At 43.6% G+C, this 121,896-nt stretch overlaps 4 protein-coding genes across 14 annotated transcripts in view; 2 read left to right on the top strand and 2 right to left on the bottom strand.

Moving 5' to 3' along the window:
- Positions 1-1,060: 1,060 nt before the first annotated feature.
- MTMR6 (myotubularin related protein 6) lies at positions 1,061-21,983 on the bottom strand. The gene is made up of 14 exons (XM_081197954.1): positions 21,818-21,983; positions 15,429-15,545; positions 13,684-13,846; positions 13,250-13,407; positions 11,925-12,053; positions 10,957-11,091; positions 9,854-9,986; positions 9,255-9,364; positions 8,165-8,290; positions 7,490-7,539; positions 5,611-5,811; positions 4,755-4,889; positions 4,522-4,648; positions 1,061-3,615 (listed from the first exon to the last, which is right to left on the bottom strand). The coding sequence occupies exons 1-14, from the start codon at positions 21,839-21,841 to the stop codon at positions 3,361-3,363; spliced, it is 1,863 nt and encodes a 620-aa protein (XP_081054080.1). The 5' UTR covers positions 21,842-21,983; the 3' UTR covers positions 1,061-3,360.
- A 988-nt stretch (positions 21,984-22,971) lies between these two features.
- Positions 22,972-57,945, top strand: NUP58 (nucleoporin 58). Of its 3 annotated transcripts, none has more exons than XM_081197951.1 (19): positions 22,972-23,146; positions 28,944-29,080; positions 30,168-30,203; positions 32,103-32,252; positions 32,985-33,116; positions 33,763-33,873; positions 35,082-35,106; positions 36,293-36,358; positions 37,153-37,327; positions 37,912-37,991; positions 39,007-39,125; positions 39,827-39,909; positions 41,783-41,984; positions 47,175-47,273; positions 49,278-49,373; positions 55,418-55,507; positions 55,649-55,735; positions 55,872-55,952; positions 57,772-57,945. In XM_081197951.1, the coding sequence occupies exons 1-19, from the start codon at positions 23,073-23,075 to the stop codon at positions 57,849-57,851; spliced, it is 1,923 nt and encodes a 640-aa protein (XP_081054077.1). In that variant the 5' UTR covers positions 22,972-23,072; the 3' UTR covers positions 57,852-57,945. The 3 variants fall into 3 exon arrangements, with proteins under 3 accessions (XP_081054077.1, XP_081054076.1, XP_081054078.1); XM_081197950.1 differs by lacking the exon at positions 22,972-23,146 and adding an exon at positions 26,157-26,489; XM_081197952.1 differs by lacking the exons at positions 22,972-23,146; positions 55,418-55,507; positions 55,649-55,735; positions 55,872-55,952; positions 57,772-57,945 and adding exons at positions 26,158-26,489; positions 51,408-53,660.
- Positions 57,946-71,758: 13,813 nt separating this feature from the next.
- On the top strand, positions 71,759-84,758 carry SHISA2 (shisa family member 2). The gene is made up of 2 exons (XM_081198018.1): positions 71,759-74,342; positions 81,118-84,758. The coding sequence occupies exons 1-2, from the start codon at positions 74,024-74,026 to the stop codon at positions 81,669-81,671; spliced, it is 873 nt and encodes a 290-aa protein (XP_081054144.1). The 5' UTR covers positions 71,759-74,023; the 3' UTR covers positions 81,672-84,758.
- Positions 84,759-106,290: 21,532 nt separating this feature from the next.
- The window catches only part of ATP8A2 (ATPase phospholipid transporting 8A2), a 341,618-nt gene continuing 326,012 nt past the window's right edge, over positions 106,291-121,896 (bottom strand). For all 9 annotated transcript variants that reach the window (XM_081197884.1, XM_081197885.1, XM_081197886.1 and 6 more), the window contains 2 exons: positions 111,247-111,338; positions 106,291-107,093 (listed from right to left, as the gene is read on the bottom strand). In XM_081197884.1, the coding sequence (XP_081054010.1) occupies positions 106,996-107,093; positions 111,247-111,338 (190 nt within the window). In that variant the 3' untranslated portion in view covers positions 106,291-106,995. The remainder of the gene's footprint in view (positions 107,094-111,246; positions 111,339-121,896) is intronic.

Raw genomic sequence — 121,896 nt, 5'->3', positions numbered from 1 at the left:
ACTGAACGGCTGGAAATTTAAAGCTCCAATTAAACAAAAAGGATCCCACTACACAATTAACTCTCACCCATACAGCTTCTATCAAAATGGTACCTCTTTGCACCAGGGGAAGCGTCATTTTTTTTAATTAAAAAACAAACAAACCAAACACATGTAAAGAAACAGACACAATTTCCTGGAACAAGGTATTATGTTTGCAGGATTATTTAAAAAAGAAAGAAAGAAAATCTAAAAAAACTCCAGAGCTTCTGAGTCAAGAGTCAGTTTCATCAATATGATGAAATCTGTCCAGATCCAATTTCTTTTGTAGTTTACACTTGTGTGGCATGCAGGTCAGGTCTGAAGTACACCATTCACCCAACGTAGGTGGAGAACATAGAGGGGAAAGAATTTGGCCAGAAGGATTCCACACTAATCATGTAAGAGCTCCACTTCCTAGAGCTCTGTGACCACAGGGAAAACTACTTGAATAAATATATAAGGGATATTGAGAAAGAGTGGAAGGTACCAGCTTGCTCATGAGAGCCCTGAGGTCTACAGAAGTCCAATTTGTAAAAAAGCAAAACCTAAAGCAGAAACCCAACCCCAAAGTAGCCTAAATGAGGACTGAACATATTTAGTAGCAACAGAATGTTGAATGTCAGATGGGAAAGAAAAACGAAAGTGTTGATTGGGGTGGAATGGTATTCTGCAAGAAGCCATGGCTGGCAGACTAGAATACTCAACAGGAACACTCATCAATTAACAACTGTTCAAGTTATATGAGAACTTTGGTTGAAAGAGTGAGGACCAAGCGAGAGGACGCTGAACAATTCACTTGACACTGCATCTTTTAAGTTTTTTAATCATTAATAGTCATGACGAGGTGAGCTGTCACCCACAAAAGCTTATGCCATAGTGACTTGATTTGTATTTCATGTGCCACAAAACATCACTGCTTTTGCAGCAACAGATCAACATGGGGAACTCTGTTAATTCCATAGCTCCACAATAAGCCCAATGTGCAGCTTTCTGCAGCTTATTTCTTACCAATATACAAACAGACGACAAGAAACGTGTGTTACGGCAACATTTAGTATTGTATTTTCAGCGTTTATGGTAACACAGGGAGATTATTTGTCCACAGCATAAAACGGGAGAGGGGGAAACAACCAGAAGGCACATATTTCTGTCCTCATACTTTCAGAAAGTCAGTATCAATGCAACATCCACTAAAGTGGCAGAAGACATGAGAATGTACAGTCTTACTGCATTTACTACACTGAATGCAGGATCCCACCCCACCAACCAGCCGTGGACAAGAACATCTACTACCAAGGCGACGTTGAAAAATACCCTTCACATTGTTCCCTCTTTAAACATATTACAATACAAAACCAGTAACCACTTAAAAAGGTTAATGCTTCTCCTGCCCTATACAATTTTGCCAACTCCATTAAGTTATGACCTGCATTGCCCTTGCTGTTACAGCCTGGATCCCAACTAGGGAAGAGGGAAACACGGCCAACTGTGTCAAGTTCCATGCTGTGTATTGGCAGTTTTGATCAAAAGCCTTCAGGGATTAGAGCAAATCTAAACTAATTTTCACTCTGAGCCAAATAAGCATTTGATCCCTCAGGTACAAATTAGCCTACCATACCACCTAGGGAGCATAATACCCCAAGGCGTGCATGTTTATAATCTTGGCTCTCAAAGCTCATTTCATTTCCTTCATTAAGACAATAAAAACTAATGTGAAAAATGTGAACAGAAGCAGGATCACAGGCTGAAAGCAAATCCATCCTCTTTTCTGATGAAGCCGAGACAATGATATCTGGGGATACATTTGATTTGCCTATATGCGAGAGGGGAACAGTATAATCCTCCTAACCAACCCTTCTTGTTAGTTAACTAGAGATCAGTTCAATCCCAGGTGGCATCCTGTATCCTGAGGATATGAGCATTATCAGGTTTTTAAAGCAAGTGGATTTAGAAAACGCGCAGCCAGATGGCCTGCAAACCTAAAGTTTATTGTTTCTTCTCCATTCACAACAAAGAGCGGCTGCCTCCTTAGCTATCCAAGGAGACTTATTTGAAGATTTCATTTACGTAGTTTTTCTGCTGAGGTGCTTAAGGTGCTTAAAAAAAAATCCCTAAATTTATTTTAAGAAAGATTTGCAAACTGAACAAAAAACCCTGCACACAACCGTTAATTTGATCAAACTCAGAAAAACTGATACTGCTTCTACGGCATTTATTTTGTTTGATTAGCTTACAATATCTAATTCTTTCAAAAACTCTGAAACCTCACTGATCTTAAAGAAATACACACACAAAATTAGAACCACATTTGCTTTCATTGAGATGAACACCCATCCATCCCACACAAATGTTTTGGCTCTTTGTAGGAATACACACAATTACATAAATGTAAAGACTGTTGTGTTGGCACATAAAAGGCAAGTTTTAAATCCACATTGGGCCAGTGGCTTTTATTTGGCCAATCAGAATGTTCCAAAATGTTACATAAAGCTTTCAAGTTCTCCAGAACTTGAAAGTGCTCTTGAGAACTCAAAGGCCTGCATGCTATATTGTGACACTTTTGATGGCATAATAAATGCATTGTCCTTACATGGATTTTGGAACGTAACTATAAGGCTTGTAGCTAGATTTCTGCAGAAGATTCACAGCCCTTAGGGGTGCAGTTTTAATCAGTTTTAACCAGTTTTCCTGATTTTTGTAAAAGGACATTTCAAGAGGCAGGGGAGATCTGGAATTCCAGAGTTACGGATGCAAACTTAGACCCTGCTGAGTGGCTCTCTCATGTGTCTCCAAACATCATGCTATGAACTTGGGATGATAAGTTTTCATCTTTTGCATTTGATATACAGTACTTTCAATGGCAACATGAGACATCAAAATTAGCAACAGGCAACAGATTAAATAGGAGTACACATACACAGTACATTCTATCTATATACATATACTTTCAGCGGCCCCGGTAAGTATTCTGTTGTGTCCTAGAAGTAGATCTTCAAAGCCCATTAAACCATTTGACAACTGATATATTAAATAACATTCCAAGTTATCTAGTGCAAACTAAAGTTTGTTATCCTCTAGACACGTACAACAACTTCCATTCCTCATTTCTTTAAGCCAAAAAAAGTTTTTACTAAATTCTCCACATTCCTTTCGGTATTGTTAAACTCAGTTACTTCTCACAAGAACAGCATTTCTCCTTAGCAACTTGTGTGCCATGCTAGTCTACATCAATGAGGCTCTCCTTTACACAAATCCGGTTTTTGGTCACGCTCCAGGAGACCAGTCTCACAATGCGCCGTCAGTATTTTCAGAAAGAGACGGCGATACTCCGTGTGACATTTAACACGTCATTTTTGCCACTCCATACTCCAGACTGACAACACCAGGCTCTGTCTTGGAGAGCTCTTCCATATACTCGCTGTACCGATTGTCTGCTGCGTTGGAGCCCTCTATTGTTCGAATGCAGTCATTCCCATGTAGAAGAGGCTGCTCTTTCTTAAAGCACTGGGATGTCTTAAGAACTGGTGACACAGGCCGCAAAGGTTCCTTGGTGAAGGCCGCATCCAGCTCCTTGTTTACATGGTGACCTAATTTCTGGGATTAAAAGGAGTATTTCAGAGTAGGCTCCTTTTTCCTTTTGCGATCGTTTGGAGCCTGAGAAACTGTTGTTCACATCCAGCCCCAACCTACCGAACTCCTCACCTTCCCTATCAACCTATGAAACTACCTTACACAGAGTCCAACCATTCCTTCCTTCAGTTCAGTACCATCTTCTCTGATGGCAGTGGAGCTCCAGACTCATCTAGAGGTCTTTCCCAGCTAGTGACCAGAGTTCCTTTTAACTGGGGATCCCATGGACTGAACCTGGGGCCTTCTGGGAAACACGGCCAATGCACTCAACTTCTGAAAACTCTCTCTCTCTCTCTCTCTCTCTCTCTCTCTCTCTCTCTCTCACACACACACACACACACACACACACACACACACACAGCAGCTTTGTTACTCCCCACTATCAGTGGCACTGCTTGCTTCCTTATAGTATCAGGTCCTTCATACTTTCTGTACCCTCTGCTGTTCCTGAACAGCTGTAGTACATGCACTAAGGCAGGAATTGGGATGTGGAGCCTATTAACAAGGTCAGCCCAAGAGACCAACAAACCAACAAGACTCACAACCTGGATACCAAGTTACACTATACAAAGGACTGGTGTTTATGGTATGGGGGTGAAAAGCTGACACTCAAGAGCATCTTCTAAGTCTCCCTCTGGTGCAAACTGCTCTCTGACATGTTCCAGTCCATCTGTGTGTGCGTATTATTGAATGACCCAGCAGGTGTAGTGCCATCTTTCTCTTGCCAGTTGCAAAAATAATCTTCACAAAAGCAATACAAAGAAACCATCATTTGAAAAAGCATCCGATGGGATGCGGTTCTGGCCTTTTAGGAGCAAAGCAGGCCTGTGTCAGACCTCTGAAGACAAAATAGTTATGGGAAATACTCACAGCTTCCAGTTCCTTAATGTCTTTCTCCAGCAGCTTATTTTGCTCGCTCATGCTCATGACCTGGCTGGCTACGGATTGCCGGGGATGCATGGTGTGATCAAACTGATGATACATGTTCCTCCAGAACCTGCACGTGCCAATCGCAATAGTATTTTAATACACCATTCTGGCAGCTGAAACATCATCATCATCATTATTATTATTACTACTCTTTAAACATCATTGAAACTTACTTAAAATTAAATGATACTGTGTCAGGCTCCAGAATTGTGAGCGACTGAGAAAAATTCTCATTATAGATGGGGTTTAGGTACTTCTTGCATTCATCCAGAAGGAAAGGCCACAGTGAATACGTCTTCTCTTTCAATCTTGAAGGGAAGAAGAACTTGAGTGAATCACAGTCAGGGCCTGAACAACACTAATGTCATATTTCAATGGCAAAGCTACCCACACAGTGGAGATATTAGGACAACCTTCCCCAACCTAGCAGCCTCAAGATGTTTTGGACTGCAACTTCCATCAGCTCTAGGGATGATGGGAGTTGTAGTCCAACAACTGGAGGAAACCAGGTTAGGAAAGGTTGATCTATGGCCAGAAAGCAATCACTGGGGGTGAGGTGGGGAGGGAATGGAAACAGAACTGGATTATGCCTGCAGTATTTTGGGGCGAGTCTTTCCCTCCTCCCTCCCCCCCATGCTGTTTCTTTACTTTAAAGTGGGGGTGGGGGTAGAAGGTGATATAGGGTGGTGATTAAACAAGTTTTAATCAGAGTTGGACAATGGATTATCACTACAGATATAAATCATTTTATCTGACGATGGAAAACTGCAGTCTAGGGTGTGTGGAATTTAAAGTAGTGAAATGGCATGCTGGGGCGGGGTGTATTTCTAAACCAAAGGGAGAACGATTCTCCCATAAACCTTTCTCTCTCTCTTGAAAGCGATTATATTCTCAAGAAGATTTTCAAGGATTCATGTTTTAAGGAGTGCAAAAGATCTAATGTTTTTGCAATGCTGGTTTCCCCACCATCACACACCAGAAAGGTGATTCTAAGCCCTAGCGGTTAAGAGAGCTAATATGAAACTTTACCTGAGCTCTTCTCGTTCTTTCTGGCAGTTCCCAATGAAGTTTCCGAACTGGCAGGAATGGACGTGTTCGTGGATCTGAAGGAGAAAAGCCTCATTGAACTCAAAGGCTTGCGGAAACTGCTCCGTCAGGTGCCAGACGCTTTCTAAAAACTGAGCGAACACGGGAGAGATTTCCTTTGGGTCTCCATCCAGCTGACCGCATCTATAAAATACATTCCACATTAAAAGAGGCCAGCCAGTTAGTTTTTATTGTTCGACTGTGGGTCACAACAGAGAACGAAGTGCAACGTAAAATAGTAATCACAACCATCTAGAATATTTACAAGAGCAATAAAACCTAATGGGGCAGACAGACAGACAGAATGGAACTCCTCCCCCCTTCATATTGTATGAAGATCATCAGCAGAGCAGATCCAGTAAGCAGCATGCGACAACTTCTACATTTCATTTTCATTAAAATAAGACCAGCTGCTGCAAAAGCACTTCAGGATAAATACGTGGGGAAAATGGTGGGCAAAACTAACCCTGGGTAGTCACAAAAATTCAATGCACCGACATAACCTCCTCCTCCTTTCATAGGTTCAGTTGGGTCTTATCTATGTTTTCAGGATATGCTAAAAACCTTTCTGTGCACCCAAGTATTTGCAGAGTAGAGAAACTTGTCATATATTTCCTGCTTGGCAGGGGGTTGGACTCGATGGCCCTTGTGGTCTCTTCCAACTCTATGATTCTATGATTCTATGATTTACTGGTCTCTGTGGAAGCTGTGGAATTATATTTTGTATTGTTTTATTAGCCATCATATGCTTTTTATTCTTCTGTGTATTGCTTTAGGATTTTTTTAAAAAAGAACTAAAAGCAGTTTATTAGTATAATAAATATATGGGGTTGAATCCTACTAAGTTCTACTCAAAGTAGACCCACCGATCTGAATGGTCTTGGCTCATTTTAGGTCTGCTAATATCAAGGGGTCTACTCCAAGAAGTTGGGTTCAACCTATGATAACGCTTAGTGGACACAAAGAAAACAAAATTACCAAATGTGATCTAAAGGGGATTTTTTGACTTTTAGGAGCACATCTCCATTGCTCTTTGGAAGTCCCACCTTGTTTCCAAGCCACTTTGTTGTGCAGCAGAGATATGGTGGAGGTGGAACAGGCTGCTATTTGAAAAACACAAGCTCAAAGCCTGCTTTGGGATGTGGAAGTAGGGATGCAGTTTTTTGGACCCCGCCCTACCCAAGTTACTGCTATGTTGCTCTGAACGGCTCAGGCCAAGTCACATAAAAACCACAAATAAAATGGGGCACACACACACACACACACACATGAAGATGAGCTCTCAACTGGTCAGGTTTCAAGCTTAGGTCAGGTTTCTAGATGCCAATGGCTTACCCTGGACCAGTTAAAAATGTCTGACATGCATGTACAAGCATATGTACGTGCATAAGAAAATGACACATTTTTTTCAGAGGGACAGAAAGACAGTAAATATAGGAGCATGACTTATAGCTCATCCTGGAGGGGCTACCAAGTCTAAGTTAACTGGTGACAACACAAAGCTCAGGGTAGATGCTAAAAGCCAGGAGCCATCTCTGCGAGGCAAAAAGGAACAGAGCTTTCCTCAGGGTCTTGGGTTGGGAAGTAGGGAATCCAAGACCAGGGCTTGGCTGGACTGGGGCTGATATCCAGAAAAAGTCATCTGAGGAGTGTCCCAGCTCAGGAGGGGTTCCAAAAACAGAGCAAATGCATCTTCTGGACTAAACGTATATAGGTCCCTTATAAGATTATGAGATCCGTGTAAGCATATGAATTGAATAGTAACACAATGAGTTACATAATTAATTCAAACGTACAGCATCTTTGTAGCAAAACACCCTACCTGTCTGAAAATTTGTGCCCGAACGCAATCCAGTCTTTTTCTATCAAAACCTAGAAGAGAACAAGGCATCAGCTTTTCATCTGTTTTTATGCTGCGGATCTAAGTTTGGATTATATTACCCAGGTCAAAGTTCTTGGTTTTGATGAATTAAACCCAAAATATCAGAGCAGTACCCAAAATAATCCTAAACTCAAATATATACATTAGATTTAAGTCTCATGTCAGAGTAATTTTAAAAAATCGAACTGATTCAACTGGTGTGTTTACTACTTAAAATTAGTCCTGTAAACAAAAGAGGCTTCTCCCCCAGCCTCATGCGCTTCAGATAGCCTTGCCACAGTGCATTGGTAATCTCAAAATTAAGACTACTATAATGTGTTGTTATGAGGGGCTACCCTTGTGTATGGGTCAGAAGCCGCAGCTAGCATAGCATGCAGCTGCTAAGTCATTTGGTGGGACAACCCAACACTGCAGATATTCACACCAGTGCTGAATGTTAATGATGTACCTTTATAGGATAAAGATTCCCCCCCCAATGTTTTTTATGACATACTTTGGATATTAAGTGCCATTTAAAAATGGTATATAGGAAGTAAAACAAGAGCAATTGCACCAAAGTAACTCGGTTGTACCATGTGCCAACTGAAAGCAACTCATTGTGCCCCAAGTACGCACCATAAAGCCTTTCATTGTTCTATAAAAGGGATCCAACAACAGAGATCCCAGAGAACACACTTGAGACGTCCGGTCCCAGCCGTCGGAGCAATGCACTAGCACACTTGCACTCTCCAAAGCTATGGCCTGTGAAAAAGACAAGAAGATTGACTGATGCTTGTGCACTTGTATCTCAAGGAAAACAAACACAGCTTTGAATAATTATTATTATTATTATTATTTATTATCTATTCCCCAGCCACTCTGGGAAGCTTCCAACAAAATATTAAAATACAGTAATGAACCAAACATTAAAAGCTTCCCTAAACATTCCGATGAGTAAAGCGGCTAGCAAATCACAACAAACGGCAGCAATAATTTGATTCAAATATACAGCCTGCTGCTGCACTCAGGCACCATGCTACAGCGAGCTATCTCCTCACTTGGAACTGCCCTAACACGGAAACAGGTGATTGTGCATCGATACCTGACAGCCTGGGGAGTGGGAGGCATAAGTTACTCAGTCCACACTCTTTTCCTTCCAAGTGCCAAAAGGCAATTGGAACGTCTGAAGTTGACAATACTGACCAAGTTACCCTAAGATCATAGAAAGCTGCCCTAAGCCGGGAGTAACTATCTAGACCAGCGATGGGGAACCTGTAGTCCTCCAGAAGTTCCAGAACTACAACTCCTGTAATTCCTGATCACTGGCTGTGCCGGCTGGGGCTGAAGGGAGTTGGAATTCAGGATCAAGCAGAGGCCTTTTACATCATTTGCTATCTGATCTTTCTTTTGAAAAACAAAAACTGGGATCTTCCACATGCAAAGCTTCTGCTCTACTCTTGAGCTAAGAACCCACACCATGTGCGGGTGGAGAGACTCCATGAACTGAGTAGCCAATTGCAGCACCTTCTTAAATACACCCAGCCAACTGGATCTGGGAGCATTCCACCCTCCTTTACTAAGTTAGAAAGGAAATTGGGTGTTGTTGGGGTAGTGCCCCTGAGCATTTATCCTGGAATGTAACTAAGCTTGCGGAATGCAGGCTGCACCTGCTGGTGTACTATTATAGGCATGAACCACTGGCCACAAGTTGAAGAAAGCAAATTACTTTGGCTAAGAAGATAGCAGCATCCAACACGGCTTTGATGTGTCGCAGCCATCCGCAGCTCTCCAAACCAGACAGAAAATCATTGACCGACAGGCCCCTTGTCCCACAGACTGAAATAGAAAGATACTCGGTCGTTAAATTCAAACAGCAGCACTTTCCTCTGTAGGGAAGCAACTGAAGCTTACTTTCACTTTTGAACAAATCAATTCCTAGGCTTGATATGAACAACCTTTTCTTCCCAGAGCTTCATCTACATCCCATGGGGGCTGTGCAAGAGGATGCTGAACTACGCGTGTTGTTGAAAGCTTGAAAATGTTACATGAAACAAAAAGAGAGGGACCTGAAATTGATGTGCATTCCAGATATTTTTTTCATAAGATTTATATTCCGCTTTAGAGTAGAAAAAACTCAAAGCGGTTTACAAAAAAAGAAAGATAGAAACCAATGTATTAACCCTTTGGTACATAAGGGATACTGTATTTATTACTTCAAGCAATAAGCTGTATGGTATGGCTATGTGGGGGTAGAGAAGGCTCTACAAGAGTCTATTTTGTAATTATCAAGTGCTTTCTACCAATTAGAAGCAAATTTATACATACCTTCCAAAAGTTTCTGCAGGCTTGATCTCATTACATGGATGTTTTCAATACCAACAAACTGGAATCTAATATTAGAATAGTTGTCTTCATTCTCATAGCCTTTACCTGCTGCTCTGTTGGCCAGTGCATTCAGCTTGAAGAAAAAGGAGGTAAAGCAGTTAAAATGTGTGGGAACTCCCATCTGATAAATATTAGGAACGTTATGATTGCTCAGGTTTCCAGATCTATAGGACAGGGTTTTTTCCTCCCTTCATGACCTCCTACTTTCTAAGCCAAACCATTAATTACGTAGAATATGAAGTATCAGAAAGCATCCTACTCACTTGGTAACCCCCCACAATTTGTCCTGACCCCTGAATAGCAGCTCCCAGTAGCACAATCACAATATGCTATGTGGCATGGAAAGCTGCTATTTTGAGAAGCATCAGTACAAAGCCCTCTGGAGGTATTCAATCAGTTGCATTGTTCATTGGATCCTGGCCAGGGGCCTGAGTCAGGTAAGCAACTCCTCCAAAATCGGGGCGGGGGGGCGGGGGCGGGGGGGGAATTAGTCCATGAGTACAAACAGCCAGTCTAATGATGATGAGGGATCCAGTAATCAAGTCCTATAAGGAGGGAGCCAAGTATGCTTTAGCTTGGAGAAGAGACTGTTATCTGCAAACATCTGAAGGGCCGTCTCACACACAGATGGTAGACCAAATTTATTCTCTGTTGCTCCAAAGGGTGGAACCCAGAAGGACTCATGAAGACAAAGGACGCAACCTAAACATTAAGAACCACCTCCTGATGGAAAGAGCTGCTCAACAGTGGAACAGACTGCCTGGGAAGGCGTTGGGTTCTTCTTCGTTAGAGGCAGAGTGACTAGCTAATAGGGATGCTGCAGTAAACAACTTCCTGCATGGACTAAGCAACCCTTAAGGCACTTTCCAATTCCAATTCATCCCATTGCCACTCTCAGGTTGTTCACCAAACTGGGTCCTAACAGAAACAGCGACCTAACGATATGGTGCAGTCAAGGAGCAGTAACTGAACATCACCCCTTCCCATCTCTAAACTACAGCATTATATCACATGGGAAACCAGCTAAAGGGAATGGTACCTACTTTAGGCCTGGTGTCCACAACATACATATAGCAATTATTAGGATTGGCTTTGCTGATCGCTTGCAACATGTGCTCATCCTCCAGACACCTGGCACTGAATCCCGAGAGAGGCTGACTACATCTGCAAATGGCAGCCTAGTTAGAAGATGGAGGGACAAATATAAAGATAAGCTAATGAAAGGTCTATATGAGCACTTTAGAGGACATGAACAGTGGTCTGAATTTTAAGTACAGTTCTTAGTTCTCTGGTAGCTGCAAGAAGGGAAGATGAAAGCCAGAAGCATGATGCATGGGACTCTGAAGATGCAAAACCTCCAGAAGGAAACTTGAAAGCCAAAATGTTTCAGAGTTCATGGTTTCCTCTGTTATAGGCAGAGACGGTTTGCCCAAATTTTACTGATAAAGCTGGAGATATAAGGTGGCAGAAACAAAATTAGTTTCTATAAGAGAGACAAGACACATTTGCATTATGCACAATCAACTCAGAGCATTTTTCAATGCCCAAACCACATTAGTTTGTTTTCTTGGTGCCATGCATGCTATTATTAGTTCTAGTTTCAACTTCCCCACATCCCCATAAACGGGAAGCAAAAACTTGAATCTTTAAGTCCTGAATTTTCAAACCAGTGTGAATAATTGCAACACAAGACAAGTTGTAAAGGTTCTACTTCCGGAACGCTTGACAAAATCAACATATAGAGACAGATATCTGTGGTGCAACCATAACCATGTCTAATCAGAAGTTAAGTCCTAATGAAGTCAATGGGACTTGCTCCCAAGTAAGTGGGGCTAGAATTGCAGCCCTAGTGAAGTGGGGCCTACCCCAATGTTACATTCTACTAACAGCCCTTTTTTGATGGGCCGCAACAGATCTATGAATCTGGGTTACAGTACTTACCCTTCTTGTCTTTTCCTGTGATGGAAAATAGCCTTTAGCCCATTTCCCCTGAATGGAAATCAGACTATACCTCATTATCTTTATGATAATATGACAGCACAGGAAACCTTCCTTTACTTCGGAACTTAGAACTGCCAACAATGATGGGCTTGCTTGCACTCCTGGGAACATAGAGGTCTCTGGGATATGTTTCACAGATCTGAGGGAGGAAAGGAAAGGAACTATAAAGGACAGTGCATTTAGATATGGAGGGATGGGGAAGCTCAGGGTCCGGGGCAAAATGCAGACCTCCAAACCAACCTGACCCCTTGGGACTCTCCTTAAGCCATGGCCCTCACCAGCCTTGCTCCATGTGCCCAAGTGCTTTTGCCAGGCTGGAATGTCCTTAAAGTGACTTGTGTGCAGTGGGAAGGTAGCCTCTGGTACAAAGAGCCACAGCCATAGCTCTACCTACTTTTGCCTCTGCCCTGACCAACCAATAGTACGCACTCCCAGATCTTTGCTCACAAGGGAATACGGCCCTCAGGAAGAAAAACATTCCCCTCCTCAAGATATGGTGTGCAACTGGTGGCATCCATTGAAATCAATGGGAAAGGCCTTTCCCCATATCTTCACAATGGATATTGCTTAACCCTTACCTAGAAGAATTCTGAAGTATCAGGGCTTCAGAAAAACACTGACTGGGTTCTTGAAACATGTCAGGAACATAAGACCCCTGATGGATCAGAGCAAAGGCCTACCTAGTCTGAACTTTCTGTGCTCACAATGGCAAACCACATGCCTGTGGGAAGCCTGCAAGCAGGACATGGGTGCAAAGAGCCCTCTCCTGTTTGTGTTACACAGCAACTTCTGATGCTGGAGGTAGCACATAACCATAGCTTCCATAAATTTGCCAAATTCTCTGTTAAAGCCATTCAGGTTGGTGGCTATCGCATCAAAATACTTGCATGATTTTAAAAATAAAACCTGGGGGGAAATTAATTCCTAGTGTTAATTCTACACTGCCTCTTCTTTAACTAAGAGGCACAACAAGCAAGAAAAAAGTAATTAGAAGAGAAGTGAAGAAGTTGCTGCCTTCTATGTAGCCTTGCACACAAAACTGAACTGAGCTCTACAGCAAGGAGAGAGGGGGCCTAATTATATTGCGGCATACATTCTCTCAGTTAATGACAAGTTGAGTCATCCGTCCCTCCTGCATGCAATTGAATGTGAATTCAATCGAAGCAGCTGCAAAACAGTTGCAAGAAACAAGGTTTTCCAAGCGAACCTTTGAAACTGAATTCCCATGAGGAAAAGGAACAGACCAACAATTATTCCAGCATGAATGAGGTGGAAAATGCCACTTCTCACTTTGGTCTTTCATTTCATTTTTATTTTATGTTAGCAATCTATTACCTTATAATCACGATTTGCATCTGATAGCTGCCAGTCAGAGTTAGGCACGTCCATCCGGTTGTACTCTTCTGCAAGGTCTATGAGCTGCCAGCCTTGCACTCTCTCTTCCTCCTTTTGCTTCGGGTTGTATGAGAAGGCATACAGTTCGTCGTATCTTGCTAAAACAAGCCAGGAGAAAGAGAAAAAGAGGAAGGAGCCTGAGCCTTGCTGTGGGATTCCAGAGGCACCACACTGTCGTTGTTGTTTAATTTATATACTGCTTAGTGTCAAAACAGTTTACAAAGTATAAAAAGCAGTTGCACAAGCACTCATAATTAAGTTATATAATAAGCCACAGTTAAGTTACATGATAAAACAACAGAGCAATTGAACAGGAGAATCAGGTAAAAGGATCAAGGGGAATGCCTGTGTAATGAGAAAGGCAGCCACTCTACCTGGTTTTGACAGCTGAAGCAAGGAGTTATAAATATCATGGCAGTCCCTTTCTCTGGGAACAATGAAGTGAACTATCCTGAAGTTCTTGCACTGGATCACCAGGGGGCAGCCGGACGTGGTCAAGGCGAGTTTCTCTACCGCAGCAATATGATGGTGCAGTATCTGCAGCACACAGAAAACCCACAATGGCGTTTTCATAATTCTTGGTTTCCATGGAAGAACCACAGACATTATCTCAAGTTGCTTGCTTGTTATTGGATGTGCTACACTACTTAATGCTGTGACCAGTATCCAAAGATCCTGTCCGCAATATTTTTGATTAACAACCTTTTAACATATTTCTATTGCTTTTCTGGACATTTAATATGAAATTTTGTATTTTGCTTTTCTTTTAACTGGCTTTGGGACTTCTTTCAGCTGTATGAAGAAAAAAATAAATAAATTTGATATACTAAATAGAGGAGTAACCCCGGTGGGATTTATTTTTATTTTCTCATACTCCACTGCAAACTGTATCTGAAAGTTAGGAAGGTAAGAAGAGCCCTGATGAATCAGGCCAAAGCTCCATCTAAGCCCTGCATTCTGCTCTCACAGGAGCAACAGCATTCTCCGCATCTTTGGTTCCCAGCAATTGGTATTCAGATAACTCCAAGCTCCCCTCAGAGGAAGAAGAAGAAGAGTCTGGATTTGATATCCCGCCTTTCACTCCCTGAAGGAGTCTCAAAGCAGCTAACAATCTCCTTTCCCTTCCTCCCCCACAACAAACACTCTGTGAGATGAGTGGGACTGAGAGACTTCAGAGAAGTGTGACTAGCCCAAGGTCACCCAGCAGCTGCATGTGGAGGAGCGGGGAAGCGGGGAAGCGAACCCGGTTCACCAGATTACGAGTCTACCGCTCTTAACCACTACACCAAACTGGCTCTCCGATTCTCTCTGGCTCTGTCAGAATCAAAAGCAACTTGCCTTGTGGAATGAGGAGCAGGGACTGCTGTTTGAGAACGCAGTGAAAAGCCCCTTTGGGTGAAGGGATGCTAGCTAACCTATATTCTATTAGTCCTGCTTCTGAAGGTGACCTTCAACAGGCTACAAATGCAGACACACCAACACACTGAGGGAAAACACTAGCTATACATAGCCAGAAATCTGTTAACTCTCAGCGTTATCTCTCTTTTCAAAGACTAAAATTAAGAAACTACCAAAGGGGGAGATGCCAATTATTCATAACTCAATAAAATTATGGAGTTTAATTAGCTAGACTATTATAGGATATACAGCGCACTTTAAAAAAAACAGTTTGCAAAATTAAACTATTAACTGTGGCAGAATGGGCAAAGAGAACTGATGATGTGCCTTAGACCTGGGAGTGGGAGACTGACTTCACACACTTGCCAGTGCTAATCTCCACGCATGCACAGGAATGATATCTGGGCAACTGGCCCAAATGAAGTGAGAATACCACAGCCTTCTCTCAGGAGGCTGGAACTAAAGCCTCTGATTCTTGGAAGAGTGCCCTGCAAAACATTGGAACAGCGCAGCTCAAATAAGTCAACCTGAAGGAGGCATGTGGTTCAATACCCATTTAAAACAACTGTACCTCACATTCTGCATACTTAAAACAGCTTACAACAACAATTACCCAGTTATTGCAAGACAGGAGACTGGGCCTAGGGAGTCCTCTACATCAGAATAAAGCGACACAAAATAAAAAGGGTGCCCCACTGGAGAAAACCATCAGAATCCTTACCCATGTCTCTTTCTGGCTCGAGTCTATAAATAACAGGTGAGTTGCCGTGAGATAGAGCGTTCCTGTTTGTGACTTGATGTTTGTGCTGAAACGATCTAATAATTTCACCTGTTCGACCTGTGAGGGCAAGGGGGGAAAAGAGAACACATTGCCATGAAGTAAAGCTATGAAACATATGATCTTGACATAAAAACAGCCCGGTCATTCAGTTCATTATCTCCTTCTTAAGGGGCAGATCGCTGTCTGGCAACAAAGCGTGCGTGCATTTGCAAGGACAACCTTTAGCCTTCACAAAGCACCAATAATGCAAAATGCAGCCACCAGGCATGTGACAGATACCCTAACGTGCACGGCCTACGCTGCAGCAGCTCACATGTGCCTGCTAACAGGAAGAACCTCTCGGCCAGAACATTTTCTGGCTTTGTATCTTCCCGTTCTGACTGCTGACCCAAGAGGACAACATTCTGGTTGGGCTAGTAAAACCCAGGCAAAGTGGTAACTCAAGATCAACTGGTTCCAGGGGCTGTGCTTGCAAAGGTGACAATGCAGCCTCCTGAACAGAAATGGGATACTCTATTTCAGGGGTCACCAACCTAAGGCCCATGGGCCGGAATTGGCCTGCGGAGGTCGTTTGACTGGCCCATGAGCCACCCCCAAACCGAGTTGCCCGCTTGCGCACTGCGCTAAACTGGCGCAGTGCAGCACGGGGACTCACTTCCACGGTGCCAGAAATCGCGTCTGCGGGGGACTGATCCAGCCCAGGCAAGATAAACCTTCCTGACCTCTGCTCCATATTTTATTAAGCCTCTTGTGTTTTTTCAATACAGTTCTGCCGTGAACAAATTCTCTCCCACAATTCTCATTTCAAATAGTACCATCATGCAGTGATCTCAGAAAGACTACTTGGAAAGATTGCTCCTAGAGAGAGAGCCAAGGGCTACTTTTCCTGCATCCAACTTGGAGCACAGCAAAACCAAAGTAAGGCCATAGGCCTTGGGTGGCAACCCCCATACCTATACATGGAACCAAACACAGCTTCTCTATGCTAAGACAAACAGAGGGTTCTGTTGTAACCCACATATTTAAGGAAGAATGTGGGTGCCTGTTTTTTAGCTGTGTTGTTTGCTATATGTTACTGAGGAGGGAAAGTATGGTGCTGTGTGGTTAAGCCACATATGTCCTATAAGGCCTATTCTGAATTGAGACTGAGGGGAAATCTATCCTTCTTAGAAAACGAAAAAGCTCCTCAAAACACAAAGGCTGAGAAGAGCCAAAGGGTCTTGCGTGCAGTATTCTTTCAAAATAACATAGGATGCTTTCAGCTGTAGCAGAGAGCAATTTACAGAAGGTACACTCAGAAATTTAGCTGCTTTTAACCGATCGGAAATTGACTTTGAATGTTCTACAGGTCTGTTTTGTCTGAATCCCAAGAGCAGGCCAGGAAAGCTACCACAAAGAGGCAATAAGGGAAGATTTGGCAAGGATGAGTTCCTCATATTCTCTTGGCAGGATTGGCTCATTAGCACTAATACACCAGTCTGCTCCTAGAGCTCTAACAATGAGTCTGCCACAAGATTCAGAGAGCGCATCTCTCATACAGACCAGCAGAATTAGAACTCAAGGGAGAAAGCAGCAACAACAATGGAACTTCCTGCATCAGCAATGCAGGTATCTGCAATTCCTGAATTCTATCTCAACGTCAATATTTGACCTGGCTAGATTACAAGAAACATTTTATAACCAATTCTCCAGCTCTTTGCTTTTGAAAAATGCAGGCAATACAAATCAGTAAGCATCACTTAAATAAGTAGCTTTCAGATATATGATGGTGCTAATTTGCAGGAAACAGAAAATCAGCAGCTTCAACTAAAGCAACCTTCCAGGCACGTTTTATGTTAAAAAATAATTAGGACAAGCTACACAGGCAGACTGGATCAGGTCAAAGTCACATGACCAGGGTCTAAAATAAAGCAAGCCCTTAAGCGGCAGAGACTTGCCAGTTTGTGAACTGTACTTCCCCCCTTACTCAGCCACCCTGTCCAATTTTGATAAGCACAACTGTACACCAATAAACAAGAAAACATGACCATCCTCAGAAATGAAGTCTAACGGAACAGGTAACTGTAGGGCAGGATTTATTTAAGGATTGAACTTTTTGCAAAGTATCAAGTATAAACGTGGCATAAATCCATTTCTCCATAAGCTAATTTATGGCTGCTATCATGTTACTACATGTGCAGCCCTTAGGATGAAACAGTAGCTTACGCACATAGCCAGTCAATTTGAGCTGTTGAATTATTTGCACTACGTGTCAAAGTAAACAAGACAACCCGTGAAAATGTGGGCCAAAGGAGTGGCCACTGAGGACCAATGTGGCGTAGAGGTCACTGGTGAAGAGCGAGGAAAGCATAAAGGTAAAGCTGCACCACTTTTGTAGTAATAGGTGACCAGGAAAATGAGCAAGCTGGCAGAGGAGGGATGGGTGACTTATCATTCCTCTGTACTCAATACGGAAACCAAGTACTATAGATTGCCAGAGGAGGGAATGGCTCTCTTCTGCACCCAGTATAGGAATGAGGTGGGCTCTTTATCCCTTCTCTACTGGGCTCCAAGCAAGCTATTAAAACACTCTGCAGGCTAGTAACTTTTGTGGGCTTATTTACAAGGTTGCTTTGTGAGCATTTTGTTGCTTTTTAAGGGTGATTCTTTCTTCTTTGGAACTCCCCAAAGGAAACTTCAGCATTGTAACATAATTTCTTCCTTCTTAGGAACTCCCCCAAAGAATATTCAGCCTTGTAGCATTATAGAGAGTTGAACAGACAGCATAAATCGCATGACAGGTGCTTCTGCCTTCTGAATGATAACCATTTTAAGCCAAAAGGAACTGGCTCAGATCCAGCCCAAAACATTTTGCTGCCTGAAGTGAAGGTATACAGTGGTACCTCTGGTTGCGAACGGGATCCGTTCTGGAGGCCCATTCGCAACATGAGCAGGACGCAACCTGCGTCTGCCACGATTCACTGCTTCTGCGCATGACATCATTTTGCACGTCTGCGCATGCGCAAAAGGCAAACCCTGGAAGTAACCCTTTCCGGTACTTCCGGGTCGCCGCGGGATGCAACCTGAAAACGTCCGACCTGAAGCAAACGTAACATGAGGTATGAATGTAGATGGTACTCTCCACATGGGCACAGGGTTATATTGGAGGTGGGGCAGGCTTTATGTTGGGGGGGGCAGAACCGAGGTATCTGTGATGCAAGTAGTCAGTTAGTTAAGTCTTTTATTTCTTTAATTTGGGGGGGAGGCAGCTCCCCCCCCTGCACCACCCATGTACAGAAGCATGTCAGCTGAATCTTGTTTCAGTGCTAGGAATAGGATGGTGTTCTTTACAGCACCTGAGGGGAGCAGAATATCTTACAGGATGCAGGACAGGACATGGCTTGCATAGGTCTGTCCTCCAACAAAAAAGGACAGCCAGGAAACTCAGAGGAACATCAGGGACCCCAGCATCTGTAACCTCAAGTGGCTGCCCCAGTCTGCCTAGTGATTGGGCATGCCCTGAATGCGTTCCATACTCCTTTTGAGGTGCAGGTCTTTCCTCTTCAGCTGATGATTTCCCAATTACTTTTGTGACTAATGGCACTTCCAGCATACAGAGACTTCTTCCACAACCTCCCCCCAACCCGGCCTGGAACAGCAGCAATTTGCCTCAGTTAGCATTTTGAAACTTGCAGATTACTATAGATAAGTCATCTGCTTCCTCCTCTCTCGCTGCCATACAAAGTTTCATTCAAAGGATATCTGAATTTCAGTGGAAGGTTTAATTTTTAAAAAGTTAAAAATACTGCAGGTCACACACAGCAAGAGTAAATACTGATTGATACTCTGGAGTGGTTTTGCTTTGCGGACAGGTTGTGCTACAACAGCAAACAGTCTATATGGCTCTGAGATCCAAGCACACAGATCACATTTCAGGCTAAGGTCAGTGATCCTCTACAATGCAATAGAGCTTTTACTTAAGAAAAGTAGTAAATGGTCAAAGGGCAGTATTAAGCTTCTCAGGTCTAAACACAATAATCTTTGTTTTTGATTCTCCACAAGTTAAACTCATATTGAGCCACTGTTTTCCAGCTACTCACAAAAACACTGAGTTACTTTAGCTTCAGAACGAAACAATTGGGGTGGGGGTGTAGAGAAAGATAAGAAGTTTTTTTGCCTGCAGGTATGCTTGTTTAAAGGTAAAGGACCCCTGACAGTTAAGTCCAGTCGCAGACGTCTCTGGGGTTACGGCGCTCATCTCGCTTTACTGGCCGAGGGAGCTGGCGTTTGTCCGCAGACAGTTTTTCCGGGTCATGTGGCCTGCATGACTAAGCCGCTTCTGGCGAAACCAGAGCAGCACACGGAAACACCGTTTACCTTCCTGCCGGAGCAGTACCTATTTATCTACTTGCACATTTTGGCATGATTTGAACTGCAAGGTTGGCAGGAGCTGGGACCAAGCAATGGGAGCTCACCCCGTCACAGGGATTTGAACCGCCGACCTTTTGATCGGCAAGCCCAAGAGGCTCAGTGGTTTAGACCACAGCGCCACCCGTATCCCTGTATAATGCTTGTTTATACAGTGATAAAACTTCCCTAAGAGCACAGCAATCTAAGATGATGTCATTTTAAAAAAGAAAATATTTTGAATTCAATTTGGAAATGAGATGCATTAAAACTGTCATGTAACCCTTACATGACTTCCACTGAAAAGACATAGGAACAGAGAAAACTGTCTCCTACTGAGCCAGACCATTGACCCATCTAACTCAGTACTGTCTACACTGACTGGCAGTGGCTTGCCAGTACTTCAGAGTCTTTCCCATTGATGCCTGGAGATTGAACCTGGGACCTTCTGCATATAAAGCTGATGTTCTACCTCTGAGCTATGGCCCTTCCAAAAGACCTGGCAAGAGAGATGGAAAAGATAATATGGAATTTGTTGTCTATCTCATGACATGATCTCATAAAATCAAATGGGCCCCACCCTTGGCTGAGAGCCCTGTCAGAAAATATCATCCTGTAGGTTACAAGAAGAAGACTGGAAACACATCAAAATTAGAATCAGAGAATTGTAGAGTTGGAAGGGACCATAAGAGTCATCTTGTCCAACCCCCTGCAATGCGGAAATCTTTTGCCCACAACCCTGAGTTTAAGATTCTCATGCTCCACCTCTCGCCTTACATCAGGCAATACCTCTATCTAAACCCCTACACTGGCTTCCTGTCCACTCCCCAATCCTGTTTCTCCTGCTGCCATTTGCCTCCCCCCCTCCCCCCGTGGTTTCCCATCAAATTATGTATGTCAAGCTCCTTGGGACAGGAACTATGCTCTTGAACTTCATAAGATATCATGCCCGCTGACACAGAACACACACACATATATAATTGAAAACTTAACCTCCAAATAAACATGAATAAGATAGGGCTATATGGCTGCAACCTTAACAGACAGTAAGTACTATGGAGATTAGTGCAGTTTGTAAGATTAAATAGCATCACATTACTGCGGCCTAAACTACTGCGGCCTAAAGCCCACTATCACCACACATAGGATCATGGGAGCACTAGTCCATGAAAACTTAAGAATCCCATTAAATTCTAAGTTCAGATGTGCAGAAAACAATATATGTAAAGAAATCAGGGAGGGGAGCTGAGGGAAGTCCTTGGTGGGGGAGAGGGAGAGTTGGGGGGGGGGAAATAATGTAATTGATTAAGAGGACTGATAAATTGTTATGTTGAAATTGGTTAATAAAAATATTTTAAAAATAGTAATTCTAAGTTCAGATGCAGCAAACAGCAAAAGAAACCCAAGAGGGTGACTGACATTCATCCAAGTTTTACTCAGAGTGGACTCACTGAATATTTAGTCACGCTCGTTTATTTCAGTGGGCCTACTCTTGAGTAAAACTTAGCTGCATTCCAGCCAGTATGGCAGCAACCTTAATGCCCAACCACCCAAGGCATTGTGCCATATCGGAACCAATTTCCTCAAATTGTGGCTAGATAGGATGGAAACAAGTAAAGAGCTTAGGCGACAGCAGAATTGACCATGGTGCCGTAAGACTTATTTCTTGTGCATGTTTTGCTGCAACCTTAAAGCCCCGCCGAACTGAATGGGAATGACTTCTAGGGTAGATATGGGTCGGTCAGGACTGCAGCCTAAGGCACATACAGGCTTGCGTCTGAGTAGGCATGCACAGGGTTTCACGGCAAGGCTGCGATCCGGGAGCAAGCTCGATCGGGTGCTCAAGCCTCCCAAGAGGAAGCCCCCGGGGTCTGCAAGGCTCCCTCCCACGCTCCTCCGGCGGCGGACAAGGCCGGCCTCCGAGCAAGGCCCCGCTCAGTTACCTTCGTGGTGCGAATGTGCTCCATGATGCCACCGCGCCCAAGCTGCCCGCCGCCGCCCCTCTCCGACTGGCCGCTCAGCCGGCGTCTCCTGGAGACACTTCCTGGTAATCGAGTGCTGGGGATGGAGGTGGAGAGACCAAAGCGGCCTGCAAGAGGGCCGGATCCGTCCCATAGCGACCCCTGCCGGGTGGAAGACCCAGTCAAATAAGAGAGAATTCTCAAACAGAAAAGGCCGCTTTGTTTACTTGCTTATCATTCCGCCCTTCACCCGAAGATCACAGGGCGGTTTACCAATATACGAACACATACAAAAAATATGCACCCTAATAACAAACAAAAACAATGCCACACAAACACACACGCAGTTTAAAAGGCCGTAGGATTGGAAAGAAGATAAAGTCCCTACCAGAGAAGAATGGCAGATCAAGTGGATGTGATGATGCAAAAATGGCTAAAATGACCAGAAGAATCAGAAATCAGGAAGACCAAAATTTTAATAAGGAATAGGGGGAAATTTATTTTTTTAAAAAAAACAACCACATTGTAAACAGTTAAAATAGTAGGATCAGAATAACACTTGTAGTTTAATGGTGAATTTTGGACACAATGAAGAGGTAAAAGATTTTGATTATTACAAAAGATGCAGGAGGAAATGGTTAACTATAGGACCCACAAAGGGGAGGAGGGAAGTCCAGGAGATTCTTTGGAATCTTGTTTCTATATTGTATGTTGGATATGTGACTCTAAAATTTTAATCTGAAAAACCAAATAAATAGTTATTCTAAAATTAATTAATTAATTAAAAGGCCATAGGATTACTTAACTAGCCAAGGGCCTGGGAGAAGAGGAACCTTTTCTCCTGGCGTCTAATGAAGGCAACAGATGAACCTCCCTGGGAGAGGATTTCATAAATAGGGAAAGAAAAGGCCCGTTCTCGCATTGCATATCCTGGGCTCCGTATGCCTGTTTAAAATATATTGATATAGACTCCTGCTGAAGATCATACTTCATATATCTGGCAGACTCCAAGGAAGGTGAAGCCAGAATAAATATGTTTCAGGGGACACAAGGGTAGTCATTGGTAAACTGGAATACTTGTGACATCATCCAACTGGCCAATCAACTGGGAATTTCCCAACAACAAAGGGGTCTGGGTTACATTGTCATGCTGATTAGCTGGGAAAGGATTAAGGGCATTTTCTGATTCAGTTTACACAGATGAAACTACTTTTAGAAAAGAGTCACGCTAGCAGCTATGTCAAGGAAGAATGACTTTTGTAATCTGGGGCTTCTCTGGAGGGGTGGCCCCAAAACCAACAATGCAGGCAGGTAAAAAGCTTCATTGCATACTAAGGATCAGAGGTGCTATGTCAGAGGTAAGGTAAAAAAGGGGGGGAGAGAATAAGGAGCGGGTGGCTCTGTGGTCTAAACCACTGAGCCTCTTGGGCTTGCTGATCGAAAGGTTGGCAGTTTGAATCTGCACAACGGGGAGAGCTCCCGTTACTCTGTCCCACCTTCTGCCAACCTAGCAGTTCGAAAGCACACCACTGCAAGTAGATAAATAGGTACTGCTGTGGCAGGAAGGTAAACGGTGCTTCCATGCGCTTTGGCTTCTGTCACAGTGTTCCTGAAGCAAGATGAGTGTCACACCCCAAAGTTGCCTTTGACTGGACTTAACTGTCCAGGGGTCCTTGACCTTTTTTACCTATGTCAGATCAGGACATGGGGGTAAGATTTATTATATCCAGAGACAGCATCTACCGAGGCAGCTTTAAGAGTCTCCAGAGCTTATTTCTTTATTCCTGATAGTAATTATAGTATTGTTCATGAGAAAGTCCAGTCACCTGACCAATTTGCTAAACTGTGGGATTTGTGCCTTTGATGTGCAGTTCTAGAATACAGTCCCAAGACTGTACAGTCAGCGTGAGATGAGTGAGATGTGTTTCAGGCTTCTGAGATCACTCTGTGAAAGGAATAGGGTGTCTCTCATCAATTATTGTAGGGTTGCCGTATTTCAAAAAGTGAAAAGCCAGATACAAAAGTTGTTGAGTTTTTTGGGCAAAGTTGTTGTGCTGCCATATGCCCGGGTTTTCGACGATTTTTGAAAATTCCATCCGGATGCTATTTTCGATGGATGAATCCAGGGTATATCTGGGAAATTCCGGACTTATGGCAGCCCTAATTATCAGCACCTCTAACAAACTACAGTTCCCAGGATTTGGGGGGGGGGGGTGACGACGATGACGACCCAGGACTGTTAAAGTGGTGTAGTTGTGCTTTAAATGCATGCTATACTTTTAACCATACTGTGCAACATCTGGTGGTGGGGAAGAGATATGAATATAAAATTAGGTTTCAAATTACTTTGAGAGACATTTTATGTCTTTAGTTCAAAGATTTTTGATGCAACTTTTAATCAAATTATCTCCAAGGCAGTTTACCCAGCAGTACAAAAACACCGAACACAGTGGCTTTTGTTCCTCTGGCCACTGGCAGAAGCCAGAGTCTTCCCTCCCCCTCACATCTGTTGTTCCAGAGCAGCTGCCAGTTGAGCAAAGTTATCTCCCTGCAGCCACGGCTCTGTCATCTAGTTTAAGCATTAGACTCTTATCTTGCCACGGAAACACAACTAGTACATAAAGCAGGAGGCTTAGCAGTATGACGAGGAACAAGCAGCTGGATCACCTGCCTGCCTCTATCCTTTCTTTTGAAAGCCATTTTGAAGAAATCTCAACCCACCAATGGGCAAGAAGTGTGAAAGATAAAATGTTTTCCTCATAGTTTGTTGAGTGTGGTGTAGTGGTTAGAGCTGGTGAACTAGGACCTGGGAGACCAAGGTTCAAATCCCACACAGGACTACAAAGTTCATGGGGTGCTTTTTGCCCAGCCACCCATTGTCTCTCAGTCAAACCTACTCCTCAGGATTGTTACGAGAATAAAATGTGGAGTGGGAGAACCATGTATGTAAATGTAAGAATAACTAAATAAATAAACAAGTCTTTCTTCCCGCAACCTGGTGCCCTCCAGAGGTTTAGGATTACAACTCCCATAGTCCCTGACCATTGATTATGCTGGCTGCAACTGATGGAAGTTGCAGTCCAACAATATCTGGAGGGCACTAGGTTGAAGGCTGTCATAGAGGTGAGGAAGTAGGCAATCTGGTAGTCTTATAACGTTGTTGGACTTTAACTTTCTGCTTATGTTGGTAGGGGCTGGTGGGAACTGTAGTCCAACATCATCTTGAGGACTCAACTTCTTTTTTTCCTAAACATTTCCCCACTCCGCTAACCGGGAGAAAGTAAGAGCTGCCTATAGAAATCAAATAGAGAACTCCATGATTTTATCTTAGTTTATATCTGAACAACAGCTGGTCACTCCACACACCAAAGAGTACAGCCATGTAGTTGTATTAGGCGGGCATTCCTGCTAGGTGTTATTTTGTAAAAAATAATTATTATCTCAGCGTTTTTAAACATTTAGGTTAGACTAGAGCCTCACTGAACTCTACTTGTGAGTAGACATCTAACCCATCCGCATGCAAACCAATGAAATATTAGACTTCTTTATGCAGGTGAGCGCTGGATCTGCGCAAGTGGGACAATTTAAGTGGACATTTTCTGCAACTTTTGTGCTTTGCGGGTGGGAATTTTGAACGGAAGTCCAAACGAGCCCAGTTCCTAAACTACCGTGTCACAGCTTCTAGTTCCACTCATCATTTACGTTATTTATTTTCCGTATTAATTCCCCCCCCCAAAAAAAAGGTCCCAGGGCAGAAATGACATAAGGCCAAAGTTAAATGAGAATATCAAACCAGGCCAACATAAACTTCATACAAATTAAACAACAGCAACAATGAGAATTTCAAGCTAGCATCCCTCACCTTTAAAAGGATGGCGGGCAAAGAGGTACGAATGTATTTGTTATGAGCATAGTCTACATTTGAAGTCGCACGGTTAGGGCGATTAATTTTTTTTATGTTAAAAAATGCCTTAATGCCCACCGCACTCCGAAAAAGGCCTGGCTTCCCAGAACATACTCTCCTGCTACCTGTTGCGGAGGACGCGCTACTGCCCAAGTACACCTGCCCTAAAACACGGACTTTACCAATTTCTATGAGCAGAGCTTTCTCTCACTTCCGCTCAAGAGGAGAAAAGAGCCAGTTTATAACGTGAACCCCGGAACCTTCCTATCCTAATGAAAAAAAAGCAGTCTATCCTTTTTCTTTATCTTTGCGGTCCACTAGGATTATCGAAAGTTGTGGGAGGGGGAGAGAGAGAGTGTGTGAGTGTGTGTGTCCTCCAAGATCCCATGGTGCCGTGCGGCTGCGCGCATGCGCGAAGGGAAGAGAACGTGCGACGGAGTTTCCCTACGACGTTTATTTGCGGCGCCGCCGGTGGCGTAATTCGAGCTCCCGAATCTTGCCGCCTTTTGAAACTTCCCGCCGGGGAGACCTCCGAAGAGCCGCAGCCTGACAGGGCGGCTGCAGTCCAGAGAGCTCCGGCCATAACGACCCCACATCCCACGCTTGGGAGGGGGGTCTCCTTTTCCCCCTCGCCGCCGCCATGTCGGCGGGCTTCTCCTTCGGAGCCGGGACTCTGCCTTCGGCTACCGCAGCTGCTGCTGGTACTGGAGGCGGCGGCGGAGGGGGCTTCTCGTTTGGAGGCACCCCGAGGTAAGCAGGGCGTGGGGGGGGGGAAGTGTGGAGGCACCTCGGGCAGAGCGGGGAGCAGACTTGGCCGGCAGGGCTCGGTTGAGGGCATCGCTTCGTTGCCATTATTATCCTCGTCTTGTTACGCAGAACACGCGCGCCCAAGTTGCTCGAGGCTGCGCACGTGGCTCCCTCCCCACCCCAACCCTGTGAGGTAGGCTATGCTGTGCGGTGAAAATATCTCCCGTCTCCAGCTTCGTGGCTGAAGCTGGGATTTTAGCCTGGGTCTTCCAGAGTCCACGCTGGGATTTATTTTGAAGTGTGCTGTGAACAGCAGCCGAAGTGAAGTACTTAAAAAAAAAATCTCAACTAGAATTTCAGCGATAAAAGCATGATTATGATTATTTGAATTTGTATACTGCTCTATACCCAGAGGTCTAGGCGGTTCACAGAACAAAATCAAAATATAAAACCACAAAAAACATAATCAAAAACAACCCAATAACCCCCATATATAATAGTTGCCACAATATGTCCAGCTTTCAGGGTGAAGTGATTTTGGATGTCTCAGAAAGAGCCACAATAAATAATAGCTAAACTCAAAAGCAAAACCTAAGATGGCAATTGTAGTCACACATTGGGTTAAGTCCCATTGGGCTCAGTGGGACTTGCTTCTGGGTAAGTGCATCTGGGATGGTGAATCTAGGGGAGAAACAAATATGTCCTGTGAAGAATGTTAGATATCTGCAGATTGCTGGCTGTTTTCTTTTGGACAAAATAAAAAAAAATCCTTCCTTGTAGCACTTTAGAGACCAACTAAGTTTGTTATTGGTATGAGCTTTCATGTGCGTGCACACTTCTTCAGACATCTTCTGTAGTTAAGCCAGCTGTACTCAGCTTCTCTGAAGGAATAATCCAAACATCATGATCCTTCTGCTTGTTTCTTTCACACAGAGAAGCTTCCAGAACCCTCTTGAATTAATTAGAATAGGAAAGATCTCTACACATCTGACCAATACTTTCTGTACCAAGAAATGCAAACTGATAAGGCCATGCTTGTTTATGCTGGAAATTCACTTGCCATTTAAATAATAATAAACAGGTACATAATGTTGCAATGCAGAGTGTTCCTGTTCAGCTCCCTCACCTCCCTTGCTCCCCCTGCAGCAGCCAGCCACTATTTTATGGTTGCTGAGCATCCTCATTCCTCACAGCTCTTTAGGAGGTATTTATGTATTGGTTTTTATTCTCTGTATATCTTCTTGAGTTTCTGTTCTTAAATTTTCCTGTACTTCTCCAGCAGTCAGGATTTACACTAGCCTCTTGTGTTTTCGATGGTGCTGTTTTAAGTGCATAAGATAACTGATTTCACTATTAGCATAGAGGATAATAATGATGGAAGGGGTTTAGGCTAAGTTCACCATCACATTGAACACACTATGTTTTTGTGTTCTTTTCCCCTCAGTGTTCTTTACCCTGATTGCGTTGTGTCTGACACTCAGGGTGTTAAAACATCAAAGAAACTTTACAAGTCCTGATAAGAATAGCTGTCAGATTTTATTTGTGTTGTACTTGCAGCTGCTTTCCATATTGTGGCTATGATAGAGCTCATCTGCACTGTCTTATAATATATTACATTCGTACTGTCGTAACTTTAAGCCATTTAAACCTGCTGGTTACATCATTATTAATTTTGCATCACAGACATTCCATGTCTGACATGTTATATGAGATCCAAAACAGAGTTGGCAGCAATTATAGAAGCTGCTTGTTGTGTTATTACTGGAGAGCCAACAGCATCTCGTAAACTTTTCTGCCTGATAGATGATGGTGAGTGAACAATAGTAGAAATTGAAAACCATGTATGAAATGTGTTGCATTGCTATAAGGATTTTTTATTCTACTTCAGTCTGAAAAAGAGCTCACTTTTAATCTGCTAATAACTTCTTTTAAAACTTGTTCTGGGATGTGAGAAATAAAGTTAACTGTGTATCTCCGGGATAGTCAGGCCCTACCCTTCAGACTGAAAATGTAAAGAATTTTGTGTTTCCTAAAATATTTCCAGTAATGTCAGAGGTTTAGTTTGAGAGCCGCTTCATTCTAGTGGACTGCTTTTGATTCAGCTTGAGTTGAAATCACTAATGTCTTTGGATCTCTGTCTGTCCTTTTCCATATAGGATTCTGAAACATATAATTAGTTACTTGATTATGTTAACACTGCAAATGCAATTGGTTGTTTTAAGTGTTTGTCTGTGTTAAAATAATGATAGTTAGCAACAAAAAACCCCAAAAAAGGCAACATAAATCTTGGTTGACTTGAGGGTGAAATATCTGCTGGTAGCATTTACGTTCATATAAAGGGAGAAATATGGAAGAGGCATTTTGACTTTCAAACTGTTCTGTAGAACTACTGCAATGAAGAAATAAAAAAAATGAATGTGTGTTAAATTTAACTAATTTATTTGTCTTGTAATGTAGCTCAACTGGAGGGCTTAATTTTGGGACATTGGGCTCGACAGCTACAGCAACTACAACCGCTTCATCGGTAGGCTTTGGAACTGGACTTTTTAGCTCAAAACCTGCCACTGGTTTTACATTGGGAGGGGCTAATACAGGTAAAATATTATATTTCTACACTTTTAAGATGAGACAAGTATAATGACATTTGAAATGTGTAGGTTATAAGTAGCCATATATGCATTTGGTTAAAAATAACACTTTATATACCTGTATACTAGACAAGCATATATGGAAATGTAGTTGTTTCCATATACTGTATAGTGATATAATATACCTTTTTTTCTTTTCTCTTTATGCATTTTTTTGTTCAACTGAAAAATAAAAAAGGTGAGCCTTGAACTGATAAATGATTTGAGAATTAGTGATGAGAATTAGTGGCAAAATGCAGGAGTAGCTAAAATTTCAGGTAATATTCAGTAATTTTGCTCCTTGCCAAAAATATTTATATTTTCATTATTAAAAGCACCCTCTGGTTATATAGTATTATTAGAGAGCTGATAATGTATTTTTTAAAAAAATTATGCATTTTACATATCTTAATATATCAGTTATACAGTTGTCATCGTTTATCTCACACACTGACTTCCACACACATCCCTCTGTGGGGTCCTATTTAGTCCTTGTTAAGCTGCATCTCCTTAATTACCGCCCCTCTTCTGCTTATTTTATCTGCTGCTCATATACCTAACGCCACTTGGAAGTTTATCTGATTGTTATATTTCTTTTAATATTTGCCAAAGTATTCCCACTCTTCTTTTATATCCAACTCATCTTGGTTTCTTACCTTTGCAGTCAACATTGCTACTCCGCATATTCTATTAGCTTATTCTGCCAGTCTATTTTTGTCCTTCCACCTTTGGGCATAAATTATTCTGGCCATTATTTTTGCATAGAGGAAAAAAGACAAGTACTTTCTTGGGTATTTCTCCCTCTACTATACTCAGTAAGAACATCTCTGGTTTCTTGGGAAATGAGACCCTTAACATCTTTTTTAGTTCTGAGTATATCATCTCCCAATACTCTCTGGCTTTCTTACAACCCCACCACTTGTGTATAAATGTCCCTTCGATCTGCTGATAATGGATTTTAAGTCACTAATTTGGGGTCAGTGATAAATCTATTAGGCAACTGGCAATAGAAGTGTGGTTTATTAAGCTCAGGTTTTTTTGTACTATTACACAGGAACAGCAACCACCATGGCTACAGGATTGACACTTGGTAAGTGCTTTATTTTCAAAGCTAGCTTTGCTTTTTCTTTAAATGGGGTGTGACTTTCAGAGCTGCCGAAACGAAAAGTTCTGGATTTGGATGATGAGAGACTAGGAATGCTGGATAAACCCCAAAGATGACTAAAGTGTCAAGAAGAAAAATATGGAAGTAAAAACTGTAGATAATGATACATTAGGAACATATACTCAAATATTTACTTGGTTGGTTCAAATCCAGATGTAACATTCAGCTCCCCACCTCCTTTCCACAGCCTTGTTAGCTTTCCGGATTCCCAGTCTCCAAAGCTCTTAGCTATTCATGTGTTATGATATGTGCTATTCAATTTCTATAACCTGCCTATGTGATATTTTCCCATTATCTTTCTATTTGTTTCCCTGTTTTCTTCATTTTCTTCATGTTCTTTTTATCAAGTCTGTCTCTTCCTCCCATTTTTCTCAAAGGTGCCTGTATTCAGGCCACAGTCCATAGCCGTCAACAATTCTGCTTCCGCACTCTGTATAATCTGTTAAGGGTGTACCATTGATATGAATTAGAATTGAGCTAGCATGCCTTGGTTGTGATCCCATGCCTGATGCAGCTTTTTTTTTTATATATAAAATTTTTATTGGTTTTACAAGAATTTTTTATAGACACATACAAACAAATAAAGAAACAAACAAACATGTATAATTTCATATCCTTTTTTTCATAAACCTTACTTCGTCGACTTCCCCAAACCTCCCCTTTCTGCATCCCAATTCCCAAAATTTTTCCAGCAAATCCTAACACTTAATTTCATCAGATTTATCCCTTATTCTTTTCTTTTACTTAATCTTTTTCAGCTGTACACCCCTTCTTTTCCTCAAATCTAGACATTTTAGCACTCATCAATTTTGCAATATTTCTTAAGGTACACTTTAAATTTTTTCCAATCTTCTTCCGCCGTCTCTCTTCCCTGATCACGGATTCTGCCAGTCATTTCAGCCAGTCCCATATAGTCTATCACCTTCGTCTGCCATTCTTCCAGAGTGGGTAGATCTTGAGTCTTCCAATGCTTTGCAATGAGTATTCTTGCTGCTGTAGTAGCATACATACCTGATGCAGCTTGGGTGCCATCCTGGACTGGGCCCTGCTTCCAGGTATCCAGGTTGTAGAAGTGGTCAGAAGTATACTTTTGTCAGGTGCATCTGATTCTTCATCCCTTTGTTCTTTAGTTAAAAGAACTAGGCCACTGTCACTTATGCATGGTGATCTTTGAGTTGGACTACAGTAAAGTACTCTATGTCAGGCCACTATTGAAGCTGGGAAGTGATAGCTGGTGCCAAATTCTTCTGCCTGTGTTTTGACTGGAATGGCCCAAAGAGTATATTGTGTCGCTTATTGTCCACTTGATCTGTCTACAGTTTCTGGCTACTATCCTTGGTCCTGATGGTTGTCCTATAAAGCAGTGAATAGCTTGGACCCATTATATTCTAGGTTCTCCAATGCACTGAGATGAACCAGAAACCTTGTTTCAGGTGATACATATTAAAAACATGAAACTTGTAGGTGCCTAGGGTTGACCTTCCCCAGTGGTGGTGATGATTTTGTCATCGTATCCCCTGGGAACGGCTGACAACAGTGTTGGGAAGCAGTGCATATATTGGTTGTTGTTTTAAAAAGAATTTCAGAAGCATTCAAAATATGGGAAGCTTGGCTATCTCTTACTGCTTGCTAGTACATATTGTTAAATGTGTTTCACTGCTTTGAGTCTAATGGAAGAGTGATTGAAAAAATTAATGTGGCTTCACTCACTTTTCACTGGCTATATACAGATCTAGAGTAACAAATTTAGAATTCTTAATTTTACTGAACATACCCAGTTTAAGTAGATCAAAACAAGAATGGCATTTTATTGTTCTTTTATAGGCACACCTGCTTCTACTTCTGCAAGTACCTCAGGACTTAGTCTAGGATTCAGCAAACCTGCAGGATCAGCCACACCATTTGCTTTGCCTATCTCTTCTGCCACCTCTGGCCTCTCACTTTCTTCTGCTCTTGCATCTGCTCCAGCAACAGGTAATATACACTTATAGTTTTGTGTTTAAATCAATTTTCCATTGTTCACAAACACATAATCGTAATTGTTCCTAAAAAAGAAAACAGGTGAATCAGTGCAGTTCTGATAAAGATGATTGAACATTCACATAATGGTATTAGTTTAGTTTGGTACACTGAATTAACTTGAGAACATGGTACATTATAGGGAAGCCAGTATGAAGGATTCTGAAAGAAGCGCCCTACGTCTGATAAGAGGAGAAAAGTGCCAAGAAACTCTGCTATGTTTGTCATCAAAATCCCTTTAACTGCACAGTGATGTAAGATTGGAGCATATGCATCATGCCTAAGGAATACTTGCCTTAGAATGTATGCTGTAAGATTGGTGTGTGGGATCTGTAGCCTAGATATTGCTGGACTACAGCATGTATCATTCCTAACCCTTGGCCATGTTGGGTAGAGTTGGAGTTGAGCAACATCTGCATGGCCACAGATACTTTTCAAAATTTGCTTTCCTTTAAAAGGATGTCGGTTGCCCCAAGTCCTCCGGATGATTTAGTGCAAGAGTGCTTAATCCATGCAAATAAACGATGACAGCGGTAGCAGCAAGTAGAATTTGTGAAAGTTTCTGCCATATTGTCCACAACTGAATTCCAATAAAGAGTTGTCTATTTAGCAGGTAATAATATAGCTGTTATTGTGAAGGAAAATCAGCATGCATGTCTTCAGCTTACACCTCTGCTTAATATTCAGGGTCCACTGGCTTTACACTGAACTTGGGAGGCACAGCTCCAACCACAACAGTATCCACAGGACTTTCTCTTGGGGGAGCCTTAGCTGGTTTAGGAGGGACACTCTTCCCAAATGCAAGCTCAGCTGCTACAGGTGACAAGCCTTTTATGTGCATCTACCACCTCAGATTTGTCCAAGATGTGTGTCTTATCGAGACGGTTGAGATACTGTGTGTTTTGCTAATCTTGTTGTGCTAGAACCAAGTAATTGTTCCTGGTCCTTTATTTTGAAGTGCTTGGGTTTGTGGTCATCTACATTAACAACTAATAAATGAACAGCATCCCTTGCTGTGTTCCTATCTGAAAATTAGAAATAGTTTGGGGCTCAAGGTCAACAGAGAGTTCTCAGTAGTCAAGTTGCTTTCTGAGAGTTTCTGAGCTCAGTGAATCAAGGACGAACCTCTGCCCACCTTAGAGGTTGGAATAACACCCACATAGTTGGGTGTTGATGTTTCTGGGAAGATACCTGAAGCTCATGGCCTTATCCCTACCATTTTTGGCTGGAGGGCAGGGCTGAGGATGAACACAATTTTTCATTGTCTACACATACTACAAGTCTTGTTTTCCCCATATCTACATACGAGTTCTAGCTGGTGAATGTAGACATAACATGCCTTTGATTTTTCACTACTGGCAATTCATTGAGGATATATTGCTTCAAAAATGTTATATTCAGACTATTTTCAATACTGATGCATGACAATAAGAAGTCTCTGATACAGTTGATGGATTACTTTCAGGGCTCGGACAGAATGCTTTCGGTTTGACTCTAGGGACGGCTGCAGCACCTGCTACTACAGTTAATGAAGGTCTTGGGGGCATAGACTTCAGTAGTTCTTCAGATAAAAAGAGTAAGTTTTTGTGGACGCAGCTTGGAAAGGTGTTTCTCCAAGAATACTTACTAGGCACTGGCTTTTTTCTGTAACAGCATGGGGACTCATTAAAACAACAAATTCTAAATCTATCTTTTTAAACAAACTAACTGCTTTATGATTCTATTGCTCTGGGGTTTTGGTGCCTGGTGCTGAGACGTGTGTTCCCAGTTGCCCCACAGCTCACCAGTACACTCCACGTCAGTACTCCATACACCAGGAGTAGGGAATTTTTGTTCTGGCCAGGTTTCTACCCCCAGGCCATTTCCCCAAATCTGCAGCCACGTCACCTCTGATCTCAGGTGTGGAGCAGGTCAGAGACATGGCTGGATCAGCTGCCTGCACACCTGAAACCTGCAAAAAGCAGGATCCAGCTCCCTGTGCACCAGTTGATGCACAGAAAATTCAGTTCTGCTTGGTTCAGGTGCTCAAGTGCATTCTCCAGGAAATCCCTAACTCTGCTTGGTCACTTCTCCTCCTCCTCCTCCTCCCATATACTTCCCCCCTGTCTTTATCTCCGACTGAAGCTCCTATTACAGCATGGATGGGAAACTTGTAGCCCTCCATATGTTGTTGAATTACAGTTCCTATTATCCCTGAATGTGGGCTATGCTGACTGACCAGTGAGAGTTGTAATCCAACAATATTTGGAGGGCCATACATTCTCCACCCTTCCCTGCAGCATCTGAAACTATGCCTAGAGCCCCCATAGGATGGATAATAACAGTGGTTTTAAAATACCAGGTTATTTTTGTTAGAGAATTGCTTTTTTTAAAGAAAAAGAAAAAATACACTATTTGAAATCTGAATTTAATGCAGACGTGTTAGTCTGTACTCCAAAATGAAAATGAAATAATTGCTACCTATCAAAATATGCTTTGAAAACGTCTGACCTGAAATTGGTTAAATGGCACCATCAGTGCAATCCTACCCGTATCTGGTGACCCTTAAAGTAAAACAAGTCAGGGAACTGGCTGCTGTTTGTTCGATAGCGGTGACCCAGAAGCTAGCATATTCCCAAATAATATTTGAAGCTTTTAGCCGAGGGTAATAGGGGTGGGTATCTTTTTTAGAAAAGAGAGTCATCAATAGTGTTCAGTATAAGAAAGCTATTGATATTTTCATAATTCAAATTTAGGAGCATGTTTTTGTTTATACTAAGAGTTTTAACTTCCTTTCCCCCTCAGGTGACAAAACAGGAACGAGACCAGAGTAAGTGTACCAAATATTCATAGCTGGAAAAATACCTGTTGGGACTAGGTGCCTCTTAAATGGAAGGCAACCAATAGCTGCTCATTTTATTTAAGCATACATAAATTTCTGTACCGCTAAATATTCTCAAACCAAGGTACGTAAGATCAATGTTATAAACTAAACAAAAAAAGACAGAGATCAGAAGAACATAAAATGGGTCATATGGAAAGGCAAGCTTGTGTGAATAAATGTTTTAAAGTGGTGTCTTAAATGAAGCGCAGAAGATGCCTGCCTAATATACAAAGGCAATGCACAATATCGGCGCTGCTATCCCATCCCAAGTACCCCATTCTTATGGCTGCATAGCGTATATCACAAGGGACAGTTAGTAATGCTTCTCCAACAGATCTCAAATAGGCAGGAATGTATGGAGAACGGCGGTCCTTCAAGGAGGCTGGTCCCAAGTTATTTAGGGCTTTATATGTTAACAGTTGCACCTTAAATCTGGCCAGATAGTATATTGAGAGGAGATTCTTCATCATTGGTGTTGCATGCTGTCAAGGAGCACCACCAAGCTCCTAACCTGCTACAGAGACAATAACCCTGGTCAGAAGAGGCAAGTTGGCCAACCCACGGAGCCTGCATATTGCCAGGATTCCAGCTTAGTTTACTGGCCCTCATCTAGGCTACCACTGCACTTGGACCCTGGTCCAGGGCTTGCATGGCCACACCTGGTTCATGGTGCTTTCCCGATGTTGGACTCCCGTTTCCATCATCCCTGAGGCTGTTGGGAGTTTACGTCAGTGACCCCTAAAGGGTACCAAATTGTTTACACTTAGTGGGCTAAATTGATTGGGTTTAATCTTCGTGATAACAAGTTAGGATGATGAAGTTGGTGCAGATTTGACTGTGGTGTTGTAATTTCCAGAGAGGAAGGTACCGCTTCAAATAGTATGTTCATTCTCAACACTAGTTTCTCATTTCTGTAGGAGAAAGATATTTGGGGTTGCTGGGGGAAATAATGAGAAGGTTTTCCAAAACCTTATTCTTCTGCTGCTTAATGATAATTGGGGTAGAACATTCAGAAAATTCAGTGGTTAATGGGCTTAGTGCAGTTCTTTGCATCTGTTGTGTTAAATAAAAGCTGCTGCTACTGCTGTTTAGAGAGTGTCATGCTAATAATGATGTACATGTCTGTTGGCAGGGATAGTAAAGCCCTGAAAGATGAAAATCTACCTCCCGTAATCTGCCAAGATGTAGAAAATCTTCAGTAAGTATTTCCTGGGTCCTTGGAATTCCAGTTATCTTTTGTTACTGAAATTTACCTTGAAGGTGTCTTGGACTCGTAAGAGTACTCTTTTGTTCACAGTTTCAAAACACTTGGTTTTGACAGCTGTGGGTATACTGCTCCGCAGATGCTCTGAAGGTACCTCAGGTCTTGCTTACTTGAAGTCACTTCAGTAAAATGTAACTGGTGGGTTGCAGGCTGGAATCAGCCCACAAGGTCCTTCTGTTGGGCCCATGATAACTCCGTCACAGCCCTAATCCTTGTCCACTCTACCACGGCTTTTCCTGTTGTTCGGTGATGTGAGGAGAGTTCTCTTGGGAGAGGGGAAGATGACGGAGGGGGGAGACTTAAGCTTCTCCCCTCTTTGCAGTGCCCCTCCCCAGCACAGCTCAGATCTGAGATTGCAGCTCAGGAATGGGAAAGGTGGAAATTGCTTTTCCATGCTTTGCGTTAAGAAAGGAAAGTCCGTATTGTCAGTGTGTGATGCAGAAGACAAGCACTGAATTGGCCATGGAGAAAGAGGTGTGAGTGTGTGAGAGAGAGGATGGGGGAGAGGGGTCTTTGTTGTGTTTTGAGATGTGGAGAGAGAGTGGGCACACACACACATACGCTTTATCCCCAAACCACCATCAGTACGCAACCCTGACTACTTTCCTCTGAGATTTCCCAGCTCTGAGGTGAGAGAGGTTCCTTAGTCCTGCAGTAGTTCTGAATGAAGAGCTGGGGTTGGGGGCATTGCATGGATTAATTCTGTCTTCTGATTTCTCCTCTCCCAGGAAGTTTGTAAAAGAGCAGAAGCAGGTCCAGGAAGAAATTAGTCGAATGTCCTCCAAAGCAATGCTCAAAGTGCAGGAAGACATTAAAGCTTTGAAACAACTTTTATCAGTCGCCGCCAGTGGATTACAGAGAAACACTCTTAATATTGATAAGCTGAAAGTGGAAACTGCTCAGGTATAAGCAACTCTGCTGGGGATCACGTGCTAGCCCAAAGCTAGCAAAAATGATAATATTCCTATCCTCTTGGAAAATGCAGGTCTTCTTGCCCAACAGGTGTGCTGGGCAGTCCTTGATTTGAAGCAGCTGAGAGCTTTGTTTACCCTACAACTGTAACAGTATAATGTTTGCTTCCTGAAACGTTGTTTCCGTTATAAAGAAAACTCACCACTTGGTATCTGGCATTGTATCATATCTTCCCTCTGGTGTGCTTTCCCTGTAGAATTCAATAGGTCTAGTCTTTTCCAGCTCCCATCTATTAGGTTTTTGAAGCCTCTGGGCAAAATTTTATTGCAGTGGTCCCCAATTAAGTGCTGTGTCCCCTTGTTTTTCAAAACCCCTGGTCTAAAATTATAGTCTGATTTGTAATTACATCCCATTCCTTCGCCCCCCCTCCCAATAATAATGAACATGGTAAAGTTCATCCTTCAGATATTAGCTAATTAAATTATCAGGAATAAATTGTTCAGTTAAACAGGTGTGTCATTTTATTGAACTGCAAGAATTACAAGAGCCATTTTTTCCACCTCGTGTTTTTGTAGGAGCTTAAAAATGCTGAAATAGCATTAAGAACACAGAAAACGCCGCCTGGCCTTCAACATGAAAATTCAGCACCAGCAGAGTGAGTACAGCCTTGCATGTCTTGCCTATAATAAGTGTTTTTATATTGCATGTTCTATAGTTAGTCATATATTGTATACAGGTTCAAGCCTTATATTGGATATGGGTTTAATATAAAATACACTTTTGTATCTGCATAGTTGGTTCACTCAGACTGTCTTGTATCTCATGCTAGAATACTGCTCAGGGAAAGTAAACTAAATCCGAATGTATTATTTTGATTCCACAAGCAGAGTATGATAATTGCTATGCATCCTTTGCAGAGATATTCTAGGGACTATTTCTCTTTTGCACATAGTTCTAAGGGATCAGCCTTCTGAGCTTCTTTCAAATAGATACCAAAGGGTGTAATAGTTCGATTCTGGCTGGACTGATTCCTCACTGTAATGGGAGATGTTTCCTGAGAAATAATTAGTGTTTTTCCTTTTAATTTGGGACATGATTTGAATATGGCCAAAATAATTTAGCTGGCTGGAAAGACAAATTCTTTAAATTGCCTTTTACAAGAAAAGGTTACTGTAATATGGTAGGCTTTCCCTGGCTTTGTTAACAGGGGGTGTATATAGACATGGGATTGAAGAGTTGGAAGGAAGCATGTTCTTCATCTAGTCCAGCCCCCTGCAATGCAGGAATCTTTCTCTGAATGTGGGGCTCAAACCCATGAACCTGAAATGAAGAGTCTCACACTCTACTGATTGAGGGAACTCGACTTCTCCTCCCCTACTCGTGATGGAGAGCAGTCAATGTGTACACAGGTTATCTGGGGGGGTTTTATCCTGCTTTTCAGCAGAAAAGGCTTCCAGAGCAGCTTATATAATTAAAATAAGACAGTTCCTGCCCACAGGCTGACCATCTGAAAGACGTGACAGAAAAAGAAAAGGGAATTGGACAGAAGAAGAAGAAAATAAGCGAATTCATGCACCGTTTCTGAAAGTTTAAAATTAGACATGAATACTTTCTGTAGAGTTCTTTATTCACTCCCATCATTTAAATGCTCTAAAATATACTTAATTTAGCTACTTCAGGATCTTGGTTGAACAGTTTGAAGTACAACTGCAGCAGTACAGACAACAAATTGAAGAACTGGAAAACCATCTTGCCACCCAGGCAAACAATTCCCATATAACCCCACAAGGTAAAAAGTTAGTGATTTCACCAGTTGCCTTAATTGATATGTCATACCACACTTTTTGCATCTGGCAGACTCGCAGGGATTTGTGTTCAGATGTTGCCAAGGCAGTAGAATTTGGACACCCCTTAGTGTCGGTTTGATTCCAAATTTAGGGCTGAAGATACAGAAGTTAACATAATTGCTGGGATCCATAAGGTGGGTTCACACACCCAAGTGAGGGCTGGCACCAAAGCATTACTTCTTTTCTTGCAAACAACCTTCACATATATGTCCTTTGACTACAAAACCCAAGCATTTTTTAAAAAATCTGAGTGAGATCCTGCAGGATCCCCTTGACCAATGTTCCGCGTGAAGAGAGGCTTAGAGGAGGTTTGAGTCTGTTTACATATTCCACTATTATTTGAGTTCCTATATCACTACATTGAGGATTTTGTATCATACTTCTCAAGTGTGTATGTTAGTTGAAATGATGGCCTAAGTCTAAAGAAAGAAATAATCTTGGTGATAAAACATCAAAAGGACTGTCACCTCCATTCTCTGTATGTTTAGAGACACCTTTTCTTCCCCCATCATATTTTGACAAATCCCCACAGCTTCCTTAATGCAGTGGTGGTTTTATGTGGTAGCTTTATGGCAAATTACATGGTTTCACTGTGAATTTATATTGCAATGTGACTTGATTTTCAAATTTCCCTGTCTTACAGATTTATCCATGGCTATGCAGAAAATCTATCAGACGTTTGTAGCTTTAGCTGCACAACTTCAATCCGTACATGAAAATGTGAAGGTAAAGATTGCTTTATAATGTAAAATTGTGACACGATTAACTGGCTTCTTTATGGAAAAAGTATGTTGATGAATTGTTCTGGCTCCTAGTTCAGACTCCAGTGCCTTTTTACTTCCTGCATTGTTGTATCTTCTTAGATTACTTTCTACTTTTTCTTTTGAAATGGAACATGTTGCTGAAATGTTCCTTGAGGGACATTAAAGCTAGGAGTTTTTGAAAGTTTTTCCCCCCCAAAGGTCAGACAGTTAGTCTAGCAGCTGTTTCCTGATGGCTTGCTAAATTCATAATGTGAAGTTTTTTAATTCTGAGAATCATGGGCTTTCAGAGGTACTGTTTCTTTTCATGGTGCTCAAGTTACCAGGTATCATTCAAAATAGTACTTGATAATCTTGAATATTTTTGAAGTGGAGCTGATTTCTGTCTTCATTTATTGTGAGGTAGCCAGATATTTACAGTAGGTGTCGCTATACACCTACTAGGCATTTAAACTAGGGAAACCAAGGATTAATTCTGTTGCTAGTAACATACTGTATTCTGTCGCCTGCTGTGTTGATATCTACTGTGAGTTCAGCAAGGGAAATCCTAGCTAGTTTTGTTGTAGAAGCATATTTATAAAAAATTCCCTCTTGCCTTTTACAATAAACCAACTCAAGGTGACTTGCAGTAGTAAAACACGATATAACAAATGCAATTAAACCAAAAAGATAAAACAGCAGTCCAGGAGATAAAAGGCCATTAAAACATCTTGCATACTATTTAAATGCCTGAGAAAACAGAATGAACTCTGCCCAGTTTTTGAAAGATAATGGAGTTGACAGCAGGCAAATGGGGGTGGGGGAGTTGCTTATCTGGGTACCACCACAGAAAAGGCTCCTCTGTTAGTTATTCAGCAGTGCCTGGAGAATTGCATTTCTCCAGAACCTAAACTGACAAGAAAGTTCATGTAGCAGAAGATAGTGGTATAGATATTAAGGCTTTAAAGGTCAAAATCACTCCAAACTGAGCCTGGAAACTGGAAATACCTTCAACATTTACTTAATATAATAAGCCACTTTGAGCTTATGGAAATGTAAAGGTAAAGGTAAAGGTACCCCTGCCCGAACGGGCCAGTCTTGACAGACTCTGGGGTTTGTGCGCCCATCTCACATCTATTGGCCGGGGGCCAGCGCTGTCCAGAGACACTTCCGGGTCACGTGGCCAGCGTGACAAAGCTGCATCTGGCGAGCCAGCGCAGCACACGGAACGCCGTTTACCTTCCCGCTGGTAAGCGGTACCTATTTATCTACTTGCACCCGGGGGTGCTTTCGAACTGCTAGGTTGGCAGGCGCTGGGACCGAGCAGCGGGAGCGCACCCCGCCGCGGGGATTCGAACCGCCGACCTTTCAATCGGCAAGCCCTAGGCGCTGAGGCTTTAGCCCACAGCGCCACCCGCGTCCCTTATGGAAATGTAGAATATACTTTAAAAAACAATACATCTCTAGTATTTTGCTTCCGTGGATCGCCTCTTATCTTTAATAACTGCTAATGCACTTCAGGGCCTGTTTTCCAGTTTGTAGCGTTGCCATTGTAAATGTTAGCTCACTTGGTTAGAGCGTGGTGCTGATAATGCCAAGGTTGCAAGTTCGATCCCCGATATTCGATATTCCTGCATTGCAGGGGGGTTGGTCTACACCAGGCAAACTCGGCCTTCCAGGCGTTTTTTGGTACTGCAACTCCCATCATCCCTGACTACTGGTCCTATTAGCTAGGAATGATGGGAGTTGTAGTCCCAAAACATCATCAGGATCCCTTCCAACTCTACAAGTCTATCATTCTATGGCAAACCTTTGAAAACTGTATGATCAACTAAGATAGCCTTTGCTGTCTTTTTCAGATGCTCAAAGACCAGTATCTTGGTTACAGAAAAACCTTTTTGGGGGATGCTGTGGATGTGTTTGAGGCCAGGCGAGCGGAAGCAAAGAAGTGGCAGACGGCCCCGCGTGTTACTACTGGACCGACCCCTTTCAGCAGCATACCAAATGCCGCAGCTGTTGCCATGGCTGCAACACTTACCCAGCAGCAACAGCCTGCTACAGGTCTGAGTGCATTCAAGTTATAGCTTTTAGTGTTAACACAAATGGTAAACTTGTACGATGTTTTATATGAGGTCTTCCTTTGTGTTGGAAATTTTTTTAAAAAGTTGTGAGTAACAGTTCATCAGAACGTAGGTAATAGAAAAAGCGAGATAGACTTAGCAATAATTATATACCCAGTATTTAATCTTGTGGTTTTTTATTTGTAGTAGCTTGTTTACTGTATTACTCAACCCTTTCGAATGTGAGTCTTTGTCATCTCTGAATACACGTAGGAGAGCCTTATCTCTAAAATTATGACACTATTGTATAAACTTTCAAATTTGTTGGGAAATCCTAATTCAAATTTGTTTTTCATTATAGCACTTTGTAATTTGAAATTATGCCTCAAAAGGTAGACGAATGTAAGGACCATTAAAAATATTAAGAGAGTTGATTAAAGTAGTTCAGAACTGTGTATAGAAATTGGGGGGGTGTAATTGAGGTGTTGATCAAGGGTGAGCAAAACATGGGTAGAAATTAAACAACTTGGGGATGGAGATGTTGACTTACACTTTATAAAATACTCCAACAAGATATCTTACTGACTGACATATGGCAGTCTAGGTGCTTGAAGTGAGAAGCTAGGTGGCTGCTTATTTTAAAGTGCCTACCTTCCAGGGAGTTCGGGATCTGCAGGTTGCATTTAGAGAAACTCTGAAACTAGATGACTTTGCCTAAACATGGGTCTGAGCCCATGTAGCAGTCTCCCTTCTGGACATATCAGAGTGTTTCCTTGGCTCTTGGTGTCCTGTCTCCATCAACCACACCTTTGTGTTTCTAATGCTGGGCAAAAAGCAACGCAGAGCATTTCTCCCTAGAGAGGTATTAAATGAGGTGCTGCTGTTGTAAGTATTGGGATCTACAGGGTATTTCCAGCTTTAACATACAGTTAACTGTTGACAGCTGGATACTATAATAAGTGAATCCACATAGAACATGATGAGACCGAAAGGATTGCTACATCCTTCTAGCTTACTGTGGCAATGCAATTTATTCTTTCCCTAGAAGTGTGCCGAAGTATGGCAACTTTGGAATGCATTTCCCAGTTGTTGGTTTTTTATGGAGGGAGGTTTGAATCTGATCTTTAACCACCATAGTCCTCTAAAATCTTTTTCCAAAGCTGTTGCAGCAATGCTGCCTAAACACTTTGTAAAATAAGGGGAAAGCACTTTACCTGGTAGGAAACCTCTCTCAGAATCCAAAATATCCTTCCTTGGAAGTGAAATCCATTGATTCAGTGGAGCCTGCTTCCGTAGAAGTATGTGATGGATTGCTGCAAGTGGGATGGTTGCAAAGGCCTGTTTAGTTTCGATTTTCTTTTGCACTTCGGTAGTGTAAAGCATAGAACAGAGCTTCTGTGAGTGGGAGGCAGCTGCCCCTTACAGAACAGAAAAGGCACCTTTTGTATCCAACCTTTTGCCTTTTCTTCTAGTACAAAGGCAGCAAGGTAGGGAAGCGAGTATTTGAATTTGTGCCATCACTGTAAATTGTATTAGGCCTTGAAAAGAGAAAATTGCAAAAAAAAAAGAAGAAGAGAGGAGGCCGTTAATTTGGAGGTGCAGGTGATAATGTTATAGCAGTGTATCCTAAATGATATAGCTGTAGATAACTGTGAATATTGAAAGTGTCGACAGAATTTGGAAGGGCCGTAGCTCAGTGGGCAGAGCATACGCTTGGCATGCAGAGGTTCTAAGTTCAATAAAGGTTGAGGTTTTTGGACAGCAGGGTTAGTAAAGCCTCAGACACTGGAGACTCGCTGCCAGCCACAGCCATTTGCGGCTGTGTGGTTTTCCACCAAAAGTAGCCAAGAGGTCGCAAAAGGTATTGCTCGTTCTGTGAACTAACTGGCTGTCTTCTTCGATTTGTGTTAAAGAATATTCTGTAACTTAAATGTTAGTGAGGTCTGGTATTTGTGAAGATTCTTGTATTTATGACATAGGGGAGTTTCCCTGGAATAGAAAAGTAAACTTCCCTGAAGTATGGCAGCAGAGGCCATAGGGTTGGTTTTGTTTTTTACAATCACGCTCCTTTCAGAAGTCAAACATTCAGTGTTAATGAGTTTTGCCAGCTCTAGGATATTTTCTTAACTGGAAACAAATGCCTGTGAAATGGTTGAATAGCTGGGAATAATGGTGACTGCTCCACTGTAGCAGAGTGCCTCACATTCTGCTCAGCACAGGTTGTATTAAAGCTGTTTAGCCTAGGTAAAGTAGGAATTAAAATAATTTATTGTCTCCTTTGATAGCTGTGTCATCAAGACGTTTTCAGGTAAAAATAGTTTAGTGTAGTTACTGCCTTAAGTGTGTGTTGCTACTGACTAAGCAATCAAGATTTGATTGGCTTACCTAAAAAGCACTTTGCCTTGCTGTGTTCCAACACCTTCTAGCACCTAAAGTTTTAGGGATACCCTAACATGTTGCTGTCCAGATGCTGTTGGACTCATCTATCTCCCATCAGTCCCAACAGGCCTGGTCAATGATGATGGGACTTGTAGTCCAGCAACATCTGGAGAGCACAGCATTGGCTACCCTGGTTTGTTGTGTCATTTGACTCTGCAAAGGGTGCAATCACTGGAAATATATTCGCTGGAATGAATGCCTGTCCAAATCATAACACTTCATAGGACCCTGTGCTTGAGCTAGTTGTGTAGTTAAAATCCAATGCCTTACCACAAATTGAAGCTAAGCTAGGGTTAATTCACTTTATTTTGAAATAGGCTTAGGCAATTTTGGTTGCACCTTTATTGTCAGTACGAAGAGACTTGAGCAATGATATCTTGCAAACCTGGTAGGGAGCGTTGCTGATGTTTACCGTAAACGGGCTCTTAGTAGTGAGCTCTATTTATTTAAACTAAAATTGCTCCTTAGGAGAAAAATATATAATTTTTAAAAAATATAATGCAGGTAATTATAGTTTAAACTATTTCATAACATGTGATCCAAAGGTGACAATGTTTACTTACATGTTTTGGCATGGACTATCTCTAGTGTTACCTAAATTATGTACTCCTAACTTTTAAATGAGAAGTTATTTGGTTTTCTGGCGGAGTCGCATTGATTCGAGATTGCCATTAAGTTGAAAGTTTGTCAGCTTTAACTATGAAATCCTGTCCCCCCCCCCTGTAACTTGAATATAGGTCTGTTTTGAACTATTTTTAAAATCTAAAGCATGCTTTTTATGCAAGCTTGGCTTGGGGGACTTTGGTGTCATCAAACTGTTTAAAGGTCTTCCACCAATGGTGCCTCCTAGGATGGAAAACTGAGACACTTCCTTTAAAAGAGAACACTGGACACTTTTTTTGTTAGAAGCCTAACTTACTTTGGATTGGAATTTTTTAAAGGAGCTGCTAGGTAGAGAGTATATCAATTTGTTTACATCTAGTTTTTATCTGTCAATGCAATGCTTGTTCTTTGAAAAGAATAAAACGTTAGATCCTGGCTAAATTAGTTCAATTTGGTTCCCACTGAAATTGGTGGGATAAATTAGTCAAGACTTTCCTTACTTCCTACTCCTTTCAGTAGAAATTATGTTCAACTGGCTTGGTCTGGATCTGACCCAAAATCTTTAGTTAGTGTATAGTGCATACTTGGAATACAGAAAGAACCTCAACTTGCCAAATAAGTGCTAAGTACTAATTGCAAGTTCACAACTCTAGTTGCCCTTTACAGCATAATTCTACCTTGAATATAACAACCTCATTTTTGCATTGGATCACCTAAGGTCTGGAGATGTTCCTTTCAAAAGATGCAATGCAGAACAGTGCCTTTTGCTTGATATTTGGCTATCTGTTTAATTAGCAGTTGTGAGAGCTTGAATCTCAAGTGTTTGTATATTTACAAGGCCAGAAGGGGACCATGAACACTGTCTGATTTGTACAATACAGCCTAAAAAATTGTCACCAACTATTTTATTTTATTTTCAAATGGCAGTCATGGTAGATGAATGTACTGTAATGCAATAACGAGGCAGAAGAACTTGACAAATTTTAATTGGGAAGATCAATATCCAAAAAGGAAAATTGAAAACCCCTAGAATCCTGAGTACCTTTTGATAATTAAAAAAAACTTGCTGGTGATCATATTGCCAGTTGTCCTTTACTAGCATGCATTAGAGTCATTGCAGGAATACACAAATATGAAGACGCAGGCAAAGTATTTGAACTTGTCAAATCCTTCAAGTTTAACTAATGCACTGTTTGCTGTGCTTAAGGGTAGGAATGCTGACTGTACTGTGAAAACTCTTAAGTAGCTTTTTATAAGTTATGAAATTAACCTCCAGATATTTTGTTATAACTTATTTATAATGAGGGGCTAGTACATAGTTCCCTCCCCACCCCACCCCGCACAGGACAATGGGTTAAAAATATCCATTTAATCTTGGCATATAAGCATGGATTTTGGCAGTGTGCATATGTAGGGAAACCACTGTCTCTAATCTTCTAAATGATGTTAGAAATTTCTGAATCTGAAATCTTGAATGTATTGGTTAAGGTACACATCTGTGCCTTTTCTGTAAATGTTTATTTAAGCAGGCAAAATGGTTGTAAATGTAGCAAAGTTCTAACAACTCAGTAACTATCTTTTTTTTGTGTGAACCAGTTTTAATTGTCATGTTTTGACTTGCTCTAAAATGATCAATAAATTTAATAAAACAAAGTCATTGTCTTGTGTTTTATCAACTTGTTTCACTTTGTTTTTGGTGGGTTGGTTTTTTTAAAAAAGAACTTGGATAAAATACTCAAATGAGTATTTAATATCAGAAATTTATAACGTGGTAATTTTAACCATGTTCCTATAAAACTTGATTTTTAAAGAATCACTTCTAGCTGCTTGTAGGATATTCAGATATAATTCCAGCAAGGAGCAGAAATTCTAACTTACATGCTGAGTTGTCATAATATCATGGTTTCATGCTGTGGCGTAATATGCTAGGCTTACCAGTAGTTTCATCTTGTATTGCATTTCGTATCTTAAGAAATTACTGATTCGGATGCTAAGATAGTTTGGGGAGGAACTATTATGAAAGTCTGGGTGCTTCAGAAAGCGTTTGTTAAGCTGTGATTATTTACTCTCTTTAATGGAAGGGTTTACATCATGGATCTCTGTTGCGAAAGAGTAAGGCAAGTTTTGTTTTCATTTTTTTTTACACCAGGGCCACAGCCGTCTCTGGGAGTTAGTTTTGGAACGCCATTCGGTTCAGGTATTGGCACTGGCTTGCAATCAAGTGGCTTAGGGTCTTCAAGCCTTGGAGGTACACTTTAACTTTTTCTAATGTTTCACTGAATTACTACTATACAGCACTTCCTGAATTGAACTAGGCAGCACACATCACCCGTAGAACTAAATTCTTAAATGTCTTATGCTAAATAAGCAAAATCAAGCCCCGCAATCCACATGAATTCATACAAAAGCACCACCAGCCTCTGGTTCTGTACTCTCAACTTCCCATTTTGGATTAGAAAGCCTATTGCAATTGTAAGCACCCATTGAGAGAGTGGGACAAATCTACCTTTCTAGTCCTTATTTCCCTATTCTCAGCCAAGATGATCATTTGCGTTGCCATCTCCATCATGCACCCTTCCACTTAATCTGCCCTGATCTCTATGCTCATTTGGGCATAGATTTTGATAGTGTGAGATCACCAAGACTTTATCCTTCTTAGAATACATCAAGGCATCTCATCTAAACCACTTCTATTTAAACAGACATTTTGTGGGATAGAGATGACTGGTTGCCTAAATGTATATTTAGGCTCTGTTCTTTTGTGTTTGCACATAGCTGTGCTTCTATTATTTGACATGTGCCTTGATCGTAGGGAATAGGATGCATTTGGAACCTAAATTAGTGCACGGTTCACAAAAATATAATTTCACTGTTGTCGGTACCAGCTTTTTGGCCTATTCTGTTTATATGTTTTAGGATCTACTCTGGGAATTGGCTGGTACAGCACACACTTCATCCCCTGTTGCTGATACGCACAGTGATGTGTTCCATTTTCCATTATGCCTGAGCAACCATGAGGTTGATAGAGCTCTGCAGATACTTTAGAATACTCACAGCAAAACTGCATGTGAAGCATGTGTTGCTAAACTGGTGCATTGGCAAATTTCCCTTGAAGAAATGACCCCTTTGCCATCTCCTGGTCTTTAAAGTCTGCACATATTCTGTGCGTGTAAATACTAGTTATTGTGTGAGTGTGTACAGGAAATCTGTGGAGAAAAGGAGAATAAACCTAAAGCTGTCAGAAACGCAACAAGAATCACCATATAAAGTAGCTGAGATTAGCTGCAAGAATAGAATAGCAAACCGAGAGGTGCTAAAAGCATTGTTAAAGGATATCAAATCTTTTTAAACTTGCATGAGCTGCAGTGTACTACTTTGCCATTTGTGTTAGGTTTCGGTCATGATTCTCCCTTCACCTCCCGTTTCCAGAAATGGAGGTGTAAGCGCAGCTCTCTGTAGTTTCTGAGTATACATATTCCTGTTGCTCAGTAAACTACCAGCCCTATGTGGTGGGAGCAAGTGGAGTGTGAAACCGGCCTTCCTGAAGATTCTTGCCAGGTTATTGCTATTTCCAGCAATGGGAGATGCTCCACCCATTTATTGCCCTAAGTGGAAGTGTGGGAGTTGAGATGCAAGACTTCCTTTCCAGCCATGTTTGGGGAAGAAGGTGGGCGTTTGATTGCCTTCTTAGTGAGAAGGCTGATGATATCTTATGCATGCTTGCTTGAAAGCAGGTCTGCTGAAATCATAGCAGTATTTTATTTTCTTACAAGTAAATTCTATAAGTGGGGGTAAAACCCTTGTCTCCCAAAGCAGAACATTGGAGGGAATCTTACTTGTTATTTACTCAACCTTGGGTTTGACAAGAATGCCAAACTACCTTCTGCGTCTGTCCCCAAATGTCTAGTCAAACACACGGCCTTCTGCAAACACATCCAGATTTGACAAAGTTAGTCCTTTAACTTAATCAGTTGAACCTACTATGCATCTCGTTTCCCTAACTTCCCTAATCTATTAAGAGCAATTGTAGAATGTATGTCTGCCTGCAGACTTTTCTATTTAATCAGACTTAATAACAAAGTCTCGTGCAGATAAACTCCTTTTTTAACCTTCCCATGGCAGTTCAATAACAATAGCTCCAATGCTGCAGAGTATATGTTGAAGAGACATTGTGGAAGGCCAATTCTTGAAAGCAATCTAGCCCTGTGTGTATCTTAACGTGTGTTCCCTGTCTTCACTATTGTTCCACTAGGGTTTGGAAGTAGCTCTGCTTTTGGAAGCAGTGGCACGGGTGCACCATCTTTTGGATTTGGAGCTACAAATAAGCCTTCAGGAAGCCTTAGTGCAGGTTTGTTCTGTTCTGAGTGTTAAGGTATTATAAGTTATCAATACCTAACGCATGGCATCCACCTTAGTCATTGCATTCAAATCTTCTGTTTGTGGAAATTATAGTTTTCAGAATGGTATTGGAAGCTCCCATTTGAAGAAGGATAATTTAGTAGATTAGAAAAGTGTTTTTCATTTCCTTCTCGCAAGCTCAGTAGTGCGAATCCATAGGCCCTTCCAAGGGAACTTTGGGCTTGCTTTTCTCAAATACTGTCTCCCTCAATGCTGCATAGCAAATCTTTCGAAAATGAAGAAAACGGCATTGTAGGGTATGATACGATAGATTTGCTACTTAAAAGGAAGAAGTCATTTCAGCAGCCTTATAGAGACATGGTGATGAGCTAGCTATAGATGCAGCCATACTTTTCGCTGGAATGCAATTTTGCATACTAGCTTGTTTCAAAAGCACCAGTTTCTGCCAGCTCATTTATTGCTAGCTAATCTAAACCAGTTATTTCTCCGAACCACTTGCACACCTCTCAGTGGAGCATTGGCAATTGTTTTATGCCTCTTTGCAGTAACTTTGTAAGTTTACTTTTGAGAAAAGCAAATCCATATCTCTTCTGGGAGCATGTGACTAGCTGTATGGTGGTTCATATTCTAGCCTTTGTCCATTAAAAGGACTCGAAGTATCTGCTGCACTTTTGGGGTAAAAAGTAAGAGTTGTACCTAATACGTTTCCCAAACTGGGTACCCCTCAGGGTGGATAAGGTCAGGTTTTTTGGATTATGTAGTCTTTACGTACAAACCACTTAAATACAAAAGTAGCCCTATTGGAATATGCTTCAGAACTTAACTGCACCTGCAGAATCAACTACCCTCACTATAGACTCTTCCTCCCCGCCCCACTGAATGTAGATCTGATGTTTAATCAAAATACCTTTCCTTGAAGTTATTGTAAGCTAATTGGCTATCACCATCAACTCATGGTTGCAATGTTAATTGGATTTCCAGCTTAATTATTAACTTCCTTGGATGGGTTTAATGTTAGGGTGGAATAGAAAACGCTTAACAACTATTGACAATATGTGCAAGGAACTTTTTCTCATCAGGTAGCTTCATAGATTTGCTCCTCACTTCATGTTATTGATTTATTTACCGTTAGAATATTTCTAATCCGTCCTTCATTTAAAAGCTTTCCAGGGTGGTGTGCAGAAGGGTGAATAAAATTAATTTTCATGACATGCAAATAGAATTTCAAGCCAACCAATAAATGTAACAAAGTAAAACAAAGCTAAAAACAGAATACCACACAATTCGAAAAACCATTTAAAATGCCCTAGGCAAATGGGAAAGGCTTCACTGAAAACCAGGTAATATCAGTGCCAGATGTTCTAGAGTGGCACTCTGACAACCTCCTTTGTTAAAGCATAACATACCTCTGCTAAAGATGGTACTATCCAGATTTAGTGTTTCTCTTAAGTATCTTAGTTTTTCAGGACATGCCAGGTCCTGTTTTCTGGACTCATCGGAAAGGAAGAGAGCTTCTCTTCATGGCAGAAGGGTTCTAATGTGCTGCTTCATTTAACAGCTGGTTCTCTCTAGAAGCAGCACATAAGGCCTGAGGTTTCTTAGTCCCAGTTACTGGGATAAGAAGGGCTTCTGTTTTTTGTTTTTCTAAATTGAGCTGTTGCCATTCCTTTTCTGTTGTCTGGTCAGATATTTTTGTATATGCAGGTGGTCCCAGTGTCTGGCTCAGGGGCACAATATGTAATTGGCTCTGCCCCCTGAGCTGCCAATTTCCATTTGGCATGACCCCCCCCCAACCTGGCTCCAGCTGGTGTACCTGTCAGTTCTAGTGAAGAAAAGAAAAAAGTACATCCCATAAGCCCTGGCGTCTGTCCATGCCTGGTTTAAAGAACCAGAACTTGCTTATGACCTGCCTGAAATTTATTCCACAGCTTCAGTACAGTAGACTGTCCCTAGCTGCCTTGGCTAGGAGACTGATGTGATCACAGAGTCTCTCACGTTCAAATATTTTCCCCTCCTCTACAAGGCTTTGGCAGTTCGAGCACATCTGGGTTTAACTTCAGCAATCCTGGCATCACGGCATCTGCTGGCCTGACCTTTGGGGTGTCCAACCCAGCCTCTGCAAGTTTTGGCACAGGAGGACAGCTTCTCCAGCTGAAGAAACCCCCAGCTGGGAACAAGAGGGGGAAAAGATAAATGTGAAAAGGGGGGTGGGAGGGCTAGGGTCAGAGAAAAGGGACAACTCATTGGCCTAAGTCATCCTGGGGGGAAATCTATTTTTTTAAGCTGATATATAGTAGGTGCTCTGTGTCCTTGGAGATTTATAACATTTTGCTACTTCTTCCCATTCTGGATTATAAAACGTAATTGTAACAAACAGCTATTTTTTGGGTGACTCAGAACTCACGTAAGAATCCTTTTTTGTGGGGGGGGGGATCATAGTTTTTAGATATGCACTTCATTATTAAGAAACTGTGTAAAACCATCTATTTAACCTAAGATTAGTAACAGGATATTTTTGTTAATATGCTTTAAACCATATAGAGAGGTGCATAATTGGTTTCCTTGTACAGGTAAAGTATATTCTAGTACAAATGCTTGAGTCCATGTCTTCTGTTTCTTGATATGGCCTTTTAAAAAACATCAGGGTGGTTTTGTGAATATGTGTGTAAATATATACAGTATAAACGCACACTCGGATATGTATATGGGTACATACCATGCATTTCAGACCTTGTCTTGTAAGACAGAACGTTTTCAAGTTTGTGTTTTGGGTTCTTTCTCCCCTCCCACGTTGTGGCAGCATATTGGAAAACCAGCTGTAACATTTACTAGTGCATGTGAGACATTGTGGGCTGTTTTGTCTGTTTTCCATTTCTGTTTTGTTTTCCATTCAGTGCTTTGAATGAACTGGATGTTCAATGTAAACGTTCTCAGACCGGTTTGGTTCTCAGCTGTGACAGTGTGTCTTTGCTGTACAGTTGCTCAACTGCAGCCACGCGAACTACAGGTAGATTTTTGGAGAGCTGATGACCGATTAGTGCATTCTGAAACGGCCTTAGTTTTCACAAACAGCTCACACAAGCGGTGTGGTCTCGCGAGAAGAATACATGGGAGTGATACCGCAGATGCTTTCCAAAGGATGCTTTGAAGATGCAGAAATGTCTGCCCATAAAAATCAGTGTGCTGCTCTCCCATGTTGGGCTGTTCACATGAGCAGCTCATGTGCACAAGTGGTTTGCATAAGATGGGGATGTTTTGGAACAGATGGGTCCACTTAAACTTAGGGCTCACTTCCATCCTAGAGCAGACAGTCTCTGCTTCTCTCCTCATTCTGCATGAATTGATGCTTAGGCATGGTAAGAGGCTACGAAGGGTCAATCACGGCAGGACACTTGAGAGCAAACTACAATATTTGACACAATTACAATAGTAATAGCCTTGCATTAGTTGAGCTGTATCTCCAGCTCAGTGAATGTTTTAAAACAGAAACAACAGGAACATTTATTGCCTTAAATGAGGGACTACAGTCATAGTCCTTGAACTGTGTTGCCAGCACAGACCCCATTCACTGGGGCTTGTGCTAGGCCATCTCTTTTGAGGGCCGGGCTGTAAATTAGCCCATCATATCATTGCTCTGTGTGTGTGTGTGTGTGTGTGTGTGTGTGTGTGCGCGCGTGTGTGTGTGTGTTTGTGTACAGAATTTTTGTGAGGTCTAGCCTTTTTACACACAGAATATTTTGTATATAACTCCAAGCAGATATTCGTAGTTCTCATCTGGGCACCTTTAAAAACAAAAAGATAAGTTGTGCACGTATGTATTCTCTGGTTTTGAAGTTGGTTGCTTTCAGGCATTACTATTTTTGTAAGTTCTGCCAGCGTTTTTTGTCTTCGTTGGACAGCAAGTCATCTGGCAAATGTGTGAGTCCTGAGTGTGATGCATACAGAAGTAAGGGGAATAGCTTACTTAACACAAGTCTTTTCACCTTTATATATGAAGTATGGGCCGTTTTTCTTTTGGAAGGAGGAAGAAATTAAACTTGACAGAATTAAGGAAAACTTAAAAACAAATTTCAGGCCACAGTTCTGTTTTGAATTTGTATTTGGGCTCCAGCAAAAAAGATGTGCAAACTTGGATGTATGTTAACTGCTTTTTACAATATTAAAATGTTAAAATTTCTTTGTATATAATTTGTGAACCTATTTTTTTAACTGTGTTGTCTTTGTCCATATGTGCATCTTTTCTGTTCTACAAATAATAAAACGGATTGAAGTGTGATGTGTCAATAATACTTGCATTTGTTTCTGGATGGTGTTTTCATTCCTCCTGGGCTGTGATCCCCCACACATGATATTGTACTCAGTGGAAAATCGGTGGTACTGATTCAAACAATATGTTTTCTGTTACATAAGAACAACCCTGAATGTTTCCCAATATGCATTTGTATGGCCAGTGTAACATATGAACCAATCCAATCCCTGGATTTAACCAACAGCAATTCCTTTCAGTTCAATTATTTTCTATACTACCCCTCTGAGGATCATGGAGCGGTTCACAGTATTAAAAACACAAAATACATAACAGTAACAAAAACAATACACGCACCCCCAACAGTTTAAAAGGCCATAGATTGTTTAATTCGCCAAAGGCCTGGTTATAAAGTTTTTGTGTGGCTCCTAAAGGCATATAATGCAGATGCCAGCCGAACCTCCCTGGGGAGAGCATTCCACAGATGGGGAGCCACTGCAGAAAAGTCCCTGTTCTTGTGTTGGTGTCCTCCCAACCTCTCATGGGGGAGTCACATGAAGAAGGACCTCAGGTGATAAACACAGAGTCTGGGTATGTTCATATGAGGAGAGGCAGTCCTTGAGGTATTGTGGTCCTGAGCCTTTAAAAGGCTTTATAAGCCTCGATCACAATGGACAGAAAAATGCACTGTTGTAATACTTGGAGTTGCTGGTGTCCTTTGTCCATTATATTCACATCCACAGTTGTGTTGCTGAAAAACAGTGGAACTGAGTGTGGAGAAAACACCCTGAGTCCTCCCTACACTTAGGAACCTTTTACTGATTTGGCACTTGGGTTGGATAGATCCCAATTCAGCATTTAAATATTTTAAAATTTTGGCAAACTCAGTACAATTCTATGCTTCATGTTCCTTTTTTTAAAAAAAATTACAGTATAGGGTTGGTATCAGGGATCTGTTAGTTTCTAAGGCATCTCACACCATACCTTGCAACCTTTATTTTTTGTCTTCAGCTCAAAACCTGGATAGATGAATTAAAATACTGAATGATTCGTATCATTTGTTGTTTCAACCACTGGCCATTACAAAAGATCATGAAAAGTTATACTTGATATTGGACGTTTGGTAACTTTAATACCTTGGGTGATAGCTAATTTTAGTCATGAAGTGGAATCCTTATTTGCAGTCTATATACACACAGCTACTTCCCCCCTGAAATGGTTTACAACATCTCTGGATAAGGAAATGCGATGTCTGTGTACTATTTCTATGTAGTTTGTGCAGGAGTTCCATATGTGCAGGCGTTCCCTCACTGCGAGAAGCCAAGTTACAGGGAACCAGGCAGAGGGCCTTCTCAGTAGTGGCGCCTTCCCTGTGGAACACCCTCCCACCAGATGTCAAAGAGAACAACAACTACCAGGCTTTTAGAAGACATCTGAAGGCAGCCCTGTTTCGGGAAGCTTTTGATGTTTGATGTATTATAGTATTTTAATATTCTTTTGGAAGCCGCCCAGAGTGGCTGGGGAAGCCCAGCCAAATGGGCGGGGTATAAGTAATAAATTATTATTATTATTATTATTATTATTATTATTATTATTATTATTAGGATTGTGTGCTTCAATGGGATACACACTGAACATATTTTCAACAAAGAATACATTAGCCCTTTACCCAGGGCTCTTTGTTGTAGTTTTTCTGAGACACAGCTACCCCTCATGAAATTGTTATAATTTGTATCTGGATAAGTAAATCAAATGTTTGACTTTTTGTTTCTGTGGTGCTTATGTAGGATTGCCTAGTGGTTCAAGTCCAGCTCCTAGGGCATCACCTGTTGCAATGGGAAATATACCAAAGATATTTACAACGGATTATGCATCAGGTAAATTTTGCAACCTTAACGTTGCCGCAGGGATCTTTGTTTTTGCTGCAGCACCAAGCAACTCTGCATGGAATTGTTTCAATTTGGTATCAGGATAAGAAAAACAGGTGTTTGACTTTTATTTCTATGGTGCTTATGCAGGGGTTTCGAGTTCACCAGGTCTGACTCCTATTGCATCGTGCACTTCAGTAGGATTTTCACCGAACCCATTCACGATGAATACGCTAGGTAAATTTGTTAGTCTGTAAGGTGCTGCAACGGTTTGGTTTTTTTGCTGTAGCACAAACGCCCCCACCCCACCCCACCCATAGAAATTGTTTACAATCAGATGTTTGTGTTCTATTTCTGTGTGGCACTTATGCAGGAATTCCACGCCCAGCACCCAGTGGATCATGTACTTCAATAGGATCTGCACCAAACATACACTTAATGAAGAATGTGCCAGGTTAGATAATTGCTATGACATTTATGCTCTGGTTCTTACTATGCTTTTCAGCTCAGAAAGGAGGGCGTTTATTCTGAATGGGTTTCCACTGTACAAAGTGTTTTACAGGTCTCGTGTGACTTTCCCCAGAGACAAGGAGATAGATGTCAGATTACAAAATATTAGCTTGCTGAAATCTGCTTGGCAAGCTGTGTAGATAATTGGGGTTTGAGGAACCTCTGGGCCTGCACTCATATCAGCCCCAGCAACTATGGCCAGTGGTGAGCAATGAGGGGAGTTGTAATTCCACAACATCTGGAGGGCTAAATGCTCTCTGCACCTGAGATAACTTTTCTCTAGGTCTTTCCTAGCTAAAGACAAATCTTACCCTACCTGAAGACATGCATTGTCCAGCAAGAGTGGACCATAGTCCACTGGTACAGAATATGCTTTGTTTTCCCTCCCACCCAAAAGAGAAAAGTTTGGGCTCAATTCTTTCAACTCCAGCTAAAAGATTTGAGGTGGGATTATTCCCCCACACCCAAACTTGCTGTCTGAGTCTTTGGTCAGGGAGGAAAGCACTGGATTATATGGAATCATACATTTTTTAGAGTGGAAAGGAACTCTGGGGTCCCCCCCCAAAAAAAACACCCCCTCTGATCATTATATCCACCTTGCAACCTTCCTTAGCTATCTAATGAAGGAGAATTCACCATCTTCTGAGGCAATCCGTCAAACAGCTCTTACGGTTATGACTGTCCCCAAGATTCTCTTACTTGCAATTTCCACTAGTTAAGAACATGTTTCACCACAGGAGGCAAAATGGGCTGTTTACATGCCTTAATCCTGTCACACATTATCATTACCACTAGGTGGCAATAAGTGCCTAGTAGTCCAGTCCCCCGCCCCACTCCAATATCAGTGGAAAGACTTGGGACCTCCTTGCTTTTCTGAACTGATGCTACTACTACCAAAGATTTTCTATCCACCATGCAGAACTCCACACTCGGCTCCAATTCAGCAGGCACCTTCTGCTTTTAAGTGAAAATAAATACATTAGGAGCTCCAGCCAGAGAATTCCCATACAATATAGGAAGCTGCCTTAATACTGAGTCAGACCATCTATCTCAATATCGTCTGCACTTACACCTGTTCTGCCCTATATATATGTAAAGCAGTATTTAAACAGTCATGACTTCCCCAAAAGAATCCTGGGATGTGTAGTTTGTTAAGGCCGCTGAGAGTTGTTAATAGACCCTTATTCCAAGACTAGTTTAACAATCAATCCCTCTCCACAGAGAACTCTGGGAATTGTAGCTTCGTGAGGAGAATGTGAGTCTTTCTAACAACTCTCAAAGAAGAGTTGCTATTGTTTTGTTTTCTATTTATTTGTGCTTTTATCTTGTCTTGTGAATCACCTTGAGAACTTTGGATGAAAGGTGGTATATAAATTTAATAAATAATGACAAATAATGCGTTCCGGCCTTTCTGGCCCTCAGGACTCTCACCAGGCCACGCCATTCACTGGTCCTGCTTCACCCCTTCCTTGAGTGTTTTTGCTTGGCTGAAATGTGTTATTGCCCTCTGATAATGCCTCTTTATTGCCCTAATGGAGGGTGCAGAGGAGTGTCGTGTGTGCGTGTGTGTAGAAGCTGGCCTGCTGTAAAAAAAAGGGGAAAAAGATGAGATTTACATGAATTGCTCCTCCCACCTTTGTCTCTAGCCACACCCACCACTGGCATGTGATTCCTGGAAGTTTGCTTTTGGAAGGGAAGGTGGCCTAATGCATGAAAATTATTCTCCATCTCCTGGCCTAAATTGTTTTTTCTCTTTACCTCAGGCATCATTAAGCGGCGTTCACCCGTAGCGTTTAGCACCATCCTAGAAAATGGGGAGGTTACACCAACGAAATTAAACTAAGATGCATTGAATTCATCTCCTGGGCAAGAAATGGCCAGTTTCTCCCCCCCCCCCCGCCCCATGCCTTGATCCTAATACAGCACTGATACCAAGACCAGACTTTGTACCTGTCATTTTTTCTCAAGAGTTATTACAATGGTGACCTAGGCTTCTTGATCTGTGATTACATCCCTAACAAAGCTTAAAATGAAGGTAGGGTTGCCAATAACTTCTTGGCACGTTCCTGTGCCTTTAACAGCAGCTGGTTCTGCAGCAATTGATATCTCTGTGTTATGGGAAGCTTTGCCTGTTAATTCCTGCATCTCAATAAGCTGTTAAAAGCATAGCTACAGAGGCAGTTTGAAAAGCTGGCAGTCCAGAACAAAGTCACATGTTGAGCATTTATGTGCAGGCTGTCTCCTAGGAAAGCAAGGATACAGTTATTTGCCTTATCCTGAAAACCCAGAGCAACCGGGTTGCTTTGTGGTAGAACTGCAAGCATTCTCAGAATAACATGGTTGCCTGGACCCACTTTCTAACTCAAGGCCAGCTGAGGTAGCTTTTCTTGGTGTGTGAATTGACCGTTTCACATAACAAATATTTTCCATCAATGAGTTTTATTTTTTCCACATTCCAGGCAAGTAGGGCGGGGGGACCTTGGGCCAAATGTGGCCCTCCGAGAATCTTTATCTGGCTCTCAGGACTCTCCCCAGGTGCCACCCTTCCACAGCTACACCTTCCTCCAGCGTTTTTGCCTGACAGGAATGTCTCTTTGATTCTTGCTTGCCTGGATATAGGCTAGGGAGAGTTGTGTGAGTGTGTGGCCTACTATCCAGAGGTAAAATTTGCATTCGTTGCTCCACCCACTTTTGCCTTTGGCCTTGTTCACCACTATCATGTGACCTCTGGAAGGTTGGACTGAAAAATGTTCCCCAACTCTGACATACACCCGTAATTCATTATTATAAATGGATGAAGATATGTAATTAATCATGTTCTGCACAATGCATCCATAGTTACACCTTCTTTTTTATGTTGGTTCCAGTGCAATAATAATGGCATAAAACTTTTCCTTAAAATTGTATCCTTTCCTCCTGTAATTGTATTTCATAATCTTGATAAACACATGACAAATATCCATGCTACTGCTGGATGCTGCAGACTGAGGCATGGAAATTATTTGTGTAACTTGGTGACCCAGATGGCAACTTGCTTTGCATGACCACCATGGTTTATGAAATGAACAAAGGAAAACAGCAGTTTTTGCAGCTGAAGAGACAAGCCCACTATTCGTCTTAAAAAGTGCCCTGCCTCTTCTGCATTGCTGCTGTAGCAAAACAAGAAGCAACTCCTTCCTTTGGATCTCAGCTTCTTTCTGTAACGAAATAGAATCCTAGGTCCATGACTTTCCTTTCTGAAACATTTGTGGCTTTTAAACCATGGCTTTATTTTAATAATTGCACTTGACATAAAATCTTCGAACCGGCTAAAGGCTGGATTAAAATTCTATGGTGTTGATTTCAAACGTTAAGGCACTCTCGAAATTAATTTTAAATTGCAGCTGGGTTCATGTTAGTTTAACTCATAGCCCCATCCTGCATCTCATATGTGGAGACACAGATGACCTCATTTCCAAGTGCCCTCAATTTTACACCTTCCACAAGCTCTGTGGCTGCTAAATAAAACAAGACCAAGGTCTTCTCTCCCCTCCACCCCAATTTTCAAATACATCTGCAATGGGGAAAGCAGTATGGGCTCTGCCATTGTGTGTTTATGTGTCATTCTCTCTGTGTGTATATAAACATACACAGAGTACACACACCATTGCCAAGGTTGTGTGCACGCGCATGTGTATTCATGAAATGAATTAGTATTTTATATGCAAAGTCTCTCCCGCACTCATCCTCTCAACTGTGCTAGGTGTAACTTGTTGTTACCGTTAATTAACGAGTTAACACGCTTATAATACCCCAGCATTCTTTCTTAAAAGTAAACCAGTGAACTAAATGGACCAAACACAGACAAACCCATTTTTGAAAAAGCAGTTAACTCATAAACATAACCAAACCTAAAGCTTATATTTGGTTATAGACATAATACAGTGGTACCTCGGGTTACAGACGCTTCAGGTTACAGATGCTTCAGGTTACAGACTCCGCTAACCCAGAAATAATACCTCAGGTTAAGAACTTTGCTTCAGGATGAGAACAGAAATCATGTGGCGGCGGTGTGGCAGCAGCAGGAGGCCCCATTAGCTAAAGTGGTGCTTCAGGTTAAGAACAGTTTCAGGTTAAGAACGGACCTCCAGAATGAATTAGGTTCTTAACCCGAGGTACCACTGTACCAAGATGGTATTATTGGGAGGCTGATTCTATCTCCTCTGAGGTATAACATTGATCTGGGCAGGCTGAATGTCAGGGCCCAACAGTTAACTTCCATGGTCCTAGGACCCCAACAGACCAATGAACACTGGCATCTGCCCTGGGACCTCCATGCCAGCTGGTTATGAGCCACCATTTTTAATTTCCGACACTGCCCACCAGGCATCCGGCATAGGGGTACTCCCTGCTCTGACTCCCGGACCTCGCTTAGGCTTGGGTGGAGAAGCAGGGAACTGGAGGGGGCAGGAAGGTCAACCTGCCTGTCCCAGCCTCATCCCCCTGATGCTCGCTTGGTCACTCTGCCTGCCCCCTACCACTGCCTGTCCACACGTGGGGGAGGGGGGTCACCAACTTCCAAGCTTCCTATATCTGGAGTCACTTTGCACACTCACTCTGTCTCCTCCCCATGTGCCCTTCCTGTTAAAGTGGGTTTGTTCCCCCCCCCCTTTTATGCTATTTCACTTATGCACGCGGGGGCTTGGAACATAACCGCCACGTAAGTGGGGTAGGGGGAACCTGTATATCCCTATGTTATTTATTTTCTTTGTGGCTGAGTGTGCCAGCCTTTGCTATTGGAGGCCACATGATTGAAAAGTAGTTCAGAGTGATGGCTACTGCAGAAATTGTTAGAGAAAAGGCTGGGTTTTACAAGAGAGAAGGTAGCTGCATAGTCATTTTACACTGCAATCCTGGTAAGCCTATTTACTCAGAAGTAAATCCTGCTATGTTCAATCGGGCTTACTCCCACGTAAGTGCAGCCATACAGTGCAAGCTACAAAACACGTCTATACCCAGGCACATGGAGTGTTATTGTGCGAAATGATTACACAGAGTTATTCCCAAGATTGTTGCCTTCATTTCTCAGCCCTCCTAAGGAATAGCAAAGGAAACGAGTCAAGAAAGAAAACACATTTTATTGAGATGTAAATTACATTTTAGCTCTGTGTATTATTCAAATCTGTTGCTGTGGAAGAAAAGAATATTTACCCGTCTTGGGTTGCTGCTGACTAAGGAAACAGGGGCAGGGGGAGGGAAATCACTCAAACATAAATATTTTATAGAGACACTCTCCAATATTTCTATTGTTAGTGCTGCTCCCATCATCTATTATATACCTATTGCAGTGGACATTCAGGGTGCTTCCAGACGGCCATGATTTTGGGGTGGGATTCAGTCACATCTTAGCAAATTAACGCTAAGTTGATTGAGAGGTCTTGCACAACAAACCTCTTCCCCCAAATATTGGAAACCCCCCCTGCCGCAATAATTGCTAGGGAAATGTGCTGGATAGTGTGGGGTAGCATTTGCCTTGACACAACATCATCTAATCTCCCCAAAAACAAGATGTTGTTGTTGTTTAGTTGTGTCTGACTCTTCGTGACCCGGACAATCTCATATCAGGATGGATGCTCAACAAGCAGGTTGTCTGGAAGAGACTCCAGGGTGCTCCAAGACATGTATCATATTTATTGTGAGATGAGGATTCCTCATGCATGCGAGGTTTTTGCAGCAAACACAGGATGTTGTTCACATCAAATGCCAGCCCATATGCCCCCCACCAGTGTTGGTTATGACCTGTTTTTGGTATCTTATAGTCTGCATATGCTAAATTGAAGCAACGTCTAGAAGCCACAATAAGCATTAAAGCATACAAGTGAAAACTAGGAGTCGTTCCCAACATTTCTTGTAGTCAAGGATGAAGACTCTTGTGGCCCTCCAGATGGTTTTGAACTTCAACTCCCATCAGTCCTAGCTAACATGATTAATGGTTATGGATGATGGGAGCTGTAGTCAAGTAATGTTTGATGCGACACAGGTTACTCATGGCTGTTCTATATCCGGTTATAAACATAAGCATTTTCTAGCCTTGTGGCTGGAAATCCAAACCAGGGTACACTAGTACACACTCTCTCTCTTACAGAAGGGATGGGGAACCTGTGGCCCTCCAGGTATTACTGGACTACAACTCCCATCATCCCTGACCATTGGCCATGCTGGCTGGGATTGATGAGAGTTTTTCTTTTTTATCTACACAGCAGACTAGTCAGAACAACAACAAAAAGCAAACTAAAGGAAAATAAAAAGCTATTGTTTTGTATAGTTTGGTGCAGCAAGAGAATAGCCACGTGAACAGAAAGTGCTCAGAATTAATAATAATCCTACAAAAGCAAATACAACTTGATTTGGAGCCAGTCCAAGAAGCCAAATCATGGGAGCATTTTCCTAATCAAGCTATGGAAATAATTTTGCTCATATCTTTATATTTTACAACAGGAGTGAGGAACCTTTGGCTTGCCAGATGCTGCTGAACTACAACTCCCATCAGCCCTACCAAACATGGCCAATGGCAAGGGCTTTTATAGGAGTTGTACTTCAGCAACATCTGGTGAGCCAAAGGTTCCCCGCTCCTGTTTCATAAAAGCAGAGCATCTGCTTGAAAGTTATTTTCATGAATCAGAATCTTTTGTTCCATATAAGTCTTTGGCTCTTAAATCCTGATGGTTCATTCCAACCAGCCTGAGGGACCCTATCTGAAGATCCCTTCAGACCACTCAGTTTTGTGGAGCTGAAGTGTTTAAGAACATCTGCCATCACCAATTCTTGTGGCATTGTTGTGGTATTTGCACAAAATCCAGGAAACGCATTGAACCATTGAGTCAATCAATTCTTATCATACAGACAGAAGGAACATTATTTCAGCTCAGCTGAGAGTAATATGTGTCACCCAGAGCCGTAAGATTTGTTGTAGTGGCACAGAAACTGAGAACAAATGTATTGCCACAAATGCTGCAAACTGTCAAAATAAAATGTGCTTCAAAACATAAGGTCTGCCTACATGCACCCTGTTCGTTCCCTGCTTGTTTGGGTACAGTTTTATCCTATTCTTGATTTCATCTTCCTGCAACGATGTCCAACTCTTGAAGCAACCTAGATGATTTAAAAAATAGTATTTCACTGCAAGGACATTGCAAGTGTTTTGAACATGTTCCATAATTGTAGTCTATTGGAAAGGCACACTAGACAAGGATGTCACGGGTAACATTCATTTAATTCAAGGTTAGAGCTGTGAAGATATATATTTCTGGAGGAAGTTTGCAGACAACTGATAGTATTTTTGCTAACTGTGGAATATCTATTTCAGCTTCTTGGGGATCTTCAACCTTTCCATGTTGGATTGGTTTTCTCAGATGTTGACATTAGCTCTGAAGAAAACACGTAAGTGTTAAAGAAGACTGAAAGGAAAAACACCAACCAACCCGTTTATTGAAAGAATTGCCAGTTGGGTAGATGTGCCTGAAGGCTATATACTTCTGAATACCAGCTGCTGGAAATTGGAGGAGGGGAGATTGCTTTCAGGACCTGCTTGTTAGGCCTCCCAGAGGCATCTGTTTGGCCACTCTGAGAACAGGATACTGGACTAGATCGGCCATTGGTCTGATCCAGCAGGCTCTTATTATGCTAGTTTTTTGCAGCAAGAACAACGAAGAGTCTTGTGACACCTTCAAGTGGCATAAGGCTCTTTGTAATACTTACTGAAAGTTGGAATTCACGGTAGTTGTCAATTCCATTGGCCAGCAGCTACCATTGAGGAAGCCCTCCAATAGACTCCCAAGGGTGGGGGTGTTCAAAAGGGCATCCCCAACAGGTAGGATGCTGCCTTCTAAGGAGCCAGACCATTGGTCCATCCAGCTCAGAACTTGCCTATACTGAAATCTCCCAAGATTTCAGAAAGAGATAATTCACAGTCCTATCTGGAGATGCTGAGGATTGCACCTTCTACATGCAAAGCAGGTGAGCTGGTACCAGGTTGGTATAGAAGTGTTCTGTCAGATGCTTGGGAGCTCAAGCTGCTTAGGGTTTTAATGAAGATCACTTATCACAATCACACACGTCCACTGTGTTTGTTTAGAAAGAAAAACCATCACGAACTCATTTACATTTCCAAGCCCTTCAAATTTGGATGGGTAGCATTTAGGACAGGAATGGGGATCCTGTGGCCTCTGGGTGTTGCTGGACTGTGTGTCAATCCATCATTCCCACCCACAATGGTGTAGTAAGTAGTAAACATGCAACTCTTGAGATTATTATTTTTCCTGAGCAGCAGTGGTGATTCCTCACCAGCCAGAGCACCAGAGTAACTGATGGACCCTCCTGGCATTGACAAGTGTGAATGAGGTGATAATGAACCTTTCAGGTTTGATTGTGTCAGATTAGCATAGAGGAAGTGAGAGGTGGGGGTGAGGGCAGAACTGAGCAGAGACTTATTTTCTTAGATGGGATTCCTTCTAAATGCTAGCAGTTTAAATGGTAACACTTTTTTAGGAGACTGTTTGCATTTCTAATTGAAAGCTGATGTTTGCAGCTGGCTGAACATCCTAGGTAGATCGAAGCAAGCACCGCTGAATTCAGCAGATATTCCCAAGAAAACATGCACAGGAGTGTCGCCCTGCTAATCTTAATGAACTGGGTTTTATCTATCCATTGCTACTATTTCTCATCTCTCTCTCTCTCTCTCTCTCTCTCTCTCTCTCTCTCTCTCTGTGTGTGTGTGTGTGTGTGTACAAAATAATGGACTGACACAGCTGCCTTGTATTTTCGGACTCTCCAGTTGGCAGGAGATGATGACAGGTAACTATGTTGGGGCTGTCATAATAATGAGCACCTGCATTTCATAATTTACTACTGCCCAGTCAGCATGGTCAATGGTGAGAGTGGCAGTCCAATGGCATTCAGAGAGCCAGGTTTCCCATCCCACGTTTAGAATGACCCAATGCAAAGGGTGGCAGAGCTCTTGGACCTTTTCACAGCTGTGTAAAATATAAGCACGGTGTGACGCAGGAGTAGGCAGAAAGCAGGTTCCCTGCTAGTCAACCTTCCTAGGGTCTCGTGGCTGTAGTAGGTAGGGTCGGAGGCAAATGTGTGTGCAGCAACCAACACATATTTTACCTCTGTACAGTAGGCAAGTTTCTGCAAACATTCACACACCCCTCAGCGCCCCGACAAGCAAGAGGCATTATCAGAGTTTAAGCAACACATTCCAGTCTGGCAAAACTTTCAGGGTGCATAGGGCCAGTGAGAGGGTGTGGGCTGAGATTTCCACAGTCCAGACAGAGAACCTGGACAGCCACACTTGACCCTCAGATCTGACACTTTCCACACCTAAAGAACAGAAAAACAAAAGGCCTGATTCTTTCATTCTTTAGAATTCTAGGAAGAATCAGATAAAACCTCTCTCTCTCTTTCTGTTCAAGTATTTCTACGAGTGATGGTGCACAAGCCTTCAGTTTATTACAGAATTCTTAGTGCCCCCCCTACAGAAAACAATTATTTCAGGGTTTTCCTTCTAGTTTCTTCCCACATCATGAGTCTTCTGTGTCCTCCAATCCCTGGAGCTCCCTGCATCAATGAACCGAGACTCTACGTTGAGACACATGACTATGAAGTTTATTGATCATGTCTGCGCTGCACAGCCTCCATGAGGATTCGCACAATGCTATGTGAACTCCTGAAGTCTTTCCCAGCATGCACTTGGCTCTGTGTAAATATTGAAAAGCAGCCTCTGGAGGGTATCTATCTTTGGTTCTATGCAGCCATCTTCATGTATTTGGATGGAAATGTCCCAGGGATTATTAGGGAGCATATTATTCTGATAGCAAACTGCCCATGCTGTATTTAATTTATTAAGTGCAAATTGCCTGCCTGGTGCATCCTAAACAAGCCGTGTTGAATTTAGCAGGCTATATATATGGCATTTTTAGAAAGAGAGAAAAACAGTGAGTCTGGCTGTGTCTCCTCAGTTCTGTTAAGTTATATAACAGAATCCTACCACTGGTGCTTTTCTTCATGTCTTGTTTATCCTTGCATATTCTGAGAATATAACTGATCTTTCCAGTTCAGGTAGGCTTAGAGATTTGGGAAACTGAGAGGGGAAGGGCTCATGGGTGTAGCCAAGGGGGGACAGCTGCCCCCCAATCAATAAAAACACATAGCGATTATGTATGTCCTGTTTTTACATGTTGGAAACTGCCTTGTGAGGGCTTGTTTGGGCCTAAAAATAATAATAATATTGAATAAGTAAGCAAGCCTAGGACAGATGTCCGAAAACTATATTAAGAGTCAAAGTGAACTATTGTTGTACCATGACTACAGAACGGGTTGGTATCCAAAAACCTGTAAGGAGAAGGCTTCTTCAACACTGGGTCTTCAGATGCTGTTGGACTAGAGATTCCATATTCCTCAGACATTTTAGCCAATGTTTTGGGATGATGGGAGTTGTAATGCAACAACATCCAAGGGCCCAAGGTTGAAGAATACTGTTTATGAAAAGTAGGTTCTAGAGGAGCTATCAGGCTTCCACTTGTACAAGCAAATGAGTAGCTTTGCATTTTACTACCCTATCAACATGCAGCGCTCTGTGAGATGTAAACAGTTCTTTCTTGGGCGGGGGGGGGGGCGAGGGGAGAGACGCCTTTTGCAAGTGAAAGGGCACCTTTGGATACAGACTCATAAAACCACATTATGCCGAGTTGGATTTTTGAGGGGTTTTTGTCATTAAAGTTTAATCATTTTTGCATCCTCCAAAGCAGGCGAGCATTAAATGTATGACCTCCCACATCTCTCCAATATCTTGCATGAAAGGCAGGAGGAAAAAATCAATTTTCTCTTGAACATTAGGAAGTCAAGTGGTGTTTATATTTAACCTCAGAGCAATAATTAATTAAAATTACCAACAGGGACTTGCGGCCAGAGATTGGGCTGGATTATTTTGAATCAACATGTGAAACTGATTCTCCACCCCCAATGTGCACAAAGAGTGCCTTGGCCTCTTTTCTGACCTCATCCCACTGTCATCTGCTTTTCTATCCAAAATGCACAATCCCTCTTGACCTTAAGCCTCATGCATACACAAACACACACACACACAGAGCCAACGTCAATCTTCCATTTCTTTCTTCAGCTACATTCACACCATACATGTAAAGTGCTGTGATATGACTTTAAACAGTTATGGCTTCCCCCAAAGAATTCTGGGAGCTGTAGTTTGTTGAGGGTCGTTAGGAGGACCCCATTCCCCACACAGAGCTTCCATTCTCAGGGTAGTTTAACCATCAATCCCTCTTCACAGGGAACTCTGGGAATCGTAGATCTCTGAGCCCCCCAGAGCTGATAGCCTGAATTTGCATCTATTCGTATACATCAGGATACATACATTTTATGCAAATTTGTGTCATGGGCCTGTGCCACAGAGATTTAAAAATACTCCTGGAGTGAACGTATTTGCATATTCATTTTACCAGCCCTAAATTGCTTTAATTTGTTTTTGTTTTTAATATGTGTTTTGTGTCTCTGTACAGTGGTACCTCGGGTTACATACGCTTCAGGTTACATACGCTTCAGGTTACAGACTCCGCTAACCCAGAAATAGTGCTTCAGGTTAAGAACTTTGCTTCAGGATGAGAACAGAAATTGTGCTCCGGCGGCGCGGCAGCAGCAGGAGGCCCCATTAGCTAAAGTGGTGCTTCAGGTTAAGAACAGTTTCAGCTTAAGAACAGACCTCCAGAACGAATTAAGTACGTAACCAGAGGTGCAACTGTATTGTGATTTTAGGTTGTGAGCTGCCCTGAGACCTCTGGGTATAGGACAATATATTACTAATAATAATAATAAACAATTTGTTCCCAGTGACATTGTCAAACCCAATTGGTTGTTATTTTATTTACTGATGTCCAATAAACAAAACACGTAAACCCCAGCATTGTGATGTCATCCTGTTCACTTTGTGATTCCTGACTGGGAATGTGAAATTATTCCGAAAGGAGGAAGAAAAATCAGCCAGCTTTTGGGTGTTTGGGAATATGTATGTATGATTGTGTGTGTTGGGAACTGTGGTAAGAAGCAGCAGCTAGTTAATAGCAGCATCAAACAAGATGGCAACAAGGTGAGCATCTTCACAATCTAAAAGTCTCTAGTTACAGAAAAATGTTCCATCCCATAGAAATTGTTAGTTTGACCCCCCAAAATAGAAACTGGTGAAGATTTGGTGCAGAGTATATTCAAGAACTTGCAGGAGACACATTTTAAAATGTTATAGGGAAACTGGCCTATGTCAATCCTAAACAAGCAATACATAGCATTTTAAGAATTCTCATTTTGCTCCAGTCTTAGTCAAATGCTTTTCAGGAAACATAATAATCTGTTTAAATATTGCAGACGGATGGATTCACCTCCCCTAGTTCTGCCCTAAGGCTAATTATCTGGCATTAACTCCTCTCTAATTTTTCTGACATGATTGTCACACCTCATTCTGACTGATGTGGACACCTTGCATTATGAAAGAATAATGCTTATAGCTGGAGATAGCGAAATGCTATGGTATGGAAGTCACGTGTTAACGTAATGAGAAAGATCAAGAGCTTAGCAGCATATCCAAATCTATTTCATTCTCTCCAACCTGTACAGTTCGAAAGCAGCTTGGTGGTTAGTGTAAGTGACTAGGGAACTTGTCCAGCTGTCTACAAAAGCCAGCTTTGATCTCACCTTCCAAATGACTTTGCATGGTTCTAACTCCTGACCCAGCTATTTTGTGCTTTGTTTGGAATGATATTCCTAATGGAGAATTCTCAACATGTACAACACCCTCAAGTACGTGTCATGAATGTTCACGTGTCTCTTTCATTGTGCAAACATAGCAGGAATCCACTGGTCTTCAGGAAGGTTTTTTGCCACTGTGAAAAAGAAAAAGTGAGATCCTTATTTATTTCTTTTTTAAAATTTTAAACACATATTCTCCCACTTCCTCCCACAACCCGCCCCCTCCCCACAACCCAGGTTAGCATATCCATGTCAAACAGCTCTTACTATCAGAAAATTATTCCTGATGTTTAGTCGGAATCTCCTTTATTGTAACTTGAAGCCATTGGTTCGAGTTCTCACCTTGTAGTGCATGCATGGTACATGCAATTTCCTATTACGCCTACGTAGGGAATCTGGTTTGTTTTAAATGCCCCTCACTCTCAGCTGTAGACAAAAGGCTTTTCTGCACAATACGCCCAGTGTGACCTTATGAGTGCTGCTTGATCACTGGTTTTGCCTAAGCGACTCAGGAAGGGAGTTCCTGGGCTTGACAAAAGAACCTTAATGTTCCATGATGGCTGTGGATATTTCTCTGAATGGGCAGTTCCCCTTTTCGGGGTATGTGTCTGGAATGAGGATTTTGTTGTTGTTTAGTCGTGTCCAACTCTTCGTGACCCCATGGACCAGAGTACGCCAGGCATTCCTGTCTTCCACTGCCTCCTGCAGTTTGGTCAAACTCATGCTGGTAGCTTTGAGAACACCGTCCAACCATCTCGTCCTCTGTCGTCTCCTTCTTCTTGTGTCCTCAATCTTTCCCAACATTAGGGTCTTTTTCAGGGAGTCTTCTCTTCTCATGAGGTGGCCAAAGTATTGGAGCCTCAGCTTCAGGATCTGTTCTTCCAGTGAGCACTCAGGGTTGATTTCCTTAAGAATGGATAGGTTCTTGCAGCCCATGGGACTCTCAAGAGTCTCCTCTAGCACCATAATTCAAAAGCATCAATTATTTGGCGATCAGTCTTCTTTATGGTCCAGCTCTCATTCCCATACATCACTACTAGGAAAACCATAGCTTGATCTGGCAAGTGTGACAGTTTTTGAAAAGAGGAAGAGAGAGAGGCAAGGGGCCATGTTGTGACCTTCAGCACCTTGAGGCGGATGGCCAGTGTGGTAGTCTCGTAATCTGGGGAACCGGATTCGTGTCTCCGCTCCTCCAGATGCAGCTGCTGGGTGACCTTGGGCTAGTCACACTTCTTTGAAGTCTCTCAGCCCCACTCACCTCACAGAGTGTTTGTTGTGGGGGAGGAAGGGGAAGGAGAATGTTAGCCGCTTTGAGACTCCTTCGGGTAGTGATAAAGCGGGATATCAAATCCAAAATAATCTTTTCTTCTTCTTCTTCTCTTTGGGAACCCCTGATCTGGGGTTTGCTTTATTTCAGATATTTCTCCGTCAGCTTCCCAGGTTACAGCCTTCCTACCGAGGTTTACGTTAATACGAATGATACAGTTTCATTAAAAGCAAGCATTAACAAACACACAATGAAAAAATCACCATAAACTGGCCGGTTTAAATAAGTCCAACATAGCAAAATTCAACAAGAACCAACAAACAACCAGCACCTGCCCAGAGAACAATAAAATATTTAGAAGGCAAGGAAAACAGAATCACATTTCATCCTCTTAAAAGCTTTAACTGAAGGATCCAGCTGTTTATCTCTCAAAGCTGAGTCGTCATTATAACTGATCTCCAAGGCAGGTACCATGAGGTACGCTGACAAGCTGTGGAGTTAGGGGAGAGCTGTGAGGGAGCTGCAGGGGGCGCTGCAACAAAGACTTAGAAGGCGAGAGGCACAGGGTGCTGCTGAAATTCGAAAGCCCTAAGTCTGCCATTGCATACTGCAAACATTGTCTCAATGCCACGCGGAAAGCAAACTGCACACTGAACTGTCCAGAGGGTCTCAAGACAGGAGTAGCTTTTGACGTAAGAGTGCCTCCATTGCCATGCTCATAATGAGGTCATCAGCAAACAAAATAGTTTTACCACACCATCTCAGCCAAGCAGAACCTGACGCCATCCACAGGCTCGGAAGCAATCCTGACATACCGGTAATTAAAGAGACGAATCATTGCTCCTCTCTCATTCTGAGTCTTCAAATTGGCCTCTTCTGCACACAGACAATACCACCTTTCAGTCGGGAGGGGGGGGAGACTTGCCCTATTTGTCATACTGGCTGTCATCTTCTTGAAGTGTCTCCAGCTATTTAGTTTCTGTAGCAACCTATTGCTGTAGCTTACATTACTTTGGCCACCTCATGAGAAGAGAAGACTCCCTGGAAAAGACCCTGATGTTGGGAAAGATGGAGGGCACAAGGAGAAGGGGGTGACAGGGGACGAGATGATTGGTCAGTGTTCTCGAAGCTACAAACATGAGTCTGACCAAACTGTGGGAGGCAGTGGAAGACAGGAGTGCCTGGCGTGCTCTAGTCCAGGGGGTCACGAAGAGTCGGACACGACTAAACGACTAAACAACAACAACAACATTACAAAAGAGAGATAATTCACAGTCCTGACCAGGGCTAGTTACTTGACAAAGTCATTTGATTGGTCATTGTAGTATTTCTCTTCTGCAGAATACAATCTTACAGCTATAAAAATTACAGGGATGATGGGACCTCAAGAGTCATTGTACAGGGTGAGTCCTTTAAAAGAGGTCCCATGGATACAGAGTACACATGTTCCACGGGGCCTCTTATAAAAGACTCACCCTGTATATCTGTATATCTGCAACTGAGACAAAATAAAAAAAATCCATCTAGTCGCACCTTAGAGACCAACTAAGTTTGTTATTGGTATGAGCTTTTGTGTGCATGCACACTTCTTCAGATACACTTCTTCTGAAGAAGTGTGCATGCACACAAAAGCTCATACCAATAACAAACTTAGTTGGTCTCTAAGGTGCTATTGGAAGGAATTTTTTATTTTGTTTTGACTACGGAAGACCAACACGGATACCTACCAGTATCTGCAACTGAGAGTTACATTTCATGCATCTGCTGAAGGGAACTCTAGTCCATGAAAGCTTGTCATGATAAACATTTGTGGCTTTAAGGTGCCACAAGAACGCTGATCATATAGGAGTGACACTCTTGTCTCCACTTGCGCTCTGCTAGTATAAAGCAAATTTTATCAAATTGCAGTGCACTTCAGTGTCCCCACATCCAAAGGAGACTTCCCCCTGCTGTTTTAAGTGCAAAGAGCACATGGCAGTGTCTGCTGTGAAACCGATGCTTGTGCCACCATTCCGACACTTTTGAGAATTCCGGGGCTCCTTCTACTTTCTCTCTAGGTGGAACTGCCCAAAGAGGAAGGAAGTAGGAACAACAGCTGCCTTCTCTTGCTCGCACACTTCCCAGTTACACTCCCACCCTGGAAGTGGCAGAACTCAGAGGAGGCGCCCCTGGGGAGTTGGAGCTCCAGCAACTTTTTGGCCGGGTGTGTGCCTGACTCCTGGTCATTTTCAACCTCGGCTGCAAGTCAGGCGAAGGGAGTAACAAGAGAGCGTCTTAAACCGCCGTCCCCCCACGTCCTGGAGAGTTAACACGCATCTGCTTTACGACCTGTCTGCTGTTCGTTGCCCATCTCTTTCCACCAGCTCTTTCTCCTGTCTGTAGAGCCGGTGAGAAGAAAACGAAGATCTCTCCGGCATTCAGTAAGAAAAGGGGAGGACTTGAGCGCCACCGGCCTGTAGGCGCATGCGCGCCGGGCGAGAGCAGGGTGCCTATAATAACAGAGAAAGCGAGGGAGTAGCGAAGGGAGCCCCGCGCGCGCACAAGCAGCCAGCCAGTAGCTCCAGGAAACGGAGCCTGGAGTTGTGTTGCAGGCGCTGCTGGTGGCGTGCCGAGCAGGGCTGGCTGGATAGAAGCAGAGTTTGTTGCCCGCGTTGGAAAAAGCCAGACCGCCGGAGTTTCCTGCTGGTGTCTCCAAGCAGAGCCAGAGGAGGCAGAACCAGAGGCAAAGAAGGGGAACTCCGCTCTCTAGAACTCCTTCCCGGCTCCACTTCCACCCGCGACGCTGCCCCGAAGTCGGAGTTAACTCCCTGGAAGGCCGGCGCGAGATGCGGACCAGGAGCAACGACTCCTAGGCGAGCGGGACCTCCCTGTCGGGACTTGCTTGGGCAGACAGGGGCCAAACGAGGCGCAGCCGCGACGGTGCACGCGGTTGAAGGCGAAGCGCCAGGAAGGGGAGTGACGCTCCGCTGTGGCGGCGGCAGTGGCTGGGGTCTCCCTCAGAGGATCTCCCGTCTGCCCACGGACTCGTCTCAACGCAGGCGCGTGCCAGGCGCCCCCTCGGACCCTCGCTGTGTTATGGTTGCCGGAGCGCCTGGCTCAGTCCCGCCTACCCGGGGGCATCTCTTCGCCCGCCACAGCCCGGGCTCTCCTGCCTTCCCGGCTGCAGAACTAGGCTGTGGGGGTCGCTGCCCCTTCGACGAGCGGCCGGCGGATCGGCCGGCTCCCTCGTCGCGCTCCTCCCCTCGTCGCCTCGGCTCGGGTTGCTGAGCAGGGAAGGTCCCGCGCGGGATTCCCAGGCGCCTAGCCGACAGCCAACTGTTCGCGCCGCAGTACCCAGAGCGGCAAAGGCGCCACCTCCATTAGCGCCGAATGACTCCGCCGTGGGGCGCCGCTTCCTCCTCTTAGGAGATTGTCCGGGATTCCGTGGGGCTTGACAGAAAGGCTGGACTCTTTCTCGAGGGCTACGCTTGCTGCCCGTCGCCGGCGAGGGGACGGACTCCGGGAGGCTAGCGCGCTACTTCAGCCGGACTCGAGCCCTTTCTGGGAGCTTGGATATTTCTCTGCGCTCCTTTCTCCTGCCCAGCAACTGCGGGACTTTGTTCCTAGCGCCCCTCACAAGTTGGCTTCTTGAGGGCTCGCCGGCTCCATATCCTGCACAGACTTGGCGCGCCCATTTTCAGGCGAGGCGACCCTGGACACGCGGCGCCAACCTCTCACGTGTGGCTGTCCTCCACCGCCCACGGCCACGTGCTTTCCGCACAGCGGGGCTTGTGGCACACACGTGTCTACATAACCACCCGCAGCTGCTGCATTCACACGCGCGCGCCCTTCCCCGCACACTCACTGAGTGTGCCTCGTTTGTGCCTCGACCCAGGCTGTGAGGAGAGGGGCGCCTGCCTGGTCTCCGAGGCCCGCCTGCGGGCGCCCGCCTGCTGCCGCCCCCTCGCGGTGCCATGTGGAGGGGGCGCTGTTCTCTGGGAGGGCGGCCTGGGGCGTCGCTGCTGCTGCTGCTTGTGGGACTGGCGGCGAGCGCGCGGGCCAGCGGCGAGTATTGCCACGGCTGGCAGGACGGGGCGACTTGGCGCGACGGCTTCCAGTGCCCGGAGCACTTCGACGACGGCGACGCCACCATCTGCTGCGGCACGTGCGCCCTTCGCTACTGCTGCTCCCGCCCGGAGGCCCGCCTGGACCAGGGCGTCTGCGACAACGACCGGCAGCAAGGGGGAGCCGAGCACGGCCGGCCCGACAAGGACATCCCCGACGGCGCAGCAGGTACAAAGCGGAGGGGAGGGACACGGGAAGCTGTCTCGTTGCCTGATGTTGAGTGAGCTAGTTTGGTTGAGCTCAGTATTGCCTACACTGACAGGCAGTAGCATCCCCAGGATTTCAGAGTCCCTCCCAGCACGACCTGGAATTGAACCCGGGACCTTCTGCATGCCAAGCAGCTGCCCTATCACTGAGCTACAGCCCTTCCCATATTTATCATAGTTGCATTGCTTTCTTTAAAAACGAGACAACCCATCTATTCCTAGATCTTAGCCCCCATCTTGTCTCAAGGCCCAGGATTATTATTATCCTACACTCAGGGAAGATACACACACAGGACTCATTTACACAGCTGCAAATAAAACGTTTTAAATGTGTTGGAAAGTGCAATACACAAATGAGACACTAGATGGCAACAGTGAGCTATGCAAAATCCAATGTATTTTTTGAAACTTTGTAAAAAAGCATTTTCACAGTGTTTTTAATACGTACGTAGATTCCACCACAGACTCCGAGAACAAGGTACTCTTCTGCTGTGCTCATTAGTACCGCAGACAACAGATTTCTACCTACCCACCTCTCACCTGCCCACTTAACACAGAGAAGTTTCTTTAGCAGGTCTATCAATGCAGCACTTGACTAGTCTCTCGGGGTTTACCCATGTGGCATGCATAAGGCATGGCATGTGCCACTTGTGAATGTTGTTCTTGTGGGGTGGAAAGAACTTTTATAAAAAATATTGTGGACTATGCAAGTTGCAACCAATTTAGAACTTCTGTTTGAAATAGTAATTCGCAAGCTGCTTCAGGGCCAGGTTCACACATGACACTAAAGAAATGCACTTGAGCCTTTCTCATGTGCTGTTTAGGTGCAGCAGAATGTTGTTGATGCAGGGCTGAAAGACGTTTTTAAATCTTACAACGTCCTTTCTGGGCTTTGTAGGTAGGTAGCTCCTACCCTGCCTTTCCCCTCAAACTCATCCTTCCCTCGCACATGTGCCTGTAGAAGTTTACAACAGGCTATCAAGTTTAGCAGTGCCAGAGTGGTAATTGCAATATGGGGGCCATCAGGTAGAGGCCACTCAAAAAATGCCCCTGGCCCTGTTTATATGCCAACATAAGTCAATGTTACCTTGGTGCTTTCATTAATGATTGGTGTTGTTTTTCTTGAGTCGATGAAGCATGTGAAGCAGTAACCTTCCCTTCCCTTTCTCAGTTCCCACAGCTGGAAAACCTTCTATTCCTCAGTGCTTGGGGGGGGGGGGAGAAATAAACAAATAGGTGGATCTTTTCCATGCTGATACACTGAGGAAGTAGTAGCCAGTTTATTTTCCTTGAAGTGGGAAGTTGGTTAGTTATTGCAAATTGTTCCTTTTGTGCATAGGTGCCAACTCCCTGGGGTGCCTGAGCACCCACAAATTTCACTACTAGGGCTATGAACGCTACATGACACCCATGGCCCCAGGCACCAATGGTTGCAGGGCCAAGCTGGCATTCCTGCTTGTGTGCATGAATATTAAGAACAGGCATAGGCAAACTCGGCCCTCCAGCTGTTTTGAGACTACAATTCCCATCACCCCTGACCACTGGTCCTGTTAGCTAGGGATGATGGGAGTTGTAGTCCCAAAACAGCTGGAGGGCCGTGTTTGGCCATCACTGACTTAACTCAACTGGCCTTACCTCTGAATTGACACATGTAGGACTGTAAGCCTTACTGCTTTCAGAGGGAAAGAGAAGCACAAAGCTAAATACACTCTGTTGAACTCTCCTACTGAAATAAATGGGATTTAAAACTTTGGCTGGATCACATTTTCATTTTATTTACTCATGATGTAATTATTTTAATGAGCTATGACAGCCCACTAAGAATTTCTAAATAAGTTCAAAAATTCTGGAGCCGAGCTCTGCAGTCCACCTTCTTACGAAGCCATTATAACTTTAATGACTTTGAACTAAAGTGTATACAGTGCTGCCAAAGTATTTTTGAGAACATAGATGAGGTGACAAACACGCTGCTAATAAGCACAGTGGTTATAAAACAGGCTGGTGCAGCTAAGCTGTTGACTTCAATGAGCCCAAGAGTACTTCCTTGCTGGGTAGTGACCAATACCTCAACTCAAGTTCCACTGAAATCAGTAGGTCTTATGCAATGTGCTTAGGATTTTTATGAAGCATTGTTCATCAAAACTTAATAACACTTAAGTTTCCAGTATCTGAGTAATGAGGCTTTTTTCTTAATGCTCATCTTTTTAAAAAAACATACTGCAAATAATAATAAAAGCTGCAGGTGGCAAACGTCACCTGAGAAGAGTCATCCCCATCTTTCTTTTATTGCATGCACGATTGGGAGTTTGCCTTCTAAGAGGCGGCTTGTTGTGTCATGAGTGTATCATCTAAAATGAAAGGGTTGGGTCCAGGGTTGCTCTCAGTGCAGTTCTGCTCTTGCTGAAGGAAGGGGGCAGTGTGTGGTCTTTGTGATGTCCTCCTTCCCCTGCCATTCCTGGAAAGCTGCTGTGGGAGAACTTCCCCAGAGCAGCAGCATGAGAGGTTGCATAGGGGGTGATTGACAGGTGGGTGCAGGAATAAGCAGGGAGTCTCCACTGGACCTCAGTGCGTCTCATGAATGGAGCTCTTCCATCTAGACCCTAACCATAGAAGTTATGCTGCTTCCTTCTGAACTGATTATTATTATTTTAACTTGCATTCAAATTTAATAAATTAACTCACTAATCATGTAAAACTGATATGACTGACTGACTTGAGATTTCTTTAACTGGGCAACAGAGTACCTTAGCCTCACAACAGTTCTTATGCTATATCATAAGCAAATAGAGAAGGAATAATAACCTCGTGGCTAAGCGGGAATTTCAACCTTGGTCTTCCCGCTACCAGCTTGACTAACTGCCCCACCCACAACAGCCCAAATTCGGGAAGGAACGTTATTGAATTGGGATCTGTACAGGACACAGCTCATCCAATAAGGCATGCAAATCAGCTATCGGATAATCCTGTGCAAAACAGTTCCAAATGCTCAGTTCAGGTTGCACAGTGTGGATGCGCCTTCCCATCCATGTTGTGATGCAGGTTGTCATAGTAGTAGCAGTGATTATTATTTCAACTATAGCAATGACAACTTAGTTCAGTGGGAAGAGCCAAGTTATGGAAAACAGCCAGGATCTGAAGCAGGTTTACCTGTGAGTCAATCAGGAAGCGGTAAGACTGGGGTAGCCAACGTGGTACCCTCCCAACGTGGTACCCTCCCAACGTGGTACCCTCCCAACGTGGTACCCTCCAAATGTTTTGGACTGCTGCTCTCATCATCCATGAACATTGGCCGTGCTGGCTGAGGATGATATCCAACTATAGTGGTACCTCGGGTTACATACGCTTTAGGTTACAGACTCCGCTAACCCAGAAATAGTGCTTCAGGTTAAGAACTTTGCTTCAGGATGAGAACAGAAATCATGCTCCGGCGGCGTGGCAGCAGCGGGAGGCCCCATTAGCTAAAGTGGTGCTTCAGGTTAAGAACGGACCTTTGGAACGAATTAAGAACTTAACCCGAGGTACCATTGTACATATGGAGGACTCCATTTTGGTTTTCCCTGGGCTAAGAGATAGCCGTATTTCCTGAGGCTGCTTACTGAGCTTTATGGCACAGGTGAAATTTGAACCAAGACTTCCCCATTCTGTCTCTTAGCCACTGTGTTAAGGTGAAGGGAAGGCATATCTCCAGCTACCCTCAGAGCAGCAATGAACAGTCACCGTACTAGCTTGTAACCATATACAGTGGTACCTCGGGTTACATACACTTCAGGTTACATACGCTTTAGGTTACAGACTCCGCTAACCCAGAAATAATGCTTCAGGTTAAGAACTTTGCTTCAGGGTGAGAACAGAAATCGTGCTCCGATAGCGCGGCAGCAGTAGGAGGCCCCATTAGCTAAAGTGGTGCTTCAGGTTAAGAACAGTTTCAGGTTAAGTACAGACCTCCGAAACAAATTAAGTACTTAACCTGAGGTACCACTGTAGATTGTTCTTACCTTGTTGTTCAGGGGAAAGAGAATAAAATGATTCTGAAACAGAAGAGATTGTATATAAGCTGATATACAATATGAGTGCACAGCTGCAATGTTACTCAGCCATTCATTCATGCTTTACAAATGTCAGAATTCTGAGTTAACCTTTTATTCCTGTTTTGATAGGGTATGGTGTGTTAGCCTCAGTATTCTAGGTGGCAGCATTACCCAGAATATCTCAAGATGAGTTGTATTTCAGACCTGACATCCTAGCATGCATTGATTTTTGTCTCCCAATTTAAACAAGAAAATCCCAGGAAAGACAAGTTGTTCTGGGGGAGGGAAACCCCCCCCCCCAAAGCAACGTGACACTTCATTTCGCCTCCAAACCCTACCTGTTGCTGTGTGAATAAACAGCACCACTTCCTAATCATGTATTTATGTGATTGGATTTCAAAAGGTAAACTTCAGCCCTCTTTGGGAAAGCCCTGGTTGCTTCCCAGCGCTTCCCCTGCTGTTCATGAATCCTAAACACATCAGAACTAGCCTGAAGTTATGTTATAATTAGAGCTGGTTTACTCCCGGAAAGTGTGCTTGTTGCAGCGAGAGCATTAATTTCAATAAGGTTTGTAACAGGGTGCCTGTTCCCCATTGAAATTAATGGAGAGATTGCACAACAGCAGAGCTTCGGGGTTTACTTACAAAAAGAACAGCAACACTTTGCTATAAACCACCTTTCTCTAGAAGTTCATTGCCATATTGAGCCAGCTTTTATAGACTTTGCAGCAGTGCTATCCTGTACATAGCTATTCAGATGTGAGCCTCACTGAGTTTGCCTGTTTACTCCCAGGTAACTACACACAAGATTGCTGCCTTCATGTTAAAAGAGATGTGGTTTTTCTCCTCTCATATCTTGCAATGCAGGGACGCGGGTGGCGCTGTGGGTTAAATCACAGAGCCTAGGACTTGCTGATCAGAAGGTCGGTGGTTCGAATCCCTGCGACGGGGTGAGCTCCCGTTGCTCGGTCCCTGCTCCTGCGAACCTAGCAGTTCGAAAGCACGTCAAAGTGCAAGTAGATAAATAGGTACCGCTCCGGCAGGAAGGTAAACGGCGTTTCTGTATGCTGCTCTGGTTCACCAGAAGCAGCTTAGAAATGCTGGCCACATGACCCAGAAGCTGTCTGCGGACAAACGCCGGCTCCCTCGGCCAATAAAGCGAGATGAGTGCCGCAACCCCAGAGTCGGTCACGACTGAACCTAATGGTCAGGGGTCCCTTTACCTTTATCTTGCAATGCAGGGGCCATAAGAAAGCAACAAGGCAATTTAGTGTGAACTAGAGAAGAGCTGAAATCCGTTATTGGACTTTCCCCCCTACTAAATATCTGTGTCCCACTTTTACTCACCCATCCCCATAGAAAAAGGCCACTTAAAAAAGAATTTTCTCCAGATACTCTTCTCTACTAAGTGTTTTGTGGTGTCTGCTATTCCACTCCCTTTCAAGGCCCTTGAACAATGCCCCACTCAGCGGAGGAAGCAGCACAATGTTGGCCAGCTTTCCAGCAAAATTACTTCTGCTGCTGCTCATAGTTGTCACAAATGAAAACTTTTAAGATGGCTTTAAGCTCCTGCCATGCCCAACTGCAGAATCCCACTCCCCTCCAAAAGTTGGGGCATTTCAGTGAAATGCTGTTTCTACAGTTTCCCTGGAGTTTCACAGATAGGGTGAATAATTTCAAGAGGCCACTTTCACACAGGTGTAATGAGAACCAGGCAGAGGGCCTTCTTGGTATTGGCGCCCGCCCTGTGATATGCCCTCCCATCAGATGTCAAGGAAATAAACAACTATCTGGCTTTTAGAAGACATCTGACGGCAGCCCTGTTTAGGGATGTTTGATGTTTTATTGTATTTTTAATATTCTGTTGGGAGACGCCCAGAGTGGCTGGGGAAACCCAGCCAGATGGGTGGGGTATACATAAATTTATTATTATTATTAATAATATTACTACTACTACTACAGTGGTACCTCTGGTTACGAACTTAATTCGTTCCGGAGGTCCGTTCTTAACCCGAAACCGTTCTTAACATGAAACGCGCTTTCGCTAATGGCGCCTCCCGCTGCTGCCGCTGCGCTTCTGGCGTGTGACTTCCCCTTGCATCCCGGGGCAAAGTTCGCGACTGGGAGCATCTACTTCCGGGTTAGCGGAGCTCGTAACCTGAAGTGTTCGCAAGGAGGACGGCATGTAACAGGAGGTTCCACTGTACTACTACTACTACTACTACTACAAGGGCAGAACTGGATGGTACCCAAAATATGGCGGTGCCACCAAAAATGGCATGCTTGGGTGGAGTCCCTTCTCCCCTGTAGTAATGGAAGCCAGATGACATGATCTTAGCATGCAGTGTGTTTCTCACAGTGGCTGTCAAATACGTGAAATGACCGTGGGGGGAAAAGCATGACAGGATGATACCATACAGTCAATACTTCTTCCCTTCTCCATGTTGCCCTCGCAACAACCCTGTGAGATAGGTTAGGCTGAGAGAGGGTGACTTGCCCAAATTTGCCCAGTCAGCTGCACAGCTGAGCGGGGATTTGAACCTTGGCCTCCTGGGTCCTAGTCTAACACCCTAACCATTATGCTACGCTGGCTGTGACTAAAGAATGAAGGAAAAACAGCTACTACCCTCTCAGTTTATTACGCGCTTTCAATAAAAAACTTGCTTGCCTCTTTGTTTCCTTTAAAGAGTTTTTCTTTTCTGTTGGCAGTGCCTATCTACGTGCCTTTCCTTATCGTGGGCTCTGTTTTCGTCGCGTTCATCATCTTGGGGTCCCTCGTAGCAGCTTGCTGCTGCCGCTGCCTGCGCCCCAAGCAAGAGCCCCAGCAGAGCCGGCCTCCTGGAGGCAACCGGATAATGGAGACTATTCCCATGATCCCAAGTGCCAGCACCTCCCGCGGATCCTCGTCACGTCAGTCAAGCACCGCTGCCAGCTCCAGCTCCAGTGCCAACTCAGGTGCCAGGCCTCCCCCTACCAGGTCGCAAACCAACTGCTGTTTACCAGAAGGGACCATGAATAATGTATACGTCAACATGCCTACTAATTTCTCAGTACTGAACTGCCAGCAGGCTACGCAAATAGTGCCTCACCAAGGCCAGTATTTGCACCCACAGTATGTGGGTTACGCTGTACCGCACGACTCTATGCCCATGGCCCCTGTGCCCCCTTTCCTTGACGGCCTGCAAAGTGGATACAGGCCAATTCAGTCTCCTTATCCCCACAGCAATAGCGAACAGAAGATGTATCCAGCAGTGACTGTGTAGGGAAGAAACAGCAACAGACACCCAAGCAAAAAAAGAAAATAAAAATATTGCCGCAACAGACTGTGAGCAGAGGAAAGGAACGCTTTTGGAAAGAAGCTTGCCGAACTTCATTTGTAAATAATTTTGGAAGGCTCATGCATTTTGGGACAGTATTTATAGACAGTTTTCTTTTCATTCAGTTCAGTTGCCAAAAGAACTGTATGAGGATACCTTTGATTTAACATTTCCAGATAACACTTCCATTCCAGTGCATGATTTACAGGGGCAAAGGATTATGCTGAAGAGGCATTTACATTTCGGTTAGACAAGTGTGTGTGTGTGTGTGTGTGTGTGTGATTAAATGCCTGAGCCACTAAGTGCCCCTGAAGGTGCTACACAGTCGATGGTATTTACCTAGTGAATAGAAAACCAGCTTGTTAAATGGTACGAAATAATTGTTTTAGAAGTGTCTTTCCCCCAGAGTTTTAACTACCCTTCGTATTGCTGTTCCGACAATCACACTGACGACAGAAGGATGAACAGTGCAATCCTGGTTACATAGTCCTAGAAGTTTGACTTGAAATTACAGGGAGGGACCATAGCTCAGTGGTAGGGCGCATGCTTGGCATGCAGAAGGTCCCGTGATTAAACCCTCGCATATCCAATTGTTCTTGTTGTTTTTTAAAAAAAGCAGGGATAGTTCTCCTGAGGTCCCTCAGTTGTTTCTAGACTCCCAACTCCCATCAGCATGGCCAGTGGTCGGGATTATGGGAGTTGCAGTCCAGCAACATCTGGAGAGCCAGAGGTTCCCCATCCCTATTAAAGGACCAGGCAGCAGGTGAAGGAAGGACCCTCTACCTGATAGCCTGCAATCAGGGTAGGCAGCACTGGGCAAGGTGGACAAACAGCTGTGACTTCATATAAGACGGCTTTCTACGTCATTAGTATCTTATCTACACCCTTTGCCATATCGCAAACTGCTTTTGAAAGCCTGCTTTTGCATCGTGAAACAGTTGGCCGTGTGGTATTGGTAAGGGAGCTGTTTGAGAAGCTCAAGCCCAGAAGCCATTCAGGTACGTGGATGTAGCTACATACTTCTTTGGATCCTGGCAGTGCTCAGGAGCCGAGCATTTTGCAGAAGTGTGGCTTACCTCAGCGATTTTCAAAGCAGAAGTGAATGTGAAGGGTTCGCTTTTATTCCAGCTGAAGTACCCACAATAGCCTCAGTACCCGCTTTGTTTGCGCATGCCAACAAAAGTGTAGCTGCATTTGTTTGCAAACGCCACTTGCAATGCTCAAAAAACGCCTTTGGAATTTGGGCATTGGTGGTGTGAGATTAAGTGGGTTGCAGCCAAGACTTTTCCCCCAGCATGGCTCCTTATCCCCATTTCCAGTTCAACGGACAGGCCCTGGTTGCTTGGACCACATGGAAATGGGATTCGCATCTGACGCAGATAGAAGTGGTCAGCCCAAACAACAGAGCAGGGAAAGACTTGCAGAGGTAGAAAGGGTGGCTGCCTGGAAAACCTCTTTTTGTCGAAGTACAGACAATTCCCCGGTTGCACGGGGGTTGCTCTGTGGTGCACAATTGGAGCACCCATTGAAAAAGCCTGCAAACACCCTGTGCTCCCCCCCGCCCCATTCCACCCCTTTTTGTGATGTTTTTGAATCCCTTCCTGGTTCAGCGTGATGCGTGTGCATGTGGTCATGGACATATCAGACGCACCTAACCACCAGTTGCTGCCTGTAAAAGTATTAGAAGCGTGACATCACCACACATTTCCGTTGTGTACAGATCCATTCATTAGCGAAATAATTCCGCGTGATGTAAAGGTCTTTGGGCGACTCAAGGGATGATATTGCACTAAACCGGGCTGATTTAATCTTTATCAGCAGCTAAGTTTCTGGCAGTCGTTATAAAAGAAGCGGAAGGTCTGTGTTAATTGTTAATGTATTTTGTGCTTCAGAAATCCAGGATTTGCTTTCTCGTTAAAAAAACCACCAAAAAAACCACACCACTATGTAGCAATATAATTCATTTATATTGTCTGCTGAAGTTTGACACTTGCATATTGACACTGTGCCAAGACTTTGTTCCTTCTGCCTCACCCCTGATGCTCTGTGCACAAGAGATAAATGCAGGAGAAAGAGATGCTCTTGAACAATGAAACAGAAGTGCATGGGCACATTGAACCAGCATACTCTGATCCAGGGAACTGAACTAAATGGAATTTACCCATGCAGCTCTTTCATGTGTGCATAAGTGCTTTTGCACTCATAGGAATTAATTGAATTCATTGTTTCTGCTGCTTGTTGTCCTCGGAGTGCTACAGGGTCTAGATCAGAGGCTCCCAAACGCTGGTTTGTGGTCTACAAGCTTCATTAATGTGGTTGCAAGGATATCTATACTCACTCATGCACTTGATTTTTATTTTTTTTCGGATGGCGAAGACTTGGTCCTTTTTGGCCATTGCCAGTTTTATTGAACAGGCAAAGAAGACCATAGCCTAGGACCTGTGATTTTCACAATAAGGTGCTGATGCAGTCAACTAATATTTCCCTAGCTATTAAATAGGACTTATGTGTGTGCTTTGATTTTTAGAGCAAAGTGAAGTTTACTGATCTGCCAAGGCGTGCAGCAGCTTTCAAATGGTGGGTTTGAGAACCACTGGTATAGATCCATTGTCCAATAGGTACCTTTGCAGCTACCTTACTCTGCTTATCATGTTTGTTTAGTAAAGTCTAGCTCTCAGTTTGAGAAGTGCTGCCGGGAATTTCTTGCAGAGCAATGGATGCCCTTGATATGCCGTCTGCTTGAAAAGAAACAGAAGGTGCTGAGCAGTTTCCTGGATTGGGCCCACTGTTTCACTTCTGGGAGATGGGCTCAGAGACTGATGTTAGCTTTTTCCATTTGTGAAAAAAAAATAGTTTACACTCTTGTGCACAATTGCCTGGGAGCAAGTTCTACTGAACTCAGTAGGACTTACTTCTGAGTAGAAATGAATAGGATTGCACCCTTCTGTTTCCCAGAATTCATTGTATTCATTGCACATGCCGTGTTACTTATATGAAAATCAGGTGAATCTGTTTGTTTACTTGTTGGTTTTTTTTAAAAATGAATAAGTTAAATCAAAAGTATGTAGAAATTAATTTACATTGAACAGGGGAAATGCTTTCGGTTGTAATAAAAAAGAGTTTGTGACATGTGGTGTTTTATATGTCATGTATAATAATGTAAAACCAATGTTAATGTTTGGTATAATTTTTTAAATTTCTTAAAGGGCACTTGAGTAAGTGATTCTTACAAGTGAAGAAAAAAAAGATCTTTTGTTTCATATTAAATATTTTATGGTGTGATTTTTCTCTCTATTTGAGTTTGTTACTCATTTCTCATTTACTTTAGGGTGTATCTACTGTTTGAGTTGTAGATAAGACATGATCCAGCCAAATGTAGAAATCCCATTGGTTTTAATGGGAGAGACTTCAGTGCAGTCCTATTTTAAAAATCAACTCAAAATGAAGTCCTGTTGAGTTCAGTGGGGCTTACTTGCAGATATGTGGGTAGAGGATTGCAGGCTCAGTTTCCCACTGAAATTGAATTCTTAAAATTTGCATGTATATGTTAAATGATGGGGAACCTTTGACCTTCCAGACTTGTTGGACTTCAAGTCCCATCAGCTTCAGCCAGCATGGGCTGGATCTACACACATCAAAGAAGCGTTTCAGTTAAATGTGTTGCAAACTTTGAGAAATAGGGTTAGCAAAAACGGAACTTCGCAGCGCTATCTGGTGTCGGTGTTAGAATAAGGTTACCAGACATCCCCATTTCCTGAGGACAGTCCCCGGATTTACAAATCAGCCCCCTGACAAAATCTATCTATTTAGTAGGAAGTTGAGAAGTGTCCCCGGATTCATTGAAAAAAATCGGGTAGCCTTATGTTAGAACGTATAAAACAATGCATATAAAGCGTTTTTTCTTTGCCAATGTAGCTGAGTCCATGGCCAGTGGTCAGGGATGATGAGCTACAACTTCAGTTAAAAGTTTAGGGTGATGATAATTTGAGTTGTTGATACCTAACAGAAGTAGCCCAAGAGGTCCCTTGCTTTGTCTCTAGGTGTGGCGGTGGCAGACATGAGCTTTGATGATTCAAAACTAGATGAGACATTAATAGAGAAAGGGTGGGGAGCATTAAGCTCAGGGGCAGTTTGGAGATGTTGCCCTCCAGACCTCTCTGTTTGGACCTCGGAACTCTCCAGGCCACCTTCCCCGTTCATTAGCCTTACTACACAACCCTCAATCGATTTTGAGTGCATGGAATGATCTGTGACATGTAATGATGCTTCTTGCTTGCCTGTAGGTGTAGAAATCCCTGAAATACAGCCTACTGTACAAAGGTCAGAATCACATCCATTGCTCCACCCACTTTTTACTTCTGGCTCCACCCACCGCTTGCATTTAGGGCCCCCCTCCAGGTTACCCACAACTAGTCCTCTGGGGTTTAGCCTGCCTGCTCCACTGCTTTCTGTTGCTTTCTCCCTCCCTCCCCACAACTTTGCCCTCCTGCTCTGCCCACTTTCCAAGCATTATGCTACCCTGGTCTCTTCTCCAAGTTCACCAGACAATAAGGGATAAGGGTCATTAAAAAATTGTAACACCTGGGTCCAGAAGCACTCTGCGCAAATGAATAAGTTGAGTGCAGCCGGAGCTTGTAAAATGGCAGTTCTTGGGCAGAGCACAAGGCTGAACAGTTTTTAACGAGGAGAAAAAGGAGGTGGTAGTAACCAGCTGATCTCGGCCCTGGCAAGTCCATTGCGGGCTCTGATGCCACATCTGTTTCCCACTGCTGCCATTGCCTCTGGGGGGTGGTTTGAAGTGCCCCATAAGCTGTGGGTGCCCAGAGGCCCCATTACTTCCATGGCTGCATGGAAGAGGCTGTTTCTGCAGGTGTGGCCTTTTCACCCCTCCAAGTTAAGCTTTACCTGCCACAACTGGCATTTCTTTTTTACCCAGCTAAAAGGCACAGGTGCTATGCTTTGCCTTGGGTCTATCCATGGCTGTCTGCCATGGTAGCTAAATGGACCCCACATGCCTAGCAGCATGAGAGAAGGGCCCTAACTCAGCGGCCCTTGCATGCAGAAGGTCCCAGGTGCAACCCTGACATCGCCAGGTCAGGCTGGGTGTGTCCCCTGCCTGAAAACCTGGAGAGCTGCTGCCAGTCAGTGCAGGTAGTACTAAGCTAGATGGACCAATGAGCTGACTATAAGGCAGCTTCCCATGTTCCTTTACCTCTGATTCCCTAATGCTGGGAATAAACAACAGGGTACAATTTTCAGGGTCATTTCTTGTGAGATGCAACATGCTCAAAGCCATGAGAGAGAATTAGGGGTTCAGCCAATAAAATGTTGAACTGAAAGTGTTTTTCTTCACTTAAACCACATTCTTCAGTGAGTACCAATGTATGAGGCTGTTTGGGAAAGGGCAGCGATTTCAATGCATACCCGTTTTGCTCATGCACCCATTATTATTATACAGCTACTTGGTGATTTGCAACACATTTTACGGCAGTTCATGGCGGAGTTTCTCCCGGACTCCTTGAGAACAAGGCATTGTGGCCTTGGAAGCCGTACATCTTCAGTAATAAATTTCAGAAACCCTATACAAAGCGAGGAACAAAACGCAGCTTTTGGGGTATGAGGTTTCTTTTGAAAAGGAAGTGCTTTCACTCGGAGCCCTGCTCACCAAGGTATTCAAGCGTGCGTTTTAACTTGAAGCGTGCAATTAAGCCCTGATTACAGTGGCGCTAGTCTCCTTGCTGAATTAATGTCTAAACTGTTTCTCATGGAAAGCTGCTGTGCTGCAGCTCCCCACTGCATCCAGATCGTTTATGGTCGTTCACATTACAGCCTGCACCTGGCAGTATCACATGAAGGACCCAAATCCTGCTGCCATTGAAGTCTTGTGGGCATGTTGCCACTGGCTGCAACTGGAGCCGGAGCACGTACAGTTTTTCCTCTCAGCGGGGAAAAAGGTGGTATAAAATGATATCGTTTGCTGAATAGCTTGCCAGACTCTTTAAAATTTGTATTCCTAAATTCGAGGCATTTTGAGGGGCCCAGGAAAGGTGCAAGGAAGAAGGCAGGGAGGGTGAAGCTTCCCTTAGTACTAATTTCCACAGTAACGAGTCGAGATAATTGCTTTAGCAAGCTCAGGGAAAATGTATGTTTCCATTAAAGAGGGGACGCTGTGCACATTCACGGCGCTGTTTTTCTCACGAGGATTGCAGCAAACCATAATAGAGTAACCTAGGCTGCTGTAAACTTTGATTCAATGTCAGCGGCCACAGATGGAGAGTGTTCTCTTCCCGGTGTGTAGCCAATACATTTTGATTGGGGGTTGGTGGTGGTGCAAGGCTCACACAGAGAATGGGAGTCATTGTGTGTCCTTGCTTGTGTAAATCCGCCCAATGAGCCAGTTCAATATATAAGCCAACCTCTATATTACCCTGGTACAGACTCTAACCATGGTTGCTTGCCTCGGAATATTTAGATATGTTGCACAGTCAAGCTATCATGGGAATGCAGTTGCCATGTCATCTTGTGCAGATATTACCTAGTTAAAACATATCAGGTGAGATGATCCTGGGCATCCATGGATGCACATTAACCGGCTCAAAAGAAAGAACAGAAAGGTCAGATTTGGTGAATCTTTGGTTGGACTTTGACTCCCATCATCCCTGGCCGGGATTAGCTTGATTAGGTACCGTAGTTTTCTGAATCTTCCCATTTACACAACTGTGATCAATCACACTAATCCAAGTGGTTTCTTCTCCATTGACAGGTGTCTCTTAGAATATCTCCACTGATCGTTAGTTTTTGTGCTCACATGTTCTTTTACTCTTAATCAATCACAGACTTGGGCAAAACTCTCCTGAGATGTAGGCATAGTCACACCAGCACAGAGCTCATGAGATGTGTTTGCCCCGCCCGTCTCTTAATGGCCAATTGCCTCTGCATCTTTTAGTCCTTTTACTTCCATCTTTTAGTCCTCTTACTTCCAGATGACCTGCTCACTGAGAATTCATCTTGGTTTGTTTACAAGGAGATTAGATGACATTAGCCAAATAGTGAGCATTCGTTCTGATTTGTTTGCTGGGAGATTAGATAAAGCTGGCTTTTTAACGAGCATTCAATTCTAGTTTGTATGCAGAGATGGCATCCGATCAGGCAAGTGTTATCCTTTCTGGTGCATTTTTAAATTTGAATTTTAAACTTTGCATTTTGTATATTTTTATCATTGTCAGACGCTTTAAGGCCTTGATGGTTAAAAGCAGGATATGCTTTTTATAGTAAGTAAGTAAGTAAGTAAGTAAGTAAGTAAGTAAGTAAGAAATAAATAAATAAATAAATTAAATAAAGCTCCCATCGCTCCCCATTAATATTTTGGGGAGACAGGCTTGTTGTACATGAACTCCAAATCAGCTTTATTTGTGCAATTCTGAATTTGCTGGTTTGTGACTGAATCCCACCTGAAAATCGCACCAGTTTGGAAGTACCCTCTATGGGGAGTGCAAGACAGAGCAAAAGCACAGTGTACTGCTGGAGGAAGGATGTATGTATTTAAAGCACCCCAATAGTACTTAGCACCCATTTGCTCAGCTCCATTTGAAATAAATGTCCAGGCTTTGTGGAACTTGGTGCATTTTGCAATTTCATAAGCTATGTGACTTTGGTGCTCAGATTATTTTTTATTTTTTCAAGGACTGTAGTAGTTTATGTGTTGTGAACATGGGCAAAGCCAGGTTGTATGTTGAGGGGCGGCTTCATGTTAGGGGGGACAGAACCTCAGTTAAGTATTTTTATTGGTTTACTTGTTGGGGGTGTTCGATGCCCCCTGACCCCCTGGCTATGCCCATGGTTGTGAATTTGCTGTCATTTTTATTGATTATAGCCCAGTAATGATTTATTATGATTCTTGGGGGGTGATTTTCTGTTTATTTGCTGATTTTGAGAGTTGGCTTTTTATCCTGTAATGTTATATTTCAAATGGATTAGTACTGACTATTACTTTAATTGTTTTAAGTTGTTTATTTTTGTAGTCATGCTTTTCATTATGGCTTAATTTATGCAATGGATCAGAACTTTCTAGGTTGTGTGATCTTCATTGTATTTTGTCATTTCTGATGGCTTCTTAGCTACCTTCTATATAGGCAGCGTAAAACGGTGGTTTACAAATGAAATTAAATGAAATGGGGGAAAGAATGAAACCAGTAACCAGTGAACTCTGCAGGCATGTTGGAGCCCCCATGGCAGCAGCAAAGTTTTGTAGAATTAGAGCACAGAAGGTGTTAAAAGTATTGATATAGTTGGTGTTGTTCCTTCATTGCTGTGTGTGGTGTTTTATAAGGGGGCTGATCTCTCCCCCAAGGAACTAACAATCTGTCATTCAATGCAAGGGAAACAATTACGCTTAAGCTTTAAGCAGGAATATTTTAAATATTATCGATGTTTGGCTGTCATTTTCTAAGTTCAGCTTTAAAACAGGTATGTTGTCTTTCTCTCCTGCCTCCTAGCTTTGGAAAACAGGACTTTTAGAGGTTTCTGAGTGCATATTCATTATGCACTCTAGGTAAGGACAACTCTTTAAGGCCATCCGGACACGATACATCTGCACATTCAGGCATTACAACACAGCATGTCTCAAGCCTCTGTAGCCATCTCCTCTCTGGTGCAGAATTTCTCCCAGCATCCTGATCCAGAGCGATTTCACTGCCAGTGACTCAGACAGGGCAGGAAATGGAAGGCAGCCGATGTTTTCTGTTTGCTCCAAATGTTGTTCCCATTACTCATGGCTGTCCTCTTGGACCACCCTAAGCCATTTCTCTCCTCCTGCCACTTGGTGCTAACACTACTCCGATTTATGTCTCCCCTTAGACATAACTCAACGGCACCACAGAGGTTTAATCCGTTGTTTGTATAAATGAACCACTGCTTAGTTAATTCTTTTTCCTCTCTGCAGTCTGGCAGGACTGTACGTTGTGTCCTTGACTTGACACCACCAAGCTTATACAGGGAAGGTCTTGTTTCTTGGTTGTTCCACAGCACCAGATGCACAACCTCATCTTATTTTTGGAAATGTCAAAGCTGTATATTTCCCCCTCCCACGAATATATGTGATATGCACAGCGGACAGCTCCGTAAAATCCAATGCTGTCTGAGGCTCATAGGAAAGCATGGCGCCATTCCTCCACCTATTCGTTCATTCGTTCCATTTTCATGGATACCCATCTATGGAAATTATTTGGAAACAGCCTTCTGGCTGGAAAACGCAGTATCTGGCTCAATTCTTGCATATTGGTGTTTGCAACAGAACACGTTCTCGCCCCACATTGCGATCCTAGGCACGACCGCTCAGAAGTCAGTCCCACGGAGTTCAGTGGGCCTTATTTGCCAGCAAGTGGATAATAGGATTGCAGCTTTGATAATGTACATCTCTAGTGTTCTTCAGCACTGATTGCGCACTTGAGCTTTCCCCCATGTCAATAAGTAAAACTATTTCCATTTCATTTAATGGGCCTTAGACAGAATTGAGTGGGAATGTTATTTAGGACTTCTCTATATATAGATCAGTATACATAAAATGTTTATTGGTGGGGTGGGTCTGGCTGACACTATCGTTATCCTCTGTTCCACGTGTTGATTATAATTGCCTTCATAGGTTCCTGGGTTATCTCCTCTCTCTGTTACTTCTTGCGTTTCCAGTAAAACAAGAGTAGGGGACCTTTTTCAAATTGAGGACCACATTCCCTGGTGGGCGAATCTTCATGCAACTGGTAGGTGGGGCCAGAAGCAGAAGTGTGTGGCGCTACATATGCAAGTCTTATCTTTGTATAGTAGGCTGCGTTCTAACCATGCAAAAGTTAAGAGTTTGAGAAGAAACCCACAGCCCCAATTTCTCTGGCTTCCATCCCAGTATGCCACACTTCAAGGACACATTCCAGCCAGGTGGAAGAACTCGAGGAGGGTGCGCAGCAAGACTGATGAGGGGTGTGGCTTGGAGAGAGTCTTGAGGGCCAGATAGAAAGCCTGGAGGGCCACATGTACTCCTCTGAGCCTGAGGTTCCCCACCCCTGAAGTGAAGCAATGAAACCGACAATGCAATTTTTTTGGGGGGTGGGCACACTCACACTGCATGGGTATTGACATCAGGCCTGTTTGAAACATCTTCCTCTGAAACCTCTCCTTATGCTGGTGATTGCTGTGTCTCTATCATCCGTCAGCTGAGGGGCTTGTTCAGTGCTTGTTACCTCGAGAGCACAAGGAGCTACTATTGCACAAATGGAATAACTTGCACTTTTGGATTGGTTCACATTATGTATGCCCCCCCAGATGACTCACTTTCAATGGGCGCCAGCCTGTTTCTAACCAAGGAAGGGCTCAAGTGCCTACCTTGGCTCCATCAATTGGGAAAGGGCTTTTTAACCCACTGCTGCCTAGCAGAAACCACAGCACAAGTCTTTCTCAGATCCCCGCCCCCATGTATACTTCAGCTGGGCTCATTCCCATCTGCCTGTGTCCTGGCTTGCTTTGAGGAGTGAGCAGCTGAGGTGTACAAGTGGCAAACTCTCACAGAGCCTCTGTTGTTGTTCAAACTGGGAGACAGGAACTTAGAGCCCTTTTGCCTGCGCCCCAGCTTGGGGAAAATAATTGGCATGTTTTAAGTGTGTGTGCATGAGTGTGTGTAATCAAGGGCTATGCTGGGGCCAGATGACAAGCCTTTGGGGGCGGATTTGGCCCTCGGATCTCCATTTGCTGGTTGCTAGACTGTGCTGTCACATTAACAATCCTTGATCTAGTTCAATCTTTAAATCCAAAAGAAGTAGCAAACCAGGAAATCTGTTCCTGTTGCAGGATTTGGGACTTCCTGGATTAGCAAGGTGTTACTTCCCACCTTGTTCTCTGCCTTGAGCAGTCTTGCAATTGGATAGTGGTGATTGTATTTTCTGCCTCCAATTGTTCCTTATATTCGGAAAGTCTTTTCTTTACATGTTGCTTCTTAGAGCAGTCTGGGGCCACGAATGCCTCACGTCCCTTGCGCAGGCTGCATTGTTTGTAAACATTTTGGTGAGATAGAAGGTGGCGAGTTTGCCAAAAACAGTGATCTGCACCAAAAGAAAGGATCAAGACGTACATAAAATGTGCACGTTGCAATATACATATGCAAATTTAGAAATGCTGGGTGGAGTTCAGTGTTGCGCTATGATGAACATTCCATCCCTGCAAGCATTTTGGCTTGTCATGCGCAATGATGCCCCTCTTCTCCTCCCATGTGCTGATCTGGGGAGGGGGGAGGTTCTCCCAATCCCTCTTGAGCCAATTTTGGGGAGTGCCTGGGAGGAGGGGAGAGGGGAGAAAGCCCCTTTGTGCAAACCGAAGTTCTTGCTGCAACCACATTCACACCATACACTAGGATACCACTTCAAACAGTTGTGGCTTTCCCCCCAACTGCTGGGAGCCGTTTGTTAGAGGTGCTGAGAGTCTGCGAGAGCTAGGCCTAAATGAAGTTAAACAAACCCTATGTCCCTTGGATGTAAGCAGAAGGCATGTTGCTTCTCAAGTCTCCTCCAAAATCGGTTTCCAGTAGATCACTGTAGGACAAGATAGAGCAGTATGAGCGTCATGAGAAAAACAATCAGGAAGCCCAAACTTTGTACATTCCTGAAATTATGCACAGGCAGGCAAACTCTGGGGCCCTGATATGAGCAGGTGGATTCTTTAATTGGATTATTTTTAAGGGTCTTGATTGTGTGTTTTAAAATGTTATCTGTTCCGTGCCTTTAAAAAAGAAGTAAAATTCTTTCTATATACGGTATAATGGAATACATTAAGTCTGCAATTCCACAGAAAGGGAGTAAGCCCCATCAGCCTCCATAGGGCTTACTTCTGAGTAGACATGCACAGGTTTGCACTGTAAGTAAAGCTTAAGGAACAGCTGAAGGATGTGTGTGTGTGTGTGTGTGTGTGTGTGTGTGTGTGTCTTTCTATTGTCTTAGTTTTTTTGGGAGCGACAGAAGATTGGGCTGCAAAGGTATTTTTTTTAAGAGAAAGTATAAAACCCTTTGTGGATGGCTCTTCAGGGGAATTTGGAGCATCCTTTCAGCATTCCTTATCAGACACATTCTGATAGTGGTCTCTATGTCTAAATTAATTGAGAAGCAGGATCACATTAATTCCCCCCCAAGCTAAAATACTAAATTAATTTGCTTGGAGGTGTTATTTCCTTTCAAGATTAGCACAGAGGTTCCCTCCTCCCTGCTCAATTATAAATCCAATATATTTCTCCCCTCCCCACCTTTTTTTAAAAAGAGGAAGTCCCTTCTCCTGCTGCAGAAGATTTGAAGCCAGCCGCGGTTATCCATGCTGGGCGACAGAAGGAAGAATAGTTAGCGCCGCTGCTTTGTTCAAGACTAATGAACTGCTCTCATTCTCCTGACAGCGGCAGCAACCCAGACCCACCCAGCCAACTTTTGCCTGTAAGCCGACTCCAGCAGCTCCTCCAGATCGCAGGTTGCCAGCCGGTAGCGCCCCTTGCAGCGTGCGCTGCAAAAAGAATTTTTAATCAAAACAATGGAAAAGTGTAATTTATGCACAAGAGGCTATTTTGGAAAGCGGAGGGGAGAAGCTCGACATCGGGGACAAGCCAAGGGTTCCACTTTATTATTTAAACAGTCTGTTTGACTGAAGTTCAGCAAACGTGGAGGGAAGAGCGCATGGGGGTAAAGGCAGGGAGGTGGGACCTCAGTCTAACCAAAAGTTTTTCAGGTCTTGCAAAACGAGGATGTAGGAAAAGTTTCTTGAGCCCAGGGTCAGCCACCTCCCAGGGCTGAGGCACACCACAGCTGCCCCGCAGTGGAGAAGCAGAGCCAACAGTGGTGGTGGTTTTCAGTGAGATCCTGCTGAAATCTTAAGACACCTTGGCGGAACTTGCCATCGTCACAGCCAATGCACACACAATGCTGTGAGGCCAGGTGTGGGAGGCCTTGGTGGTGGCACAGCCACAGCAACAGTAGGGTGGGGCAGCACAGTGGTGTAGTGTGGGAAGGGGGCCCCAGGCGCAGTTGCCCTGGGTGTAAAATTGTGAGGGGTGCAATATTTCAACATCTGGTGCTATCTCAAAACAGCTGCCAGGCTTCTCAACCAGGAAGTGACCTCTCCAGACAACAGAACAACTCTTATGTTCTTATCTCTGCAGCTGTGATCTGGGTGATGTGGATGCCATGAGGCAATTGAATGTGCATGTGTATTCCATCCGTTTCTCCCTGTCCCACCCACGGCCTTCTGCGTGGCCCAAGGCACTGGCAACCCACGCTATGCCACTGGAGTGGCTCCTTACTATTTTGCCTCGGGAGGTGAAACAGGACACGCTGCCTCCCTGCTGCCAACAGGACTTTTAGGCCCAGGACTGAATGTTTTTTGTGTCCATTAATTTCCACCCAGGAACACGGGAACATGCTTTATACCAAGTCAGACCATTGGTCCACCTAGAGAGCCAGTGCAGTGTTGTGGTTGGAGCGTTGGACTAGGACACAGAAGACCAGGGTTCAAAGCCTACTCAGCCGTTAAGCTCACTGGTTTACCTTGTGCCACTCCCAACACCTCACAGCCTAGCCTACCGCACACAGTTGTTGTGGGGATTAAACAAGGAGGCGAGAACCATGTGCGATGTCTTGAGTTCCTTGGAGAAAAAGGTGGGATACAAATGCAATCAATCAATCAATCAATCAATCAATCAAAGCTTGGTTGTCCAGCATTTCAGGCAGGGTTCTCTGCTAGCCCTCCCTGGAGATGCTGTGATTACACCTGGGACCTTCTGCGTGCAAAGAGTGGAATCTCCAAGCTCTGCCCTCCCAACAGATTCACCTGTACCTATATGTATCTTTGGCACCCCTGCCCACCAAAAAGTTATGAGCACTGGCCACCAGCAGAGGTAGTAAAGTGCCAGTGTTGCCTGTATTTTTGGTAATAGGTCTATAAACAGCAAAATCACAGGGTTTCTTAACATATTGGCAAAAGCTGCAGTGAGATTTCTGAAAGGGATGGAGTCCCTGATTGCAGTGGGTTCAGTTATCTCAGGGTGGAGCTGAAGAAGAGAAGAACTGGGCATTTGTAGGAAGTGTGTGTGTGTGTGTGTGTGTGTGTGTGTGTGTGTTCTAGGTGGTGAAAAGGAGCAGTATAGATGTGTAAGAGGCAGATGGTGAAGCAGCACAGCATGAGGTGTGCGACCCTGGCTGGTGAATTAGTGTAGGATTTTTAAGAGCCAGAAAACAATACTCATAGAAGATTTTGGCCTAGAGGGTAGGTACTGCTCCACACACACCTTTGTTTTGATCTGTCCATGACAGGTACCCTTGAAGTAGGACAGCGACTACAGCACCATGGAGAGTTCCAAAGGAGACACTTGCTCAAAGAGGGACCCCTAATCAAGCCCTCAAATTTCAACCCTGTGACTCCTTAAAGGGCCAATTCCTTGGTCTGAAGGTGAGCACATTTCCTCCTTTGGGTGGCTTCCCAGGGACATATAATGAAGAGGGAAGATCCTTATTCCTCAGGCCACTCAAGATTGGGAGAAGGCATCAGCAAGAGTCCTTACTTGGGTTCTCCAGGCTCCTGACTGCCAGCCTTGGGTTCAGTATCCGGAACCTGGTCTCAGCTGGTGGTACCTGAGACCTTCTTGTCTTCCTCTGTGACGAAGGTAATGACTAGAGTACAGTGGTACCTCGGGTTAAGTACTTAATTCGTTCCAGAGGTCCGTTCTTAACCTGAAACTGTTCTTAACCTGAAACACCACTTTAGCTGCTGCTTCCGCGCCGCCGGAGCACGATTTCTGTTCTCATCCTGAAGCAAAGTTCTTAACCTGAGGTACTATTTCTGGGTTAGCGGAGTCTGTAACTTGAAGTGTATGTAACCTGAAGCGTATGTAACCCGAGGTACCACTGTAATAATAACAGCCCAATTTATAGACACACCCCTTGAGTGCATTTGATGTCAAATTTCATATTAGCCTGGAGTTTGTATGGACGGGGGAGAAAACAAATGAAAAATCCAAAATAAGCAAAACCCTTCTTGACTCTTTTAATAAAAGTTTTATTGGAAATATTTTTTTGCGCATACACACAACAGCTTGTTCAAAGCTACAGATTTGCTAATTCCCCTCCCTGCCAAACTGCCACAAAGTAGAAGTACAAACGATCTTCCCAGGAGGGAAACAACCCCAACTGTAATATAGTGCTGTACTTAAACTACCAGAGGGCATTCACTGAAGGGAAAAACGACAACACCTGAGGAATTGAGGAGCAGTCCCACTCAACCGCCAAGAAGTTTCTCCCAGTTTCTGGGAGCCACTTAAACGTTCTCCTTAGATCAGAGATGTTTCTCCTGCGGCATTCTCTTTGGAGCCAGAATTAAACCTGAAAAAAACATTTAGACTGCAGTCCCATGGCCACTTACCTGGCAATAATCCCTGTTGAACTCAATGGGACTTCTGAGTAGACAATGATGGGAATACACTGTTAAGCATTTTCATATTATCAGACAATGAGGCTCAGACCTCCTTTCTCCAATAATTATTAAAAAAAAAGATACAGAAGAACTCTTCCACTCAGGATTCAGGCAGGTAGCTGTGTTGGTCTGACACACTAGAAATATATATTAAAAAATTGTCCAGTGGCACCTTAGAGACCAACCAAGTTTGTTCTTGGTATGAGCTTTTGTGTGCATGCACACGAAAGCTTATACCAAGAACAAACTTAGTTGGTCTCTAAGGTGCTACTGGACAATTTTTTAAATATATATATGTTTCCTCAAGATGGCTGATATTTGACCCCTGTATAACGTGGGCTACATTGAGGGTGTTGGTGTAATGGGATGCACTTTTGAACTTGAAGGGAGGCCACTCTGCTTCCCACCACCCACCCTGTATAAATCTCAAGAGGCCGAATTGTTTAATTTGAGCTGGAATCCTGTTTCTGGAAGTGAGGCAAGGAGAAATTTTAATGGCGTCTGAACTCAAATAGCCTCCATCTATTTCCCGAAGGAAGAAGACCAGAGTGGAAAGCAAAGACCGTGGACACAACAGCTGTTTCATTGTGTTTCCTAAGCAGCCCAGCAGATGTTTTCCTCTCCTGAATAGATTCATTAATGCCAAAATTACATCTGGAAGATCTTCTCAGCGAAACCACCCAATAAGGTAGTCAAGACACAAAACAACTGGCTCCTACTGTTAACTCTCTCTCTGTCTGTCTTTCTGTCTCTGCCTGTGTCTGTCTGGCTTGTCTCTGTCTTTTCCACTCTTCATCCAGTTCTCTGGCCATCCCAGTTCAGTAGCAGCGCTCACCAGGACACAGCGTAGTCCGTGTCTGATCAAGGAGCGAATGGTTGCATCAAATAGTGGGGCAGCAGCGGCATTGTAGCATATTGAGACAATGCACTATGGGGTTTTAATGGGGTATAATTCCTTTGCATCTTCCTGAAGGAAAGTAATCCATGCCATTTGAATTAATATGAAATAATGCAACTTGGCAAAGTCCTTTAGATCAGGGTAGGGCACTCCCCCCCCCTGAGCCTTGTGGGGAATTCCTGCAGTGATGGGTGGTGCCAGAGGCAAAATTGGGCAGAGCAATAGATGCGACTCTTACCTTTGTACAGTAGGCTTTATTTGAGCCATGAGAAAAGCAAGGTTTCTTTACACACACTCCATCTAAGCCAGCAAGACACATTCCAGCCAAATAAGACTAGGGCAGGTGTAGTGAGGGGCTTGGCTTGGGGAGGGGGGATGGGCTATGGAAACTCCCAAGGGTCAGTCAGAGAGGCTTAGCAAACATCATTTGTTCCTTTCTATTGACTACAATAGAATGCATATTTCAAGTCTAACTTGAAAGCACAGGGAGGAACCTGTCTATTTATTTTGACAATTTATATGCTACTTAATTACAATCGTCTCATAAGCGGTTTATGGACATTTTGAGAAAAGTTCTCAGTCTCTATTGAGAAATTTTTGGCACAGTTAATACTGATAAATTTTACTTTTAATTCATATAGGCGGATGAAGGAAGCAATGTGGTTTCAGGGAGCAGGGGCCAGATCCATGGCTTCTTTCAACATTATGAAAATACATTAGCTTAGAAACACAGCTGTGCCTGAAATTCTCTACCTTGCTAGGTGGAGGAGTTGCAGGGAAATTTTTGCCAGGTATTCTCTTGAGACGGGACTGAAATTCTTCAATTGTTCCGATCACAACTTATCACACAAAATGGGGTCCAGTGTGCTGGGGATCATTAAAATGTATCTCTCAATTTGATTGTAGTTTTTGTGGGTTTTTTTTTTTTAACATAAACATTTTGCTGTCTGACTCCAACAGTTTGAGGGAAGTCTGAGAAAGAAAATCCTCGGAGAGTTCTGAGAAATTTTGGCCCAGCACTAAAGTACACATACAGTACTTTTTTTAAAAAAAAAAAAAGCCCTGATGCATTTAGAAGAGGAAAGAATGTGGAACAGTCTGCAGGCATTCAGGAGCAAGTATCTTCCACCATAAGCTAAATGTAAGTTTCAAGTTCAGATACATGAGCCTTAAGCTGAAAGAGAAGACAATAGTTCCTCAGAGTACTTTTTTTTTTAAATAAAGGTAAGGCTTTTTATTTACATGAATGATAAGTGCAGTAAAGCCAGGTATGTATGGAAATTATACAGTTATGCTCTTGCTCCTTTACACAGAAACATTACAAAGTATTACAGTTTGTGAAAGGCTACATAAGAACAGTGGATTTTAGGTTTCTCTTTCTCTCCTGTTCATGCCTCCTCAAGCGTAACTGGGACCATTTTCACGTGTCACCCCCCTCACTCTCAAAATACCCACTCTTGCTCATGCTAGAGAGGCCATGTGTAAATGTCATTAAAGTGGAACGAAAAGAGGGATGGAATCATGCAGATACGTTCTAATGAATGTTTGGGGCCAGTGGTTAGGGAGATGAGCAACAATGAACAGGCAGAATCTAAATCCGGACCAAAAAGAAGTGATGTTGATGAGAAGTCTGGGTGTTCAGGGAGAGGTGGCTTAGCCAACCACCAACATGGTAGTGTTGCCTGAGGCTGCAATCCTTTACCCTCTTACAAGGGAGGATAAGCAGCACTGAAATCGGTGGGTCTTACTTCTGAGTAGACATGGGTAGGATTGCACTGTGGATGCTGCTGTTCATCTGTTAGGGTGGTTCCCAAACCTGCCCCCCCCCGCCATGGACCACTTGAAAATTGCTAATGGTGTCCCCCCCGCTGTAGCCATCACAATGCACTGTGCTAGATTCTGTATGGTTTTTAATTGAATTTTTGTTGCTTCTTTTATTTCTTATGTTGTATTTTAATGTTCTGCAATGTGCATTCCATGTGCTTCTGTAAAATACAAGAAGCAATACAAATACTATTAAAAATCGATATGAATATTTAACATGCACGTGCCACAGTCTACGTGGATGAAGCTGGTGGCCTGCAGTTTGGGAACCCCGATCCATCACATTTTGAGTTCTAAATTATGGGCCATGCTTTAGATGTTTGCCCTGCTTTCCTATGTAAATACACTCAAGCAAATCACACTCCATGTAGTGCAAAGTGACAGGGCTGTAAATAGGATAATTAATATTTGCAGATCCTGGTGGCAAATTCAAGCCACACGTAGCATACTTTCAGAAATCTTCCTCTGACAGTTTTTCTCCCAATATGTTTCTCTTTCTTTATAGGACTTTATTATGTTTTGTCTTTCTTGGACTGCCCTCCTCCAGTTTCCACCTTTCTCTTCCCACTCTGCCTGTGCTCTTTCCTGCTTCTGCTATGTCTGCACTTCCTTGAAGTGATCTGTCTACTTCCCAGTGCAAGAACCGCAGAGCAAATCTCAGTTCTGTGTGGGGCATCCCAACAACTCTCTGCCAGCTTTGTGCTCAGGGGATTCTGTTGCAAAGAACCACAAATAATGCAAGGCGAACCGCACTGTTTTGTCAAACTTACTTTGGTTTTAATTATTTAGGATAACAACCAATCATCCGCTGGTAAACACAGCCCTGCTTGTTCTAAAAATAATGTAACCGCAGTAACTGGAGACTTTGCTCCAGCATCTGCTGTTTAAAACAGTTGGCTGTGAACTAGAGAGAAAGTATAGATTTTCTTTTTTGTGCCTTAAAAAGTGTGTGGTCCGGCAAAGTGCAGATTAGCAAGGCTAGACTGTTATCTTAATTTACAGTCCATATACTTCACATTTGCTCTGCTGGCACATTAAAAAAAAAAGATTCCTCTAGCAACCGGCCTTGACTCCGATAGTTTTATTAGCAATTCACTGTTTCTTCTTGACAAGTTATTACTGACTTCCCTTGGTAGCTCCCTACAGCAAGACCGGGAGCCCTGTCAAGAAACAGGAAACGTCAATGGATTTCTCAGCAGAGCTTGACTCAAAACGCTGCTCCATGTTTTTTAATTTGTGACAAGACACTTGTTAAAGGAATGGCATCTCTTGCATGCTGGCTCTGGCACAGCATCAATATATTTGTCCAAAGGAACAAGCCGTATCTGTTTTTTAACAAGGGAAGGCAGGCATTTGGCTTCTCCCCTGACTGTTCAAGTAAAGCTGGCAGGTTGGTCAATGCAGAGAGCTGCTAAGGAGACCTTTCCTTTCTTCTCAACATTTTTATTTTTTAAAAAATTATCAGCATGAAATCCTTAATCTAGACTGCCAAGCAGAAAGCTTTATCTTATTCTGCTTTGCTACCCTGTTGAGCTGATAACAATTTTCTGCAACCATTTTCAAAGGTGACTCTCAGCCAATGAATGCGGAATATGTTTGTACAAGGGGTTGATATCCCTTTGGCCGATAATGCGGCCAGGATGCGCTCTCTCTCTCATTCACAATTGGCTTGTTCACTAAGATGAGAAGTCAAGGAAGGCGATGATAGGATAGGTTTGTGTTTGGAATGATTTCAGGGGACGTGAAGAATGCCAGGTCATGACCTGGGCGGGTTTTGCAGGATTAACCCAGATCCAGATTAAGGTCTCCTCCCATGCTGACAAAGGTTTGACCTGCTGGGCCTAATGTCACATACTATATAGCCGCATGACAAGAACTGAGTGTAATTTCAGTTGAGCATGCACCTAACACAAGTATCTCGCTAGTTACTCTGCAGAGAGCTTGAATGTGACACTGGCTGACCTCAGTTTAGAGACAGGTCAGAATGACAGCACCCCCCCCCCCCATCGCCTCTGGTAGGAAAATAAATCATGTCAATAGACAGCCCCTCCTTCCCAACCCTGCTCACTTTGCCTGATTAAGCGAATAACTGGGGCAGGATGGAGAAAGTACTTTTTAAGAGAGTTGGAAAGGGTTTGAGAGAGGGGCCACATTGCTTCCGATTGCCCATACACTTACCGTATTTTTCTGTGTCTAAGACTAGGTTCCTTTCCTTAAAAAATTAATTTCAAAGATTAGGGGGCGTCTTATACTCTGGGCCATCTCCCCCTCCCATTTTCTTAAATCTGAGTCCCCCAAAACAGGGGGCGTCTTATACATGGGGGCATCTTACAGACGGAAAAAACAGTATACATTTCTTTGGTTCCACTGGGCAAACAGGTTTTCCATGCGTAGCAGAGAAGCAAGCCATTGGGCTACAAATCAGGAGTTCCCTGGTTTGAATCTCACATCTGCCACAAACACACAAGGTAGGATGCTGCATCTCAGCCTCAGCTGCAATATGGGGGATGATGATGATGATGATAATAATAATAATAATAATAATAATAATAATAATAATAATAATAATAATAAATAAAATTTATTATTTATTCCCCACCCACCTGGCTGGGATGATAATAATACTGACCTTCTCTAATGAACATAGGTAATTGTCTTGTACTGAGCCGGACCATTTGTCCACCTTGCACTACACTGACTGGCAGTGGAGCCTTTCCCCGTCCTACCTGGGGGTGTCCTAGACTGGAGCTGGGACATTCTGCATGCAACACGTGTGCTTCATCCCTGACCTCGCAGGGTTGTTGTGACAAGATACGTCATGTGAATACTCTGAAAAATCAACAGCACCATTCAAAAGCTAAGTATCGTTATAATCGGAATCAGCGTTGTTATTGCAGAAACAAAATAGAAAGCCCTGCATGTCCTACATACCAGAGACAAGCAGAGATCCTTGTTTCACTGCCTTCAGCTATCCTCTGCCTCCAGTTTGAGTAAAATAATTTCTTTCTGTGCTATCTCTCTTTCTCACACACCCTTGTCTCACTGTATGAGCCAGAAATGCTCATTGTATCCAGTCTACTTTAATGAAAGGGGGAGGGGGCTATTGTATTTAAAAATATTGCATGGAAATAGCTGAGTATCTGGAATTAGTTGTAGATCAGCTTTCTGCAACCTGGTGTTTGGGCCTACAGCTCCCTTCAGTCCTAGCCAGCATGGCCAATGGTCTGAGATGATGGGAGTCGTATTCCGAAGCACCTGGAAGTCGCCAGGTTGGCAGAGGCTCTCTTAGATTTTAGGTGCTCATCTGGTATTGTGCTTTCCCTTGTAGAAAGCGAAACTTACTAATGGGGAACTGGCCCCACCTTGGCATGGGCCCTCAGTATGCCCTCCTCTCATGAGTGATGGGTGCTCGCATCTCCCCTCCCCCCCATGCTCCATCCTCCAAGCATCTCCTTATCCACAGATGGGCAATGTGCATGGAGGCAGCGGAAAGGAGGTGGTGCCAGGCCGTTGGCCAACTACACTGCCTGGTGCTACCAGGCCTGCAGTCTCCATGCTGACTTAGGGCATGAGTCAGCCAAAGCTTAGCTGCATTTAAATCCTGTCCATCTCAACTGCAAAATCATTCTCTGCATGCACTGAAATTAGTGGGGCTTTACAACGCTTGATCTTTGCTGGCCCCTGATTCAGGGATGGCAAACTTGTGTCTCTCTAGATGTTGCTGGACTACAACTCTCATCATCCCTTAGCACTAATTAGAGAATAAGAGACCCATAAGCTATTCTGTAAATTAGAAAATGCTAGAGTGATTCTGAAGCGTGAGTCTATGAAGCGCTACTCAGAAGCAAGTCCCAATGAGTTCAATAGGAAGTCCTAGTTAGCTTGTTTCCACCTTGACCAGATTGTTCACGTCCCTTGGAATCTTCGTCACGCTGCTTCTCCTCGGCGTACGCTTACAAAAACACATGGAAACACAATCTCACACTCACATTTGGCCCCTTGACATCCACAACTATTGGCAATTTTTCTTTCAACTTTCCCTTTTTGCATAAATGTGTCTGTCTCCCTCCTTCTCCCCTGCCCCATTAGCAATGCAAACTAGCAGGATGGAGAGATTTCTACCTCCCCCCTCCATTTATGGTTGAAGCAAAACCATGCAGGAGGCTGCTGGATCATTAAGCTCTGCGTTCCGTGTGGGGAGGGGAGGCCAGAGGTGGCACCAAGAAGGGACTGGATGGTGGCACTCAAGCCCTGGAATTCATCCTTCCGAATGATTCGGCCAGGGAGGGAGCCAAGAGGCTGTTTTCCTTTGGCTTGATGAGTATAAATATTCATATGCGGATAGCTTTTCGGATACACGTAAATCAATATTTAAGCTCCAGAGGGCGGTCAAGGAAAGGGCAAAAACAAACCCCAAGCCGGCATTTTAAGGGCCTATGCACAGCGCATGGGGTAACCGAGAAATGTGGCTCAAGACAAGCAACAGTGTTTACATTATGCTATTCAGAAACGTAGTCTGGCTACAAGAATGAATAAGGATTGTTTGAAGAACAGCCCTTGGTGAATCCAAGGGCTCGTGCTTCTTCCAGGACCTGTTGCCCTCCAGATGCTGTTGGACTCAAACTCCCAGCCAGAATGGCCAATGGATTTAGGGGTGATGGGAACAGCAGCCCAACAACAGCCAGAGGGCGAGAGGTTCCCCGCTCCTGCTCTAGAAGAAGACTGGATGGGGCATCCAGAAAGCAAGACAATCAACAAAGCAAGAGTTCTCTGTGTTTCTTGTCATTTCAGAAACACACCTGGAAACCAAAATGCTGCGTGCTCCAGGCAGCAAGGGCTGTGGGAACTAGCCTCTGGTGGCCCGGTGAACCAGTGCTTTGCCAACTGTAATGCTAACTAGGCATGTCAACGTTCCCCCCCCCCTCTGGTGGCGGCGGGTGTGTGTGTGTTTCTGTGCTTTCAACAGCTGCACAACATAGGGAAATCTGGCACGTCCCCCCCAATTACTACCTCCTTTGCTGAATTTCTCCCTGTGGTCCTGCTGTTAAAGCACAGGAGCCCTGCCAGAAAAAAAGCTGGCAACCTTAAAGCCAATGCTGTTTGTAAGATATAATCTCTGGCTATTTGTGAAAAATATTTCCCTGAAGTAGCTATGCCAGGATGGAGATTTTCTTGTTCAAGATTTTCTTGAGCCATTTCTCTTAGGGCTGAACAGAAAATGAGAAACTTAGGTCAGCATCAGGTTCATTCGTATCTGATTTGTACATTTCCTCTACCCTTTCTTTCTTTCTTTCTTTCTTTCTTTCTTTCTTTCTTTCTGGGAGATCCTTTCTCCCCACATTGGCTTCCCCTTTACAACAAGCCTAATTCACAGGGTTGTTGTGAGGACAGAGGAAAAGAGGTACCTAAACGTAATAACAAATAAAGGATCTGCAATATTTTACCAATCTGGTGGAGAAAAGATTCTGCTGCAGGGAGCATAGGTTCGTCCAAAATGGGCTCTTGCTCTCCTCTCCTCCCAGAAGTGCTCATTGGTTCTACAAGCAGAGGATGTTAAGGCACCAGCTGTTTGGACCTTCTCAGAAAGGCCAGTATGAAGAGCGCGAGCAAAGCAGAACAAAATGCCGAAATCCACGGCTGCCTACACAGCATACATCTGTGGCACATTTAAAGCATGTAGCTTCCCCAAAAGACCCCTGGGAACTGTAGTTTACCCCACACAGGGTTACAATTCCTGGAACCCTTAACCAACAACAGTTCCCAGGATCCTCTGCAGGGGGCGGGGCACAAGTCATGTGCTTTAAATGTATGGCATGTATCTAGCCCACACTTTGGAAGCTGGGTTGTTCCCTTTGCATTATTTGCATATGATGGGAGAATATTTCTGTGGATCACAGGAAATATATGCAGAGCAACTAGAATTGCTGGTGCTTTGGGTGTCCAGAGAAAAGGCTGCATTCTAAACTGCTGTTTCGAGCTGCCTCTTGAGCAGAACGCCATGCAAACATCACCCACGTCCCTCCATGCAGACGACCAGGGTGATGGATAGATATTGCGGCACAAGGGGGATTCTGTAGGTGTGCATACACACAGTGATGTAGCTAGCGGATCGGGCGCCCGGGGTGAGCCACCTGTGGGGACAGGCGAGCCAGGCAGGGTGCTCTGGCTGGGGCCTGCATGGAGTCTGCCCGCCTCCTCCCCGCCATAGCTGCCATCCAGATGAGGACACAGCGGTGGGCGGACGTGAGCCCCATGCCACCCTTTTGGGCGGCACGTGCCTGCATGCGCCCAAGCCACCATGTCACTCCCAGGAGAGACTTGTGGCTCGGGCGTGCTGCAGGCCTTACGGTAAGTGGTGTCCCCCCCCCCCCACTAAGCTGCTGCATACATAGCCAATGTCTCTGCGACCTATTTTATATGATGCTGGCTTGTATCTCCTGAAGAGAGCTGGCCACGTTTGTTGCTGGGGCCATCATTCCTGCCCTCCCGCACTCTCTCTCTCTCCATGATGCATTTGTTTTCCTGGCCTCCCAGCTCTCTCCGCGAGCCTTTCAGTCAAATAAACAGTGAACATTACAAAGGTTTCATACATGCACCCTTTGCGCGCTTGGATCTGGGCATGGCAAAACAGGAAATGCCAGCACTCCTATCCAAATTTGGCTGATCTCTCAGAGAACATACAACCTCCGTTACTTCTTTCCCCAGAACTACTACTTCTTCTCCCCCCCCACCCCTCCGCTTCCCTTTCTTTTTAAAACCGCGGCAAAAACAAAATGGTTTTCAATTTCACACCTCGTGGAGCACAGCCAAATTGCTGCATAAACAAGGTAAACAAATGTGAGGCAGAGCAAGGCAGCCGGCTTCAGATGAGGGATTTGCCCTACGATGTGTGCTCAAGGTCTGCGAGAAGCGTACATAACAAACTCGTTGGCTAAGGCCACAGTAAAAAGGGTTTTCTTTTCTGGTGTTTACGCTGCTGTTGCCAACCTTAGTCGAGGAAGTATTAACAGTGGACGCATTGATCCCGATCTTATTACTCCAGCCACCAGCCGAGCAAAAGGACCGCCGTTATTCGACGCCAGGTCTCTGTTTCGTCGTGTCGTAGGATCGGACGACTTGAGACTGGGAAACGACCCCGTGCTCCTCTTGAGAAAATGCATACCCGTCTGGAGAAGAGAAGGAGCAGTGCAGAGGGGAAGTCAATGAAAGAACATACCTTGTCAATAGTTAAAAGAAAGTGCCACAATGGTGGAATGGTTAGAACAGTTCCATAATCACCACCACCACTGCCACCACCCTTCTGCCTTTCTTCCAGAACCAGGACTCAAGGAGGCTCACAAAAATCAAGACAAGCAGAAATAATATCCAGAAAGCTAAACGTGAACAGAAGACAATAGGTAAAAAGGATAGTTAAATAGTTAAAACAGTAGAGTGGGAATGGACCTGTGACACCTAGGTGCACACCACTTAGATGTGGATGGCTTTAGAAGAGGATTGGACAAATTCATGGAGGATAAGGCAATTAATGGTACTTGCCATGACCGCCATGCTCTGCAGCACATGGGATAGGGCAGCCTGTGGACAATCATGAATAAAGCCCTAATAAAGTTGATACACCCAGGGTAGACAATCTGCTGCCCTCCAGTGATGTATTGTGAACTACAATTCCCATCATCCCTGGCTACTGGCAGTGCTGGCTGGGGCTGATGGGAGTTGTAGCCCGCCATATCCAGAAGGCACCAGGCTGTATCCAATATCCAGAAGGCACCAGTCTATGCTACTGTAAAGAAACCATGTGCTGGAAGCAAGAGGGACATGCTTTTCACAACGGGAAACCTAAGAGCTGAGGCCCGTAGACTGAGCCCTCCTCCACTCCACCCCCCAAATTTGACCGGGACACCACCAGATACAGCACTTAGCATGATGTTTAATCCAGCTCTGCCTTTCACTACCATCGGAGAAACAAAGAAAAACTGTTGGCATATATTTCTGTCTTCCCCATCTCCTTTACATGTGACCCAAAAGTTGACTAATTGCACATTTCCGCTATCTTTAGAAACCAAACAATGAAAGATTCAATCTCTGGCTTTACAATAGAACCATTGAAAGCTTGAACGTCTCCCCAACTCTCCTCCCCCCCTTTAAAAGCCGCACCTATTATTCCATTCTCTGGAACAAGCCACCCATTGTTCGGAGCATGTACAGCTGCCCAGGAGTGCAAGAGCAGTGTCACAGAGGCTCTGGCATAACACAGGTCCCAAATTCTCAGCCTCTTCAATCATCTGAGACTTGAGGAGGATTTAGAAGTTATCTGATGGTGTGTGGGAAGTAAGGCTTGCAATATTGTGAAACTATAGGTTTTCTGGAGGATATCAGTGCAGAAGTATTAGAAGCATATTGTTGTTAGCTTGGATACCCTTCTGGGTGAGAGATTACAATTCAAGTTTATCTCCCATTTAAGGAGATATGTTAGTATGACCCTTCTCAGTACAGCTACCCGATCATTTTGTTAGTGTTCCCATTGGGTGAGGTGCAGCAGGTACCCAGAAGCAGCTCATCAGGTAGGGCAGAGCTGCTAGGGTAACTTCCTGGCAGGGCAGTTGTTGCTACTTACCAAGAGAGGGGAGAGGCAGAGAGGAGGTGAGCACAGTGTGAAAAACATCAGTAATCATGTGCTCCTGCTACTGGTGTGTTTGCACCACACTGACCTTCATAGGAAGGAGTATAGGATGATGCCTTCTATATTGAATCAGAACATTGGCCCATTTAGCAGCAGCTCTCCAGGGTTCCAGAGGGCAAACATTGCCAACCCAACCTGAAGATGTTAGGGACTGAACCTGGGACCCTCTGCATGCAAATCAGATGCTCTATCACTGAGCTAAAGCCCTTAAACAACCCATATTCTATATTTTCTCTGCAATTCAATGGGGGCGATAGTCTTTTACCTGCTTAATCAGGCAATCTGATTTGGTAACAGACCATTTTTGTACTACTATACAATACACATTTCTTTGTTGCATGAATTGCACTGCTAATTATTATTGGGCACCCAACCCTTTCCCTGCTCCTTTTCCTGGTGTGCTGTTTAACAGTATCTATTGATAAGGGATGACAGAAGTTGTAGAAGATAATGGATCAGCCCCTTTTTAAAGTCTTAAAAGTACAGTGAAAATTTATGCTCATGAGAAAAACAGGTGGGTGAGGATTGCAGCAAAGCCTAACTGGCCCAGCTCATTTAACGCTTAATCATTAGTATTTATGGGGGACATGCTAACAGAGGTAAAATTTATTTTAGTACCCTCTTCTTATTTCCTGTGGCTTATCAACCTGTTAAAAGCTCGGGGATGCCTTCAACAGTGTGCACAGCCTCATAGATCACACCTGACAGCACAAGCTTTCTTCTTGTGTTTGCCAGAACATTCTTTTTCTTCACACTTTTGTTCTGGAGGGTCAAACAGCCTCTCGCATTCAGAGCGTGTCTGAAGGGGAAGGACATTTCATTGTTTTCACCTGCTTTTCAAATGATGCAACTCTGGAACCAGTCCAAAGCCTAAGGGTGTAAATCGGCAATGATTTACATCTCTGTACCCTGCACAAAAAAATAACCTCTAAATGGGAAATTCCCTAAACAGGATAGACATAAGAACAGCCTTATATGATGAGACCAATGGTAGTCTGCATGGTCAGGGAGCCCATTTCCAAGTGTGACAGTAAACTCCCTCCCAATAAAGAGAGCAAAAACCAATGTCCCACATATACGTATTTGTAAATGAGGATGCCCAAGGCCACAACGTTGGGGACCCCAGGTCTATAACATGGATGGGGAACTTGTGGCCCTCCAGGTGTTGTTGGCCAAAGCTCAGGCATGATGGGAGTTGTAGTCCAGCAATATTCTCGGCCTGCCCTAGACTCCCTGAGGTTGAACAGGGAACAACACACTTGCAGAGTATTCTCTGTATGCATACCTGACCAATGAGGTCATAGGCTGGAAGGAGGTTTCTTGCAAGCACCTTAAACTACGTAGATATTCCTGAGCTGCACAAACCTCCAAATACTTAAGAGCCACCCAAACAAAATGAATAGCTGGCGGCAGCTGGCAGGAAGCGGGTGCTAGCATGCTGCTGGCCTCCCCAGCAGTGGCATCGCTGTGTGTACCAGGAGGGAGAAAGTGAGGAGGTCAGTATGATGCAGAGCCAACCTTGCACTCCCATCTTTGTATCTACAGTGTGCTGATCTCCCCACGACCTCTGCCTCACTAAAAGGGCAGAGGTGCCCCTGATAGGAAGTCAGCTGTTTGGTGCTGTGCCCCCCCACCCCAGTGAAAATGCACAACAGTATATACTCTGGGCAGGGGGTAAGTTATGCTGCAAAACACCCCCAAACTGCACACCACTTGATGCTGAAACAATATGCATAAAGGTAAACCTTACTGCATGCCAATGAGCACACTGAGGAAGTAAATAGTGCAGTGATGTTGCCACAGGGTCAGGCTGAATAAAAGGTTGCACAGAAAGCTGTGTGACTCTGCCCTTCAATGGCAGCATTAAAATATCATTTTTGATTATTTTAAACTTCAGCTGGCATCTCTTTGAAATACAGTTTAAAGAAGCGATCGTACTGTAATACGTTTCTCCTGGGCCTTGAGTGTTGGTGGGATATGGAGGAATGAAAGTTTCTGCAAATGTCTGAGGATATTTGAAATCTTGGGAAAGGCACATACCCTAATTCCAGTTCCAAATTGGAGTGTCACTGTCAGCCACTTTGCTTCTCTGTCGGATCATCTCTCCCTAGCCCTCATTTTGCAAAAGGGTAAAGGTAAAGGGACCCCTGACCATTAGGTCCAGTCGTGGCCGACTCTGGGGTTGCGGCGCTCATCTCGCTTTACTGGCTGAGGGAGCCAGCGTACAGCTTCCGGGTCATGTGGCCAGCATGACTAAGCCGCTTCTGGTGAACCAGAGCAGCGCACAGAAACGCCGTTTACGCTCCTGCCGGAGCGGTACCTATTTATCTACTTGCACTTTTGTGCTTTCGAACTGCTAGGTTCGCAGGAGCAGGGACTGAGCAACGGGAGCTCACCCCGTCACAGGGATTCGAACCGCCGACCTTCTGATCGGCAAGTCCTAGGCTCTGTGGTTTAACCTACAGTGCCACCCGCGCCCCTTTGCAAAAGGGTACAAGCTACTAATTTGACCATAGTGTGCCGCTCTCTGCTTTCCATTCATTTCTACAGATGGGAGTTTCTTTCAGATGGGAGTTGCATGCAAACCCAACCCTGCCCGTTCCTCCTGCAGCATTTCAGGACTGAGTTCTGTTACTTACGTGAGACACCTTGCTGGACAGAATGAGCACGGAAGAGACTTGGAGGGGTTTTTCTGCCAAGCCTTTTCAACAAGTGATCCCGTTCGTTCATGCTGCAAGAAGAAAGAACAAAGCCAGTGAGACGCTCACAACATGAACCATTAAATGGCCTCTTTTAAAATCAAAGAAGAAAACAAGATGTGGACACAACAGTGATGGTGCAGGATCTATATAGCTTCTCCCGATACCTTTCAAGTGTAAACAAGCAACCAGCCAATTCTAATATGCTCATGGCAGTGAGCCACCGCTGTTTAGAGAACATACATATTCCAAAATAAAAAAATTCCTTCCTGTAGCACCTTAAAGACCAACTAAGTTAGTTCTTGGTATAAGCTTTCGTGTGCATGCACACTTCTTCAGATACCTGAAGAATCACTTCTTCGTATCTGAAGAAGTGTGCATGCACACGAAAGCTTATACCAAGAACTAACTTAGTTGGTCTTTAAGGTGCTACAGGAAGGAATTTTTTTATTTTGACTATGGCAGACCAACACGGCTACCTATCTGCAACTGGATACATATTCCAAGTTAGTTGGAAGGTTCTATAAACTTTCATTGCACGGCATGCAAACTTCCTTAGGGTCACAACTGCTGCAGAGTGAAAGGGCAACATGATGTTATGTAGGATATGTTAAACTCTTCTATTCAGAAGTACCGGCCTTGGAATATTTCCAGATTTTTTAAAAAAGTCAAATCACTGGTCCATTGAGCTCAGTATTGTCTGCACCGATTTGGAGTGGCTGTCGAGGGTTTGAGACCGTACTACCTCCCAGCCCTGCGTGGAGGGCTGACGACTGAACCTGAGACCCTCTGCTTGCAAAGCAGGTGCTCAACCACCGAGTCGCAGCCAAGAAAGCCAAGTGGAATTTTCTAAAACTTCACAAGGCGGGAACCCCAGAACTGCAGGCAGCAGATAAACTCACCAAGGATCTTCATTCCACTAGGAGAGTAAACTCTATCATTTCCTTTGCTCCCGAAAAGAACAGTAAACATAAGAAAGAACGCATGCCAGGACTATTGCACTGCTCAAAATCCATGGCATTTAGGCTTCCAGCAGATAAGCCAACACAAACATACTAATTCCTCCTCAGGATATTATGCAAACTGTAACGGCTCCCCTCCATCCCGACACGTGAGGCAAAAAAACCTAAGTCCAGAAAGGTTTGCCTGTATGCTTCGCCTTTGTCTGCAGAACATGTTACGACGTGAGCAGGAAGGAAAATGTTGTGGGAGATCCTGGCACCAACATGGCTCCTGTGAGTTGGTGGATTATGCCAGCGTCTCCATCTCTTCTGACTTCAGTGTGGGCAGTGGTGAGTGCAGCACCTTGGGGACAGTGCAGCCTATGGACAATCACTAATAAAGGCCTAATAAAGTCAATACATGGAAGGGTAGCCAACATAGTGCTGCTCAGTGATGTGTTGTGGGCTGCAACTTCCATCATCCCCGACTGTTGGCCATGCTAGCTGGGCTGGTGGAAATTGCAGTCCACAATGTCAGGAGGGCACCAGGGTGTGGAAGGCCACACAACAAGAAGAACCCACAGCATAACTCCTGGGTGTAATCTCAGTTCTCTCCACAAAGACTCATCTATGCATTTTAATCATCAGTGCTCTAATGATGACATGACCTCCATCATCATGACGTTTTCATCCCCAAAAGTTTTTGATTTGAGTTTCCATTGAAATGAGGCTGTATTTTAATGTTGTATTTTAACATTGTTTTTAAGTTGTATTTCAATCAATTTGTTTTTATATTGGGTGTTAGCTGCCCTGAGCCCGGTCTTGGCTGGGGAGGACGGGGTATAAATAAAAATTATTATTATTATTATTATCACCGACTGAAGACAGCCAGCTGTTTGTAAGGCTGGAGGTGACAATAGAGGAGGATAGTAAAAACAACAACAGCAACAGGAAATCCATTGCAAAGAGAGAGAGAGAGATACAGATTTGCACAGGATTTGTATATGCTCATTTAGTTATTTATTAAATTTGTATATGATTATTTAGTTATTTATTAAATTAAGTCGCTTTATCTTGCCCAGGGCAACCCAAAGCAATCTAGAACCAACCAAACAGACAGATAATCCTCGGCCCCGAGATATATGGAAACCAAGAGGAAAAAGAAATAAAAAACATCCCACTCACTTCTAAAAGGCCAGGTAGTTTTTAAAATTAGTTTTTATAAAAGATTTTCTTGTGCAACAAACAAAGCAAATAAAAAGAAAGAAAAAAAAGGCCAGATAGTTAAAAGGCCAAAGGCATGATTATAGAGGAAAGTTTTTGCCTGGCACCTCAAGATATATAATGATGGTGCCAGGCGAGCCTCCCTGGGGACAAAGGATGATGGGAGTTGTAATCCAACACCATGTGGAGGCCACTACGTTGGCTACCCCTACATTGTATGTACACAATTCTTTTGTTCTACTCTCACCTCTAGTCAAACTAGGGTTTCAGAATACCAAGAGTAACATATTGGACCAGAGAAGAAAGTGACAGTGATCTTTCTTTCAAACTACCTTTCCCTCTGGCACAAACCTTCAAGGGTCTTCTCCAAGAACCGTTCCCTATAGAAGAAATGGAATTGCCACATAGAACTACAGATATCCTCATGGGGTTTTTGTTGTTGTTACAAATCTTGAACTGGGCAACAGGACAGATGCTGCAAGACAGCAGGGAAGAATGAAACATAACTCAGAGCCCTTTGGAGTTCTCTTTGCTGGGGACCAGCTCTATTAGTTCCAAGCTTATCTGGATTTGGTCCTTTGTCTTGGGCCAGTATCTATAAGTTACTGATCCCGTTTGCATGTAAATATGAAGCCAAATCATGGCTCAGAACAAGCATGGAGAGATCATGGCCTCTTGGCTCCTTCTCTGGTCCTGAGGCTTCTGGGAGCTAATACAGTGGTACCTCAGGTTAAGTACTTAATTCGTTCCGGAGGTCCGTACTTAACCTGAAACTGTTCTTAACCTGAAGCACCACTTTAGCTAACGGGGCCTCCTTCATAGGCGCCGACTCCATGGGGCCTGAGGGGGCCCGAGCCCCCTCAAAAATTCGTTTGGGGGGCTCTGCCCCCCCAATAATCTCGGGCGCCCCTCCAGCAGAGCGCCACCGCCGCCCCTCCCCCAGCCCAAAATGCACAGGGTCGGGCTGCATGCCTCCTGCCCTCCCTCCCGAGCAAAAGCTCCACCCAATTTCCTTCGGAGCTGATTAATAGGCGCAGCACGCTCTCCCCTATTCGCTCACGAGGAGGCGGCGCCACTTTATCTGCATATTCATGAGCTTATTTATTATTCACGAGCTTTCCCGGGCCCCCCCAATATTTTTTATAAGTCCGCGCCCCTGCTCCTGCTGCCGATGCAAGATTTCTGTTCTCATCCTGAAGCAAAGTTCTTAACCCAAGGTACTATTTCTGGGTTAGCGGAGTCTGTAACCTGAAGCGTATGTAACCTGAAGCGTATGTAACCCGAGGTACCACTGTACATGGCTTAACTTGTGTCGTTCGAGCCCATGTACATGGTTTGTCTTGCTCCAGACCAAAAACCAGCTGCATCCACGGTCTGTTCTTCATTTGCACCTTGTGGTTCACCTGGAGGAGATAAACCACGACCACAGGTTTGGATGACATACTAAGCTAAACTATTGCAGCTCACAGCAATGCAGCAGCTTCAGTTTCTGTTCTGGGAGTTCATCTGCTTGCACTAAGCCATGATTTGGCTTTGTGTGATGTGCGAACTAAGCCTATGATTTTCAGGTTCTGCAGTTCATTGTTTAGAATTTAAATCTCACCGTCACTGTTACAAATGCTTGCGAAATGTGATGGGGCTCCTAGCGAGTGTGGGAAATGTTAAAGTTATCAATTCTGCTAGTGATGCGTATGTCCTGTTCGCTGCCCCCAAATGATGCATTCTTTTCCACCTGGGAAAAGGGGGTGGGTTGGGAATAATTGTTCTAGGGCATCAGCTAAGCCCCAATTAACAACGGTAAAAAGGATCCTTTGTCTTTTCAGCCCCTCCCGCAAAGGAAAGGAGTCCCTAAGCCTGGGCAAAGAACATCTGTCTTTACACATTCAGTTGACAAGCATCAAAACAAACAGAATAATTCAAAGCTGACCACAGGGTCCCACTGGCTTATTCGTTGGAGTAATTAAAAAAAGATGAGCTTCACCACCAATTAACCTACTGAGCGCTAATTAGTGTTAATGAGGATTCGAGGCACTTGCTGCAGCTTGACCCAGAATGTCCTCCAGAGTTCACTAATTGGCTGGTGGCAGAAGCGAGACACAGACAGAAGGGAAGGTTAAAGTGGATGCAGGTGTCTTGGTGATAGAACAGGCACATCCTGGGAAACTGGGCGCCTCTGCCGGGGTTTTAAAAATTCAGGTTGTCCCTCCCCCAGCTCTGGCCCCTAACAAAAGAGCAAGTTAGAAGCTGTGCTCTGACATGTTGTGAGCAAAGCGACAGGATCCTGGTGACGGGAGGGGGATATTCTTTAAAAAACAAACAAACAGAAGTCACTCCCATCTACTGGGGATTTCTCCTATGCAAACCCCACTGAAACGTGCAAGATTTCTTATGCACATTTCATGCGTTTTATGTTGGGCTTACTTCCAAGGAAATGAGTTGAGAAGAGAGGAGGTCATTAGCAAGCAGCAGCCTGTGAACTTGCTGGTAAAGGGATGGAGCTCACCTGCTGACATCCGCTAGAGTAATTAAACAAAAGAAAAACTAGGTGAACAAGGAAGTGTTGGAGTGGACAGGGAAATGCACTCAAGTGCCTGGCTCAGATATATATATATATATATATATATATATATATATGCATGCTATCAGGCTTTTCTGCATTTATTAATGCCGTGCCATGAAATAAGCAATTTCCCCCCTTAAATATGCAAATTGTTCTGTGAAATAAGTACATTTCCACTGTGAAATACAGGCTGACACATGGCCTACTTTAGCGTTGTCTCTAGCCTTACACTTCCCCTCTGGTTCTTTTCCAAAAATATAATTAATAATAATAGTAAAAAAAAAAAAAAAGATTTCCATTTGCCAGCATATGTGGTTATGGGTTGGATTTTAATTTATATAGATATTTCAGTAAAGTGACAGCTCTCAGAACGAAACTAAGTAATGAACTTCTTCTGTTCCGTTTAAAACCTCATTAAGTCGGTACCCATATCATCACTGGAGAACAAAGCCCCAATAGATGTTTAGGGAAAGGAGTAGCATCTCACAGGGCACTATGGGATCTCTTCAGGCCGGACTGAGAACATCTGCCCAAACTGAAGCATCTTGTGATCTGATCTGCAACCATCAGAAGTGTTGGAACCGTGTGCCTGGTCCTTGAAGTTCAAAGTCGGTTGACTGTCCCCTTTAAATTTCTATATGGCAGGAGTGGATAACCCGTGGCTCTCCAGATGTTGCTGGACTACAACTCTCATCCTACCTGATCATGGGCCATGTTGGTGGGGGCTGATGGGAGTTGGAGTCCAACAAGATCTGGGGACCCCAGGTTGTCTATTGCTACTATAGGGGTATAAATAATAAAATTATTATTATTATTATTATTATTATTATTATTATTATTAACCCTTCCGATTTAGGCTGTTATTTTCTGGCAAGTCCAAATGGAATGCATGCACCAGTATGATTTCAGTAGGTAACATGGAATGTTATCATGTCTGCTTCTTTCTTTCTTTCTTTCTTTCTTTCTTTCTTTCTTTCTTTCTTTCACATTAACAGAGGGAGTTTCATGATTTGACCAGCTAGAGCCAGGGCTTTTTCGGCTGTGGCTCCGATCTGGTGGAACACTCTTTCACAAGAGACTAGGGCCCTGCGGGACTTGACATCTTTCCGCAGGGCCTGCAAGACAGAGCTGTTCCACCAGGCCTTTGGCCAGGGCACAGCCTGACTCCCTCCCTCGGCAATCTTCGCGGAGCTCTGGCCCAATGGCTGCCAGTGGCTTGATTTGAATTAATTTTATAATGGATGATTTTAGAGTGTTGTGTTGTGTTGTACTGTTGTACTGTTTTATTGTTGTTAGCCGCCCTGAGCCCGGCTTCGGCTGGGGAGGGCGGGATATAAATAAAATGTATTATTATTATTATTATTATTATTATTATTATTATTATTATTATTATTATTATTTATTATTATTATTATTATATACCCTGTTTAAGAACTGAACCCAAATTCTAAAAGTGTATATGCCTCTGAAACTTTACTGCTGTTATATGACACATTTGCTTTTATTTTTAAAAGGTAGGCAGACAATGGTAACCTTGGCATTATCAGCACCATGCTCCAACCAACTGAGCTATGGTAAATTCCTGGCTGTTCATACTTTTGCTCTCCATACCTGGACTGGGCTTCCAAGGTATAAATGGACAGGGCAGTACCCAACTAATGCGTCTCCATCAACACAAGGATTTCCACTTATGCAATGGGACTTTCCTCCATCTCTCCTGCCTCCCACAACTGCACTGGAGGGTTGGAGGAGTCCCCAGAACAGATTTAGGGACTGCAAGGGGGAGATGGGAGGAGTCCCATTTTGTAAGCGGATGGGAGACTTATTTAGTGCTATGCTGAACACAACTCACAATGTATGCCTTTTTTCATACATGTATAATTTTACAGGGAGCTCACAGTCATTCTAGGTTTAAAAGTGCTAACTAAGTGTACCTGATCCTAACAAGCCACAAACATTCTGAGCTAACTCACTGAAATGCATGAGCCACAGAATAACAATTTATAAAGGGAGGAAAAAACCCATCCACCTGTATGATGATCCCGCCCTTGCTTTAAGGTCCTCTTTGGGCACCATGCCTATTGAAATCAAACTATAAGTGGAGACCCAAGGATCACAACTTCTCCATTGTGCCACCCCAATTTTGGAACTCCCTACCTAGGTACATCCACCTGGTGCCTACCCTTTGGAGTTTTTAACATGCAAGATGACAACATGTTTATTTTACCATGCTTTTTAAACTTCAGGATATTGGTTTAAAACCAAACAAGAAAAAATCAATGTCACTTTTAGAATCATAGAATCATAGAGTTGGAAGAGACCACAAGGGCCATCGAGTCCAACCCCCTGCCAAGCAGGAAACAATGACATTTTATTTTTTAGCTGCCATCGCTTCTAGTATTTCAGGATCATTTGCTTATTTAGATGACTGATTTGGACTTTTTAATCTAATTTTTTGTTTATTGTATTTTCATTGTATAACTTGATTTGGAAAGCCGCCTGAAATGGTCTCTTTTAAGGCATGGCATAAGTACCGTATATCAAATAAATATATATGCGTTCATCTCCGCTTCGAACTCCAGTAATTAATAAATGGAGGCCTTTCAAAATGTCTTGTGGTTTGTTTGCCTTTTCTCCCATTTTTCACGGACTCTGTCAAATTTGCCATTTCAGCTATTTTCCAGCTTTGGTTCAGTCGTGCTGTTGAGAGAAAGAATTTAACAGCGACACCATTTACTTGCTACTGATATTTTATTTGCCTTTAAGAGGTTCCAGACTAGTTTGACATGGATTTTGCTGATGGGCTTAATTTAAATGGTCTAACAAAACACTGGCAGGATTACTGGGGATACGGTTAGATGTGATCGCTTTGTTTCTGAGAAGGACTTTTCTCTAGCCAACAGTGCAATCCAGTACAATGTCAACTCAGAAGGAATATCTGTTGAGTTCAACAGGACTTACTTCCAGGTAAGTGTGCATGGCAACCTCCACCAATCTGATGCTCTCCAGATGTGGTGGACTACAGCTCCCATTGAGCTGAAAACATCTGGAGGGCACATGGTTGGCAAAGGCTGGTGTATGCGATTGCGGCCGTATTCTCTTATTTTTGCAGAGTCCTGCCCAAGGTGCCTAAAATCAGCTTTATGTTACCAGAACTTGAACTCTTTTCCATTTTCAATCAACCTGATATTGAGTCAGAGCATTTATCGGCCCACCTAGCTCTCTGTACTGTGTCAGGCAAAGAGTATCCAGGGGACTACCCTAGGTCTACCTGTGAGTAATGGACCTGGGATCTTTTGCATGCAAAAGATTGCTCTTCTACTAAGCTACAACCCTAAAATAATAACTAGCAATGATCCTAATTATTATTTTAGCTGCACTGCTGGTGTCATCACTGACACTGATAGACTATCAATTATCTGGCGAGAAAGTATAGGTCTTATAATTGCTATAGATGGGGAGCGAAAGGCTTTCGAATAGCCTTTGTTTGTTTGCATGTGTATTCTGTTCTTTCAAAGAATCAAGGGATTCCCATCCCACTTTATCCTCACAACTGTCAGTTACCCTGAGCACGCTGTGTGTGGATTTGAACCCATGTCTATTCGGTTCAAATTAAGCACTCTGTTCATTTTGCTACTCTGGCTTTTTAGGTATATTAACAAATTGCTGCTTTGGTAAATCTATTCCAATGGTTAGCTTTTAAGTGGGATATCTGATTCAGAAACTCAAAAGAGGACTGGGGATGCTTTAGTTGTGATCGCTGCATTGCGAGGGGTTGGACTAGATGGATCTTCGGGTTCCTTCTAACTCTACGAATCTATGACCAAATTCTCTGAACTTAAATCAGGGTGAGGGAAACTGTGCCATCCAGCAGTTGTTAAATTATAGGTCCCATCACCTCCAACTGTTGGCTTTGTTGGCTCATGGGAGTTGTGAGTCCAACCAACAGCAGCACCCCTGGTATTTTACCAGCTTTCCCTCAGGTTATGAGGACCATTAGTGGTGTAGACGAGAGAGAACATGGCAGGGGGCACAGTTCTGGGTTTTTTATTTTTTGGAACACGAGGATTATTGAGGGATCCTCTTTGCTCTGGCACGTGAATTAAGTAATACTGAGACTTTCTACTCTGTTTGTATCTGTTTAGCACTGAGGAGGCCAGAGTAGGAGGGAAATAATCTAGCTGGATACTTCTTTCCTTTTATTTGATGGTGTTCCTACTTCACGCCGGCAGTTTAAACGGAAACACATTGTTTTGCAGAATTGTTTGCACTTCTTATTAAAAGCCACAAGGGTTCTGGCTGAGGATATTTTGCCAAAGCTCAACATTTTTTACAGGCTCAACCTATGCCGTCAGGATGAGTTCCAAAGAGCATATTTCCAGGAAACTCTGCATAGAATTGTAGTTTTGCTTAAAGCTTTTAAAGATTTGTGTGAAGAGGAAGCAGTAATGCTGCCATGTCTGTGTAAGTCTTTGCAGGGGGTCTCAGCAATAAATCAGGATGGAAATTTATTCCTCTTCCAAGAAAACTCTGGGAACTGTAGCTCTCTGAGGGGAATAGAAGTCTCTTAACAACACCCATAACACTGTAATTCCCAGGATTCTTGGGGGGGGGGGAGCCATGGCAGTTTAAAGTAGTATAATAATGCTTTAAATGTATAGTCTGGATGGGGCTTTGGTAAGAAGACCTTCCTCTTTTAAAGCAGAGCTCTTTCCCAGTCTGTATCTGTATTATTATTATTATTATTATTATTATTATTATTATTATTATTATGATGATGATGATTGAGGGGCAGACTGAGGTTAGTGGGGCACTGCCCTTTCCACTGTAATGAAATACCCTCCACTAGACAGGATCAGGGCATCCTGGCAGTGGTGTGAATCAGATGTATCTCAGACGCTTTCATTTTGTGTCCCTGGGGTCTTCTCAAAAGAGAGGGTCTTTCTAAGCCCTCATGTCAGCAAGGCTCCATGCTGGAGTATATATGTGTTGAGGGAGGGGGTGTATCTTGCACTACTATTTCAGGGACCAGATAGGCATCTGTATTCATGCCCTGAGTAAACCCAACAACAACAACAAACCCCCACACACTGAAGAGAAGTTAAATAAAGAGCTGGTCACGCAGCTCCTTTTACCAAAGCAACAAAAGCAACAAGGTGCAACCAGAAGCACTTAGATGGAAAAGAATCCTCGCCACAACATCATCGCTCCTTGTTGGGCAGAGACAGTGTGGAGACTGTGGGGATCTCTGGTTTTTAAACCTAAGAATGAAGGAAGATCAGGTTTGTTGTGCCTGATTAAAATCAAAGAGCCAGCTAAAAGTGCCAGAGCCTTGTGGTGGCGAACTGAAAGATTTTCAGTTACAGGAGGCAAATGAAAACTTGGGGCAACTTGACACTTTTGAGGCTTATTTCTGTCTGCGTGGGGCTACTCCTCACAGAAAATGCACGTGCAAGGGGCTAGTTGTGGCTGTTATGAGAGCCAGGAGACCCTCGGTCCCAGCGCTGATGGATTTACATCACAGAATCATGAAATATTAGAGTTGGAAGGGATGCATAGGGTCATTTGTTCCAATCCCCTGCGATAGAACATTTATTGCCCACCTTTCTTCCATCATGGAACTGAAAGTAGCACCCATGAGGTTCCCAGACAGTCTCTCACCCAGGCACTGACCAGACACAGCTCTGCTTCACTTCAGCAAAGCTATTCTATACCTTTAGATCAGGGGTCAACAACCTTTTTCAGCCATGGGCCGGTCCACCATCCCTCAGACCATGTGGTGGGCCAGACTATATTTTTTGGGGGGAAATGAACGAATTCCTATGCCCCACAAATAACCCAGAGATGCATTTTAAATAAAAACAC

Source organism: Podarcis bocagei (assembly GCF_964188305.1).
Source record: "Podarcis bocagei genome assembly, chromosome: 6".
Lineage (NCBI taxonomy): Eukaryota > Metazoa > Chordata > Lepidosauria > Squamata > Lacertidae > Podarcis > Podarcis bocagei.
The sequence above is the reverse complement of the archived record's forward strand: the minus strand, read 5'-3'. Positions and strand labels throughout refer to the sequence as shown.

Bases quoted from the DNA above. Each gene is read 5' to 3' on its own strand.
- MTMR6 (XM_081197954.1), bottom strand. From the start codon at position 21,841: ATGGAGCACATTCGCACCACGAAG. The intron at 12,054-13,249 runs GTAATAGATTGC...TTCCTCCCTCAG, and splicing joins ATGCAAATCGTGATTATAAG to ATCTGTGAAACATATCCCAG. The intron at 4,890-5,610 runs GTAAAGTTTCAT...CTTCCCTTCAAG, and splicing joins AAAGAACGAGAAGAGCTCAG to ATTGAAAGAGAAGACGTATT.
- NUP58 (XM_081197950.1), top strand. From the start codon at position 26,380: ATGTCGGCGGGCTTCTCCTTCGGAGCCGGGACTCTGCCTTCGGCTACC. The intron at 37,328-37,911 runs GTATAAGCAACT...GTGTTTTTGTAG, and splicing joins TGAAAGTGGAAACTGCTCAG to GAGCTTAAAAATGCTGAAAT. The intron at 39,910-41,782 runs GTAAAGATTGCT...TGTCTTTTTCAG, and splicing joins CCGTACATGAAAATGTGAAG to ATGCTCAAAGACCAGTATCT.
- SHISA2 (XM_081198018.1), top strand. From the start codon at position 74,024: ATGTGGAGGGGGCGCTGTTCTCTGGGAGGGCGGCCTGGGGCGTCGCTG. The intron at 74,343-81,117 runs GTACAAAGCGGA...TTCTGTTGGCAG, and splicing joins CATCCCCGACGGCGCAGCAG to TGCCTATCTACGTGCCTTTC.